At 44.2% G+C, this 144,179-nt stretch overlaps 5 protein-coding genes across 17 annotated transcripts in view; 2 read left to right on the forward strand and 3 right to left on the reverse strand.

The window, feature by feature from the left end:
- Positions 1-12,314: 12,314 nt before the first annotated feature.
- On the forward strand, positions 12,315-58,027 carry LOC115205295 (ensconsin). Of its 9 annotated transcripts, none has more exons than XM_029771101.1 (21): positions 12,315-12,419; positions 26,505-26,627; positions 27,218-27,298; positions 27,644-27,807; positions 29,097-29,205; positions 29,996-30,076; positions 31,438-31,545; positions 34,365-34,475; positions 34,992-35,090; positions 41,356-41,478; positions 43,384-43,526; positions 50,128-50,258; positions 50,410-50,702; positions 51,530-51,656; positions 51,741-51,921; positions 52,011-52,115; positions 52,331-52,378; positions 52,530-52,629; positions 54,619-54,805; positions 54,920-55,203; positions 55,346-58,027. In XM_029771101.1, exons 1-21 carry the CDS (start codon positions 12,374-12,376, stop codon positions 55,351-55,353), a joined length of 2,652 nt encoding a protein of 883 aa, XP_029626961.1. In that variant the 5' UTR covers positions 12,315-12,373; the 3' UTR covers positions 55,354-58,027. The 9 variants fall into 9 exon arrangements, with proteins under 9 accessions (XP_029626961.1, XP_029626962.1, XP_029626965.1 ...); XM_029771102.1 differs by having other exon boundaries at positions 43,408-43,526; XM_029771105.1 differs by lacking the exon at positions 41,356-41,478.
- A 936-nt stretch (positions 58,028-58,963) lies between these two features.
- LOC115205297 (four and a half LIM domains protein 1) lies at positions 58,964-81,072 on the reverse strand. Of its 2 annotated transcripts, none has more exons than XM_029771112.1 (6): positions 80,951-81,072; positions 69,758-69,939; positions 69,095-69,272; positions 68,776-68,945; positions 59,947-60,133; positions 58,964-59,748 (listed from the first exon to the last, which is right to left on the reverse strand). In XM_029771112.1, the coding sequence occupies exons 2-6, from the start codon at positions 69,911-69,913 to the stop codon at positions 59,594-59,596; spliced, it is 846 nt and encodes a 281-aa protein (XP_029626972.1). In that variant the 5' UTR covers positions 69,914-69,939; positions 80,951-81,072; the 3' UTR covers positions 58,964-59,593. The 2 variants fall into 2 exon arrangements, with proteins under 2 accessions (XP_029626972.1, XP_029626971.1); XM_029771111.1 differs by lacking the exon at positions 80,951-81,072 and adding an exon at positions 73,142-73,258.
- A 5,716-nt stretch (positions 81,073-86,788) lies between these two features.
- LOC115205298 (sodium/hydrogen exchanger 6) lies at positions 86,789-104,175 on the reverse strand. Of its 2 annotated transcripts, none has more exons than XM_029771113.1 (16): positions 103,345-104,175; positions 101,051-101,250; positions 100,326-100,403; positions 99,789-99,865; positions 99,552-99,664; positions 99,094-99,199; positions 96,125-96,266; positions 95,123-95,228; positions 94,914-95,002; positions 94,678-94,791; positions 94,334-94,445; positions 91,993-92,146; positions 91,747-91,777; positions 91,562-91,647; positions 91,254-91,359; positions 86,789-90,973 (listed from the first exon to the last, which is right to left on the reverse strand). In XM_029771113.1, the coding sequence occupies exons 1-16, from the start codon at positions 103,634-103,636 to the stop codon at positions 90,695-90,697; spliced, it is 2,085 nt and encodes a 694-aa protein (XP_029626973.1). In that variant the 5' UTR covers positions 103,637-104,175; the 3' UTR covers positions 86,789-90,694. The 2 variants fall into 2 exon arrangements, with proteins under 2 accessions (XP_029626973.1, XP_029626974.1); XM_029771114.1 differs by having other exon boundaries at positions 90,852-90,973; positions 91,196-91,359.
- A 1,621-nt stretch (positions 104,176-105,796) lies between these two features.
- Positions 105,797-119,730, forward strand: LOC115205300 (TAF7 RNA polymerase II, TATA box binding protein (TBP)-associated factor). The gene is made up of 12 exons (XM_029771115.1): positions 105,797-105,939; positions 106,132-106,208; positions 106,541-106,619; positions 107,076-107,209; positions 107,560-107,680; positions 107,829-107,887; positions 109,950-110,022; positions 110,599-110,712; positions 112,314-112,514; positions 118,105-118,217; positions 118,834-118,893; positions 119,388-119,730. Exons 1-12 carry the CDS (start codon positions 105,900-105,902, stop codon positions 119,430-119,432), a joined length of 1,116 nt encoding a protein of 371 aa, XP_029626975.1. The 5' UTR covers positions 105,797-105,899; the 3' UTR covers positions 119,433-119,730.
- A 23,929-nt stretch (positions 119,731-143,659) lies between these two features.
- The window catches only part of LOC115205301 (dystrophin-related protein 2), a 201,349-nt gene continuing 200,829 nt past the window's right edge, over positions 143,660-144,179 (reverse strand). For all 3 annotated transcript variants that reach the window (XM_029771117.1, XM_029771118.1, XM_029771116.1), the window contains one exon: positions 143,660-144,179. This exon is cut by the window's right edge and continues 1,087 nt beyond it. The gene's annotated coding sequence lies outside the window, so the exon portion shown is untranslated.

The following is a 144,179-nucleotide window of genomic DNA, read 5'->3' on the forward strand; positions in this document are numbered from 1 at the left end:
TGAAATGTGATCTCCACTAATGTGTTGTGGTACACACCTTCCACGTCCATCATTATTCTCCATAGAACGTAAAGCCTCTTGTTGATCATCCCTTATGTAATGTACAGAACGTCTGCGTGTATCCCTTACTTATCTAGTCACTTTGCCCTACTATAAGAAGTACATACAGTGCCTTCGGGAAGTTTTCAGACCCCTTAACTTTTTCCACATTTTGTTACGTTACAGCCTTATTCTAAAATGGATCAAATAAAAACAAATCTTCAGCAATCTACACACAATACCATAATGACAAAGTTAAAAACTGTTTTTAGTTATGTTTGTAAATGTATTAAAAATACCTTATTTAAATAAGTGTTCAGTCCCTTTGCTATGAGACTCAAAATCAAAGTCAGGTGCATCCTGTTTCCATTGATCATCCTTGAGATGTTTCTACAACTTGATTGTAGTCCACCTGTGGTAAATGCAATTGATTGGACATGATTTGGAATGGCCCACACCTGTCTATGTAAGAACCCACAGTTGACATTGCATGTCAGAGCAAAAACTAAACCATGAGGTCGAAGGAATTGTCCGTAGAGCTTCGAGATAGGATTGTGTCGAGGGACAGATTTGGGGAAGGGTACCAAAACATTTCTGCAGCATTGAAGGTCCCCTCGAACACAGAGGCCTCCATCATTCTTAAATGGAAGAAGTTTGGAATCACCAAGACTCTAACTAGAGCTGGCTGCCCGGCCAAACTGAGTATTTGTGGGAGAAGGACCTTGGTTAGGGTGGTGACCAAGAACCCGATGGTCACTGTGACAGAGCTCCAGAGGTCCTCTGTGGAGATGGGAGATCCTTCCAGACGGACAACCATCTCAGCAGCACTCCACCAATCAGGCCTTTATGGTAGAGTGGCCAGACAGAAGCCAATCCTCAGTAAAAGGCACATGACAGCCTGCTTAGTGTTAACCAAAAGGCACCTAAAGGACTCTCAGACCATAAGAACAAGATTCTCTGATCTGATGAAACCTGAATGCCAAGCGTTACGTGTGGAGGAAACCTGGCACCATCCCTACGGTGAAGCATGGTGGTGGCAGAATCATGCTGTGGGGATGTTTTTCAGCGGCAGGGACTGGGAGAATAGTCAATATCGAGGCAAGGGTGAACGGAGCAAAGTACAGAGAGATCCTTGATGGAAACCTGCTCCAGAGCTCTCAGGACCTCAGACTGGGGCAAAGGTTCACCTTCCAACAGGACAACAACCCTAAGCATACAGCCAAGACAACACAGGAGTCACATTTTTTTTGTCACATGCGCCGAATACAACAGGTGAAATGCTTACTTACAAGCCCTTAACCAACAATGCAGTTTTAAGGAAAATACATTAAAAAAAATAAACAAATAATTAAAGAGCAGCAGTAAAATAACAATAGTTATATGCGTATTTGAGGTAATATATAGGTTGAAGTCGGAAGTTTACATACACTTAGGTTGGAGTCATTAAAACTTGTTTTTCAACCACTCCACAAATGTCTTGTTAACAAACTATAGTTTTTGTAAGTCGGTTAGGACATCTACTTTGTGCATGACACAAGTCATTTTTCCAACAATTGTTTACAGACAGATTATTTCACTTACAATTCACTGTATCACAATTCCAGTGGGTCAGAAGTTTACATACACTAAGTTGACTGTGCCTTCCCTGTAGCTCAGTTGGTAGAGCATGGTGTTTGCAACGCCAGGGTTGTGGGTTTGATTCCCACGGGGGGCCAGCCCAGAAAAAAAATGTATGAAATGTAAGTCGCTCTGGATAAGAGCATCTGCTAAATGACTAAAATGTAAAAAAATGTAAATGTAAACAGCTTGGAAAATTCCAGAAAATGATGTCATAGCTTTAGAAGCTTCTGATAGGCCAATTGACATCATTTGAGTCAATTGGAGGTGTACCTGTGGATGTATTTCAAGGCCTACCTTCAAACTCAGTGCCTCTTTGCTTGACATCATGGGAAAGTCAAAAGAAATCAGCCAAGACCTCAGAAAAAAATTTAGACCTCCACAAGTCTGGTTCATCCTTGGGAGCAATTTCCAAACGCCTGAAGGTACCACGTTCATCTGTGCAAACAATAGTACGCAAGGATAAACACCATGGGACCACGCAGCCGTCATACCACTCAGGAAGGAGACACGTTCTGTCTCCTAGAGATGAACGTACTTGGTGCGAAAAGTGGAAATCAATCCCAGAACAACAGCAAAGGACCTTGTGAAGATGCTGGGGGAAGCTATATCTATATCCACAGTAAAACGAGTCCTATATTGACATAATCTGAAAGGCCGCTCAGCAAGGAAGAAGCCACTTCTCCAAAACCGCCGTAAAAAGCCAGACTATGGTTTGCAACTGGACATGGGGACAAAGATCGTACTTTTTGGAGAAATGCCCTCTGATCTGATGAAACAAAAATAGAACTGTTTGGCCATAATGACCATTGTTATGTTTGGAGGAAAAAGGGGAATGCTTGCAAGCCGAAGAACACCATTTCAACCGTGAAGCACGGGGCTGGCAGCTTCATGTTGTGGGGGTGCTTTGCTGCAGGAGGGACTGATGCACTTCACAAAATAGATGGCATCATGAGGGAGGAAAATTATGTGGATATATTGAAGTGGCATCTCAAGACATCAGTCAGGAAGTTAAAGCTTGGTCGCAAATGGGTCTTCCAAATGGATAATGACCCCAAGCATACTTCCAAAGTTGTGGCAAAATGGCTTAAGGACAACAAAGTCAAGGTATTGGAGTGGCCATCACAAAGCCCTGACCTCAATCCTATAGAAAATTTGTGGGCATAATTGAAAAAGCATGTGCAAGCAAGGAAGCCTACAAACCTGACTCAGTTACACCAGCTCTGTCAGGAGTAATGGGCCAAAATTCACCCAACTTATTGTGGGAAGCTTGTGGAAGGCTACCCGACACGTTTGACCCAAGATAAACAATTTAAAAGCAATGCTACCAAATACTAATTGAGTGTATGTAAACTTCTGACCCACTGGGAATGTGATGAAATAAATAAAAGCTGAAATAAATCATTCTCTCTACTATTATTCTGACATTTCACATTCCTAAAATAAAGTGGTGATCCTAACTGACCTAAAACAGGGAATTTTTACCAGGATTAAATGTCAGGAATTGTGAAAAACTGAGTTTAAATGTATTTGGCTAAGGTGTATGTAAACTTCCGACTTCAACTGTACATGTGGGTTGAATTATTAAAGTCACTTATGTATAGATAATAACAGAGAGTAGCAGCAGCGTAAAAGGGGGGGGGGGGGTCATTGCAAGTAGTCTGGGTAGCCATTTGATTAGATGTTCAGTAGTCTTATGGCTTGAGGGTAGAAGCTGTTTAGAAGCCTCTTGTACCTAGACTTGACGCTCCGGTACCGCTTGCCGTGTGGTAGCAGAGAGATCAGTCTATGATTAGGGTGGCTGGAGTCTTTGACAATTTTTAGGGCCTTCCTCTGACACCGCCTGGTATAGAGGTCCTGTATGGCAGGAAGTTTGGCCCCAGTGATGTACTGGGCCGTACGCACTACCCTCTGTAGTGCCTTTAGGTCGGAGGCCGAGCGGTTGCCATACCAGGCAGTGATGCGACCAGTCAGGATGCTCTCGATGGGACCCATAAGATTTGAGTGAGAACACACTGGGAATAAGCATACAGGGAATTTAGTATTATTATTGTTGTTCTTTTTAATACTGGCTCTTCTTCTTCTTTGGTGTTTATGGTACTGTGCAGACCAACGTTAAGGTGCATTAATGCCACCTACCTGGCATAAGTGTGATAGTGACTGGACTTTGGATATAACTGAAATTCTGAAATCAAATCAATATTGGCTTCAATGTAATTCATTATGAATTCATCTGTCATTGACAGAATGTTTGTGACATTTTGCCAAAAACCCAAGTTGAAACCCCTAGAGCAGGGGTATTCAACAATTTCCTGTCTTCCACATTCAGCAGCCAAGACTGTAGGACCACGGAGGGTCTGTCTATTTTAGCTTTATTTAACTAGGCAAGTCAGTTAAGAACAAATTCTTATTTTCAATGACGGCCTAGGAACAGTGGGTTAACTGCCTGTTCAGGGGCAGCACGACAGATTTGTACCTTGTCAGCTCAGGGATTCAAACTTGCAACCTTTCAGTTACTAGTCCAACGCTCTAACCACTAGGCAACCCTGCCGCCTCGTCTATGGAGGCCAGTGTTTCTGCATCTCTGCTGTGTTATGTTGTGGGGGCATTTCACCATAGAGTTATGCCAATTAATGGTTTGTGTGTGTTGTGTTTCTCCACAGGCATCCTGTCTGCCGGCACTGTCTGAGTTCAGCTATAATCAGACACAGTTTCTACACTTTAATGGCAGTTGTGTGGCCTGTCCTGTCTGTGGACCTGATAACAGATGTAACAAATAGAGTTATTCTGTCTGTCTGTCTGTCTGTCTGTCTGTCTGTCTGTCTGTCTGTCTGTCTGTCTGTCTGTCTGTCTGTCTGTCTGCCTGCCTGCCTGTCTTCCTATCTGTCTTTTTGCCTGTCTATGTATCTGTGTATCTGTTAACCTGCCCCTGGCTCTACACCTGTGCTTACTGTCCCAGCAATGTGGCTATGGGGATGGGGAGAGGGGCAGTTCAGTGCCTAGACTGAGTTAGCCTCCTGCTGGCAGTGCATTCGGTGTATTCTGCTATACCGCCAGGAGAGTGCAGCGTACTCACCCACCAACAATGCCCAGTGTGACAACTGCCTCCCAGGGTTCGATATCTATAGGGTACTGGTGGCACCTTAATTGGGGAGGACGGGCTCATAGTAATGTCAGGAACCGAATAAATGGAATTGGTTCTAACACATCAAACATATAGTTTTTTATTCCAATAACTTTCAAGATAACCGAAGCCACTGTAATCTTAGAGAGCAGTAAGGAAACAGGATTGGTCATGATCATCCCCATAGGCCATTCTGCGTACATCATTATGTGTGGTGTTTATGTGTGGTGTTTATGTGTGGTGTTTATGTATGGTGTTTATGTGTGGTGTTTATGTGTGGTGTTTATGTATGGTGTTTATGTATGGTGTTTATGTATGGTGTTTATGTGTGGTGTTTATGTGTGGTGTTTATGTGTGGTGTTTATGTGTGGTGTTTATTTGTGGTGTTTATTTGTGGTGTTTATGTGTGGTGTTTATGTATGGTGTTTATTTGTGGTGTTTATGTGTGGTGTTTATGTTTGGTGTTTATGTGTGGTGGTTATGTGTGGTGTTTATGTGTGGTGTTTATGTGTGGTGTTTATGTATGGTGTTTATGTATGGTGTTTATGTGTGGTGTTTATGTGTGGTGTTTATGTATGGTGTTTATTTGTGGTGTTTATGTGTGGTGTTTATGTGTGGTGTTTATGTGTGGTGTTTATGTGTGGTGTTTATTTGTGGTGTTTATTTGTGGTGTTTATGTGTGGTGTTTATGTGTGGTGTTTATGTGTGGTGTTTATGTGTGGTGTTTATTTGTGGTGTTTATTTGTGGTGTTTATGTGTGGTGTTTATGTATGGTGTTTATTTGTGGTGTTTATGTGTGGTGGTTATGTATGGTGTTTATGTATGGTGTTTATGTGTGGTGTTTATGTGTGGTGTTTATGTGTGGTGTTTATGTATGGTGTTTATGTGTGGTGTTTATGTGTGGTGTTTATGTATGGTGTTTATTTGTGGTGTTTATGTGTGGTGTTTATGTGTGGTGTTTATGTGTGGTGTTTATGTGTGGTGTTTATGTGTGGTGTTTATTTGTGGTGTTTATGTGTGGTGTTTATGTGTGGTGTTTATGTGTGGTGTTTATGTGTGGTGTTTATTTGTGGTGTTTATTTGTGGTGTTTATGTGTGGTGTTTATGTGTGGTGGTTATGTGTGGTGTTTATGTGTGGTGTTTATGTGTGGTGTTTATGTGTGGTGTTTATTTGTGGTGTTTATTTGTGGTGTTTATGTGTGGTGTTTATGTATGGTGTTTATTTGTGGTGTTTATGTGTGGTGGTTATGTATGGTGTTTATGTATGGTGTTTATGTGTGGTGTTTATGTGTGGTGTTTATGTGTGGTGTTTATGTATGGTGTTTATGTGTGGTGTTTATGTGTGGTGTTTATGTATGGTGTTTATTGTGGTGTTTATGTGTGGTGTTTATGTGTGGTGTTTATGTGTGGTGTTTATGTGTGGTGTTTATGTGTGGTGTTTATTTGTGGTGTTTATGTGTGGTGTTTATGTGTGGTGTTTATGTGTGGTGTTTATGTGTGGTGTTTATTTGTGGTGTTTATTTGTGGTGTTTATGTGTGGTGTTTATGTATGGTGTTTATTTGTGGTGTTTATGTGTGGTGGTTATGTATGGTGTTTATGTATGGTGTTTATGTGTGGTGTTTATGTGTGGTGTTTATGTGTGGTGTTTATGTATGGTGTTTATGTGTGGTGTTTATGTGTGGTGTTTATGTATGGTGTTTATTTGTGGTGTTTATGTGTGGTGTTTATGTGTGGTGTTTATGTGTGGTGTTTATGTGTGGTGTTTATGTGTGGTGTTTATTTGTGGTGTTTATGTGTGGTGTTTATGTGTGGTGTTTATGTGTGGTGTTTATGTGTGGTGTTTATTTGTGGTGTTTATTTGTGGTGTTTATGTGTGGTGTTTATGTATGGTGTTTATTTGTGGTGTTTATGTGTGGTGGTTATGTATGGTGTTATGTATGGTGTTTATGTGTGGTGTTTATGTGTGGTGTTTATGTGTGGTGTTTATGTATGGTGTTTATGTGTGGTGTTTATGTGTGGTGTTTATGTATGGTGTTTATTTGTGGTGTTTATGTGTGGTGTTTATGTGTGGTGTTTATGTGTGGTGTTTATGTGTGGTGTTTATGTGTGGTGTTTATTTGTGGTGTTTATGTGTGGTGTTTATGTGTGGTGTTTATGTGTGGTGTTTATGTGTGGTGTTTATTTGTGGTGTTTATTTGTGGTGTTTATGTGTGGTGTTTATGTATGGTGTTTATTTGTGGTGTTTATGTGTGGTGGTTATGTATGGTGTTTATGTATGGTGTTTATGTGTGGTGTTTATGTATGGTGTTATAAGCTCCTGTCGTGGACCTGTCGTGGACCTGTCGTGGATGCCCTCACAGCAGGCAAGGTCAACAGCCAGCCAACAGATTAATGCTGTTTAGCAAACAACTACAACATCACCGTAGCTTTCCACTGGTAGCTCCTGTTTATTTTTAAGTGATTCTTCTCAGAGTGAGAATTAGTCAACAGAATTTCATTTAATCAGAATTGGCCATCACTATTTCCAGGAGAAGTTCCAAAGGAGTTACAGAGAACACTGAGTAATAGTACATGAAGTCGTAAAACTAGTTGTGTAGATGAGGGTTATGTGTGTATTGTTGAGCTACAGTAGTGACACTGGATATGGTTCATGTCTCCATGGCTCTTATTGGTTCAGTGACTTCCACATCAACCTACCTACTACTTCTGTTGCTCTGGGCCTTTCTACTGTTCATTGAAAGATTCTGTGAGTTTTGCCTTTACTGAAAAGAGAACACTAGTACCCCCTCAGAGAGACAACCAGTACCCCCTCAGAGAGACAACCAGTACCCCCTCAGAGAGACTACCAGTACCCCCTCAGAGAGACAACCAGTACCCCCTCAGAGAGACAACCAGTACCCCCTCAGAGAGACAACCAGTACCCCCTCAGAGAGACAACCAGTACCCCCTCAGAGAGACAACCAGTACCCCCTCAGAGAGACAACCAGTACCCCCTCAGAGAGACTACCAGTACCCCCTCAGAGAGACAACCAGTACCCCCTCAGAGAGACAACCAGTACCCCCTCAGAGAGACAACCAGTACCCCCTCAGAGAGACAACCAGTACCCCCTCAGAGAGACCACCAGTATCCCCTCAGATAGACCACCAGTATCCCCTCAGTGAGACCACCAGTATCCCTTCAGAGAGACCACCAGTATCCCCTCAGATAGACCACCAGTATCCCCTCAGTGAGACCAGCAGTACCCCCTCAGTGAGTCCACTAGTATCCCCTCAGAGAGACCACCAGTATCCCTTCAGAGAGACCACCAGTATCCCCTCAGAGAGACCACCAGTATCCCCTCAGTGAGACCACCAGTATCCCCTCAGATAGACCACCAATATCCCCTCAGTGAGACCAGCAGTACCCCCTCAGTGAGTCCACCAGTATCCCCTCAGAGAGACCACCAGTATCCCTTCAGAGAGACCACCAGTATCCCCTCAGAGAGACCACCAGTATCCCCTCAGAGAGACCACCAGTATCCCCTCAGTGAGACCACCAGTATCCCCTCAGAGATACCACCAGTATCCCCTCAGTGAGACCACCAGTACCCCCTTAGTGAGACCACCAGTATCCCCTCAGTGAGACCACCAGTATCCCCTTAGTGAGACCACCAGTATCCCCTCAGAGATACCACCAGTATCCCCTCAGTGAGACCACCAGTACCCCCTTAGTGAGACCACCAGTACCCCCCTCAGAGAGTCCTGGACCAACCAAGGACTGCATCCAACCTCTTTTGTCATCAATGTCACCACGAACATTATTATCTATTTAATTTGCTTTGGCAATGTAAGCCTACGAAAGAGAGAGAGGGAGAGAGAGAGAGAGAGAGAGAGAGAGAGAGAGAGAGAGAGAGAGAGAGAGAGAGAGAGAGAATTTTCTTTACCCTGTTCAAATAATACACTACTGTGGCCCACTAAATGCTGTTACACAATCAGTTCATGCCCTTGGATTTTTACATGAACATACGACCAACAGTATGTTTTCTTAAACTGAAATCAGGTTTTCTGTGTCAAACTGTTTTCAACTCTCTATCACTGCGCTGACACCAATATTTAAGCAATTGACTGACACTGAATTCCTTGTCTTCTTGTGTCCTTGTTGGTCCAGATTTACATTTACATTTACATTTAAGTCATTTAGCAGACGCTCTTATCCAGAGCGACTTACAAATTGGTGCATTCACCTATAATATCCAGTAGAACAACCACTTACAATAGTTGAAGAGGCTGGGCTATTCCCTGGGTTTCTCCCCTGAGGTCCTTTCTAACCTCCATGGGTTCCAGGATCTGTTCCAGTACCTACACCCTACTGTCCCAAGCCGCCGCCCTCCTGCCCCGCCTTGACATCGTTGCTAGGATACATCGCGCTCTGGTGGCCACTCACACGGTGACGTCCAGGCCCTAGGGACATGTTGCCATGACTCCAAGCAATCCAAGCCCAACTTGGCCGTTGTGACATATACACTCCCCTACATATTTATTTGTACACTGAAGCTAAAACATTTCATTTGTCTCTATATTGCAGTATTTTGGATTTGAGATCAAATGTGTCATATGAGGCGACAGTACTTAATGTCACCTTTTATTTGAGGGTATTTTCATACAAAACTATTTTACCATTATGAAATGAAATCACATAATGTATTTACTTCCCCCATTTGAAGTATTTGGATGAATTCACGTATTAAAGTAGTCAAAAGTTTAGTATTTGGTTTCATATTCCGATATATCAGCAATATTATACCCCCAGAAATATGACCCTCCCCTGTTATTGGTTATGGTGAGAGGTTAGCATGTCTTGGGGGTATGATCTTTGTGTGTCTAACTTCCTCACTCATCATTATTCCTGATTCATTCAGGATTATCTGTAATCATGGTAGCATCCACATTAATGTAGAAGTATTAAAGTAGTCAAAAGTTTGGTATTTGGTCCCATATTCCTAGTACGCAATGACTACATCAAGCTTGTGACTCTACAAACATGTTGGATGCAGCACTTTGTTTTGGTTGTTGCAAATGATGTTGTGCCCAGTAGAAATGCCATTTTGGACTCACTTTACGGAGAATCCTGAATGAATTGTGAATAATACTGTGTGAGAAAGTTACAGATGCACAAATATCATATAGCCAAGACATGCTAAGCTCTCACCATTATAATAACAGGGGAGGTTAGCATTTTATATATTACCCCCAAGACATGCTAACCTCTCACCATTACAATAACAGGGGATGTTAGCATTTTATATCATAGCCCCAAGACATGCTAACCTCTCACCATTACAATAACAGGGGATGTTAGCATTTTATATTATACCCCAAAGACATGCTAACCTCTCACCATTACAATAACAGGGGATGTTAGCATGTTATATCATACCCCAAAGACATGCTAACCTCTCACCATTACAATAACAGGAGATGTTAGCATTTTTTTTAAAGGGGGGGTATGATCTTTGTGCCTCTGTAACTTTGTCACACCTTAATATTTACTCAATATTTACTATTCATTCATGATAATCGGTAATCATGGTAGCATCCACATTAATGTAGAAGTGTTCAGAAACATATTTTATTCTTATTTAAAATAAAAGTGACTCCAAAATGACACTACATTATTTACCATTAATTTCTGTTGGTCAACATAATCTGAAACACAACCAAAACAAACTGCAAATGCTTCCAACAAGTTTGTAGAGTCACAAGCTTTATGTAGTCATTGCGTGCTAGGAATATGGAACTAAATACAAACATTTTGACTACTAATGAGTGAATTTGTCCAAATACTTATGACACCTTCAATTGGGGGGACTATATACAGTACAGAAAGTGTTTTCATTTCTAAACGGTAGAACAGATATGTATGAATGAAAATATCCTCAAATAAAAGGTGACATTCTGTACTGTTGCCTCATATGAACCATTTTAACTCAATTCCAAAATGCTGGAGCATAGAGCCAAATCAAACGTTTTAGCTTCACCGTACAAATAAATACGTAGGGGAGTGTACTGTACGTAGCACTATGGCCTGAATCCTCATCATGGTATGTCACACCATGGGCTAGGGACACCAGTATGGTGCAGAGTTTGACATGAGACTTCTGGATAATGTTCTAGTTCTGCAACTTATTGTTAGACAGTGGGGCTGCCAGCATGTTATATGATATCCAATTATGTCAATGTTCCTTTAGTAAAACAACTCAAACGGAAAAGGGAGCAGAACTTGACAGTTTGACACTTGATTTTTTGAGCTAGAAACTTCTATTGCTTGTTCACAGTGGGTTAAATGAATCCATTCAATGTATAGCCATTATATATGTAATACCCTTGAACTATTTTCTGTTGCACAAGACAGAATGGTATAATTTGTCTGCATACTGTAAGGTGTGAATAGTCAGCATTGTAATGTGACCTAGATTACTTTTTCATCTGAGTCACAGGATGCAAAGCACAGAGACTTGGCAATGAGGCCCTTTATCTACCTCCCCAGAGTCAGATGAACTTGTTGATAAGATTTGTATGTCTCTGTGTCCAGGATGAAGGAAGTAAGAGGTAGTTTCGCGAGCCAATGCTAACTAGCTTTAGTGCAATGACTGGAAGTCTATGGGTATCTGCTAGCATGCTTTTCAATGCGAAGCTAACTCTAACTTCCTTCATACTGGACACAGAGACATACAAATACTATCCACAAGTTAATCTGACTCTGGGGAAGTAGACAAAGGGCCTCATTACCAAAATCTTGAAGCATCCCTTTAATCATGTTAATGGGAAGGCTATGAGCCTATGATGAATACCGGTATAGGGTTTATGGTATCTCACAGCTATACCGGCCCAACCTCTCACTAACACTTCCATTATTTGTGATGGTTGTTAGTGTTAAATAACCTCTTCTGTATTATTCAGGGCAGTATAACTGAACCTACAATGTATTTTTTTTTAATCCTGTTTTCCATGTAAAATGAATGAGGGCCCCGCTGGCTAAGGCATGTGAGATGGGGTAGGACAGAAGCGTTAGTGTTGGATGAAAATAGACAGAACAGAGCGCAGGGAGGATGTGGTGTTTTCTTTATTTGAGGGGTTGGTTCACTACTGCTGCAAAGCAGTTCCTCCTGAAACTAACTCCTTAGACTCTTCAACTCTCTCCATAAGGTAAGTCCTCAAGGAAACCAATGCCTTGACTTCTCTAAACTGCTTCTCTAATGTAATGTGATGACAGAAACAGAATATGATTGACACACAAATGCATCTCTAACTTTTATAGTGCATCTGACAAAGTTGAGTTTTTATGTTCTGACATAAATAATACTTCCTGTTTGAGTTCTAATTAATTGTATTCACACTATCATTCCCTGGGTGGTTTGATTACACTTTATATTCAACATGGAAAACCTTGATAAGCAGCTGTTGCCTCTCACAACCATAGATTTTCACGCTAGGTGGCGCAATTGCCTATCTATGGCCCGTTCCCTTGTTTAACTTGGATGTCCACGTAACCGCGTACGTATTATGCGCGCATCTGTTGTCCAAAAAAAATTGAGAAGGAAAACTTCATAGAAATGGCGGAGGGTGCAACATCTCTGAAGGGTTTGCGAGCTCAAATGGGTAAGGAATACACTTAGCATAACTAATTATTGATGTGCCAATGTAGCTACTTAATGAAGTCGAATTTCCTCTACGTTGCTTGCTAAGTGACCCCTCTACCGGTAACCTACTCAGTTTGAACATGTTTTGTGGCTAGCGAGGTAACCTTATCCGCTGACAAAAGGGGTTGGAAGTCCGCAACTCTGATCCCCTCCGGCTAGTTTGAAAGCTAGCTGTACACCCTACTAAGCTAGCTGCATGAAAATCAACGTTTACCGGGTCGTTTATTTTGCACTATATGTAACTAGTACAACGTTCCTCCTATTGAATGTACTTATTGTAAACTAACATTAAAACCTACTCTAACGGAGTTAGCCATAGTAGCAGAACCAGAGAGCCAATCCTTCCTTGTTGGATCCAAAATTAAATGTAATCACCGGTTGGATCGGATCTGTGTTGCGTGCGCGCTGTTGAGGCGCCATAAATTGCTACCTAGCTAACGTTACACATCAAACTTGTTGAAATAGTTGCCTAATTAGTTAGCTAATTATTAACTAAATATTTTTTTTGCCAATAAGCATTGTTAACTTAGCTAGCTGGGTAGCTAACTTATACAGTTAGCTAGCGTCATAACAGTGCCTCTTTTCTGACTAGCTAATTTAACTAACATTAGCTACAGTAGCTACCTTATGGGTCATCTTTGACATCTCCAAGTTCAAACTAGGAGTTAACGTTAGCTAATGACTTGCTAGCCATTGTCTGCGAAGGCGCAAACCGTATTTTGTGGTTGGCTAGCTAGCCAGTTTAATCAGATGACCCTGGAGAGGGCAGTTTATTCGAGTAATGTCATTACATTACGGTAGCTAGCTGATTAAGGAAGCAGTTTTCCAACTTGTCTAGCTACTAGGCTGCACGAAACTGTAGTGTAAACTACACAAATTGTCTGTTGGCATGTTAAATGACGCTAGGCTAATTCTAAAACAATTATGTGCAAGTAACGTTAGCTACGTAAGTATTGCACATTTTTTTGTGCCTGTCTTAATGCCCAGAAAGGACGTTTGTTGTGGTATTCCTGAGGGCTTTGTATGAGAGTGTTACTGTGGGCTTTGGATGTTGACAGGTTTTGACCTGGAACTGGGAGGTGATTGGTGGTTTCATGGGATTTGAGAGGAAGTTATGATGGTTTTTGTGTGTTGCTTGCCTACCTAGCTAATTCCTCTCTAGAGACAAGTCACCAATGCACAGTTTCCCCTCATTGCATGTGGCTCATTGGTATTCAAGCAGTGAAGAGAATCTGAAATTAAAACTATTTATTTAAGCTTGTTGACATGTGACAGATTCTGTTGTCTTGGCAAGGTAGCTAGCTGCTACATTTATTTAACCTTTATTTAACTAGGCAAGTCAGTTAAGAACAAATTCTTATTTACAATGACGGCCTATGAACAGTGGGTTAACTACCTTGTTCAGGGGCAGAACTACAGATTGTACCTTGTCAGCTCAGGGATTCGATCTACATAACGATGTCTGACGTGATTTCAGACACTGAACCAAAAGTCCACAAAGCTGCTCATGGGATGATAAGACTTTGTTTGTTTGTTTCTTGGGTATTTGGTTCCACTTTTTCACTGTGCAAAATTGCTGTATAAGCCAACACTTTTTCTATGTCTTAACATTGTTTTACACAGAAGTTATTTTACGTCGTAAGCTGGGCCCCTTCCTGAGTGGCAGCCAAATGCACAGATGTTTACTGTGTGTCTGCATCAGAAGGTCTGAATGCCCAGTTTGTTTTGTACTCAAACTGTTGGACTGGGCTGAAATGCTAGTCTTTCTTTCCGTCAACATACCAGGTGTGAAGGGGTGTTTCTGAAAGTAGGTCATATCTTTTCTTCATCCACTTTCTCATTCACTATTTTCACTCTGAAAGCTATATCCACTGAAATATGTGTCTTTTGTGAAAGTATTTTCCAGAGATATTCAATCTTGCCCGTCAGTGGACTGCTGAGAAAGAGGGTGATGTGGGGAGGTTTGAAAAACCCAACCGCACTGTGTTCATACATAGGAAGGCTAACAAAAGAATGTCTGGAATCCAGTACAGCGTTAAAACACACAAATACTTGGTTATCTCCGCAAGATTGTGGGTTGTACCTACACTGTCATTATGAGTGCAGATCAGATGCTTGTGACTGGAACCTAGCAAGGCTATCTGAATCCTGGCTCTGCCTGGCCTGAAGAATCAAAAGCATGAAAAATATTTCTGAATTGTTCTGAGGGAACCGAAGGAGGAAATTGTTTAGCCTTTTTTTGTGCAGAAACTTATAGCAATGAAACAGAAACAACTAGTTAGGAGGAGCTCCTCTCATCCCTGCCTTCTACAGGAGGTTAACCCTGAGTTCAGAGGTCATGACCTGCTACAGTCTGAGATTGCAGAGCCCCCGACAGTGACACGGTTTGGTTCCATGGCAGGCAGGTCAACTCTTTTTATAGGGTGAATAAGAGCTGATTCATGTGTTGCAGTAAAATATCATGGAAGTTTGGATGTGCCCACTCATGCAAAAGCCCTCCCCCCCCATCCTCTCACCATGGTGGAAAGATTTGGGAAGGTAAAGTAGGCTACATTATTTGAATAAGAGGCCAGTCCATGGCCCTCCCATTCTGACTACATAGTAAGTGACTCCCTGAAAAGCAAAGATAGGCCTAGTTTATAAAATCAGCAAAAAAAGCATAGTCCCCTTTTCAGGACCCTGTCTTTTAAATATAATTTGTAAAATTAACAAATAACTTCACCGTTCTTCATTGTAAATGGTTTAAACACTGTTTCCCATGCTTGTTCAATGAACCATAAACAATTAATGAACATGCACCTGTGGAACGGTCGTTAAGACACTAACAGCTCACAGATGGTAGGTAATTAAAGTCACAGTTATGAAAACTTAGGACACTAAAGAGGCCTTTCTACTTACTCTGTAAAACGCCAAAAGAAAGATGCCCAGGGTCCCTGCTCATCTGCGTGAATGTGCCTTGGGCATGCTGCAAGGAGGCATGAGGACTGCAGATGTGGCCAGGGCAATAAATTGCAATGTCCGTACTGTGAGACGCCTAAGACAGGGCGGACAACTGATCGTCCTCGCAGTGGCAGACCACGTGTAACAACATCTGCACAGGATTGGTACAGCCGAACATCACACCTGCGGGACAGGTACAGGATGGCAACAACTGCCCGAGTTGCACCAGGAACGCACAATCCCTCCAGTGCTCAGACTGTCCGCAATAGGCTGAGAGAGGCTGGACTGAGGGCTTGTAGGCCTGTTATAAGGCAGGTCCTCACCAGACATCACCGGCAACAACGTCGCGTATGGGCACAAACCCATCGTCGCTGGACCAGACAGGACTGGCAAAAAGTGCTCTTCACTGACGAGTCGTGGTTTTGTCTCACCATTGGTAATGGTCAGATTCGCGTTTATCGTTGAAGGAATGAGCGTTACACCGAGGCCTGTACTCTGGAGCGGGATTTCTGAGGTGGAGGGTCCATCGTGGTCTGGGGCGGTGTGTCACAGCATCATCAGACTGAGCTTGTTGTCATTGCAGGCAATCTCAACGCTGTGCGTAACAGGCAAGACATCTTCCTCCCTCATGTGGTACCCTTCCTGCAGGCTCATCCTGACATGACCCTCCAGCATGACAATGCCACCAGCCATGCTGCTCGTTCTGTGCGTGATTTCCTGCAAGACAGGAATGTCTGTGTTCTGCCATGGACAGCGAAGAGCCCGGATCTCAATCCCATTGAGCACGTCTGGGACCTGTTGGATCAGAGGGTGAGGGCTAGGGCCATTCCCCCCAGAAATGTCTGGGAACTTGCAGGTGCCTTGGTGGAAGAGTGGGGTAACATCTCACAGCAAGAACTGGCAAATCTGGTGCAGTCCATGAGGAGGAGATGCTCTGCAGTACTTAATGCAGCTGGTGGCCACACCAGATACTGACTGACTGACTTTTTGATTTTGACACCGCCCTTTGTTCAGGGACACATTATTCCATTTCTGTTAGTCGCATGTCTGTGGAACTTGTTCAGTTTATGTCTGTTGTTGAATCTTATGTTCATACAAATATTTACACATGTTAAGTTTGCTGAAGATAAATGCAGTTGACAGTGAGAGGACATTCATTTTTTGTTGAGTTTAGATGCTTTGTATCAGTTGGCTGTATAAGCATTGAGCCTAGGCCTATCCACTCCATTGTGCTTGTTGGCCTGCCATGAGTGATGCTGATGAAACGTGATGTGTGGGTTACACATCTGAGACAGTCCTTGTGTGAACCCTAACGAGCCCAACTCTGGTCAGGGCATTCTGTCATTAGCCAGTGAGAATGGAGCTCAACCTGCTGTCGTCAAGGTGTCATCATCCTGGTGGCTCTGGAAATAGCCCCGGCTTACCTCTGAGTAAATGTGTCCCTAATAATCCTGGACAAGATCTGCTGTGTGTGTGTGTGTGTGCACCCTCATCACAGCTGTGCCCGGTGAAGGCTGTCATTATTAGACAGTGTGGACACATTCCCCTCCAGTCATCTGCAGTACTGCACTTCCTGCTAGCCAAGAAACACCCAACCACTGCTACTGCTGGGCCCCAGAGGGAATGAGAGGTCACTTCACTGAACTCACTATTGTCTCTGACTGATATTTGTGTGTGTGTGGAGTGGTGTGTGGTTGTGTTAAGAGTGGGGTGGGGGGGCTGTAGTTGTTACTGTTTCTTTGTGCCCTGTCTACTGACGAGTGGCTGGACTCTATGCTTTATTTTTGGCTGACTGGTACTGAGCACTGAGGTGTTAATCTCACTGTGGCTTTGGACAAGAGGCACGAACGCAGCAGTCAGCATGTCTTCCTCAGCAGTGGCCCAATGTACATTTATTGTGAATAGTATATAATTTATGAACAAAAGGTTATATGCCTCATACTCTTTTTTTAATATTGGTGTTCATTACCCATAGTGCTTTGAAGTTAGACATTTCCTGTTTGAGTACTGGTGGTTTTGTCCGGCTGTGAACAGAACTGCAGCTGCATGATGGTGCAGGCTGGCCTGCTTCCTGTTTATGACCAGTGACTGCCCTGTCTGTGGAGCCATGATGAGTGTTCCAGGACAAGACAGGAGCCCCCTGATGAGTTGGATTTTACTGCCTCCCCTAACTGCTCTGCTTAGGGGATGTTTCCTAGCCTAGCTAGCCTAATCAATATAGCCAGTCTATTTACTATGTTGTGTGTGATTATAGACAGCAAAGCTGTTGCAGTGCATACTGTACCCTAACTGCCTAATAGGATAAGTTGGGTACTACAGACTAATCGGTTGAGGTGTTTCCCCCATCGCAGCAATGTAGTGCCGCTGCATAGGCTAATTAAAATTGTATGTCCTCTATGGTTTGATGAAAAAAAAAAAAAGTAGGTTGTTTTTAAACATATTGTATATTGTATTTTAGTTGTGGACATATAATAAAAAAAAATTTCCCCAGGTTAGTCTCATTGTTAGTCTCTTTTACAAGAGAGACCTGGCCAAAATGGGTTAGGGTTAAATCAAAATGGGTTAGGGTTAAATCAAAATGGGTTAGGGTTAAATCAAAATGGGTTAGGGTTAAATCAAAATGGGTTAGGGTTAAATCAAAATGGGTTAGGGTTAAATCAAAATGGCAGCACACAAAGTTGCAGACACATTTACAACATAAAACACGAAGCACTACAGTTTTAAAAAAACATACATGTACATACAGAAAAGCAAGATGGTTTGGGAAAGTGTGGTGCAACTGTGGGTCAAAACATTGATAGCCCTCTTTTATTTTCCATCATAGTGTTCAACCTAACTTTAAACACATTTTTAAATGGGACGAGCTCCTGTCATTTTAGGACCTTTTCAAGCTCGTTCCAAGTGGAAGGGGCAGAGTCCTAAAAAGCTTTTTGCCCTAGCTTTGTACGGGCCTTAGGCACAATCAACTAGACACAGTCATCTGTGCACAGATTATAGTTTTCATTTGACTACTAGACAATGTAGTTACAAAAGTAAAATGGTAGCTGTCTCAATATGGCCTTATAAATAAAAATGTACCAATGATTTAATCTCTGAAGAGCTAACGAAGGCCAACCCACTCATGTAGAGGGTACAGTGATGTGAGAGCTTTGGAGTTAGTAACTACTCATGGCTTTTATTTGTATTTATTTTTTTATTGCAGAAAAACCAGCAGACAATGGCAAAATAAATGCAAAACTCTTTCTGGATGCTCAACACAAAAAGTACAGTTAATGTGTTTTTTGTTTCATCGGGTAATGATTCGCAGGGTAATACTTATGGATCATTCTGAAAGAGACCTCTTTGACCTTGTTAACGAGCAGGTATTTGTGTGGTAATAACCAGACTTTTTCCCAACAGATATTATTGACAAATGTATTCCAGTAAGTTGTGACATGAGGAATTGATTCTATATCCCTTTGAAATAAAGCAGGGATGGATCTGTTGTTCTGAGGGAGCATGGAGAAACACATTTTCCCTATTGGAGAGTCAACTGGATTAAGTGAGGGTATGTCAAGAAGGTGAGGTCTGGTTACACCTCTAAATAACATGAGACTTCCAGATGGAATAGCATCAGACTATGGCGAACTCTCTAGGTGTGACAGGGATATTGTAAAGAGAAAAATTCCTTATAATGATTGACAGTCCTTCTGCATTAAAATGTTGACTCATCAGCAGGATATGATTATTAAACCAGTTCTTTAAAAAAATAGACTTGTTTCTATACAAAATATCCTTATTGTTCCAAATGAAATACCTATGCTGGGAAAAATTGTTTATATATTAACGACCACGCTAAGAATACTTGTCTATGAAAAGCAGATCATTTTGTAGGAATCTAATCATTGTTATAGTTACAAAGTAACATAAAATTGAAGCCACCTAAACGGGAGAAGATATGAGGGATGAAATTCCAAATTGAAGTTGTATTCTTTAGGAAATGTTTAGCCCAATTTATCTTAAGTATTATTCAAAGTATGAAAATCGGAAAAAAAAATGAGACCACCATATTCATGTGTTCATAGCGACAGATTTCGTAATATAATGTGTATGATTTTTCCAGATGAAGTTGAAAAGCACCTGGTCAACCGGTTTACTTATTTTGTTAAGATGTAGGGACTGGGCTGCATAAGTAAGTCTGGAGATACCTTCAGCTTTAGAAAGCAATACTTGACCTTTTCAAGGATAAATCCCTCAGCAACCAATGGTTAAACTTTTCTTTTCAAAAATAGGTATGACATTTAATGAGCATCTTGCCTGTTGATCCTTAGATCAACATGGTAATCCCAAGGTACGTTACTTTTTCCTTGACTGGAATATTGCATATAGAGGGTATCACACAGTCTTTAACAGCAACAATTCACACTTATTAAGGCAAAGACCAGATGCTTTGGAAAAAATATTTATCACATCGACTGCTCTAGGAATCTGGTCAGCATCTTTCAAAAAGAGGGTGGTGTCGTCTACAAGCTTACTGGTGATGATATCTCTGTCAGCAATAGAGATCCCTTTTATATCGCTGGATTTAACAAAACTTGTAAAAGTTGGGTTGCAAGCAGGAAGAGTTAAGGTGAAATTGGGCAACCTTGCCTAGTTCCTTTTTTCAATTCTAGGAAGAGTGCCATGCTCTAATTTAATGGAACTGTTCCCATTCGCCCCATGTTAGTGTCCAGCATGCGTAATGATGTCACAGGGACAAACGTACAAGATATCACCATAATCAATTACAGGCACGAAAGTAGCGGAAACAAGCCTCTTTCTCTCTTCAAAAGAAAAACATGACTTATTATGAAAATAAAAACCCAACTTGAACCTTCGATGTGGGTTTTAAAGGTGAGACACTCATCTATCAAGAGACCCAAGTACTTGTAAGTTGCTTCTCTTATACTCTATCTGCATAGTGACTATACATGGGAGAGTCTGAGGTTTCATCTTAGATTTTGTGAAAACCATCAACTTTGTTTTTTTCAGCATTTTAAAAGCCACTTCAGCTGACCAAGCTGAGTCTGGACAATAGTAAAGGCAGATTGCAGTTCTTCAAAGGCCTTATTCAATGTTGCGGCACAACAATAAATAACTGTCGTCAGCATAAAAATGAAAACTAGCATTTGACACCATTATTATACCAACATTATTAAAGGGATTCTTCGGGATTTTGGCAATGAGGCCCTTTATCTGCTTCCCCGTAGTCCGATGAACTCATGGATTCCATTTTGTATGAGTCTGTGTGCGGTTTGAAGAAGGTTGCTAACTAGTGATAGCGCAAATGCTAACTAGCGTTAGCGCAATGACTTGAAGTCTATACCCATAGATTTCTAATTGTGCTAAAACTAGTTAGCATGCGCTCGCAAAACTTCCTCCAACGTTCTTCATACTGGACACAGAGACACAAAAATGGTGTCCAGAAGTTCATCTGACTCATTGCCAAAATCCAGAAGTGTCCCTTTAATATAAATAGTGAACAGTGGTCCTGCCCCCTTCTGGACAGTTAACCTATCTGGTGACTTGCCATCAGAACTCTGTGTCCAGTTTCTGACACACAGCTTTTGAACCAAGAGACTGCCTGATCAGATAATTTTGTGTTGGCAAGTCTTTGCAACATGTCATGATCAACTGTGTCAAATGCCTTTGACAGATCGATTAATAAGGGTGCCGTTTCTTGTCCATGGCATCAATGATATAATTAACAACATTTGTTGCTGCAGTAGAAGTGCCATGCTGTTTTCTGAAACCTGATTGAAACGTAGATAAAATACCATTGAAACGTAACTCCAATTGACATCGGCTAGGCAGGCAAATTTGTTGTGTGTGTGCTAATGGTTTTGCTTAATACCTTCACTCAGTCACCATTGCTGTTGTCCCCATTGACATTACTGTTATAAAAACGCCACCCACGCTCTTGTCCGGCTCTGTGCTGCGTCATCCAGTCTGTCTGATTTACTGCAGCCAGCCCACTCGGGTCTAATGTATGCTTATCAATGCAAATCTCCATAGTGATGGATGCAGGTGCCCTCTCCCTCCTCTTGTCAGCTCCTTTCAGTGTGCACAAGGACACCTGGCTCTTTCAGTTCTACAATACGTGGTCCTGTGTGGCTCAGTTGGTGGAGCATGGCTCGAACCCAGGGTTATGGGTTCGATTCCCACGGGGGACCAGTACGAAAATGTATGCACTCACTACTGTAAGTCGCTCTGAATAAGAGCGTCTGCTAAATGACTAAAATGTAAAATGCGTATAAGTCTGTGGTGAAAAGACCTGAATAAAAGCATTATATTCAATTGAAACCCCTATTGCATTGTCCAGTTAATGTAGGCTAGTCTATGACCAATATTAACTTAGGATAAATTGATGGTATCACTAGCCTCCCAGGTGTGGCAAAGTTAATGGGTATGGACTGGAGCATAGGTGGTGTAACCAGGGACTCAGTCCTTTATTGTTGCTATGGTGTACTGTTATTTGCATGCTTTGTGCTGGAGGAGAGGGCTCACTGTTTGCCCACTGTCCTCCTTTGTGAGTGACCGAGAGGATGAGGACAGTGACTCAGACAACCCCTTTTGCATATTCTCTATGTCCTCTGGCCTGCTCTTTTAATCTGTGTATGTGAGGGCAGGCTGCACCTACTTCTAATCACACAAGCAGGGAATTATTTCAACTTCTTTTAAAGATGACTGTCTTCAGTGGAACTCTTTTTGGATCGACAATCTAAATGACCACTGCCTGGACCAAGAGTCTGTCTATGAATAGAGTATGAACACTCCAAAGGAACTCAGACCCCTCAAAAGAGCCCCAGATGTGAATTGAACTGAGACCATCTCGATAGGTTGTCTGAGTTTGGTTTGCTTGAATTCTGTGATCTGGTCCCTTTTTTGGGGCAATGTGAACACAAAGCTCTCCAGGTTCACTTGTCATTATTCCCACACCACACAGTAGACTACTGCAACACCGTTTCCCCTGCCATAACCCCTCACACTGGTGAGAGAAGATGATGTGCAGGTTCGTGGGGGAAAAAAGTGTGCTGTTTATGGATATTAATTAGAGATTGTCAAGGATGCACAGAAATTCAAAAATACAGTTTTGTACTGACACGATGTTCAGATTATTTGTTTGCAATATGTTGATCTATAGGCTAAAATAGCTTCATAAGCTGTTTATTGATTGTGGGGTTTGAATAGTGAGAAGACAACATATTTGGTGAGAATCCCTGTGGCTCAGTTGGTAGAGCATGGTGTGTGCAACGCCAGGGTTGTGGGTTTGATTCCCACGGGGGGCCAGTACAAAAAAATGCATGAAATGAAAATGAAATGTATGTATTCACTACTGTAAATCGCTCTGGATAAGAGCGTCTGCTAAATGACTAAAATTTAAATGTAAATCATAACATGGGTACAAAATCCATTCTAGCTCTTAAAGGGGCAGTAGCCTACATTGGGTGTACAATTTTAAATTGGGCCTACAGCATTATTTAATCAGCGGTTATTGTACTGGTATTTTAATGTTACAATAATATTTACATTTTATCTTCTGATTTCAATTGTCATCTTTTAATGAAATGCTATCTATTAGCTTCCAAAATGTAAGTAGGTACAGTATATCTAGTTGTTCGATAGCACATTCTGATGGAGTGGCTTGTCCTGTACTTTTACCCAGAGTGCATTGAGGGAATGTTGGAAAAATACACAGAACAAAAATATAAATGTAAAGTGTTGATCCCATGTTCCATGAGCTGAAATAAAAATATGCACAAAAATAGCGTGCAATTAGCATGTTGACTGCAGGAATGTCCACCAGAGCTGTTGCCAGAGAATTGAAAGTAAATTTCTCTACCATAAGCTGCCTCCAATGTCATTTTAGAAAAATGTGTCAGTGCGTCCAACTGGCCTCACAACCACAGATCACCTCATCCGGCTTCTTCACCTGCGGGATCGTCTGAGACCAGCAACCCAGACAGCTGATAAAACTGAGGAGTATTTCTGTCTATAATAAAGCCCTTTGGTGGAGAAAAGCTCAGTTGGCTGGGCCTGGCTCCCCACCCATGGCTGCACCCTTGCCCAGTCATGTGAAATCCATAGATTAGGGCCTATTGAATTCATTTAAATTGGCAAGTTACCTTATATGCACTAACTCAGTAAAATTATTGAAATTGTTGCATGTTGCGTTTTTATATTTTTGTTCAGTATATCTTGGTTCCTTTCTAAACATAGCAATGTGAATGCAAAGACTACTCGGACCTAAAAAAAGTTGAATTGAACTGGCAGTAAAGTTAAGTCCTCGTTCAAAGGCAAGGGCAGTGTGAATTCTTTACCTTTTTTTACCCAGAGCCCTGCCCAACTACATGACATGCTACCTCAGACCTGGCCCCTGATGACAGACCACAGACTTTCATTTGATAAATGTGGTCAATATATTGTCCAAGTGTTCATGTAAAGGAACTACTAACCTAAAGTTGGTCATTATGAAATTGACTGCAATCTTTTTAAAAGCATTGTTCTGGATTTTGGCAATGAAGCCCTTTTATCTACATCCCCAGAGTCGGATGAACTGGTGAATACCATTTTTATGTGTCTGCGTGCAGTTTGTAGGATGTTGCTATCTAGCGTTTGAGCAATTACTAACTAGCATGCTAGCTGTTCCCATAGACTTCCAATAATTGTGCTAATGCTAGTTGGCATTGGTTTGCAAATCTACCTCAAACCTTCATACTGGACGCAGAAACGTAAGAAGGTATCCACAAGTTCATCTGACTTAGGGCTCCCGAGTGGCAGCGGTCTAAGGCACTGCATCTCAGTGCTAGAGTCGTCACGACAGACCCTGCTTCGATTCCAGGCTGTATCACAACTGGCCTTGATTGGGAGTCCCATAGTGCGGCGTACAATTGGCCCAGCGTCGTCCGGATTTGGCCGGTGTAGGCCGTCATTGAAAATAAGAATTTGTTCTAAACTGCCTTGCCTAGTTAAATAAAACAATAAAAATCCCACACTATCCATTTAAAAATTCTTTCAGTTGTCTTAGGTCTCTGAAAAGACTTTGGTGCTTGGAGTGAGTGTGAATTGAGGCTTGGATCGACAGTGAGTGAGATGCATAAGCCCTTGTCTGGTCTCTCAAGCTGTACTCTGCATTGCTGAACAACAGTTGCCATGTGACAGAACTGCATAAGTATTGGCAGGGAGAGGAGGACACCAGATGAATGGTGTGTTGTAAGTCCCTTTTAGGCTGATTTGATGAGGTTTTGAACTTCGTCTTGTGGATGATTCCTTAGCTGCACCGACTTGGATCGGATTATATATTTTCTCCTGTTTCATACATTCAAGAGCTGTATATTGGCCTATGTTTTATCTAATTTCACACCCTCTCATTGTGTTTTGTTTATTCCCCTGAGGGCAGGATGGATGTTAGTTGCTAGCTCACGAGACACCGCTACTTAACCACTCACCCCAAATGTGTAATCTAATACCGCGCACCCCTCAGTTTCTACAGAGGCAGTGGGTTAGCTCATTTGTCTATTAGGCCTATCTGAGTCTTATGAAGGTAATCAGACAGTCATAAGGCCATTAGAACACTTTTCACTTAACTGGGATTCCCACTCTGTGAAGCGTGATGAGAGGAAAAGTAAACTGATGTCCACTTCCTATGGGATTATCAGCAGACTTTGACCGAGTCATTCATCTGTGACGACCTGAGTGAAAGATATTGATGCTGTTCCATTGAAGACTAAGGTATTGATGCAGCTTTGTTTGTCATGTTGGTTTTGTCCTCCTGTTAACTTTTGCTATCAGCTCTGTAAAGGCCAATGGCTAAAGATGTACATCAATACCAGTCCGTTTGGGAGTGGAGGACTGTTGAACTTAGAGATCCATTGTCTGTCTTTTGAGGTTTCTCTTCTCCAGTCAGAACCACACTGATATGGGCTAATGTAAAGAGCAGTCTTCTTCTGTAGTCCACTTCATGTTCCTGATTTTGGCGTTTCCACTCACTGATAACCTGCCTTTTGGTTTTATTGTGTTCATATCCGGCTGAGTTTTCTACCGCAGATTCTCATCCTCTATATGAGCTTTCCTGTACTATGCACTCCCACTCAACAAAAAAACAGCATGGCAGTGAACAGTACTGTCAGGGTCTTGTAAAGAGGGCCATTGTTACCACCACTCCCCATTGGATAATGCTTTAGTGTTGCCATACTGTCTCACTGCTTAATGTTAGGGAGTAGGGAGAAGCAGTGGTGCTGTGGGGAGTTCATGGTTCCCTTCTGTTACAAACAATTTTAGTGCATGTGACACAAAGGCATTTAGACAGGACAGGTTTTTTGTTGACGTTGTTATCCGCCGTCTCAGACTCAGATATTTAAGCATGATGGCTACTTTAGTATCCCATACACTCATGGGGCTTTGCTAGCCTATAGCTAGCCTATAGCACTGAACTGCAGAGACAGTGTTGCTGTTTTAATGCTCATTTCCTCATTCTGCACATTTTGCCATCGGGAAGAGAGAACATTTGACAATTTGTATTTATTTTTTTAAAAAATCTAGTTTCCTGTAATTCTACACATTTGTCATGTGGCTGAGAGCGAATTCTGTATTAAAACAAAGTAACTGCAATTCTACACATTTTACCATGGCTTATGCCTTGTTCATATGTTATCTGAGTGGCTCAAACATTATAACAAAGTCAATGGTGGGCCCATGCCATGACTTTTTTTTTTTTTAATTTCAGGTTCTTCCTGGGATGTTTGTATAGAAAAGCCCAGCACTTAGTGTCGTGACCAAAGCCCATCTGACCCAGTGTGTCACAGAGCCCTGTGTACAGCTGCCTGGCTGACCATTGATGAGGGCGAGGCTGGTGGTTATAGGCTGACTAGATGGATTGTTCTGTAGTGTTAAATCATCTGGATCTCTCTAGAACATGCATTCCTATGGAGGATAAACAAAGCACAGTGTAAACTGCTTGCTCAGCAGCTCGTTATTCCAAAATCATTTTCATTTCATTAGATGTCTTTTTTTATTTATTTTTATTGATCATACTAGATCGCGTGACTCTGTCTCTCTCTGTCTGTGTGTGTGTGTGTGCTTACAGCTGCAGCTGCGCAGGCACAGGCAGAAGAGCGGCGCAGCCTAGCAGGGAGCAGCCCAGGGCCTGCATTCCCAGCAGCAGTTAACACGCCACCCCCAGCAGCAGCAGCGAAGTCTCCCCAGCCAGGTAACAAAACAGCCCCTGCCTGCTGCATCTGTATAAACTCACACTGTCACACACACATGTACGAACATAGAGTACACACACATGTATATATTATGCACAGGCCTACAAAAGCATACATACCACCAGAATGACTCCTATGTCACCCTAAGCCTCTGCCGTTCTTCAAAGAGGCCTAGCTAATGTTGTATGTTTTTATCATGCGCTAACATGATCTTAACCTCAGTAGTAATAAATTAGGCCTACCTGCTGTAATTCATTGCAGAGTAGCCTAATCAGTCCCTCCGTGATTCCGTGATCACAATTGTATTTTTGTGCAAAATCAATAATTCCCTGAATTGTGCAAGGGCTTGGAAATTAGACCGATCTCCTCGCTATTTCCACGTAACACAGTTACAGTAATATGACTCAAAGTGCATTAATGTCAGGTAGTCACATGATGGACACATCTGCCTGTCAGGTGATTCACTCAGTGACACTGCAGCTCATTATAATCCACCAACGATGCTCCACCCATGTTCACACTTAAACCACCGCATGTGTGTGAAGGTGAGTGTGTTCCCACTTACCTGTGTGTCTGTGTGTGCATGCAGTCATTGATGGTGCTGCACTAAGGATAGACGAACGTCTTCGAGTGGCGAAAGAGAGACGAGAGGAGGCCGATAGACAGCAAGGTAAGAGCTCCGTCTGAATGGTGGTTCAGAATCCAACAGAACATTCTAGTTACATCCTCTTTAATGGGCCCAGTCTCTGACCCTGACCGTTTCAGCCCTAATCAAATCATTGGATTAGCAACATACACAAGTACATACATTGCAAGTCCTCAGAGGCATTTCCTGTTACGACAGGAAATGCCTTCTTTAGAGTGTAGAGGGACTTTACTGGGAGATTTAATGAGGTGACCTCTGGGCTGGTCACAAAGTAAACAAACCAATGTGTGTTCCCTCGTTTTTTTTCACCACACCTTTTCACACTGACCCACACTTGCATCCTCACAACCCCCCCCCCCCCATCTTTAGCTACGAAGGAAACTCAGATTCTGGAGCGGGAGCGTAAGGCCAAGCTGCAGGTGGAGCGTCAGATGGAGGAGCGCCAGAAGAAGCTGGACGAGCAGCGCAGGAAGGAGGAGCAGAGACGCTCGGCCGTGGAGGGGAAGAGGAAGCAGAAACAGGAGGAGGAGAAGGTACGGGCCCCTGGGGTCATCCTCAACACCAGGGCGGCACTACAGATACAGCTGGTATTATTGGGATATATTCCAGTCAACTCTGGTGTGTGCTGGGCATGGAACCTTTTGGTCCACCAGCTACTGTGGCAGGTAGATGAGATTTTTTATTTATTTCCGCTACAATTACTGCTGCATTTATTTTGGCGATTAAATGTTCTCGTACTTTACTTAATTCTTATTTATTCGCTAATGCGAGTGAAATGCTTGCACTGTGGGGCCCAGACCACCCGCCAACGCGGCTGACCGGCCCGTATTTGGCATGTGTTAATTTTAGGCCCTGAGATGCAGTGGTTTGGGAATGATACAAATGTGTCTGAACCAGGCTATGCAGATGTACAAGTAAGCAAGAAGAATGTATTTCAATTGGTACTGGTGAACTTAATCACCAGGTGGCCATGCTCACTGCTCAGGTCTGTGGTATTTTATGGTGTAACCTAATTGGCAGAGTTAATGCTATGTCTTGGTTAGAGCATGGGTGAAGAACTTCAGTAAAGTCTGCATACTTTGGTACTTGTTATGAATGAAACCATATCCTGTTTTAGCTTCTTTTCATGGGCGTCTGCTGCAGGAAGCTCAGTCCCTCAGAGTTCTTATTCCAGACACTTTGTTATTAGTGGCCTGCTGCTTTTCACCACTACAGCAACGGCCCCAGAACAATTTAGTGTTGGTCGTGACATCTGAACGATTTCAGAATTTTAAAGATATTATAGTGATATGCGTCTTTGTTTCAAAGTAGAACAGACAATTTGGCTTGATCTCTCTCAAATATGACGTTATCTTACATCTTGTTTGTCTCTCAAAATGATCTCCCTCACTTACCCCCTCTCTCATCACTATGGTCATATTGTAGTGAACTGTTATTGTCAGCTAGTCAGACAGAAAATAGCATTTCACCTTGAGTTACCGACTCATCATTCTGGGACATATGTTCATGTCGTCATTTTTGTCCCATTATCTGTTTGACCTTGTTTATTTTGGTTTGAGATTATTTCTGAATGACTTTGCATTCCGCCACTGTGCCCATCTCTCTCTCCGTAACTCTTAAACTCCCCCTCTCTCTCTTTTTCCTCTCCATTCCCCCCTCTCTCATATCTCTCGCTCGCTATCCCCCCTCTCTCACTATCCCCCCTCTCTCGCTATCCCCCCTCTCTCACTATCACCCCTCTCTCGCTCCCCCCGTCTCGCTCTCTCTCGCTCCCCCCGTCTCGCCCCTCGTGTGTGTGTGTGTGTGTGTGTGTGTGCTGCAGGAGCACTATGAGGCGGTGATGCGGCGGACCCTGGAGCGCAGCCAGAGAGTGGAGCAGAAGCAGAAGAGGTGGTCCTGGGGAGGGCTTTCAGAGTCAGACAACCGACCTGGTAAGGAACCCTCCATCATACCATTCCCACTCTGCTCTCTATACCATATAGATAGGACTACAAAGTGTATAGGACTCCACCTGTGTGTGTGTAAGAAGTTTCTGCTTGTCTGACAGCGGGACGCTGAATGACACAAGTCGGTAAAACTTGCTGATGCATCCTCACATTGACTGGCTCGTTATTGGTTCGCTGTCAGCTGGAGTTATGTTGATTGGCTCTGTGTTCTCTATGTAGGTTGTTACCGATGTTTCTCAATGTTTTCTGTTATTATTTGAAGTCTGACTGCCTTTAGTTAATGAAGCATACTATTAATGTGCAGTGACATACAGTGAGGCAGCTATCACAATTTTTTTGAGGGGGGGGTTTGTTTCAGGCAAGGCATTTATTGTACATATAGGGGCAGTTTCCCAGGAATAGATTACACCTAGTTCTGGATTTAAAAACATGATAGAAGAAAGTCTCCATTTTGAAAGTGCTTTTCAGTCCAGGATTGTGCTTAATCTGTGTCAGGGAATCCGGCCCATACTGTATAAAACTAATGTACTTATTATAGGTCCAAAATATGTACGTTATCAGTCCTTTTTTTTTTACATTTCTGTGGTCTGATCCATTAGAGCCTCTTATGATGTGAGCCTGTTTCCTAGCAGCTGTGTTGTGGGCTCTGATGGTCAGAGAGGTGAATCTATTGATGTTTGTCAGCCAGCCCTGTTCCTCTTCCACTCTGTCCATGTGGGGGGGGGGTTTATGTGTCTTCTCCCCTCTCCCTGCTGAGAGCCTTTCTCGCCCACAGGAGACCCTGACGCAGGCGCCTCCTCTCCAGTAGCTATAGTTATCTCCCCCGCGTCTCCAGAAAAGCCCCCCAGGACACAAGGTGCTGGTTGATACCTGTACTATACATACCTACAGTAGCATGGACTGGCACTGTTATGTTAACCAACAGCCCTTTTCTTAGTCACTCACTGCCTCACTAATATCTTCCTGTTCTCCCAGGGATGGGTTGATGTTGCTTGTATGCACAGATCTAGGATCAGCTTACCCTCCCCCAATCCTAAAATGAACCGTCAGGAGGGAAAATGCAAGGCTGATCTTAGATCAACATGTAAGGGGAACTTCACTGTCGCTTCTGTCCCACATGCCTTGGGCTCGCTGAATGGAAACGCAGCCTGTGGACTTCCTCTCCTTCTTTCACTCTCACTCACTCTCTAGCACTTCCAGGTCAGCTGTCACATGGAGGCACTGAGCACTGAGCAGCACTACTGTTTCACGCATGTGCCAACTAATGTCCACGTTCTCTTGACTGTTCACCTGTGGTGTCTATTCAGTTGATATTTTCTGGATTTTCAGTTCTTTCCACTAATTGCTGTGCCTGGCTAAGAATTTGAATGGCTTTGGTCTGGCCCTTGATGTTCATGTATAAAGAATGTATGAAGTAAAGATGCCGGTGTAATGCTATTTGCCAAGAAATGTCAGCACTAAAATATGCATCAATATTCAGAATTGCCTTAGATTGATCAATAGTGATGGGGGGGGAATCTGTACAGTTACATCGCAATATTATTTCAATCCTATGACTTCTAGTATCGAATTATATTTTTTGCTAGGTAGCATTAGCTAGTGCGAGTTGGCTGTACCTGCGCCAAAACTCCGTTATTTTTCGTCCTATGGCTTGTTCTCCATCTTTTTAAATAGTAAGCAAACATGTTGTGCCTCACTTTTATATCCATGACTGATCTAAAACTCTCTCTTGTCTCTCTGCAGCAGACATATTAGGCTGCATTTCAACAGGCAGCCCAAATCTGATCTTTTTTCCACTAATTGGTCTTTTGACCGATCACATCAGGTCTTTTTCGGAGCTGTTCTGATTGGTCAAAAGGCCAATTAGTGAAGGGAAAAAAAATCTGAATTGGGCTGTCTGTGTAAACGTAGCCATAGTAAGCAATATGTTTTGGAACATCAAATTACAGTATCGGCACAATATCGTATTGTGAGGTCCCTGGCAATTCCCATCCCTATTGATCAATGTTTGGTTTAAATATTGCCCCACCAGTGCAGTATACTATAGACATGAGACTAAATTAGTGTTGAATATTAGCTGCAGGCAGGGCATTCGGACCCTGCAAAAACCCTGCCCCCTATCTCCCTCTATTTCCTCTCCCCACGCCCAGTCTCCTAGTGGTCCTCCTGTATAACTCCCTCGTCCCTCCCTGTCTGTCTGTCCCTGCCTCCCCTTAGCTGACAAGCGCTCTACCTCCACCATGAACCTGAAACAGACGGCCGATTCTGGCATTAACAAGCGCCTGTCTTCCTCCTCCGCCACCCTCATCAAATCACCTGACAAAAGTAAGTCCCTACCCACCCTCATGCCCAGCCACTGTCACAGTTGTTGTCAACCTTGTTGACCCTCTTCTTCCTATGTCCAGGAACTGAGTGACAAGCCGATCAGAGGAGCATTAAGAGACTGGTAAACAAATGCTGTGGCTCGCTGTCTCTGATCTCAACCAATGACAAACCCAGCATGAACTTGTGATTCCATTGCATCCATTTAGTGCTCCCTTCCACTTTTTAGCGCACTTTGTGACACAGGGAAGTGTCTCGGAATCATAAGGAGGGGTGCCAAAGGATCAGTAATCTGTTTATGGTCTACCTTCTCCCTCTCCTCTTCAGTAGTCATTGTACTGTACCTTCCTTTCTTATCCTAATGCAGTTCATCCTGATTTGATTCACAAGGAATTGCACTGTTTCTGACCTTTTTGAGAAGAATCATCATTCTGGGTCCAATCTAGGCTTGGGCAGTATAGCGTATATACCGGGATATTTTGAAATACCGGTGGTATGATTTTCAAATCTGTCCCTATTTATTATTTTAATGTATTTTATTTATTTTTATTCACAAAAAAATCAATTGAGCCAGTCACATGGTATGCTTGTTTACAAAGAGCACGTGGAGCCAACTGACGTTTCCTAACGTGACGCCCACTGTTGAGCAGCACAAGAGAGGCTGATCAGGTTGCACTTGAAATTCACTACTATTGTTTTCCAGCTAAATATCTTAAATTCTAGTTCTAACTTTCTAAGTGCCAAATAATTTTCTCCAGCTCAGGGCTCCAGCTATGCGTTTGGTTTGCTAACTTGCTAGGAATAGGTGGCTAGCTTGCAAAATCAAAGTTCTGGGTTACAGCAGAGACAATCAATCCCCCCCTGGATCAATTATGAGTAGCCTTTTGACATAGTTTATAACTTGGGCTGGGTTGTCTGTCCTTGCATTTACTTTATGTTCTCTTGCGCTTGTTAGCATTTAGCTAGCGTCCGCTATGGCAATTCGCTAGTACTTTTGTTCTCATCAATATATACAGTACCAGTCAAAAGTTTGGACAGCTACTCATTCAAGGTTTTTCTTAATTTTTACTATTTTCTACATTGTAGAATAATAGTGACGACATCAAAACTATGAAATAATACATATGGAATCATGTACAGTTGAAGTCGGAAGTTTACATACACCTTAGCCAAATACATTTAAACTCAGTTTTTCACAATTCCTGACATTTAATCCTAGTAAAAAGTCCCTGTCTTAGGTCAGTTAGGATCACCACTTTATTTTAATAATGTGAAATGTCACAATAATAGTGTAGAGTGATTTTATTTCAGCTTTTATTTCTTTCATCACATTCCCAGTGGGTCAGAAGTTTACATACTCAATTAGTATTTTGTAGCAGCCTTAAAATTGTTTAACTTGGGTCAAACGTTTCGGGTAGCCTTCCACAAGCTTCCCACAATAAGTTGGGTGAATTTTGGCCCATTCCTCCTGCCATAGCTGGTGTAACTGAGTCAGGTTTGTAGGCCTCCTTGCTCACACACGCTTTTTCAGTTCTGCCCACAAATGTTCTATAGGATTGAGGTCAGGGCTTTGTGATGGCTACTCCAATACCTTGACTTTGTTGTCCTTAAGCCATTTTGCCACAACTTTGGAAGTATGCTTGGGGTCATTGTCCATTTGGAAGACCCATTTGCGACCAAGCTTTAACTTCCTGACTGATGTCTTGAGATGTTGCTTCAATATATCCACATAATTTTCCTCCCTCATGATGCCATCTATTTTGTGAAGTGCACCAGTCCCTCCTGCAGCAAAGCACCCCCACAACATGATGCTGCCACCCCTGTGTTTCACTGTTGGGATGGTGTTCTTCGGGCTTGCAAGCGTTCCCCTTTTTCCTCCAAACATAACAATGGTCATTATGGCCAAACAGTTCTATTTTTGTTTCATCAGACCAGAGGACATTTCTCCAAAAAGTACGATCTTTGTCCCCATGTGCAGTTGCAAACTGTAGTCTGGCTTTTTTTTATGGCGGTTTTGGAGCATTGGCTTTTTCCTTGCTGAGCAGCCTTTCAGGTTATGTCGAAATAGGACTCGTTTTACTGTGGTTATAGATACTTTTGTACCTGTTTCCTCCAGCATCTTCACAAGGTCCTTTGCTGTTGTTCTGGGATTGATTTGCACTTTTCGCACCAAAGTACATTAATCTCTAGGAGACAGAACGCATCTCCTTCCTGAGCGGTATGACAGCTGCGTGGTCCCATGATGTTTATACTTGCGTACTATTGTTTGTACAGATGAACGTGGTACCTTCAGGTATTTGAAAATTGCCCCCAAGGATGAACCAGACTTGTGGAGGTCTACAATTTATTTTCTGAGGTCTTGGATTTCTTTAGATTTTCCTATGATGTCAAGCAAAGAGGCAATGAGTTTGAAGGTAGGCCCTGAAATACATCCACAGGTACACCTCCAATTGACTCAAATGATGTCAGTAAGCCTATCAGAAGCTTCTAAAGCCATGACATCATTTTCTGGAATTTTCCAAGCTGTTTAAAGGCACAGTCAACTTAGTGTATGTAAACTTCTGACCCACTGGAATTGTGATACAGTGAATTGTAAGTGAAATAAAACAATTGTTGGAAAAATGACTTGTCATGCACAAAGTAGATGTCCTAACCAACTTGCCAAAGCTATAGTTTGTTAACAAGAAGTTTGTGGAGTGGTTGAAAAACGAGTTTTAATGCCTCCAACCTAAGTGTGTGTAAACTTCCGACTTCAGCTGTAAAGAGAAATGGCTGTGTCACAGCTTCACCGTTTCAGTGGGTGTCTCCTCGTTGTCTCTCAGGTGCTCGTGTGAGGAGTTCGTCACTGAACCGGTTGCCTAGAAACAACAAAGTCGACCTAGACACTCAGCCCACTAAGGAAGGCAGAAAAAAGCTTCAGGTGGAACAGACAGGTGCATATTAAGGGCCCCCCCCCCCATACACCACTATCCTCGCCCAATACAGCCATCCTCTTCATGCTCTACACTCCATTTCATAGGTCTGAGCAAAGGTTGCCTGATGTGGCTCTGAAGCTTTTGACAACGCTCTCTTTCCACACAGGAAACGAGTGCCTTAGAGAATAACATAATTGATCTAGAGAGTATTACGTAGACATTTTTTGCTTGTTAGAGAAACAAATGTTTTCTTTAAGCCTGAATAGTTGGCAGATGCAGGCTAACATCATACAGTACCGTGGTGCTAGACATGTAGCCCTCTATAGAGAGAGAGCAAGTAATCAGATTATGATCATAGTGGACTGTGTAGCTAAATGACACTAAGGTAGAATTCAAGGCATATTGATTTGTACTGTAATGATATAACAAAATTACTCTTAATGAAATCCATGTGGTTCATTAGGGCCTTTCGGGGGAACTTGCTCCTGGCCCCTCTGTCCTTGATAGGCTGTAACCCCACTCTCATGTCTGTAGGCCGCTCCCTGAAGAAGAGAAGCTCCTCCCTGACACGAGCTGGGGGGGGCAGAACACTGACCCCCTCCAAGCTCGATAAGGGAACGTCAGACGACCAAGGTGGCTAGCATGAACCAAGTTTCTATTTTATTTTCTTGTCCTTGTCTGCATTACTCAGGCCTCCTCCTTTTATAATAACATGCACGCATCTCCGCCAACATTTGTCTGCTCACTCACTTCGCTCATATTCAGCTCCTAGTACTAATTTGTATGCGCAAGCTAGGGAGGTTTAGGCAGTTCAGGCTACTGTTTAGGCAGTTCCACTCTTTCCCCGTCTCTCTATAGGTGTGCTCTTTTCCAGCCAACACTACACCCTCGACTGCCCCGAACTCCTGTGCCTTTGTCTGTCCCTGGTCTCTACCAGGGGTTCTCTGGTGCCTCATGTCACTAACTCACCCTGCTCTTTCTCTAACAGATCTCTCCTGTATTGTTGCTCGCCTGCTGTGATTAACTCCCAGCTAATCTTGTCTTAACCTCTCTCTCTCGCTCTCTATCAGCGGCTAAGCACCAGGAATGGCTCCTAACTAACACAATGTTTTGTTTGTTGGTCACGTTGTGTTTGTTGTTTTGCCTGCAGATGACGTTTGTAAGCATTGGATTTGCCACATGGAGTCTCGTGCACTGCGCTGTGTCTCAGTGCCATCCCACTGTAGCTCCTAGGGTTTAGAGAGCATTGACATGGCCACTGTCTCTCCTTGTTGAAATACTGTGCTACTGCTACTAACTATGTTGTATGTCTGTGTTAACCATATCCCACTGCATCCAACATACTGTATGTCTGTGTTAACCATATCCCACTGCATCCAACATACTGTATGTCTGTGTTAACCATATCCCACTGCATCCAACATATTGTATTTCTGTTAACCATATCCCACTGCATCCAACATATTGTATTTCTGTTACTGTATGTCTGTGTTAACCATATCCCACTGCATCCAACATACTGTATTTCTGTTAACCATATCCCACTGCATCCAACATACTGTATGTCTGTGTTAACCATATCCCACTGTATCCAACATACTGTATGTCTGTGTTAACCATATCCCACTGCATCCAACATATTGTATTTCTGTTACTGTATGTCTGTGTTAACCATATCCCACTGCATCCAACATACTGTATTTCTGTTAACCATATCCCACTGTATCCAACATACTATATGTCTGTGTTAACCATATCCCACTGTATCCAACATACTGTATGTCTGTGTTAACCATATCCCACTGCATCCAACATACTGTATTTCTGTGTTAACCATATCCCACTGCATCCAACATACTGTATTTCTGTGTTAACCATATCCCACTGTATCCAACATACTGTATTTCTGTTAACCATATCCCACTGTATCCAACATACTGTATGTCTGTGTTAACCATATCCCACTGTATCCAACATACTGTATGTCTGTGTTAACCATATCCCACTGTATCCAACATACTGTATTTCTGTTAACCATATCCCACTGCATCCAACATACTACATGTCTGTGTTAACCATATCCCACTGTATCCAACATACTGTATTTCTGTTAACCATATCCCACTGTATCCAACATACTGTATTTCTGTTAACCATATCCCACTGCATCCAACATATTGTATTTCTGTTACTGTATGTCTGTGTTAACCATATCCCACTGCATCCAACATACTGTATTTCTGTTAACCATATCCCACTGTATCCAACATACTGTATTTCTGTTAACCATATCCCACTGTATCCAACATACTGTATGTCTGTGTTAACCATATCCCACTGTATCCAACATACTGTATGTCTGTGTTAACCATATCCCACTGTATCCAACATACTGTATGTCTGTGTTAACCATATCCCACTGTATCCAACATACTGTATGTCTGTGTTAACCATATCCCACTGCATCCAACATACTGTATTTCTGTTAACCATATCCCACTGTATCCAACATACTATATGTCTGTGTTAACCATATCCCACTGCATCCAACATACTACATGTCTGTGTTAACCATATCCCACTGTATCCAACATACTGTATTTCTGTTAACCATATCCCACTGTATCCAACATACTGTATGTCTGTGTTAACCATATCCCACTGCATCCAACATACTACATGTCTGTGTTAACCATATCCCACTGTATCCAACATACTGTATTTCTGTTAACCATATCCCACTGCATCCAACATATTGTATTTCTGTTACTGTATGTCTGTGTTAACCATATCCCACTGTATCCAACATACTGTATGTCTGTGTTAACCATATCCCACTGTATCCAACATACTGTATGTCTGTGTTAACCATATCCCACTGTATCCAACATACTGTATGTCTTATCCATATCCCACTGTATCCAACATACTGTATTTCTGTTAACCATATCCCACTGCATCCAACATACTGTATTTCTGTTAACCATATCCCACTGTATCCAACATACTGTATTTCTGTTAACCATATCCCACTGTATCCAACATACTGTATTTCTGTTAACCGTATCCCACTGCATCCAATATACTGTATGTCCATGTGTTAGCCATATCCCACTGCATCCAACATACTGTATGTCTTGTAGTAGTTGTTCAGTGACTGTATTTACAGTATTCTCATTTACAGGACAAATAGTTTCTCAGTGATATGAGACACCATGAACTGTTTAAACATCCTTTAGTCTTTTTAGTTTATCAACTCAGTCTTTGAATCTCGCGTACTGAGCGGAATCCCACAACGAGTCATCCATGTCTGTCCTTAACCTGTATCCCTTCACTAACCAGACAGGGAAAACTCTCCCATCCCCAACCGTTCCCTGGCCGACCCTGACCTCCAATCAGTCTGGAGCTTCACAACTGGATCTGAAGCAGTATAAGGGTCTTGCTCCATGCTTTAAGAGGCTGGTCCACTCTACATCTAACATGAGTGTCTGCAACAGATGTCCCCTCTCTGTCAGGGAGCCTGAAGGAGGCCTCGACGCAAATCCCTTTAGAGCAACGGCCGATTACCCTAACATTTCTGTTGTTTATCGACCTTTGTTACTGGGACACTGGGCTTCCATAGGAACCAAGGGGGAACTGTAATCCTTCATTTTGTGATAGTAGAAACCAAAAGCTCCTGATGTCAGACTCCAGGTCTCCTGCTAATATGTACCCCACTGTCTATTCACATACAGTGCATTCTGAAACTATTCAGACCCCTTGACTTTTTCCACATTTTGTTAAGTTACAGCCTTATTCAAAAATGGATGTTCCATTATCAATCTACACACAATACCCCCTAATGACAAAACAGATTTTAGCAAACGTATTAAAAATGTAACTGAAATATCACATTTACATAAGTATTCAGACCCTTTACTCAGTACTTTGTTGAAGCACCTTTGGCAGTGATTACAGCCTCAAGTCATCTTGGGTATGGCACTACAAGCTTGGCAAACCTGTATTTGGAGTTTCTCCCATTATTCTCTGCAGATCCTCTCCAGCTCTGTCAGGTTGGATGTGGAGTGTCTCTGCACAGCTATTTTCAGGTCTCCAGAGATGTTCAAGTCCGGGCCCTGGCTGGGCGACTTAAGGACATTCAGAGACTTGTCCTGACTTGTCCACTCCTGCATTGTCTTGGCTGTGGGCTTAGGTTAGTTGGCCTGTTGGAAGGTGAACTTTCGCTCCAGTCTGAGGTCCTGGGCACTCTGGAGCAGGTTTTCATTAAGGAACTCTCAACTTTGCTCCGTTCATCTTTCCCTCTGACTAGTCTCAGTCCCTGCCGCTGAAAAGCATCCCCACAGCATGATGCTGCCACCACCATGCTTCACCGTAGGGATGGTGCCAGGTTTCCTCCAGACATGACACTTGGCATTCAGGCCATTCAGGCTTTGGATGACTACTGGCTGTAAGGAACGAGTGATGCGCGTTTGGAGCAATAATGACTGTATCCAAGTCTCAGCCAATCGTTCACATAACAGAATGCCGTACGCGACTGAAGAGAAAAGTGACAACCAATGTGCTAGTTACAGCATCAGCGCGTTGTGAAGGAGCGGAGAGGGGAATGGTAGTTCACCAGCTACAGCAGCGCGTTGTGAAGGAGCGGAGAGGGGAATGGTAGTTCACCAGCTACAGCTGCGTTGTGAAGGAGCGGAGAGGGGAATGCGCGTCCGCTGAACGATAACAGAGAGGTAGGTGAGAAGCTTGACCGGGGTGAGAAGGTGATGAAGCGTACTTCATGAGCTGTAACTGAAAAACAACTGGCATTTGGAAAGTTTGAGGTGAGGGAGAAAGTGTGGTGGAAGTATTGATAGCATCAAGTATCTTGCTACAGTAGCTGGATTGAATTCTCCGTTAGCTAGCCAGAGAAATGTTGAGCAACATTAGCCAACTTAACTGATCAAATAATTGAGTTTATGGTGTGAAAATTAGCTGGCTAATAAGGTCAGACAGCTAACGTTACAACATCAGATGAGCTAACGTTAGTAACCTAACCATATAACAACTGTTATACGACTCCTTGCCGTTCCTCAAGTTATAACGCGTTAGTTGATTACTGGACCCTGGCAATCTGTAAAATGTTAATAAATTAACGAACTATCTGTGAACTAATCTTTTCCCTCTACAGTATGTGGAGAGTTAGGTGAAAATGGGGCGTTGCTTGTTAAACAAGTGGATTCAGGGATCAAGTGTAGCTGGAGTTGGGACAAGCTTAAACTGGAAGCCACTATAGAGTTGAAAGGAACACCACACAATTTCCCACTTTTTCAATACAGTGGATAAAAAAGGGTATGCCAGGTGTACTCTCTGCCTGAAGGAGATCAATTATTCCAACGAAGGGTATCATCCTCACATTGTAGAATAGATGTCCACAGGCAGAAAGTGTACGATGTAATAATGTGCAATGTAGCCCAAATATATTGTTCTTGTGTGTGGTCACACGCGTTCTATTATAAAGGCTGTCATGGCTAACTGCAATATTAATGTTTTGTTTTTTGCAGTCAAGTCTAGGCAAAAATAACAGCTTTCTTTAAAAAAATGTTTTGCTGTGAGTTAGGTTCACATTAACCACTTTTTATTTAACACAGAGAATGATCAAGTAAATCATATTCTTTGTTAAATTAGTTAAAACCTGCATTTCCCCCTAGCAGGGATTTTTTTTGCATGTTTTGGTGCAAAAAAAAGTGTCACCTTTTTGGGCCCTCACCAGTTTCCATCCCTGAGGAAGTCTTGGTGGTTCCAAACTTCTTCCATTTAAGAATTATGGAGGCCACTGTGTTCTTGGGGACCTTCAATGGTGTTGACATTTTTTGGTACCCTTCCCCAGATCTGTGCCTCGATTCAATCCTGTCTCGGAGCTCTACAGACAATTCCTTCAATCTCATGGCTTGGTTTTTGCTCTGACATGAACTGTCAACTGTGGGACCTTAGACAGGTGTGTGCCTTTCCAAATCATGTCCAATCAATTGAATTTACCACAAGTGGACTCCAAGTTGTAGAAACATCGCAAGAATGATCAATGGAAACGGGATGCACCTGAGCTCATTTTTGAGTCTCATAGCAAAGGGTCTGAATACTTACATTGAGTTATTTGTTTTTTTATTTTTCTAAATTTGCACAAAAAAATCCACCTGTCTTTGCTTCGTCATTATGGGGTATTGTGTGTAGATTCATTCGGAAATTGTTTTATTTAATCCATTTAGAATAAGACATAACATAACAAAATGTGGAAAAAGTCAAGGGGTCTGAATACTTTAGGCCCTGCCCACTATGCATTTGTAGAGTTACCGTCTTGGTTTGGCAATTTCAATGTAAGACTTTAAATTGTTGTTCTTTCAATACAAAACACTGCTATAGTCTGAACAGTAGAAACCACTTACTTTGAGCCCTTACCTCCATGTTCCCTGTCCGTACTATCCACCCCATAGCACACCCCCTCTCCTGTTTGTGGGCGGAGTTCACTAACACCCTTTTTACCCCCCAGCATCCCCTCTGCACCAGGGACACACCTTGATTAGACCTCATTTGTAGTACTCTTCAGTTGCTTGACACTCACTCCGGGTCTGTGTCCCAATACTCTTTCCTGGTCTCCTTGTCTTCATTCCCACTGGGTGGAATGGGTGAAAGGACTAGGTTTCCTCAAGGACTCCCTTTAAGACTATTGAGACACAGCCTTGGTTTCTTATGTGGATTCTCTCCTGTTACTGGTTGAAATCATATGGTGACCCCCCCCCCAAATCCTGCCCCCCTTCCGCCCCTTTCTTTGTGTTGACCCCCCCCCCCCCCCTCGCCTCCTTCTTTTCTTCTTGTTTTGGCTTCTCCATTTTTTGGGGGGGTTCGGCTTGTTCCGGACGTGTAGCTCGCAAGCCCCTGGCGAGCCCCGTGGACGGAGGGTTCCTCAGTCGCCTTCTCACCCCCACCCAGGCCTCAATAGCTAGGAGCAAGAGCGCCGCAGCCCTGTCCGAAGGAGGCGAAGTCCCAGGTAACCCCCACAGAGGAGACCCCCTGTAGAGAGTGAGGACCCAGCAACGCACAGGGACCCACCCCATTGCTGTCCTCCATTATATCACTAGATACAGTATAAGATAATTCCACCTCAATCCACACCCCTGCCCCCATTACATCACCAGTTAATAGCTATAAAACACCCACCCCAGGTCCCTAATATGTTCCTAGCTGTATAGACATATCTCTCTAGCCCAGAGCCCTGCTACTGGCTAGGCAAATCCTTTGAAGAAAGCTGACCCTTTTCTGATTTATTGTTTGGTGGTGGTGGTTGTTGTCCGGCGGTGGCTAAAGGCTATAGTCCGGCGGTGGCTAAAGGCTATATCACTGTTGATGGGGCCTGCTTGCTCAGTGGTACATGTCTTGAACAGAATGTGCTATCCAGTAAAAGTACACTTGAGATCACAAGGTTGTGCATACATATGTAGATGGGCGCCACACATACAGGTGCAGGACCTGCTCACATGCTCAGACACAATTGGCTGGGGTGTGTGTGGAGTCTTGTCTGGGAGCTGGTTCAGAGTCTGAGGAGCCTTGGGAATCAGAGTTCATGCTGGGTGGCTTTGCACTAAGCTACTTTCTTGTGGGCCCAGTGCAGCGCGCAACTGGTTGCCTGAGAGATTGTGTGTTGTTTGTGCTGGTAACTGGTCAATGAACCCAGGGAGCTGGAGACTTGCTAGACGGTAGTAAGAACCTGAGTCTCAAACCACAGACCAGCAGTTTACACTGGCTCTCTGTATGAAAGACTTACTCATTAGCACCCTTATAGAGGGGCTAGCTACTGGAACACGCAGGGTTGTAGCTGACGTACATCATTCTCTGTGAAGGATTTGTCCTAATCAACTTTTGGGTTTTTGATTTGGATTGGATTCAAGCTGGATATAATATTGTGTGGCATTGGCATACTAGACTAAGCCCCCAAAACTCTGTCTTTTAAAACACAGAAAATGCTAGAAAGCCTGAAATGACCTGATGAAACAAAAAAATATGAATGAATAGGGATGGGAATTGCCAGGGACCTCACGATACCGTATTGTCACAGTACTTAGGTGCCGATACGATATACAGTATATTGTGACTCTCACGATTCTATATGTATTGTGATTCGATATTCCAAACATTTTGCTCACCATATGCCTGCTGCAGAGGGACAAGCGAGCCATGAGAAAACGAGTTTTGATCAGTCATGGAAATAAGTGACGAAAACAAATTGGCGCAAAAAAAATATATATACTGGAGTTTTGGTGCAGGTCCAGCCATTAGAGCAAAAATATTGTGATATTGTCAAAAATAATATTGCTGTATATCTCTCGCTCTCTCTAAATGTATATCCCGACATGTAACTACCAATTTTTTTCCCCACCCATCACCATGAATGAATACTAGGAATGAATGCACTCCTCCAGCATGCTTGAGTGTTGCTATTGGATTGTGATGGTTTAGGGTGTTTCTAGACTAATGTGTGTGTGAGCGCTGCCAGCGTTTTCTGCTTTGATGTGATGATTTTTTGATGGTGGGTTGTATGTGCGCTGTGGCGGTGTGCTCATTGCCGTGTTGTGTCGATGTGTTTTGCTATGAGCAGCACCGGAGCTTTGGCACCAATCAGGGGATGCCAGTCTGTCTGTCCTTGCCTCTCTCTGGCTCCTCCAACCCTGCCACTTCCAGTTTAGCCCCAATGCTTCAACAACCAGCCGTGTGCTATAATCTAACAATAGGTTGTTTTGTGCTCTTATCCCCCAAACCATCGTCTTTCTACTCTCTCTTTCTCTCCATCGCTCTTTTTTCCCCCCATGCCTCTGCTTTGCTCACCCAACTCGGCTGCTTCTACCCGTGCTCCCATTGGCTGGTTTCCCTGCGCTGCGATGACTGTGTCCTTTACCAGAGTGTCACCTGTGTCCTCGTTCAGCCTCGCCCAGCCCCCTGCACCTGATGCAGCGAGGACCCGTGCGCAGCCGCAGCATCGACCGGCAGAAGAGCACCACCCTGCCTACCTCGGCCTCGGCAGACCAACTGAACCCCTCACTGGTGAGACGTCATGAATCTAGAAGACATAGAATTAGCATTAATAGAAGGGACAAATGGAAGACATAGAATTAGCATTAATAGAATGGACAAATGGAAGACATAATTTGGAGTGGTGCATACGTAGAGCACTTAGAACTATTGTGTTCATGTGCATGATGACAAACTGTTAATGGGGTGTAATTAGGTCCTGTCTCGACTGTTTCATTTTTAGCGACATAGCAGTCAGCTATGCGTGCATCGTTTCTGTGTTCTTAGCAAGTACAGTCCCCTCCCAGGTCATAAAAAATTAATGAAGGAGACAGTGGAAATGTAGATCATGTAAAGGTGTGTGGGTTGTCTTTCCCAGAAGCCCTTTGGACACCAGGATTAAGTTACAGGCACAAGGTGATAACACTCTCGCCAAACCTGCAATGATGTCAGACAAAATAACTCCAGTATACAAATGTCACTCAGTTATATGCGTACATCCTCTATAATTTGCCAGTCAAAGCAGCCCTGTAGGTTATCCATCCATGATACTGAGCTGTGTTCGCTTAGAATCCCACTGCTCTCCCACGACTCGGACCAAGTCGGAATTAAATTGAATACCTTCATTGTCCATTGGGGGAGAAGACCATTGTTCACTAGAGAAATGCTTCTTTCACTCTTGCTGCATTAGAGATGTTTACCAAACAATTGAGTAAGACGAGGATGCCACTACTGCATTCAAGTGTTTTAGCCCCCAAGTAGATTCATTGGGCATCAGCAGCGTCATGTTAGCCTCGAGACATGTTCCATGCAGCCTGAGGCAAGCTTTGATTCGTTCAGTGTCCTCCACTGCCTGGCTCTCTCGCCATCCCTGTCCTTTCTCCATGGTCCTCCATGGATATGAAGGAGTGCCTTTGTCACAGACAGACGGACAAAGGAGCCCACAACAGGCTGAGTACAGTTGGAGTGGCTGGCTGTGGCTGGCTGTGGCTGGTTCAGGCCACGCAGAGCAGGACAGACAGACGGAGCAGGCAACACCCTGGGCCTATCAAATTGTATATGTCACATGAGCTGAATACAACAGGTATAGATAGACCTTACAGTGAAATGCTTACTTACAAGCCCTTAACCAACAATGCCGTTTTAAGAAAAGTGTTAAGTAAAAAATATATAAATAACAAATAATTAAAGAGCAGCAGTAAAATAACAGTAGCAAGGCTATATACAGGGGGTACCGGTACAGAGTTGATGTGCGGGGGCACCGGTTAGTCGAGGTAATATGTACATGTGCAGTAGGTAGAGGTATTAAAGTGACTAGGCATATATAGTAAGAGTAGCAGTGGTGTAAAAGAGGGTAGCCCTTTGAGCTATTCAGGAGTCTTAAGGCTTGGGGGTAGAAGCTGTTAAGAAGCCTTTTGGACCAAGACGTGGCACTCCGGTACCGCTTGCTGTGCGGTAGCAGAGCGAACAGTCTATGACTGGGGTGGCTGGAGTCTTTGACAATTTTTAGGGCCTTCCTCTGACACCGCCTGGTATAGAGGTCCTGGATGGCAGGAATCTTGGCCCCAGTGATGTACTGAGCCGTATGCACTACCCTCTGTAGTGGCTTGCGGTCGGAGGCTGAGCAGTTGCCATACCAGGCAGTGATGCAACCAGTCAGAATGCTCTCGATGGTGCAGCTGTAGAACTTTTTGAGGATCTGAGGACCCATGCCAAATCTTTTCAGTCTCCTGAGGGGGAATAGGCTTTTTGTGCCCTCTTCACAACTGTCTTGGTGTGCTTAGACCATGTTAGTTTGTTGGTGATGTGGACACCAAGGAACTTGAAGCTCTCAACCTGCTCCTTTACAGCCCCATCGATGAGAATGGTGGTGTGCTTGGTCCTCCTTTTCCTGTAGTCCACAATCATCTCCTTTGTCTTGATCACGTTGAGGGAGAGGTTGTTATCCTGGCACCACACGGCCAGGTCTCTGACCTCCTCCCTATAGGCTGTCTCATCATTGTCGGTGATCAGGCCTACCACTGTTGTCGTCGGAAAACTTAATGATTGTGTTGGAGTCGTGCCTGGCCTTGCGGTTATGAGTGAACAGGGAGTACTGGAGGGGACTGAGCACGTCCCCCTGAGGGGCCCAAATGTTGAGGATCAGCGTCGCAGATGTTGTTACCTACCCTTACCACCTGGGGGCGGCCCGTCAGGAAGTCCAGGATCCAGTTACAGAGGGAGGTGTTTTGTCCCAGTGTCCTTAGCTTAGTGATGCGCTTTGAGGGCACTATGGTGTTGAACGCTGAGCTGTAGTCAATGAACAGCATTCTCACGTAGGTGTTCCTTTTGTCCAGGTGGGAAAGGGCAGTGTGGAGTGCAATAGAGATTGCATCATCTGTGGATCTGTTGGGGCGGTATGCAAATTGAAGTGGGTCTAGGGTTTCTAGGATAATGGTGTTGATGTGAGCCATGACCAGCCTTTCAAAGCACTTCATGGCTACAGACGTGAGGGCTACGGGTCGGTAGTCATTTAGGCAGGTTGCCTTTGTGTTCTTGGGCACAGGGACTATGGTGGTCTGCTTGAAACATGTTGGTATTAGACTGTCAGGGACAGGTTGAAAATGTCAGTGAAGACACTTGCCAGTTGGTCAGCACATGCTTGGAATACACATCCTGGTAATCCATCTGGCCCTGTGGCCTTGTGAATGTTGACCTGTTTTAAAGGTCTTGCTCACATCGGCAGCGGAGAGCGTGATCACACAGGTTGTCCGGAATAGCTGATGCTCTCGTATGTTTCAGTGTTGCTTGCATTGAATCGAGCATAGAAGAAGTTTAGCTCATCTGGTAGGCTCGTGTCACTGGGCAGCTCTCGGCTGTGCTTTCCTTTGTAGTCTGTAATACTTTGCAAGCCCTGCCACATCCGACGAGCGTTGGAGCCGGTGTAGTACGATTCAATGTTAGTCCTGTATTGACGCTTTGCCTGTTTGATGGTTCGTCAGAGGGCATAACGGGATTAGCGTCCGGGTTAGAATCCCGCTCCTTGCAAGCGGCAGCTCTGCCCTTCAGTGCGGATGTTGCCTGTAATCCATGGCTTCTGGTTGGGGTATGTATGTACAGTCACTGTAGGGATGACGTCATCTTTGCACTTATTGATGAAGCCAGTGACTGTACTCCTCACTGCCATCGGAATAATCCCAGAACATATTCCAGTCGGTAGTAGCAAAAAAGTCCTGTAGCTTATCATGCTTCATCTGACCACTTTTTTTTATAGACGGAGTCACTGGTGCTTCCTGCTTTAGTTTTCACTGGTAAACAGGAATCAGGAGCATATAATTAAGGTCAGTTTTGCCAAATGGAGGGAGAGCTTTTGTTTGCGTCTCTGTGTGTGGAGTAAATGTGGTCTAGAATTATTTTAATTTTTTCCTTCTGGTTGCACATTTAACATGTTGATAGAAATGTGGTAAAACAGATTTTTTTTCCCCCTGCATTAAATTCCCTGGACACTAGGAGAGCCGCCTCAATTTGTTTTTCTGTTTGCTTATGGCTTTAGACCGTACTCAATAAGCTGTATTAGTGCCAGCATCAGTTTGTGGTGGTAAATAGATGGGTACGAAAAAATATAGATGTAAGCTCTCGAGGTAAATAGTGTGGTCTACATCTTATCATGAGATACTCTACCTCAGGTGAGCGAAACCTTGAGACTTCCTTACTTTTAGATTTTGTGCACCAACTGTTCTTTACAAATATACACAGACCTCCACCTCTTACCGGAGGCGGCAGTTCTATCGAGCAGATGCATCGTAAACCCTGCCAGATGTATGTTATCCATGTCGTCGTTTAGCCACGACTCAGTGAAACATAAGATATTATAGTTTTTTATGTCCCGTTGGTAGGATATTTGTGACCGTAGCTCGTCTATTTTGTTATCCAATGATTGTACATTGACTAATAGGACTGATGGTAGAGGCAGATTACCCACTCGCCATCGGATTCTTTCAAAGCACCCCGACCTACGTCCCCGATATCTCCGTCTCTTTCTCATGCGAATCACAGGGATGTGGGCCTTGTCGGGTGTCTGAAGTAAATCCTTTGCGTCCGACTCGTTAAAGAAGAAATCTTGGGCCAGTACGAGGGGAGTAATCGCTGTCCTGATATCTAGAAGCTCTTTTCGTGTCATAAGAGACGGTGGCAGAAACATTATGTACAGAATACGTAAGAAATAATGTGAAAAAACGCATAATTGGTTAGGAGACCGTAAAACGGCAGCCATCTCCTCCGGTGCCATTATGTTATCTCTCAATAGCCTGAGGTGGCTTCTTCCCCTTGGCTCTTTTCCTCCACTAACTGGACAGGGAAAAGCAAATTCCTGGTAGGTAGCCGGCATCTGGTTTTGACCTAGTCTGTGTTTCCAGATCAACAAGAATGAATGAGGAGATAAAGAGATGAAGCCACTTTAGACTGTTGAGATAAACCCTTGTGTGTCCAATTCAAGGAGAGGTAGTCAGGGAGAGATTGCAGAGACAGACTCATGGGTAGGTATCTCCCCAAGGCTTGAGAGGACAGCGCTGAGCTAGGGTATGTGAAATGTATGGTTATCCAGTGCGCACATTAAAGGGAGACATGACGTGGGCAGACAAGCCAGTTTCTTGGTGTGTGTGGATGGGACGGCACTCCCTCGTATGAAACATCCCTCTCTTCTAGTCTCATCTCCTCACAACTCCTCTCCTCACAGTAGAATGATCATACATGGCATGCACTTTGTCTAGTGTGCTTTGTGAATGCTTTGAAAGCTATTTCTACTAGAGGTCGACCGACTATGATTTTTCAACGCCGATACCGATTTATTGGAGGACCAAAAAAACCCGGTACCGATTAATCGGACAATTTGTAAAAAAATATATATTTTTTTAAATGTTTTTTTTTATATATATATATGTGTATATATATTTGTAATAATGACAATTACAGCAATACTGAATGAACAATGAACACTTATTTTAACTTAATATAATTCATAAATAAAATAAATTTAGTCAAATAATTAAACATGTTCATTTGGTTTAAATAATGCAAAAACAAAGTTTTGGAGAATGAAAGTATAAGTGCAATATGTGTCATGTTAAAAAGATAACATTTAAGTTCCTTGCTCAGAACATGAGAACATATGAAAGCTGGTGGTTCCTTTTAACATGAGTCTTCAATATTCCCAGTTAAGAAGTTTTAGTTTGTAGTTATTATAGGACTATTTCTCTCTTTACCATTTTTGTATTTCAAACACCTTTATCTATTGGATGTTCTTATAGGTACTTTAGTATTGCCAGCCTTATCTCGGGAGTTGATAGGCTTGAAGTCCTAAACAGCGCTGTGCTTCAAGCATTGCGAAGAGCTTCTGGCAAATGCAGGAAAGTGCTGTTTGAATGAATGCTTACGAGCCTGCTGCTGCCTACCACCGCTCAGTCAGACTGCTCTATCAAATATCAAATCATAGACTTAATTATAATATAATAAACACAGAAATACGAGCCTTAGATCATTAATATGGTCAAATCCGGAAACTATCATTTCGTAAACAAAATGTTTATTCTTTCAGTGAAATACGGAACCGTTCTGTACCCTAAGTCTAAATATTGCTGTTACATTGCACAACCTTCAGTGTTATGCCATAATTGTGTACAATTCTGGCAAATTAATTCCGGTCTTTGTTAGGAAGAAATGGTTTTCACACAGTTCGCAACGAGCCAGGCGACCCAAACTGCTGCATATACCCTGACTCTGCTTACACTGAACGCAAGAGAAGTGACACAATTTCAGGCACCGTATTGATTATATGCAAGACAAGCTCGTTAAACTAGTAATATCATCAACCATGTGTAGTTAACTAGGGATTATGTTAAGATTGATAGTTTTTTTATAAGATAAGTTTAATGCTAGCTAGCAACTTACCATGGCTCCTCACTGCCTGCACTCGTGTAACATGTGGTCAGCCTGCCACGCAGTCTCCTCGTGGAGTGCAATATAATCGGCCATAATCGGCGTCCAAAAATGCCGATTACCAATTGTTATGAAAACTTGAAATCGGCCCTAATCAATCGGCCATTCCGATTAATCGGTCGACCTCTAATTTCTACCCCACTAGAAGCAAACAGTTTAGAACTAAATTCACCCTGCTCTTTTACTCAGCAGTGTTCAGATAAACCCTGATGAAATAGTTATACAGCCGTACACACACACCTCCTGAGTTTGGCATCCGTGTCAGTTTTCATGTGTGTCCCTCTGTGTTACCAGGTGTGGGTGTCCTTGATGTGCCCGTCAGCATACCCCTCTCGTGATACAGGCTTTTTATAAATGGATTTATTTGAATCAGACATGCCCACATGGTAACCTTCATGGTGATGGTCAGTGCTGTGACATTATTTAAAGCCTGCTTTGGGCTGCAGTAGGGAGGACACTCTGAGACCACATGGGGAGACTGTGTCATGGATCAGGTGCTATCTGGTCACTCCATGTTATCGATCCACTTCTACTGGTTCACTGTATTCTCATGAAGGATTGCTGTTCTAGTATTAATCCAATGTGTTATTTTAAGAATGCCCTAGTCGGATGACGTAATGGACTGAATTGTCCCTCTCTCTCTCTCTTTGTGGAACGACAGAAGGAGAAACAGTTCTCATCGCCCGGAGGGAAACGCCCCGCCTCGCCCTCCAACGTCGCGGGACGCCACCGCTCGCCCTCCCCCGCCCCCCTCCTGACCAGCAAGAGAACCCCCTCCCCCAGTGCAGCAAAGTAAGACATCACATCTCTCCCCCAGAAAATTTGTTAACAATATTGAATATAAAACAATATTAGATGTTTCTTGTTTAATTGTGTACTATTGAAATTGTTTAGATTTGTTGGATAATTGCTAAAACTGTCAAATCTTGTCTCCCCTCTACAGGCAAAGCCCCCGTAACCGTCCCCCGTCACCCGGAGGTACCAAACATCGCCCACCGTCCCCTCAGCCCAGCTCGGTCAAGCCCCCATCCCCTCAGCCCAGCTCGGCCAAGCCACCACCCATCCAGAGACCGGCCCTCACCCCCACTGGCCCCCCCACCCTGCGGAAGAAAGACTCCAAGCCAAAGGACCTGTGTCCCATCCAGGCTGTGGCCCCCCAGTCCCCAGAGCCCCCCCAGACCAGCTCAACACCAGCTCCTAATCCCACGTCCTCCAGTAAGACCAAAGACAAGGACGGTGAGCAAAGAGAACCTACAACCTCACTGAGATGGCCTTTCTCTCTGGGCTGAGTTAGCTGTTTCCATCTGTTAGTACCAAAGTCATGACATATGGCCGAAATCTCACTTGAGTAAGGACTTTGCCGAGCTCAGGTTAAGCAAGAACAAATGCTGACAATCTGTCTTCTGAGACTCACTTTCTTCAAATAAGGAGAGAGGGGGCCTATACTGTAAGCCCCTGAAGCAGTGCGTTGGAAACCCTGTATTGTATTACTGAGTTCCCATAAAGAGCATCAGCCTCTGCTCTGTCCTCAATCCGGATGTAGCTAAATGATTTATGGCATCATCAACTAGATTCAGCATGTTTTTGTTGTTGAGTGGATGGATCGGGGGCCAGATCATAATTATAAATGATTTGTAGACTGCAAATTGACCGCAAGAAGCCCAAACAGATATAATATGTATGTATATGATCTCTCTATTATACGTGGAAATACTTGGGAACAGATTTCCCAAATTAAATTCACTTGGACCTGATTTCCTGGTATAAAAAAAAACCTAATATGTCCAACATAGAGGGCCAAATAAAAACCCACGGGATGCCAGTTGGGCAACCCTGATCTATGGCTTAATAGCTGTTTCAACACAGTGTGTTAGTGGGCTCCTCTCCTGTGCGGTTCATTAGCAAGGGAAAGTGACATGGCAGCCCCAGTAGCAGCATATTAGTGTTCTCACATATTAGTGTTATTTAACACTGTAAATTAAAGCAATGGTTTTGGGTGTATTTTTCCTTTAATGAAACAATACATTTACTAACCTCCTGTGTGGCTCCTATCTGTCTCTCAGAGAAGTCCATGGCGGGCACCAACTCCGCAGCCGAGGCCGCCATGATCCTTGCCGAGAACCGCCGTCTGGCGCGGGAAAAGAAGGAGCGAGAGGAGGCACTCCGAGTCCTGAGAGAGGAGGAGGAGAAGTAAGGAGACATGCTGCTAGAACACTTTCAGGTGGTCTCCATCTTTCTGTGGGGGGGCATTGACCTTTCCTATCCTATCTACAGGCTGAGGAAGGAGGAGGAGAAACGCTTGGCCGAGGAGGCACGGTTGAAACGCCTGGAGGAGGAGAGGAGGCTGGCGGAGGAGAGGAAGAAAAAGGAGGAGGAGGACGCTCTCATGGCGGAGGCAGACCGAGAGAGACTGGAGGCTGAGGAGGCCTGGAGACAGGCTGAGCTACAGAAAGAGGTAGGGACACACACATTGACAGTGTTGTTGGTGTAATTTTATTGTTTGATTGGTTGCTTGTGATTGACCACCGGTTTGTCCAATCGCAGCGTGAAGAGGCGGAGGCACAGGCTGCAATTGATGCAGAGAAGGTCCGCATTGAGAGGGAGAGGGTAATGGCCCAGAACCATAAGGAACGCATGGAGAGGAAGAAGGTGGGTGGAGAATCACCATCACATCATACATGCTTGATCATACACACTGCATACGTTGACTGGATGTTTCAGTAACCTGTTCATCATACACATTCAGTATGCATCCACTCCCTGTATACCAACACTTGAACGTAAAGGCAGTCCAACCATTCAACCAGGGTGTAATTTGCCAGAGATTGGTCACGTCAATCTCCCTGTTGCTCTTCGACTTGCAGAGAATTGAGGAGATCATGAAGAGAACCAGAAAAGGGGACCAAGAAAAGGTGAGTTCACATTTCTCAAGCTCTGATATCTCCATGGAAACTGTGCTTTCCACAATAGCCAAATCAGCTTGGATTAAAAACATCCAGTAATCCTCCCACATACTAGTTGATACATATTTTAACCGGCGCTCTGTCCATGTGTCCTGTGTAGGGAGATGATGATGATGATGATGATGAGGATGAGAAAGACATACAGGATGAAGAGGGAGAGGAGGAGGGCGAAGAAGAAACCAACTGTGTCAAAACCAAGGGTAACTGTCCACCATCACTTAACCATCCCTTTGACACAACGGTGTGTGTGTGTGTGTGTGTGTGTGTGTGTGTGTGTGTGTTTGTGTGTGTGTGTGTGTGTGTGACAGCTGGGCACTATGGGCAAAAATCCCTATCATGAATGGACTGAGTTATAGCGATAAATAGAACAATTAACTTTAATGAGTACTTGCTGCTACTACTACTACTTTAGATATAACTATCAACTGTCGTGTTAGAAATGTCCCAAATTAGCAGACTTCTTTCATTTCAAACTTCACATTTCTCTGGTCTAGGCTATTTATCCCAGTTATCGGTATCAGTAAAATGCCTTTGGTAAGTGGTCGTCGTTGTTGATCATTTTCAGTATGTCATCCCAGCTCTAGCGTATGTTAGGGGTGTGAACTTTTAAACATTCAAATGTTTAAACAAAGTTGGGATCCTTAACATTTTTTTTTTTTTGCCAAATTTAAATCACAATGCAGTTATCACAAAACATATTATTTTCTGTGTTATAGCCTAACTAGATGGTTGGCTATGAAGGCCTGGGGAATGTTGTCATTTAAATCAAAACAGAGGGGAAGAGGTCAACTTTGGGCTACTTTTTGGTGAATTTGCAAGGCATGAAAATCAAGACATTGTGAGACACAGATTTCCAAGACATTCTTTCTGCCTGCCCCCTCCTCCCTCTCTCTTACCCTGGCTCGCCTGCTCTTGGCCAGAGTTCTGTGTATGATGACGAGACGCTCATGTCTCCGCCCTAACAATGGGAATCGTTGTCCCAAAGGCGGGAAAGCAGGCGACAAGCTCAGGTCCAAAATAAATAAATACGATTTTGGGAAGAGTGAACCTCTTGCTTTGCCTCTTCCTCTGTCTTTGCTAATGATGCTAGTGTGTGTGTGTGTGTGTGTGTGTGTGTTCAGTTTTCGGTCTGTTGCACGTAGAATATCCTAGCCCCTTCATTGATGATAGGCCCTACTTTACTGAAGTTGCAAGACATTGCAAGTCAAGAAATTGTGGGATACAGCTTTTTCTTGCCGATAGATAGGCCTAGTGCACGGTTCTGACTGTCTGGTGGCTGACCTGCCTATACTGATAGATAGACCTAGTGCACGGTTCTGACTGTCTGTCTGGTGGCTGACCTGCCTATACTGATAGATAGACCTAGTGCACGGTTCTGACTGTCTGTCTGGTGGCTGACCTGCCTATACTGATAGATAGACCTAGTGCACGGTTCTGACTGTCTGTCTGGTGGCTGACCTGCCTATACTGATAGATAGACCTAGTACACGGTTCTGACTGTCTGGTGGCTGACCTGCCTATACTTATAGATAGGCCTAGTACACGGTTCTGACTGTCTGGTGGCTGACCTGCCTATACTGATAGATAGACCTAGTACACGGTTCTGACTGTCTGTCTGGTGGCTGACCTGCCTATACTGATAGATAGACCTAGTGCACGGTTCTGACTGTCTGGTGGCTGACCTGCCTATACTGATAGATAGGCCTAGTACACGGTTCTGACTGTCTGGTGGCTGACCTGCCTATACTGATAGATAGGCCTAGTACACGGTTCTGACTGTCTGGTGACTGACCTGCCTATACTGATAGATAGGCCTAGTGCACGGTTCTGACTGTCTGGTGGCTGACCTGCCTATACTGATAGATAGACCTAGTACACGGTTCTGACTGTCTGGTGGCTGACCTGCCTATACTGATAGATAGGCCTAGTACACGGTTCTGACTGTCTGGTGGCTGACCTGCCTATACTGATAGATTCTTGTGAATTGACAAAAATCTGGATGAATTTTTCTTAGTTTTAACGGAAACCGATACAAAAATGGCAGTTTAAACATTAAGAAAAATTGTCCATCTGTCACATCCCTAGTGAGTGCATACACTGTATGTGATTAACTTGTCTGTTTGCACAAACACCACTGTTTGTGAGTGTGCATATTGAGTCATCTGCCATCTGCTTATTTGTCCCCACAGACGACGAGTCAACCCAGGCCGGAGATGTTGCCTTGGAGACGGACGGCCTGGATGAGGAGGAGCGTGGACTGGCCCGCAGCGAACCAATGGGAGTGCGGGAGGAGCCGTTGGGATGCATGAACGGGATACCGGAGGCAGACAACAAGGAGAACAACAGAAACACCGCTGAGGAGCCTCTGGCTGTTAGGTATAACACACACACACCCACACACGGTATACCACTCCCAAATGCTCTAGACACTATGATATAGGATTATTTTGGCTATAGGCATCTTTCATTCACTCCCTCTCTCCCCTCCAGTCCTGTGCCTAAGGGTCGTTTAGTGGGGGGCTCAGAGTTCTTGAACGAGGACTCTAACACGCTGGCATCGGGGCTGAACGGTAAGCCTGGCCCCTGGAGCTTCGAGGAGCTCATTGACCTGGGCGTCAACTCCAAGGGCTGTCCACTCATCGACGCTGACGACCGCAACCAGGGCCTCATCGACTGTGACGGGGCCCCCAAGGGACCCAGGGTGGCCTTCGAGGACAAGGGGACCCCCGTGGCCACCCTCCACCCTTCCAGTCAGCCCATCGAAGCCCTGTCAGGTGTGAGAGTTATTTTGGAAACAACTGTTTGTATAGCTTATTTACTGTTACTGTACTGCACATGTTGTATAGAAAAGTGAATAGCTTTGTGGATATCAAATATTGACACTTGTTCTCTTTGTGTCCCTCTTTCTCTCTCTAGAGATGTGAGGCTGCAGCTCTCCCTTCAGAGGCCTGTGAATATTGCACTTCCAGAGTTCCTGTCCAACTGCGCTCCAGACCCCCTTACCCCCTCCACACGTACACACCCGCCCTCAGCCAGAGGAAGAGCACAGGGGGGGGACAGGGACTCCCAGAACGCTAACTTTGCACCCCCACCACATGAAAAGGAAAAACTTTTTTAAAAATATCTAAAAAGAGAAACAAAGCTTCAAGGGAAAATCTCTATTCCTCCTTCAATGTGCTCACTTCAAGGGCTCTCATCCTCCCATACTTACAACAATTGACACTTGGTTATTTTTTAAATGTTGTTTTGTTCATACTGTTGTTTAAGTGTTGTGCAGGGCGTGCAACGTAATTTATTAATTTTGTTGTCTTCGTTAAATGTAATTGCTGTTAAATGTAATTGCTGTTATCTCATGTCTAGTTTTAGGGGGGATAGTCTGGTTTGAGAATATTCCAGGACGTATGTACATAACACTTTGCTACATGATGGCTATGAGTTCATTACTTCTTGTGTCATGAGTGAGTCAGGAAACTCTAGTACTCCCCCAGATGTGATAAAACACATTCTGATTGGTGGGCTGGGGAACCTGGGTACTGTAGTCTCTCAGGGTCTGCCTACATGAGCCCTAAGTATCTCCAGTGGATGAGGGAGTATTTACACAAATGTGTGTTACGACTTGCCGGTTCCCAAACCAGAAGCGCCACTATGTAACTCTAATCCCATCCTACCCAAATTGTAATCCGACCTAGAATTCTGGATTTGACCCAGACTTGCTCTCCTTTAAACTCTCCAGGACCTATTCTCCCATGGTTTACCCCTCTCCCCTAGGCCCCAAAAGGCTGGTCAGAGCCCCTCCGCCTTCCCTTGCCATCTCCCAGCCGTCTTCACTCCTGCTCTTCTCCTTATGGCCACTAGGGGGCACTCAGGTCTATGAATCAAACAAATGGTTTTATGAAATGACTGTTGCCTACTAACCTATGGTAGCAGGCATAAAATAAATGTCTGAGCGGGGTCGGAAGTAACCGGAAGCATACGGCTTTCAAGCTTTGCCTCTTCTCAGCTTTTCCCCTGAAAACCGGATGCTTCCGGTTTCTTCCGACACTGCTGAGGTGGTTGCCTACTATTTCAAATGTACAAACTGAAGGATGTAGGAATTTGACAAAGCTGGTGATTTAGTAAATATTTCAACTGTTGCTGTTAACTTTCGGTTCCTGGTCTTTAGGTTTATGTCCTCAGATCTTGACATGTTATGTTTTTACATGTATGTGGACTTAATGTTTAACTAACTCATATCAAATTTGAATGTAATTGCATCCTGAGCGCTGAGGTATAACTTGACCCTCAGCAATGACTGCATGAATTTATACTCTTACCATATGAATGGCTATAGCCCGTAACGGATTAACGTGTGTGTATGCTGGTTAATTGCAGTCAGACGAGGTCCATGAGTTTCATTTTACGTCACTTTTCTCTAAGGGGTGTACTAGTCCAGAAACTAACTTGAATGGTTGGAAGTTTTCTCTTACGATGCCCAAAGTTCCTTTTTCCACTGCTAAAACACAGTTTTGACCTGGCTGTAGATGTATGAAGTGTCTCCTACATTCGCTGTCTGTCTAGCTCGTTCCATACAAATTCCAGTGCTTCTCCACTAAGCTTCTATGTTACTTCTCCTGGCAAAAAAAACACACAAAAAAAAAACTTTGTTTCAATTATTTGTCATAATTTGGCCGTCTGTTTATATACAATATATGAAAATATATTTCCTCATATTTAAGTGTTATTGTATTATGTATGTAATCAGTATTGGGCCAATGCGTCTGTGTGGGTGGGGTGGTGTACTGGGAATGGATGTTACTTTATTTAAATGTTGGTTCTGTTAGACTCGTGCCCTTTGCCAGGGTAGTCAGTGCTGTTACCCTATGCTCTGTTCTAAATCAAGCCCAGTCTCCTACCCACTAGGCACTTTAGTAGTTTGGATTGGTGTAAGCAATATGGCAACGATTCCACAAGGTGAAGCTATTATATTGCTTATACCTATCAAATACTTACAAATGACCTCAAGTGCCAAGGGATAGGGCCTAAGGTTTGGTGTGGAATTGAGTCAGGTCCAGTTTTGGTGTTACCCAGGAGGCTACAGGAAACCCTCCTGTTCTCCAGTACTCTGAGCCTAGGGCAGGGGATCCTCATACTGTAGAGGGAAGATGTCTGTGTACGTTGATTTGAGGGCATTTTGTGAAGTTCTGACTTTCATCCCCCGACCACCTCTGGCAATCGCCTTGGTTTCCGGCAGGGGTGGACTGAGGGGTGGAAATGTTTCAGTGCTTTATCTCACAGTGAAAGTTTGCAGGCATATGGTGTCTGAAGGTTGCAATAGGAAGGTTAACATGGACTCTGACTACTGCGCCACACACTTCTCTGTATAGAAGCGGTGTGACGGAGTGAGTCTACCGCTAAATGATGGAGATGGGCGCAAATGCGATTTGGTCAGTCTTGTTCTTGTCTCGTTTATGGGTTCCTTAAAATCTGTGTCGAGAAGCTTGAATTCCCTATGCTTGAATCGTCCAAACGGAGAGGTTTGGGGACCTTGTTTTTTGCTTCATAATAAACCTGTTGACTGTCACATTTAATAAACCAGAAGGTTTCTCTGAAATAGCTTTATATTTTACATACCTTATGTCTGGACATAGACCCATGAGCTTAGCTTTGAGAATGTAACTTTAACTAAACAAACAAGCCCTTAATCATTTAACATGCTTCTCTCTCTCTCTCTGAGGAGAAACCTTTTTTGTTTTCATGTGCAAACAGTTATATTATACATCACAACATAAGACGCTTTGCACTGTGGGAGGTTTTCCACTTCTTGAATGGGTTGAAAAGCTTTCTGAAATGAATTACATGGGGTTGACTTGTATAGGCCTGTTAGGCCTGTTAGAGAGATGTGTGTGGTATTCTGGAAAGATAAAGTTTTCTCTATCCTCCGGTCTCCTCCCATCCAGGCCTTTTATGAACTCCCTTCCTTGACTTGACTAACCTTTTTATCTATTCAAAGTGCAGGGGATTGCTGTAGACTTGTTAAATATGAAACGCTTGTTCCTTGGTCAGGTCTACATGTGCTTAGCTAATGGCAGTGGCGCTGGCACATCCAGTCACAGATACTGTAGATCGGGCCAATACATGTCAGCTGCTTTAATACTAGAAATGTTCCAGGTCCTGTTTTGTTTTATTCCGATCCCTTTCTGCATCTGTGGGCCTGAATACAGAGCTAACTGTTATTAATTGATCTCATGATTCAGTCGCTATGACGGTAGAATAGAATGCCTTAGATTGAGAATAGGCTGTATTTTTATTTTATAGTAATTAATAACTAATCAAATGTGTCACGTGTCCTTACATCGGCCATGACAATCATTCTAACCGACCAGGGCTACAATGCGAGTATCAATAGCTTTTTCAGACCCTAACCCAAGCCATGTCCACAAATGATATTTGTAAATATATCTAAAGTGTTCTGAGAAGATATGAACTGTTAAAATAAAGTTTTTCTAAATAAAAGTAGGCTTTTGTTATTTCTGTCTAGCAGGTGGAAATACTCCATTTTTTTATCACTTGCCTTTATTGAGCCATCATAATGTGCATTCACATCCCGAACTTTCACTCCACGTCAGAAAGTTACAGTATGAGTACGTGATTAGATTACCATCTCATAACACCACTTGATACCTACAGAAGACCTAGTTTATCCATACTGATTATTACGAGAAGCGTTCGTTATATGTGAAACCCTCATACGTCACTCTGCAAACATCACTTCAGAGATGCCATGACCGATTTATTTAGTAAAGCTAGTATATAATTCAAGAAGCAATGGGAAGCATGTAACTGCCATATTAGTATTATCAAAGCACTGTTCCAGTAAGGCAGTGAAAATAGCATTCCCTAATATGGCTGTGCAGTGTTCAAGCTTGTTAGTATTGTGTATCGCAGGCCCACAAAAGCAAACCAGTTGGCGTGTGTTAGTATTCAACAATGACAAAACACTGGAACAAGATTCATATTCGGCTGCTGTTCAAATTCACTCAGGTAATTGACCTTTCTCTCTAGTTTTAACCCTTGGATTGACCTCTCAACTTCAGTTAGTTGACACTAATTTATGTTCCTGACCCTGTCAAAACACCCCAACATGAATGACAGACAGAACTTTTTGGGCCTCCTGGCTGGCTGTGCTCACAGCTTCTTAGCACAGTCAGGGCAGTAGATGTTCTCTCCGTTGATGACAAAGCGCTTGTTGGCCAGGGAGAGGGAGCATTTCTTGCAGTTGAAGCAGTACTCGTGCCAGGAGTGACCCTCGTAGTTCACCACGTTGGTCCCATGGCCAAACCCTGTATTATGGGAGATAGTATGTGGAGCAGTCAGCATAGTAATGGGTAAGATATGATGACCAGTGCCGCTTACAGTCAAAATATAATTTCAACAAAACAGAATATCACATCATTAAATCCTTTATCATAAAAACAGAGCATCTGTCCATCCAATAATATCAGGCATGTTCATGTAAACTATGTGTGTGGGTGCCTGACCTGTGATGGGGTTCTTGCAGCCGTTGCACTGCTTGGCAACGGAGGTCTTGTAGCAGTCCACACAGTAGACGTGCTCTTCGTGGGAGGTGAAGCGGGTTCCGGCCAGGTTCTTACGGCAGGTACGACACACAAAGCACTCAGAGTGCCATGGCTGATCCTGGTAGCTTATACCACCTGAAGTGATGGGCTGAGGGGAGAGAAACACCATGGTAGTTGTATTGGAAGACAGACTTATTCTCTATGAATAATAACAGAAAGCATTTCCTTTAACTTGTACTTTAAGAATACTATAAGTAGGTCCACTGTAATTACACTGTCATAAGGGACAGATTGAAATGTATTGGGGGGAGGGGTGGTCCAAAATAGGGGAGGGTTGTCAATTTTATTTATTTTTTGCTTTGGAGAGGGTATTGTGTTTTTTGGGGGGCTCAGGAGGGTAGTGTGTGTTTTGGGGAGGAACGGGAGGGTAGTGTGTTTTTTGGGGGGCTCAGGAGGGTAGTGTGTTTTTTGGGAGGAACGGGAGGGTAGTGTGTTTTTTGGGGGGTTCAGGAGGGTAGTGTGTGCTCTGGGGAGGAACGGGAGGGTAGTGTGTTTTTTGGGGAGGAACGGGAGGGTAGTGTGTTTTTGGGAGGAACGGGAGGGTAGTGTTTTTTTGGGGGGGCACGGGAGGGTAGTGTGTTTTTTGGGGGGCACGGGAGGGTAGTGTGTTTTTTGGGGGGCACGGGAGGGTAGTGTGTTTTTTGGGGGGAACGGGAGGGTAGTGTGTTTTTTGGGAGGAACGGGAGGGTAGTGTGTTTTTGGGGGGAACGGGAGGGTAGTGTGTTTTTTGGGGGGGCACGGGAGGGTAGTGTGTTTTTTGGGGGGGGCACGGGAGGGTAGTGTGTTTTTTGGGGGGCACGGGAGGGTAGTGTGTTTTTTTGGAGGAATGGGAGGGTAGTGTGTTTTTTGGGAGGAACGGGAGGGTAGTGTGTTTTTTGGGAGGAACGGGAGGGTAGTGTATTTTGGGTGGCACGGGAGGGTAGTGTATTTTGGGTGGCACGGGAGGGTAGTGTATTTTGGGTGGCACGGGAGGGTAGTGTGTTTTTGGGAGGAACGGGAGGGTAGTGTGTTTTTTGGGGGGGCACGGGAGGGTAGTGTGTTTTTTGGGGGGGCACGGGAGGGTAGTGTGTTTTTGGGGGGGGCACGGGAGGGTAGTGTGTTTTTTGGGGGGGCACGGGAGGGTAGTGTGTTTTTGGGAGGAACGGGAGGGTGGTGTGTTTTTGGGAGGAACGGGAGGGTAGTGTGTTTTTTGGGGGGCACGGGAGGGTAGTGTGTTTTTTGGGGGGCACGGGAGGGTAGTGTGTTTTTTGGGGGGCACGGGAGGGTAGTGTGTTTTTTGGGGGGGCACGGGAGGGTAGTGTGTTTTTTGGGGGGCACGGGAGGGTAGTGTGTTTTTTGGGGGGGCACGGGAGGGTAGTGTGTTTTTTGGGGGGGCACGGGAGGGTAGTGTGTTTTTTGGGGGGCACGGGAGGGTAGTGTGTTTTTTGGGGGGCACGGGAGGGTAGTGTGTTTTTTGGGGGGCACGGGAGGGTAGTGTGTTTTTTGGGGGGGCACGGGAGGGTAGTGTGTTTTTTGGGGGGGCACGGGAGGGTAGTGTGTTTTTTGGGGGGGCACGGGAGGGTAGTGTGTTTTTTTGGGGGGGCACGGGAGGTAGTGTGTTTTTTGGAGGAACGGGAGGGTAGTGTGTTTTTTGGGAGGAACGGGAGGGTAGTGTGTTTTTTGGGAGGAACGGGAGGGTAGTGTATTTTGGGTGGCACGGGAGGGTAGTGTATTTTGGGGTGGCACGGGAGGGTAGTGTGTTTTTGGGAGGGGCACGGGAGGGTAGTGTGTTTTTGGGAGGAACGGGAGGGTAGTGTGTTTTTTGGGAGGAACGGGAGGGTAGTGTGTTTTTTGGGGGGTTCAGGAGGGTAGTGTGTGCTCTGGGGAGGAACGGGAGGGTAGTGTGTTTTTTTGGGGAGGAACGGGAGGGTAGTGTGTTTTTGGGAGGAACGGGAGGGTAGTGTTTTTTGGGGGGGGCACGGGAGGGTAGTGTGTTTTTTGGGGGGGGCACGGGAGGGTAGTGTGTTTTTTGGGGGGCACGGGAGGGTAGTGTGTTTTTTTGGGGGGAACGGGAGGGTAGTGTGTTTTTTTGGGAGGAACGGGGAGGGTAGTGTGTTTTTTGGGGGGAACGGGAGGGTAGTGTGTTTTTTGGGGGGGGGCACGGGAGGGTAGTGTGTTTTTTGGGGGGGCACGGGAGGGTAGTGTGTTTTTTGGGGGGCACGGGAGGGTAGTGTGTTTTTTTTGGAGGAATGGGAGGGTAGTGTGTTTTTTGGGAGGAACGGGAGGGTAGTGTGTTTTTTGGGAGGAACGGGAGGGTAGTGTATTTTGGGTGGCACGGGAGGGTAGTGTATTTTGGGTGGCACGGGAGGGTAGTGTATTTTGGGTGGCACGGGAGGGTAGTGTGTTTTTGGGAGGAACGGGAGGGTAGTGTGTTTTTTGGGGGGGCACGGGAGGGTAGTGTGTTTTTTTGGGGGGGCACGGGAGGGTAGTGTGTTTTTTGGGGGGGGCACGGGAGGGTAGTGTGTTTTTTGGGGGGGGCACGGGAGGGTAGTGTGTTTTTGGGAGGAACGGGAGGGTGGTGTGTTTTTGGGAGGAACGGGAGGGTAGTGTGTTTTTTGGGGGGCACGGGAGGGTAGTGTGTTTTTTGGGGGGCACGGGAGGGTAGTGTGTTTTTTGGGGGGCACGGGAGGGTAGTGTGTTTTTTTGGGGGGGGCACGGGAGGGTAGTGTGTTTTTTGGGGGGGGCACGGGAGGGTAGTGTGTTTTTTGGGGGGCACGGGAGGGTAGTGTGTTTTTTTGGGGGGCACGGGAGGGTAGTGTGTTTTTTGGGGGGGGCACGGGAGGGTAGTGTGTTTTTTGGGGGGCACGGGAGGGTAGTGTGTTTTTTGGGGGGCACGGGAGGGTAGTGTGTTTTTTGGGGGGCACGGGAGGGTAGTGTGTTTTTTTGGGGGGGCACGGGAGGGTAGTGTGGTTTTTTGGGGGGGCACGGGAGGGTAGTGTGTTTTTTGGGGGGGCACGGGAGGGTAGTGTGTTTTTTGGGGGGGCACGGGAGGGTAGTGTGTTTTTTGGAGGAACGGGAGGGTAGTGTGTTTTTTGGGAGGAACGGGAGGGTAGTGTGTTTTTTTGGGAGGAACGGGAGGGTAGTGTATTTTGGGTGGCACGGGAGGGTAGTGTATTTTGGGTGGCACGGGAGGGTAGTGTGTTTTTGGGAGGAATGGGAGGGTAGTGTGTTTTTGGGAGGAACGGGAGGGTAGTGTGTTTTTTGGGAGGAACGGGAGGGTAGTGTGTTTTTTGGGGGGGCACGGGAGGGTAGTGTGTTTTTTGGGGGGCACGGGAGGGTAGTGTGTTTTTTTGGGGGGCACGAGAGGGTAGTGTGTTTTTTGGGGGGGCACGGGAGGGTAGTGTGTTTTTTGGGGGGCACGGGAGGGTAGTGTGTTTTTTGGGAGGAACGGGAGGATAGTGTGTTTTTGGGGGGCACGGGAGGGTAGTGTGTTTTTTGGGGGGCACGGGAGGGTAGTGTGTTTTTTGGGGGGCACGGGAGGGTAGTGTGTTTTTGGGGGGGCACGGGAGGGTAGTGTGTTTTTTGGGGGGGCACGGGGGGTAGTGTGTTTTTGGGGGGCACGGGAGGGTAGTGTGTTTTTTGGGGGCACGGGAGGGTAGTGTGTTTTTTGGGGGGCACGGGAGGGTAGTGTGTTTTTTTGGGGGGCACGGGAGGGTGGTGTGTTTTTGGGAGGAACGGGAGGGTAGTGTGTTTTTTGGGGGGCACGGGAGGGTAGTGTGTTTTTTGGGGGGCACGGGAGGGTAGTGTGTTTTTTGGGGGGCACGGGAGGGTAGTGTGTTTTTTGGGGGGGGCACGGGAGGGTAGTGTGTTTTTTGGGGGGCACGGGAGGGTAGTGTGTTTTTTGGGGGGCACGGGAGGGTAGTGTGTTTTTTGGGGGGGGCACGGGAGGGTAGTGTGTTTTTTGGGGGGCACGGGAGGGTAGTGTGTTTTTTGGGGGGCACGGGAGGGTAGTGTGTTTTTTGGGGGGCACGGGAGGGTAGTGTGTTTTTTGGGGGGGCACGGGAGGGTAGTGTGTTTTTTTGGGGGGGCACGGGAGGGTAGTGTGTTTTTTGGGGGGGCACGGGAGGGTAGTGTGTTTTTTGGGGGGGCACGGGAGGGTAGTATGTTTTTTGGGGGGGCACGGGAGGGTAGTGTGTTTTTTTGGAGGAACGGGAGGGTAGTGTGTTTTTTGGGAGGAACGGGAGGGTAGTGTGTTTTTTGGGAGGAACGGGAGGGTAGTGTATTTTGGGTGGCACGGGAGGGTAGTGTATTTTGGGTGGCACGGGAGGGTAGTGTGTTTTTGGGAGGAACGGGAGGGTAGTGTGTTTTTGGGAGGAACGGGGAGGGTAGTGTGTTTTTTGGGAGGAACGGGAGGGTAGTGTGTTTTTTGGGGGGGCACGGGAGGGTAGTGTGTTTTTTGGGGGGCACGGGAGGGTAGTGTGTTTTTTGGGGGGCACGAGAGGGTAGTGTGTTTTTTGGGGGGGCACGGGAGGGTAGTGTGTTTTTTGGGGGGCACGGGAGGGTAGTGTGTTTTTTTGGGAGGAACGGGAGGATAGTGTGTTTTTTGGGGGGGCACGGGAGGGTAGTGTGTTTTTTTGGGGGGCACGGGAGGGTAGTGTGTTTTTTGGGGGGCACGGGAGGGTAGTGTGTTTTTGGGGGGGAACGGGAGGGTAGTGTGTTTTTTGGGGGGGCACGGGAGGGTAGTGTGTTTTTTGGGGGGCACGGGAGGGTAGTGTGTTTTTTGGGGGGCACGGGAGGGTAGTGTATTTTGGGTGGCACGGGAGGGTAGTGTATTTTGGGTGGCACGGGAGGGTAGTGTGTTTTTGGGAGGAATGGGAGGGTAGTGTGTTTTTGGGAGGAACGGGAGGGTAGTGTGTTTTTTTGGGAGGAACGGGAGGGTAGTGTGTTTTTTTGGGGGGCACGGGAGGGTAGTGTGTTTTTTGGGGGGCACGGGAGGGTAGTGTGTTTTTTGGGGGGCACGAGAGGGTAGTGTGTTTTTTTGGGGGGGCACGGGAGGGTAGTGTGTTTTTTGGGGGGCACGGGAGGGTAGTGTGTTTTTTGGGAGGAACGGGAGGATAGTGTGTTTTTGGGGGGCACGGGAGGGTACTGTGTTTTTTGGGGGGCACGGGAGGGTACTGTGTTTTTTGGGGGGCACGGGAGGGTAGTGTGTTTTTGGGGGGCACGGGAGAGGTAGTGTGTTTTTTGGGGGGGCACGGGCGGTAGTGGTGTTTTTTGGGGGGGCACGGGAGGGTAGTGTGTTTTTTGGGGGGAACGGGGAGGTAGTGTGTTTTTTGGGGCACGGGAGGGTAGTGTGTTTTTTGGGGGGACGGGAGGGTAGTGTGTTTTTTGGGGGGCACGGGAGGGTAGGTGTGTTTTTTGGGGGAACGGGAGGGTGGTAGTGTGTTTTTGGGGGGCACGGGAGGGGTAGTGTGTTTTTTGGGGGGCACGGGAGGGTAGTGGGTTTTTTGGGGGGGCACGGGAGGGTAGTGGTTTTTTGGGGGGGCACGGGAGGGTAGTGTGTTTTTTTGGGGGGGCACGGGAGGGTAGTGTGTTTTTTGGGGGGGCACGGGAGGGTAGTGTGTTTTTTGGGGGGCACGGGAGGGTAGTGTGTTTTTTGGGGGGAACGGGAGGGTAGTAGTGTGTTTTTGGGGGGGACGGGGGGGGTAGTGTGTTTTTTGGGGGGCACGGGAGGGTAGTGTGTTTTTTGGGGGGCACGGGAGGGTAGTGTGTTTTTTGGGGGGGCACGGGAGGGTAGTGTGTTTTTTGGGGGGGCACGGGAGGGTAGTGGTGTTTTTTGGGGGGGCACGGGAGGGTAGTGTGTTTTTTGGGGGGGCACGGGAGGGTAGTGTGTTTTTTGGGGGGGCACGGGAGGGTAGTGTGTTTTTTGGAGGAACGGGGAGGGTAGTGTGTTTTTTGGGAGGAACGGGAGGGTAGTGTGTTTTTTGGGAGGAACGGGAGGGTAGTGTATTTTGGGTGGCACGGGAGGGTAGTGTATTTTGGGTGGCACGGGAGGGTAGTGTGTTTTTGGGAGGAACGGGAGGGTAGTGTGTTTTTTGGGGGGCACGGGAGGGTAGTGTGTTTTTTGGGGGGCACGGGAGGGTAGTGTGTTTTTTGGGGGGCACGGGAGGGTAGTGTGTTTTTTGGGAGGAACGGGAGGGTAGTGTGTTTTTTGGGAGGAACGGGAGTAGTGTATTTTGGGTGGCACGGGAGGGTAGTGTGTTTTTGGGAGGAACGGGAGGGTAGTGTGTTTTTTGGGAGGGCACGGGAGGGTAGTGTGTTTTTTGGGGGGGCACGGGAGGGTAGTGTTTTTTGGGGGGGCACGGGATGGTAGTGTGTTTTTTGGGGGGGCACGGGAGGGTAGTGTGTTTTTTGGGGGGGCACGGGATGGTAGTGTGTTTTTTGGGGAGGCACGGGAGGGTGTGTGTTTTCTCCCTGGTTTACATTTGCTCTTCTGCTCTTATTTTCTCTATTAAAAAATGGCTTGACTTTTGATATTACCCTAATAAAGTTTGGAAACGTTTGTGAAGGTTTGGTAGGGTGTGGCTATCATTAAGCTTTAGCTACTGTAGGCCTATGATATGAAGACTGACTCTTACAGTTGAACTTGAGGTGTAAGAGTTACCAGAGTTACTCCTATAATCTAACATTATAATGCTTATCTTTATACAAAATATTCAGATTGAAAATGTACGAAACCCTCCTGTACGTGAAAATCTATAGAGCAGACACAGTACCCATCTGACATAAAGAAAAGCATGTTGTCATAGCATGCTGCTGGCATATCTCTCTCTCTGGGGTATATAAAATTAATACCAGACAGTGGACACCTAAGCCTATAGGCCTTTGCATGCAATGTCCTGATGCATTTAGTGCTCAAAACTCTGACAGCTGAACTGTGAGGTGGACAATTATTGTTTTAGGAAAAGTAGCTCCCCAAAAAAAGAGGCTATAAAGTTTTGCATATGCTACACATCGAAACACAAGGAATAGTGCTTTTGTAATTGGTTCTCGTCTTTAAGGACACGTAAATGTGGCTCATTTGGCCAACATCCCTTGTTTATTGATGGCGCTGACTGCGCCAAGTCGGCTCTGAATGCATATAGATGTCCATTAAATTTCTCAATTGTCCGGTAAATTAAAATCTTCCCTGTCATGTCCGGCGCCAAATTTTCCTAAAGGAAACTGAAATGGCATATTGTTTTTATGAACATTTTAGAATATTCACATCAGTCTGTCTACAATTGGATGGAAACCTAGCTATAGACACCCTAAAGTGTCTATAGTGCGCTAGTCCAGTGTCACTTTGATTATGCCTACACATCATGGTTCACCAGCAGCCCCAAACATCTAAAGATAGACTAAGAATAAAGAATAGGCTACCAGCCAAACAAGCTTGTAAGAATTGAACTTAAACTCCCTCCTCATACTCATCTGGAGGTTGAGCATTTTTTTGTCTGCATCTCTGTAATGTGTCTATCTCTGTAATGTGTCTATCTCTGTAATGTGTCTGTATCTCTGTAATGTGTCTGTATCTCTGTAATGTGTCTGTATCTCTGTAATGTGTCTGTATCTCTGTAATGTGTCTGTATCTCTGTAATGTGTCTGTATCTCTGTAATGTGTCTGTATCTCTGTAATGTGTCTGTATCTCTGTAATGTCTATCTCTGTAATGTGTCTGCATCTCTGTAATGTGTCTGCATCTCTGTAATGTGTCTGCATCTCTGTAATGTGTCTGCATCTCTGTAATGTGTCTGCATCTCTGTAATGTGTCTGCATCTCTGTAATGTGTCTGCATCTCTGTAATTGTATATGTATTTATGTAAAACATAGGGACCGCAATGGAAATAGGTCCCTGACTTTATTGTGCAATCCTGGCCACTATTAACATGTTTGTGTATATATGTATTTTTTTAACTGACAAATCAGATCAATCAATCAATGCAAACTGTGCAGGGGCCAATTGATGAAAGGAAAGGGACATCTGTTACAAAACAAAAAGTGTAATGACATTCGGAGATTCAAGCCAAGCCTTCGATACTGGGTAAGCCTACAATGTAGGGAGGGATGGATTTTCTGTTTGTTGACATAGTCTATTTATTGTGGTGTTGAAAACGCTGACCATGATATTGAAATGCTTGAAGTCGGTATACTTTGTTTATTGGTTGTATGGGGCATTGGCACAGAAACCTGGTGGTGGAAAATTTGTTGCATATATTTTATATAACAATGAATATTGCATCAAAATGTTAAATCTGATTTTCCCCCTAGCTGATCATTGTCTGCAGCCGGCTTTGATCGTAATGTAATGAAACAGGCAGCGAGAGTAAGCTAATCTGTGGTGGTCGGTGAACCATCAACCTTCTGGCCTGTAGCCCTAAGTGGCAGCCCTAAGTCAATATGCACGCTTATTAACACAAATTCACTCTAGCTATTTGTGGTAGTAAATATACTTTAGATTTAATTCTATGATGGGAAGGATGTTCAATTTATTTTACAGTACAAGAGGGTCATGTGAAAATATATTTAACTTTGGGGCGGGGGTACATTTTTTTTGTTATGACACCTTGAGTTGGATTAGCCCCCCCCCCTCCCTGTACATTTCTATCTGTCCCTAACATGAAATAACATGGCAGGATAAAATGAACCAAAATGTACTATCTAATAAAAACAAATCTGTATGTGGGTGTGTGAAGGGGAACATTTTGTTATTCACCTGCTTGCAGTGGAAGCATTTCTTGGCAAACTTCTTGTCGTGGCACGGGCCGCAGTAGATGTCATCGCCCTTGTTCAAGAAGCTCTGTGAGCGGATTGGCTGCTTGCACTCAAAGCAGGTGAAGCACTCCTCATGCCACACCTTCTTCTTATACTCCACGTTCTGGGTGCCTGGCAATGCAAGATACAGAAGAATAGAATAAAAAAAAACAGTTTCATATAGTGTGGGAATTGAAAATGTCAACAGCAGCCACGTGCACAGCGCAAGGTCACTTTAAAGAAAAGATGAAGAGGTGCATTGTGGTTATGGTTAAGCCCACCTGGCATGACCACCTTGTAGCAGGCCTGGCACCGGTTGCCATCCTCGCGGGAGCCACACTTGCCACACATGATCTTGCCGTCGTCCCTGGCGCTGAAGGGCTCGTTGGCCAGGGGCTTGTAGCACTTGGCGCAGCGGAAGCAGTCCTCATGCCAGTGGCGGTTCTTATGGTTCAGCTCCTGGACAGGAAGGAGGGGAGAGGGTCAGGAGTAAGACACATTAATACACACGGGCTTCATACACACCTCATTAAACTGAGGCTCATTTCCCTATCAATTGTAGGCTACGGTATTCAGAAGAGTTTGCCAGAAAACAGACTATTTCCATCTGGAAAGAATTATTAGCATTGGAGATGAAGTGAATGTGAGTGCAGCGTAGCATGAAGGACTGACAGCCAATACAGACAGACTACAGCCATGGTGAAACGATCCTACGGGGTTAGTCAGTAATGATCGTGTCTATAAGACAAGTGACTGAACGTTGACTGTTATGTTGTGGAAGCTGCTGCTCATTGAGGAAGAACAGATATGAAACACTGGTCTTAATCTGGACATATGAACTGAAGCCAGTCAGCCTACTGAACACAAACACATTCACACATTGAAGGGCACACACAGACACGCACACTCACAAGGACACTCCTACACACACACACAATACCCACCTTGGCATCAGCCCCAATGGGGCGACGGCATTCTGCGCAGGTGTTGGCGCAGAGCTTGTCGAAGCACTTTGTACACACGTGCTTCTCGTCCTTCTTAATATACTTCTTCCCGTGCAGGTTGTCACGGCAGTAGTAACAGTCGAAGCGTTCAGTCATGGTGGAAGTAGCGTAGCTCCTGGGTCCTGTACCAACACACACAGCAATCACATTTACTATTGAGGATCAAGGCATGTGTACATGATCTACTCATCACATTCATTGATTGACAAGTAAATAAATGTCATTGGAGATGAATTGACTGGAGGTACGTAAACTGTCAAGGCTCTGGTTCAGCTGGATGTGATGTCTCAGAGTCACCACAGGGAGGCAGTGTAGGTTACAATTTGATTGAATAGAGCCCTAGATCTCAATATGGTCCATGTGGGCCTAGGAGAGAGTAATACCTACATGACTTATTCATCATATTCTTATACTACAACGATGATCCTCAGCTATCTGCAACCCTGCCCTGTGTAATTCCTCACCTGCCATTAACACACAGACACACACACACAGACATAACACACACTTACATGTATTGATTGACAAAACATGGTCTTGTCTATGGAGCAACCAGACACACAAAATCCTTTCCATAATCCAACATCCAAGCAAAGAGGAAGACATGTTCAAGCTGGCATCCCAGCATGTGTCCTGTCCTGTAACCAGAACCAGCCAGGTGAGGGGCTTAGCGCCGGCATGCCAAACAGCTGAGGGAAGTGGAAAATGGCTGCCTCAAAATGGCCCACAGATGTCTGCCTGTCCTGAACAGGGCTTTAGCATGTAGTCATCACTCCATGTCGGACTCGGCCCCACGGGGGGCTTTGCTGTAAAGTTTAGGCCATATTTTTAGAGTGCCTGGTTCACTCACTACAACACACCCCATCCAACCAACTCCTCCTCTATCCCCCTTTGTGTCCTTTTTGGCAGTGTTGTTTCATTGGCTGTTAGTGTAAACAAAAACGTCCCCCTGCTCCTCTCATCAACATACCAACATTCCCATCACAACGGGCAGAGACCTAGCTGTTTCCTGGAAGAGATTGGTGTGTTTATATGTTTGTGCTCTTGGGTCTTCCTGGAACGAACTATGCTCTTTCAACCTTTTAGTGACTTGTGTTTCATCTGGGTCATCTAAATTACACCAAAACTACCAAAGGTCAATCAAAATGGATCTCTATGCTGAGTTTAGCCATTTGGGAGCCAGAATGAAAATATCTGTGATTTATGAGACACAACAGATGAGATATTATTGTGAGTTCTCAAGTATCTTAATCCAGTTTAATAAAATGAGCGTGATGGAGGGAAATACTAACAAGGGAATGACATTATATCCTGGTAGCCATGGGAACACTGCAAATATTTACGAAAGCCAATTGGTGCTCTTCGAGGTGTCTGGGGATGTGTGTGGTGAACTGAACGGGATGAGTTACAGACGCTGCGGTATGTGCTCTCTCCCAGCTGTAGTGTCCAGTGAGGATGGATGGCTTGGTTGAACAGGGGAAAGAGACAGGCTTGTCTTCAGCTGTGCCAGAGGGATAAAGGAGGCCGCCCGGCTTAAGCCCCTATACTGAGTCACCCCCATTCTTATCTCAGTGGTACGAGCCAGCCAGGATCAGTCCAACAGAATCTAACTTACAGGATTGGATCAGTGGCTTGATCATGGGGAGTAGGGTAGCAAGGTATCACAGTCTCAGAAGCCCGAATTCATCTAAAACGGAGTAAACCATGCATTCCATTCTGAGTGTATAAGCACTGTGCACTTGTGGCAGGGACTTCCTTGGGGCCTAGCTCCCTGCCATCCAGGACCTCTATACCAGGTGGTGTCAGAGGGCCTTAAAAATGGTCAGACTCCAGCCACCCAAGTTAGAGACTGTTCTCTCTGCTACTGCACAGAAAATGGTACCGGAGTGCCAAGTCTGGGACCAAAATTCTCCTGAACAGCTTCTACCCACAAGCCATGAGACTCCTGAACAGTTCATCAAATGGCCACCCAGCTATTTGCATTGACCCCCTTTTTTTGCACTGGCTCTATGCACACTCACTGGACTCTACTCACACACTCACACATAGTACACTGACACTTAAACACACACATACACACACTACATATGCTCACACATAACACACACATGCATATTGATGCCACACTCACAGATAGACACAGTTTCACACTCTTTCTTTCTCTTCACATACGCTGCTGCTACTCTGTTTATTATCTATCATGATTGCCTAGTCACTTTTACCCCTATGTACATATTACCTCAATTACCTCAACTACCACATATCCGTGTACATTGACTCCATACCGGTACTCCTTGTATATAGCCTCGTTATTGTTATTTTTATTGTGTTACTATTTCCTTTTTTATTGAGCAAATTTTTCTTACCTTTTAACTCTGCATTGTTGGGAAAGGGTTCATAAGTAAGCATTTCACAATCAGGTCTACACCTGTTGTATTCAGCAAGTGACAAATAAATGTTTGATTTGATTTGATCTAGGCCCACAAACTCAGAGGAGTGACTTTTGAGGACACTATGGGTGCCACTGTGCCACCGTGACCATTATAGGTCTAGATTCCTAATAAAAAGGCAGAGTAATTAAACACTAAGCCCTTCAGCTACCGCCAATCACATAGCTCCCCCCCGCAGAAACAGCTATGGTATGCACCAGCGCTCTGTAGGAGAGGTTGGGGTATACCACTTTGGTCCCTGTGGTGGGAAGCACTCTACAGTGGAAAGGTCAGAGTAAGAGCACAGAGAGTGGTGAACCAGGATGGTGCCAGGGAGCCTGGCTCTCATCTCTCACTGATGGCAGATCAAAGCCAAACGGCTCCCAAAGAGAGAGTTATAGAGGTTAGGCAGATCAACTGCTAGTATCTACCATGTGATAACTCTGTCTGACTCATAATGTATCAATATTAAATGAAACATCTTTGATTCACCACTGACAGCCTAAATGATGCTGTCCCAAGGACTTAACTTCCATGAAGTGCAATAATTCTACTGTAAATAGCATTGCCTTGAAAAAGGTCAAACTATCCCTTTTCTCCCCAAAAACTCGTTTGACTTCTTTCTACCTCTATGGACCTTTTTTCTCCCTCTGTGTCACAAGACCTTCGTTTTCCTTCCACCAAAAAAAGAATCAATAATCAGATAAAGTTCCCAAAATGTTTTCAATTCTGACCCACTAAACAAACCCATGTTTCTAACCAAGACCCAAGAGGAACTTCCCACAACCCACCAGTCAGTCTCTGACCGGACTTGAGAAAATCTCCCCAAACCACAACCACTATTCCAGCACTAGGTATCAGTAGTGGAATAAAATCATCCATCACAATTCTTTACCTGAAAGTCTGTAAGCCATGTTTAGGTCCAGGTAAGAGAGGTCAGGACAGAACCAAGGACCGGAGGAGAGATCCACACAGGGTGATCCACACACCCCACCAAGGTATAGGCTATATATACACCCCCTCTGATCCACGCCCTGAGGCTAACAGCTGCCCCTCACCCCGACACCCCACACCCCCTAACCCCACACACAAACCCAACCATGAACCATTCCATTTTAGGATATGCATCAAAAGAATAGAGTGTAGGGGAGGGGAAGAGGGATTCCAAAGCTCTGGAATGAGGACCACGAGGAACAACAGATAGAACACCCCCACTACCCCTATGATATCTGTTTGTTAGTGTGTAGAATGTGTTTGTAGTACATGAATGGATTAATATCAAGCACTGAAGCACTGCTACCGACCAGCATGTTGATATCATTACTCAGTGAAAGGCATTGTGCAAACAGGCTGAGTGTCAATCAAACCTTCATTTATGGTTTGTTTATTTAGTAACACTTTATATTACCATAAACACTTAGAACATGGTGGAAGGCTTTATAGGAAATATGAAAAAATGTGTGTGTGCGTGCGTGCCCATGTTGTGTGTGTGTGTGTGTGTGTGTGTGTGTGTGTGCGTGTGTGTGTGTGTGTGTGTGTGTGTGTGTGTGTGTGTGTGTGTGTGTGTGTGTGTGTGTGTGTACTCCCATAACTCAATGATGTGTGCTCAAAACTATGTCCTAAAGCGCTCCCAGCCAAGGTTATTCAAGGCACATGCGGATAATACATTTTCAAGCACTTCGTTTTTCAGTGTTGAATACCTCTGTGACCTCAGTGGCTCTCAGCAAAAATATTTCATTGAAAGTAGCGAAGATGACATTTGTAACACCAGGGATCATCAACTAAATTCAGCCGCGGGCCGTTTTTTTTCTTGAGCGGATGGTCGGTGGGGCCGGAACATAATTATTGATCATTTGTAGACTGTAAATTGAACGCAAGAATTCCAAACAGATATAACATTTGACTAAAACATAATAATTTCAAATTTTGTGTACGATCGCATACACTGAGTGTACAAAACATTAGGAACACCTGCTCTTTCCATGACATAGACTGACCAGGTGAATCCAAGGGGGAAACTATGATCCCTTATTGATGTCACTTGTTAAATACACTTCAATCAGTGTAGATGAAGGGGAGAAGACAGGTTAAATTAGGATTTTTAAGCTCTGAGACAATTGAGACATGGATTGTGTATGTGTGCCATTCAAAGGGTGAATGGGCAAGACAAAATATTTAGGTGCCTTTGAACGGGGCATGGTAATAGGTGCCATGCGCACAGGTTTGTGTAAAGAACTACAATGCTGCTGGGTTTTTCACGCTCAACCATTTCCTGTGTGTATCAAGGACTTCCAGCCAACTTAACCCAACTGTGGGAAGCATTGGAGTCAACATGGGTCAGCATCGCTGTGGAACGCTTTCGACATCTTGTAGAGTCCACGCCCTGATCAATTGAGGCTGTTCTGAGGGCAAAAGGGGGTGCAACTCAATATTAGGAAGGTGTTCCTAATGTTTTGTGCACTCAGTGTTTATCTCTCTATTATGTGTGAGAAGACCTTGGAACAGATTTCCAAAATGAACATTTTGAGATGATTTGCTGGTGTTTTCACAGTTTATTATGTCCAAAATAAATCAATAAAAACTTGGAGGCCAAATAAAATCCACTGTGGGCCGCATGTTGGGGAAACCTGCCATAGACAGACAGTACAACAGTATTAACTCAAATAAGGTTTGGAGGAGAGGGAGGGGTAGAGACAAAGAGAGGCAGAGAGAGAGAGAGAGCGAAAGAGACACAGAACAGAAAAGTATTGGAGGTAATGACGGAAACTTGGGTGGGAAGGCCAGTAACTGGATTGAATAATCAGGACTCATCGTCAAGTGAGTAAAGAGATCCCCATTGTTTATTGTTGCCCTAATGAGTCTACCATGTCTCCGCACTTAAATGACATCCTATCCTCTGCAAAGCGCACTACATTTGACTAGAGCCCTATGGACCATGGTCAAAAGCAGTGCACTATATAGGGAATAGGGTGCCATATAAACCAGGAGAATAAAAACACTCAGAGGCCAGACAGAGGACAACAGATCCAACAGGAAGGAATAGGAAGCAGTGGATGTTTGTTTAAGGCATCTGGTCGTATTTTCAGATTTGATTTGTCCCATTACTGAGGATCGAACATCATGTTTTTTCATTCATTGCCTGGCTGTTTATATCATCTGTCCCTCAAACTAAACCCACAGAGAAACATTAATGATCAGGCAGGCGCCATGGACACCACACCACTTAAAGCCCCCTGAGGAAGAGTCCCGTCTTCTCTCCTCTGTTGAGTACATATATAGGATCTTAATTTGAGCCAGTTTGCTACAGCAGGAAAATAATCCTGCAGCAACAGGAAATGTGAATTATTATGTGGATTATAATGAATGGACATTTTTGTAGGGGTTGATGTTTTCATAACGGAAAATCAAGTTCAAAATGTCCATCTTCAGAAGCCTTTTTAAACCCCAAACACATTACAAGATTAACATTTACTGCGTTGCAGGAAATTTCTCCTGCAACACGGTGATCAAATTAAAATCCTACATCTGTACACTCACCCCCCACACCTCCCCTTTCTGCCTTGTACAGCCTCCATTAGTTCTTCTCTTCATTCTTCTCTCCTTCTCTCTCCCTCCACCTCTCCCTCCACCTCTCCCTCTGTCTGGACGGGCAGTTGTTTTGTTGATTAAAGCTTTAAAGCTGTTTATGGTTTAGTACTGTACAACAATATAAATCAGTGTTTGTGTGTGTGTGCGTGTGAATGTGCGTGTGTCCGTGCTTATCCCTGTGCACATGCGTGTGTGTAATGTTAACAGCGGTGTGACAGGCTCATTTGCAGGTACTGCTGATGAGACTGTGCCTATTATCCTGGTAGACAGTAGCAGAGGAACTCACGCCCACCTGCAAGTCCCTTAGGTCCTGCCCTATACAAGACAGAAATAGCACCACACACTCACCCTGGCTCCATCAGCAAAACCAAACCAGAACCACAAAGAGCTTTTCCAACTACAAGATGTACTTGGTTAGTTAGCCAAAAGCCATACAGACGTGACACATACTGTAGGAAAATTGACTACCTTCAGTTTCCTATCTTTGTAATCTATTGCGTCATGTTGCAGTGTGTCAGCTTGTCCAACAGAGATGGGGACTCTTTAAAGTCTCAATACATCCAGAGTTCTAGAGCATGGAAAGCTATTTCCCACACAAATGAGATGTGATGTGTGTTGATGGAGTGTTCCTCACTCTGGGGTGTGGCCTCAATCTCTACTCTCTCTAGGAGAGATCAAAGAGGCTGTTGGGAGGAAATCCTGGCAGCAGTTCTGTAGTGGTGGTGGGGGGGATGGATAATGGGAAAACTATGTGCATTAACATCACATATCTAACCAGACAGAGTCTTATTGCTCATGTTACCAGGGGGATTAAATAGGACGCCTGGAGTGGACTTCCTGACCAGACGCAGGAATAGTACTGACAGAACCTAAGATCACCATGAGACAGACAGATTTTTCACTGAGGTCCATTGGCAACAGGCATTATTCATCTGGTGTTTGACTTGTCAATTACACACTTTCCGACCAACAAATGCCAGCCTCTGATCATGATATATCAGTTAATGGATGGTTGTTATAGCCCAGACAGAAACAAAAGGAAAGGCTTTCCAATGGTTCATTTCTCAGAATGTTCCCTCTGTGTGTCTCTCTGAGTTCTGTTGTGGCTCAGTCACCATCTGTTCCTGATCCTGGTCTCTCTGAGTTCTGTTGTGGCTCAGTCACCATCTGTTCCTGATCCTGGTCTCTCTGAGTTCTGTTGTGGCTCAGTCACCATCTGTTCCTGATCCTAGTCTCTCTGAGTTCTGTTGTGGCTCAGTCACCATCTGTTCCTGATCCTGGTCTCTCTGAGTTCTGTTGTGGCTCAGTCACCATCTGTTCCTGATCCTAGTCTCTCTGAGTTCTGTTGTGGCTCAGTCACCATCTGTTCCTGATCCTAGTCTCTCTGAGTTCTGTTGTGGCTCAGTCACCATCTGTTCCTGATCCTAGTCTCTCTGAGTTCTGTTGTGGCTCAGTCACCATCTGTTCCTGATCCTGGTCTCTCTGAGTTCTGTTGTGACTCAGTCACCATCTGTTCCTGGTCCCGGGCAGTGGACAGGGTAGTGATAGGGCCATCTTATCTCTGTCAGGGGAGTACTAAAGTATTACTGACTCACCACCACACACAGGGAGACAGTGACACAGCCACGGCACTACTGTACATCAACACACATTACCTAGCAACAGCAGAGGTGCGGGGAGAGTTGTGAGGTGTAGACTGACAGGGTCAAATATGTGTGATTTCTGAGTGGACACGAGGCTGAAATGCCACGGCCATTTTGTCAACAAATTGACATTGTCACATCTCACAACAGGACGTGGCACGGACATAATATCCACAGCACTCGATTCAGGAATGACTCGTAGTCGCGCACAGAGGTGTGTGTGTGTGTGTGTGTCCATCAAGGACAGCAGGGCACCGAACAAGGTGGGGTACGTGGGGGGATTACTGTATGTGTGTCCTTTTCCATTCAACAGCCCCCAAACTTCTTCTCCCGTGATGCAGAATTCAGACACACACACGCACACATTAAGACTTCACGGTGGGCAGGCCAACACTTCAAGCTCCCGTTGCTTCTGCATGACTCACAGCTCTCTGGAACTCCGCAAAGGTCAACTGCTTCAATAGCTCAGTCTGCTCGGTTCGTAGGGATGGAGAAGTCTGTCCACAATATATGTCAAGTTGACAAGATAGGACAATGGAAAGAGCACGTAAAGAAGGACAGACACATGTTCAATAGGTGTGAGTTTCCCGCTGACTTCATCCGTCTTTATAAGCCAGCAGACCACACTTAAAAAGTGGTGAGACCCCATGTTGTAGAATATGGTTACATTCACAGTCATGGGATGGAGAAGCATGATTACATCAGTTTAGTGTTTGAAGAGTGACACACAGCTAATGGGAAAGAGGGAGATCTGGTCTGGGAGAGGGTTATGAGCTCTCTCTTTCTCTACCTCTTTACCTCTCTCTCTCTCTCTACCTCTCTCTCTCTACCTCTACCTCTCTCTACCTCTCTCTACTTCTCTCTTAATTCAATTCAATTTAAGGGGCTTTATTGGCATGTGAAACATATGTTAACATTGCCAAAGCAAGTGAGGTAGATAATAAACACAAGTGAAATAAACAATAAAAAATGAACAGTAAACATTACACTCACAGAAGTTCCAAAAGAATAAAGATATTTCAAATGTCATAGTATGTCTATATACAGTGTTGTCAAGATATGAAAATAGTTCAAGTACAAAAGGGAAAATAAATAAACATAAATATGGGTTGTATTTACAATGTTGTTTGTTCTTCACTGGTTGCCCTTTTCTTGTGGCAACAGGTCATAAATATTGCTTCTGTGATGGTACACTGTGGTATTTCCCCCAGTAGATATCAAATCAAAGTTTATTTGTCACGTGCTCTGAATACAACAGGTGTAGACCTTACAGTGAAATGCTTACTTACAGGCTCTAACCAACAGCGCAAAAAAGTATTAGGTGAACAATAGGTAAGTAAAGAAATAAAAACAACAGTAAAAAGACAGTGAAAAATAACAGTAGAGAGGCTATATACAGTAGAGAGGCTATATACAGGCACCGGTTAGTTGGGAGTTTATCAAAATTAGATTTGTTTTTTAATTCTTTGTGGGTCTATGTAATCTGAGAGAAATATGTGTCTCTAATATGGTCATACATTTGGCAGAAGATTAGGAAGTGCAGCTCAGTTTCCACCTAATTTTGTGGGCAGTGTGCACATAGCCTGTCTTCTCTTGAGAGCCAGGTCTGCCTACGGCGGCCTTTCTGAATAGCAAGGCTATGCTCACTGAGTCTGTACATAGTCAAAGCTTTCCTTAAGTTTGGGTCAGTCACAGTGGTCAGGTATTCTGCCACTGTGTACTCTCTGTTTAGGACCAAATAGCATTCTAGTTTGCTCACTTTGTTTTGTTAATTGTTTCTAATGTGTCAATTAATTATATTTTTGTTTTCTCATGATTTGGTTGGGTCTAATGGTGTTGCTGGGTCTAATGGTGTTCCTTGTCCAGTAACTGATGTGGTCCATACAGGAAGCACAAGGCTCTCCAGTAACTGATGTGGGCCATACAGGAAACACAAGGTCCTCCAGTAACTGAGCCCACTGATCTAACATGTCACAATGTGTTCCAATGGGCATCCTGTCTGTGAACATTGGGTCCTGCTGATATTGCTGCTGTGTCAGGCTTATGCGACTGGTTGATAAGACTAAACTTTGCATGAACAAACTCTTCATGAAGGCACAAATGCTCACTTTACAAACAAATGGAACTTCATCAGTCTGATTAGAAACAAGGAAACAAGGACAAAGTACCATATCATTTATCTACCATATTCTGAAAAGCTATGGGCACTAAACCCAATCCAAAAGAGATTTTTTTGTGTGTTTTATTGATTAAAATGGTGATGTCATTATAACAATGAGAGCCAGTCACAGTAGACAAGGAGGAGCCTCCCCGTGTGTTCTGAGGCTGCTGCTGCTGGGAGAAAATGACATCATACATTTGACTTGGCAGCTGGCCAAACCAGTAAAGTGTAGCAGGGCTGAGGGCAACCGATTGTACTGTGTGTTTCCTAGAGGGTTTTTGGGCTGACCTTGAATAACCCACTGGGGAAATGTAGGCTACTATTATGATGGTATTGTTGAGCACTGATGATTTTGACATGGGCTCAGGGCCCTATTCAATTAATACGGGTTACCACATTTAAACTACAGGAAATGTCCAAAACAGCATTATTTGCAGTCCAGTTTCTTTTTGTGTCCCATTGTAAACAATACTTTGCCTGAGGTAGACAAATGCTGCTTTTGACTTTTGCCAGAAACCTGGTTTCGGGGTTTGATTGAATCGATGACATCATGCATGTACAGAACCATAATAATCCATCTATAAAAAAGTTTTTCAGTGAATAATTTTTCCTTATGTCGGTAAAACTATGAAACTTGGAATAACAATCATTAGTAAATGTAATTTACTAAACTGCTCATGATAAACCATTCAAATCTGGCCACATAGGCTACAGTAAATTACCAAGTCACACACTCCCCATATGCATATAGACACTTACAAATCCTTGGTTTCATCTGAACTTTGAAAATGTATACATTTTTGGTCAACAAAATGTACTGCAGCAGCTACTTTACAAATAATACTTATGATGAATGATAGCCAATAGGCTAAAATGCACTATGAATAAATAACAGCACATGCCTCCAGGGAAGGGAAATGACTTTATATCACTGACTATTAAAATTCCAGCCTTCCTTATCAGACCTCTTAAGCTGCTTCAACACTATGCTGCCCACTACAAGGAATTTGATTCTGTAAACCAGCATTCAATGACCAAAATGCACATGCACATTGTGTATAATGTTTTTTGCATGGACCCAAAACCAAAATATTATAAAAACTGACAACAAATTAAATTCAAACATTTACTCATGTCATAGACAACCGGAGTAAAGAAATTTATGTTATAACAAAAACACGTTCACCTTTTACGCACAGTCGTTGCACTGAACTTTTCCCAGTCAAAGAAAAACTTTATTCAACCATTATAACATATTTTCACTAGGTTTTAGATTGTTTTTTTAATTCTCAAAATATGGCATTTGACTCACCTATCTCCACACCGATGCGTCCAACTGCAAGGTTTTTAGCGTGGATATACCAGACGCGTCGTTGACGCTCCTTAAAAGCGAGTGGAGCTCAGAAAAAAACTGCAGGATATGATCCAAACCTCTCCGTTCATATCAACAATGACCTCAGCCAGGAATTTACAAGCTGTAGCTAATAGGTTCTCGCTGGCTAACACTGGAGGTAATGGAAGCAATACTGTTGCGTTCAAAAGGGCCTCTGCTTCACAAAGCGCAATAAGCTACTCTTTGAGAACAGGTATATGAATCAGTAAACTCAATAGAAGTTTGTAATATTTTAGTATGGCCTGCATCTCTTGATTTAGCACTAGCCCTATGCTTTCTTCATTACATAGATAGATTTAATGGCCTCATTAAAAGGATGACTTGTGTTGTTCAAAAACGAATTAAGGATGAACAGTTTGACATCTATGTTAACCATACAGTATGCATGCCGGTATTCCCCAGTGCATAAGCACCTCCATCTTTGGTAAGAAATATATTTTGCTGAGAGAGATTGCAAGAAGATGAGTCACACTCAGCCTAAGTAGATCCAGTAGGTGTATTCTTGCTTACCCCTCCACCAGCCTGAACAGCTGTGTTACTACAAAGGTATAACACAAGTAAATATTATTTAGGATACAATGGAACCACACACGTTCTATCATGTCAGGTACTGTATCAACGACATAAGAATAACCAGATTTTCTATTCTTTCAGTCATATCAAAGCATCATTCTATCAACATAGATAGAAATAGCTTGGCTTTACTATTGGCATTTATGGATTGGAAATCCCAGGGGGGTTCACACCCCTCTCCCAGTGGTTCTGTTACCCTGCTGGAAGGGCTCCTGGTTGGGCTGCCAGCCGCGCTGCCAGGTCCTGTATGATTAGCTGTCTCAAGGGCATGGCAGGAGGCTTGGCTGGGAGCTCAGCTTTTGTAAGGATCTACACATTTTTTTAATAAGCTAAAACGCTAAAGTATCCAGAGAGACCTGGACTCAATTTACACTGAACAAAAATATAAACACAATGTGTAAAGTGTTGGTCCCATGTTTCATGAGCTGAAATAAAAGATCCCAGAAATGTTTGATACGCACATCAAGCTTATTTCTCTCAAATGTTGTGCACAAATTTGTTTACATCTGTGTTATTGAACATTTCTCCTTGGCCAAGAAAATCCATCCACCTGACAGGTGTGGCATATCAAATTAGCTGAATAAACAGTTTGATCATTACACAGGTGCACCTTGTGCTGGGGACAATAAAAGGCTACTCGAAAATGTGCAGTTTTGTCACGCAACACAAGTTTTGAGGGAGTGCGGAATTGGCATGCTGACTGCAGGAATTTCCACCAGAGCTGCTGCCAGAGAATTTAATGTTCATTTCTCTACCATAAACAGCCTCCAATGTTGTTTTAGAGAATTTGGCAGTACGTCTAAGCAGTACGTGCAACCAATTTGGCAGTACGCCAGGCCAGGACCTTCACATCTGGCTTCTTCACATGAGGGATCGTCTGAGACCAGCCACCCGGACAGCTGATGAAACTGTCAGAAACCGTCTCAGGTGAAGCTCATTTGTGTGCTCGTCGTCCTCACCAGGGTCTTGACCTGACTGCAGTTCGGCGTTGTAACCGACTTCAGTGGGCAAATGTTCACCTTCGATGGACACTGGCACGCTGGAGAAGTGTGCTCTTGTGCTCTTCACGGATGAGTGCCTGTTTCAACTGTACCAGGCAGATGGCAGACAGCGTGTATGTCGTTGTGTGGGTGGTTTGCTGATGTTAACATTGTGAACAGAGTGCCCCATGGTGGCAGTGTGGTTATGGTATGGGCAGACATAAGCTACGGACGACAAACACAATTGCATTTTATTGATGGCAATTTGAATGCTGTGAGATACCGTGATGAGATCCTGAGGCCCATTGTTGTGCAATTCATCTGCCGCCATCACCTCATGTTTCAGTATGATAATACACAGCCCCATGTCGCAATGATCTGTACACAATTCCTTGAAGCTGAAAATGTCGTGTTCCAGTTCCCGCCAATATCCAGAAACTTCGCACAGCCATTGAAGAGGAGTGGGACAACATTCCACAGGCCACAATCAACAACCTGATCAACTCTATGTGAAGGAGATGTGTCGAGCTGCATGAGGCAAATGGTGGTCATACCAGATACTGACTGGTTTTCTGATCCATGCCCCTACTTTAAAAAAAAGTTTCCGTGACCAACAGATATCTGTATTCCCAGTCATGTGAAATCAATAGATTAGGGCTTAGTGGATTTATTTAAATTAACTGATTTCCTTATGTTGAAATTGTCGCTTGTTGCGTTTATATTTTTGTTCATTGTAAATACCTCCAATTTTATTTTTATGGTGTCTTTTACAATTTCATAGGCAATGGATGCCTAACATGTTGGCTAAGGCTCCAGTCCACTTACAACAAGTCTATGGCAATAGTCAGCTAAACTTATCAACAAGAATAAAATGTTCTCTCAGTTGTTACATAACTTGGTTTCAGTTTGTGTATATCTCTACTCCAAAGTCACTAATCTAACCATCTTCACTCTTTAGAGATTTGAGAGTCATAAATGATCATTTGAGAGCCACAGATGGAGATTTGAGAGCCACAGATGGGGATTTGAGAGCCACACTTTTCGCTGAGAGAAATTTGGTCGACTTGAGTCTGTAATGTTTTCTAGGTGTCTGAGCTTACGTACAGCTGGTGTTCCTTTCTACTGAAGGGGAGGGTAAAGGCAGACACACTGATCTGGTTACTGCCGTCTCTCTCTCGCTCTCTCTCTCTCGCACGCACGCACGCACTCTCAAGCAGAAACAAATGCACAGTATCACAGAGAGAAAGCTCCCATCTTCTCTAAGAGAGATTGACATCTCACTTAGTTGTAAACAAGCACTGGTGACACAGTTAATGAGAGTAAAAACATACCTCTCTCTGGGCATTACTGGCATGACTAACAACACTTTCCTTCCGTAAACTGACGATGATGAGACCCTGCCATTGGGCCTCCTCTGTATGCTAATGAGGAGGATGATGAAGGTGATGCTATTGTCTTCCTGTAGAAACAAAGGGCATCTGTATTGAGATTCCACAACCTTTCTGTAAATGAAAGCATGACATATTTCCTGGATGAGAGCTTTTCCTGACATACTGCCACAAATTTAGAGGAAGAAGAATCTTAGACAGGTGTGGTATGTCTTCCATTGTAATTTGAGGGTCTGGCTGGCTAGCAGAGTTAGCTACCTCATGCCATGTGTTTGCCATGACATTTAGCTTTCCTGTCCCCGTTACAATTTAGTAGGTGAGGAGTGGTTGCTAAGCCACCATACACTGTGAAGACCCACAGACACTCCATACAGGGTCAAACTTACAAGAGGCTCAGCCAAGGAGATGCATTTCTGAGAGGTGTGTGTGTGTGTGTGTGAGAGAGAGAGAAAGATAGTCACAGAGGGTACTGGCTTTCAAGAGCAGACCTGGCTCTCAAGAGAAGACAGGCTATGTGCACACTGCCCACAAAAAGAGGTGGAAACTGAGCTGCACTTCCTAACCTCCTGCCAAATGTATGACCATATTAGAGACACATATTTCCCTCAGATTACACAGATCCACAAAGAATTTGAAAACAAACCCAATTTTGATAAACTCACATATCTACTGGGTAAAATACCACAGTCTGCCATCACAGCAGCAAGATTTGCGACCTGTTGCCACAAGAAAAGGACAACCAGTGAATTTTATTTTATTAAAAAAATATATATATTTCAACTTTATTTAACCAGGTCGGCAAGTTGAGAACAAGTTCTCATTTACAACTGCGACCTGGCCAAGATAAAGCAAAGCAGTGCGACACAGACAACAACACAGACTTACACATGGAATAAACAATAAACAAGCCAATAACACAATAAACAAGTCAATGACACAGTAGAAGAAAAAGAAAGTCTATATACAGTGTGTGCAAAAGGCATGAGGAGGTAAGGCAATAAATAGGCCATAGTAGCGAAGAATTACAATTTAGCAGATTAACACTGGAGTGATAAATGAGCAGATGATGATGTGTAAGTAGTGATACTGGTGTGCAAAACAGCAGAAAAGTAAATAAATACAGTATGGGGATGAAGTAGGTAGATTGGGTGGGCAATTTACAGATGGACTATGTACACCCTGCAGCGATCGGTTTGCAGCGATCAGTTAGCTGCTCAGATAGCTGATGTTTAAAGTTGGCGAGGGAAATAAAAGAAATGAAGAACAAACTCCATTGTAAATACAACCCATATTTATGTTTGTTTATTTTCCCTTTTGTACTTGAACTATTTGCACATCGTTACAACACTGTACACATAATGACATTTGAAATATCTTCATTCTTTTGAAACTTCTGTGTGTAATGTTTACTGTTCATGTTTGTTTTTGTTTTTTATTTCACTTTTGTTTATTATCTACTTCACTTGCTTTGGCAATGCTAACATATGTTTCCCATGTCAATAAAGCCCTTAAATTGAAATTGAATTGAAAGAGAGAAGAAAAGGGGGTGAGAGAGACAATGGAGGGAAGGAGGGAGGGAGAGAGGAGAGAGAGAGAAAGTGGCAAAGACCCTCAAGAGAACATGAGGTCGTCCCAGTCTCCCTTTAATAAAGTTGATATTTCCTCCCTGTGCTGTAATGGAACCAAACAGGCATTCTGGAGTTGTGCCCTTATTAGGAATGTATCCTGATACTGAGGAAATGTGCTGGAGGGAGAACGCCTAACAATCTGGCAGTAGAGAGTCGCCTCTCATCTGAAACACATCTCCTCCCTGGAATGGTGAATGGGAAATGTCTATGGTTAGGGTCAGGACAGTAGTGTCTCATGACTAGGGAAAACTCTGGGTCCTATTTATTCTTGGGTCGTCACTCGTCAGAAATTGATAAACCCGGCCTATTTCTAAAATGTATGTTCTTAAAATCGGATTTTTAAACCTAATCTTAAAAAGGGGTACACGTGGAACCCATGTTTATGTCTCTGTGTTCAGTATGAAGGAAGTTAGAGGTAGTTTTGGGATCCAATGCGAACTAGCGTTAGCGCAATGACTGGAAGTCTATGGGTACTAGCACCCATAGGATTCCAGTCATTGCGCTAACACTAGTTAGCATTGGCTTGTGAAACTACCTCCAACTTCCTTCATACTGGACACAGAGACATACAAATAGTATCCGAGTTCATCTGACTCTGGGGAAGTAGACAAAGGGCCTCATTGCCAAAATCCCAGAGTATCCCCTTAACCCAGCCCATAACCACACAGCTAACCGTATGCCTAACCCTAACGAAGACCTAAAAGCTCATTTTTGTTTTCATCATTTATTTATATTTTAGCCAATTTTGACTTTGTGGCTGTGGTAACTAGTGGCAATCTTATTTTTGGTCAGGAAAATCTCCAAGTGCACCTCCCATACCTACATCTGCCCTGGGAGGAAAACTTACCCCACCTCAGCCTGTCAGTCCATGAGAAGGATTCTCTATGGAGAGGTGAAAAAAGAAAAGAGATGGCTGAGACTCAGGCTGTCCATAGGGGGAATGTGATAAACTGTTAGGGGTTGAAGGCCAATGCTGGTGGAGAAATTACTGGGATGAATTCAGTTTTTCCCTGTTCTCATTCCCGGCCAAACCTTAGGGGAAGGTCAGGACTGGACTTTCTGGATCTGGTAAGCTATTAGCTAACATTACATTCTTCCACCGGGACATGTTCAGAGGCAAACCAGACCGTGTCAACATCATCATGTTGATGTGAAATCAGCAGGCCAATAAGGAGACATTACAGAGGGTTCAATCAAAAGCACAGGCTTTGTTTATTGACCATTGCACGCAACTTGAACAGGTGAGAATATTTACACAGATGTAAACAGTCAGTACCGGCAACACTGAGGAAGCACAGTGCGACACACACAGCGAAGTAGCAGTATAAACACATCGCACAGTCTGAAAACACAGAGTACAACAAGCCCCTTTGGTCAGCTACTTCAGACTAGTGTCAACATGTTAATTACAAGTTACCATAGTTACCATTCATCGTTCAAAACAATAGAACACATACTGTAAGAACAGTACAGGCAAGGTATAAGGTGACCTATAATGGGTCTTTTTTGACATTACATTACTTCATATGTTAGTTATAGACTGGTACACAGTCCTGATCTGGCTTGATTTCTTTTTTTCCTTAAAGTGAAGACGGTCAGAGTCAATGGCATGGAAAAGCAAGGAGGCCAATCTTGTTTCTCGTGGTTACATAGATCATAACAACCTGTACATCAATGGATACAACCCTTCCGTTCGTGACCTCTGACAGTTGTGACATGACTCCATGAGTTTCTACTAAAAATCATAATTCATGTCAATTCCTTCATAACCCCAACAAAAGCCGGTTAAAAACAGCAACACAAACATGACAAATGGAACTTACAAGACAAATCTAACTCAAACAAAGGTTTCTTAAAAGACAAGTGCAAATGCTGCGCCATCGGACACTCGCCGTACTTCCCTTCTTCCTCAAGAATAAACAAAACAGAGAGAGAAAAAAAACTATATATAAAATGGTGGGATGAAAAAAATCATTTCCTGCACATTGTGGTGTCAAGAGGCATGCTTGATAAATAAAAAAACTCACACGCCGTCAGAGGTTCCTGCACAACAGGAGATAACACTGGGTGGTCAACAGGAGATAACACTGGGGGGTCAACAGGAGATAACACTGGGGGGTCAACAGGAGATAACACTGGGGGGTCAACAGGAGATAACACTGGGTGGTACACTGCCCTCCTCTACCCCTCCCTCCCCAGGTGCAAAAGTGAATAACATTGAATATAGGTAGAATGTCCACTATTTCTCTCTCTACCTCCCTTTCCTCTTCTCCTACCCTGTCCCTCTCTTTGTACTTCCCTCCTACCCTGTCCCTCTCTTTGTACTTCCCTCCTACCCTTGTCCCTCTCTTTGTACTTCCCTCCTACCCTGTCCCTCTCTTTGTACTTCCCTCCTACCCTGTCCCTCTCTTTGTACTTCCCTCCTACCCTGTCCCTCTCTTTGTATTTCCCTCCTACCCTGTCCCTCTCTTTGTACTTCCCTCCTACCCTGTCCCTCTCTTTGTACTTCCCTCCTACCCTGTCCCTCTCTTTGTACTTCCCTCCTACCCTGTCCCTCTCTTTGTACTTCCCTCCTACCCTTGTCCCTCTCTTTGTACTTCCCTCCTACCCTGTCCCTCTCTTTGTACTTCCCTCCTACCCTGTCCCTCTCTTTGTACTTCCCTCCTACCCTGTCCCTCTCTTTGTACTTCCCTCCTACCCTTGTCCCTCTCTTTGTACTTCCCTCCTACCCTGTCCCTCTCTTTGTACTTCCCTCCTACCCTGTCTCTCTCTTTGTACTTCCCTCCTACCCTGTCTCTCTCTTTGTACTTCCCTCCTACCCTGTCCCTCTCTTTGTACTTCCCTCCTACCCTGTCCCTCTCTTTGTACTTCCCTCCTACCCTGTCCCTCTCTTTGTACTTCCCTCCTACCCTGTCCCTCTCTTTGTACTTCCCTCCTACCCTGTCCCTCTCTTTGTACTTCCCTCCTACCCTGTCCCTCTATTTGTACTTCCCTCCTACCCTGTCCCTCTCTTTGTACTTCCCTCCTACTTTGCCCCCTACCCCTGTAATGCTGTCTGGCACGGGGCCTGATTCCATCCACATCAACAGTGCGTCGTCAGGGTGGTGTCCGGTCAACACTTCCTGCTACACCACATTAACAGCCACCACTGATCCCAGACCAGTCACAGAGCCAACCCCCATGTAGCCAAGCAGCTCAAAGGAGCTACTCACTCTGGTGCCAGACTTCAGCTATAAATCAACCCAGCACCCATACATTGTAGCGCGAGGCATATAGGAAACATTAGACTCTAATATAACCTACTGTATGATTATTTTACACAAATAAAGTATTGCACACATACATTTTTCTACAACCATTTCGTTTTCTTCAACTGATCCCTACCAGCTTTTCTCTAAATATCTACTCTGAATCAGAAATGATTGCTTCAAACATATCTTCATATAATTTCAATAACAAATATGTCTGTATGTTTTGGATCATTTAAAATCGAAATGTTATGATTCCAACTGGCCTATTCAAGTTGTTTCTGATAGTATGTACCAATCCTTTGTCACATCATACAGTACCAGGGACAATATAGTCAATAACTCAAGGCAGTTAACAGTTGAACTGCGGTCCACTACATACAGTGTAGCTGCAGCACCTCAACAATGTTTGACATGGACATACTCAGGCCATTTCTATAAATAATCCAACCAAGCAAATTCGATTTGAAATAGAATTGAATAAGAAATTAATGTTTATCCAGATAAATTTGCCAAAAACAAAGCAAATTAGATCCTTAATTATGAGCTACTGTAACATGTTCCTATTCCGGTGAATAAACCAGATAGATTATAGCCAGTAGGAAGCAAGGGCTTAGCCCAGATGGAAGTACACACTAGGTTTGATTTGAGTAACATTTCAATCCCTAATGTCAAATATACACCATGTTACACGTGTATAGTATTAGAATTACAGTGAAAACGAGGATGTAGCTAAAGTACTTATAGTATGTTGCAAAATACATCAAGTTTTTTCAGGCTGCCTGCACTCAATTTTCATCAAATGTCAATGAAGGAGGAATGGCACCAACTTTCACCGTACGGGAGATTTAGAACTCGCACTCGAAACGACAGCCCTTCTTTCTGCTTCTGTGGTGAGTGACATCAGCTTCTAAAAGAAGGTGTCAAAACCTCCCAAAGTCACAGTCTGAGGTCATTGTGGGAGATCCAAGACGTGTGCTAGGTTACACAGAGCGAGCTGAATTATATTGTTAGCTTGGTTGAACCAGGCTAGAACATCGTTAACTATCTACAGACCAATGGCTCAAAAACACAGGCAGCCTGTCACCCGTTGAGAGGTCGCCACCCAGTGGACGGAGGAGTGTATCACTTCTAAAAAGGGAACATAAACTTGTGGTCACTCAGGCACTTGATTCTAACCGTATGCATAGCAACACAATGCAGCGCCGAGCCACTTAGTCAGCCAGCATCCCTTGGATCACACAGAGAAGGCAGCAACATTCAGAATCAGACCCAAAAACAGGGCTACAAAACTCAGTCAGCCCCTCGACCTACCCACTCCCCACGCGTTAAAGAAAACTATGTTATTATGCACCCTGTGATACAGAGACAAATGGTATTAGCTAAGCTAGCTGTTGCACTGTGACCTCCACATCCAGACTAATGCATGCGTATAGACGACTCTGCAGCGCTACGGTGAGCAGATTGCCACGTGATTTCAGTGTTGTCCTGTTAGAAGACAAACTGACAAAAGCTATCGGTTTAACCAAATCAAAAGAAAAAGGAAACATGAATAAATAATTAATATTATAATGATGGCGACAGGAGTAGAAATGAACAAACAATAATGAGGTAGACATGGATTAACCACTTGAGAAACTCAAAGAGGAGAGGCAGTGGGGGAGAGAGAGAGAGATGAGGAGCGGTATGAGAGAAGAGGAAAGACAGAGAGAGTGGAGAGAGAGAGAGACAGACAGACAGAGAGAGACCAGGCTCTTGCTGATCTTAGTTGATCTAATTCCTGCAGCCTGCGGGGAGCAGGACGTAGAGTGAATTGGTCATCTGGCTAGCTGGCCTCTCTTTCGCCTCACATCCGCATGCGGTGTCGTGGGTCGGCGAGCGGAGGCTCGGAGTCGTCCATGGGCAGGACCAGACGAGTACCCCTCATCACCAGCTCGTGGTCCCCGTACGTCAGCTCGCGGTCCAGGTCATCAGCGGAGATGATGGCGGAGGTGGTGCCCGCGGGCCCAGCACTGGTGTGGGCGCCGCTGGCGTCCGTGCTCACAGTGATGTCACCGTAGGTCAGGCTGATGTCCCCGTCCGTCAGGATGAGGTCCGAGTCGTCGTCCTTCAGCTGGCACTCGTTCTGGTGGCAGGAAAGAAATATTTCAAAATAGGTTACCACTAGATGACATTCTGATTATGACAACTCTCACTAATCAAATACTCCTGCTATAACTGAACTAATGCTTTAGCTTTGATGAAATCAGCAACTCTTCATTTGCGTTCATTCAAATATACACTATCCGCTGTGATACTCATTAAAACAAAGAAGAAAACACTTCCTCACACATGTCATCACTATTACCATAATCCCCCTAGGGTCACGGGGTTAATAGGAACACATTTGGTTTGTGAGGCCTGACCTCATAGGCCTGTGGGCTGGTGAGACATCTGGCCAGCGGTCCACAGCAGGCAGGCATGGTGACGGTGAGTGGGGGGCCACTGTGGGTCAGGATGGGCTTCAGGTAGCTGGAGAGGGCGTAGAGTCAAGGCCTCAACTGTGTCACATAGTAACAAAACAAACTGCTTAAATATGTAATGGGAGACTTACTATAGGAGAACCATCCGCCTCTTCTTCAGTACACCTCTGCTGTAGGCTAGTATGTTATTGCAGTAGTTACACATATATATACACAATATATGTGTAACTACTATGACATCAAAAGGATACTTGTGGTCAAAGTTGTACCAGATCCTGAAGAGCCAGGCACTCTCGTGTTTGGTGCTCCGCCGCTCTGATCCCTCTGTAATGCTCATCTAACGAGACACACAAGGCTTTAAAAAGCGATCCACTCAGAACAACAGACGGTTACAGCATTCAAGTCAAATAAGTCAACTTTCCTCTGAAATACTCACTGTGTTATCTGCGTCCGAATCGACTCCAACACTGTTACAAACGCAGATACACATAAATGAGTCGACCAGATCACAGTGGTCACAGACGATCATATTGAAGATAAACAGGCAACCTTATGTGCTTTGTGTATCCTCGATTAGAATAAACATCAATTCAACAAAGGTTTCGTTTGAAGGCAACAAAAATAAACAGGCAGACACCAACACCGACATCCCCTAACCTTTGACCCCCCGCGGTGGACCTACCGTATGTGCTGGCAGGAAAGCATCTGAGTGGTTCCCCCTCCACAGACCCACACGGTGAAGAAGACGATGAGGAGGGTGGTGGTGAACATCATCTGACGGGCATATGTAGCCGTGTCCCGGATGGAAAGGGCAAAGGTCATCGCCCCGCGCAGACCTGTGGAGGAGGACAAATCAAAGTTGTATTGGTCACACATATTATTGCGGGTGTAGCGAAATGCTTGTGGATAATGTAAGAAATAACACACAAAAAAAACGAAATACTGCAAAGTTGCTTAGGAGCCTGAATTATTCTGGAAACAAGGAGGGGTAATACTGTGTGTGTGTGTGTGTGTGTGTGTGTGTGTGTGTGTGTGTGTGTGTGTGTGTGTGTGTGTGTGAGAGAGTGTCTCCACAAGTAATATCAGTTAAAATAGCTTTTTGTTAGATAACGAGATAACGTCGCTGGTGTGAGAACTCTGAACATTTACAACTATAGTGATCACATGACAATCAGTCAAAACAGGTCCATAGGGGTCATTGAAACAACAGGTGCTGGTATGACTCAAGTTACTACATTAATATTCTATAAAGGATGTACTGTATTAGCAAAACAGCATCTCCTAAATCACCGGACACACAAAAGCAGACTCATAAATCTATATCTATCTATCTATCTATCTATATAAGCTCTAGGACAAAAATTGGGAGGATATTTCAAAAAATTCCCCAAACATATTTTATATACAGTACCAGTCAAAAGTTTGGACACACCTACTCATTCAAGGGTTTGTCTTTATTTTTACTATTTTCTACATTGTAGAATAATAGTGAAGACATCAAAACTATGAAGTAACACATATGGAGTAACCAAAAAAAGTGTTAAACAAATTAAAATATATTTTATATTTGAGATTCTTCAAAGTAGCCATCCTTTGCCTTGATGACAGCTTTGCATAATCTTGGCATTCTCTCAACCAGCTTCATGAGGAAGTCACCTGGAATGCATTTCAATTAACAGGTGTACCTGGTTAAAAGTTAATTTGTGGAATTTCTTTCCTTCTTAATGCGCTTGAGCCAGTTGTGTTGTGACAAGGTAGGGGTGGTATACATAATATAGCCTTATTTGGTAAAAGACCAAGTCCATATTATGGCAAGAACAGCTCAAATAAGCAAAGAGAAATGACAGTCCATCATTACTTTAAGATATGAAGGTCAGTCAATACAGAACATTTAAGAGCAGTCAAAAAAAACATCAAGTGCTATGCTGAAACTGGCTCTCATGAGGACCGCCACAGGAAAGGAAGACCCAGAGTTACCTCTGCTGCAGAGGATAAGTTCATTAGAGTTACCAGCCTCAGAAATCGCAGCCCAAATAAATGCTTCACAGAGTTCAAGTAACAGACACACCTCAACATCAACTGTTCAGAGGAGACTGCCTGAATCAGGCCTTCATGGTCGAATTGCTGCAAAGAAACCACTACTAAAAGACACTATTGTGTCTATGTGAGACGCAGAGTAGGTGAACGGATGATCTCTGCATGTGTGGTTCCCACCGTGAAGCATGGAGGAGGAGGTGTGTTGGAGCGGGGGTGCTTTGCTCGTGACACTGTCAGTGATTAATTTACAATTCAAGGCACACTTAACCAGCATGGCTACCACAGCATTCTGCAGCGATACGCTATCCCATCTGGTTTGCGCTTAGTGGGACAATCATTTGTTTTTCAACAGGACAATGACCCAACACACCTCCAGGCTGTGTAAGGGCTATTTTATCAAGGAGCGTGATGGAGTGCTGCATCAGATGATCTGGCCTCCACAATGAGATGGTTTGGGATGAGTTGGACCGCAAAGTGAAGGAAAAGTAGACAAGTGCTCAGCATATGTGGGAACTTCCTTTAAAACTGTTTGTAAAGCATTCCTTATGAAGCTGGTTGAGAGAATACCAAAAGTGTGCAAAGCTGTCATCAAGGCAAAGGATGGCTACTTTGAAGAATCCAAAATATATTTTGATTTGTTTTAAAACTTTTTTGGTTACTACATGATTCCACATGTGTTATTTCATAGTATTTAATGTCTTCACTATTATTGTACAATGTAGAAAATAGCAAAAATAAAGAAAAACCCTTGAATAAGCAGGTGTCCAAAATTTGACTGGTAATATATATATATAAAACTGTGGCTGATATTTCATCCCCTGAAACTGGATAGAAAGGGATAGCGTATTTTCCTTCACACGACTTTTCTCTTCAAGTAAATACAAAGTTATTTATTCTGGTGACTGAACTTAAGCTGCATTTTATGAGAAAAGGAAATTGACAAGCTGTGGCGCCAGATCTCTGTCTGACCACGTCACACACTGTACCAGCAAACATCATCATGTGTTGGAAGTTGGAGCTGATCTTGTTCCTGCGTCCCAGGTTGAGCAGGAAGGACAGCGGGTAGATGTTGGCTGCTCTTCCCAGGAACACTGCCAGCTGGGAGGGGAACACTGTCAAGGAGGCCTCCAAACAGTCCAGAGAAAGAAAGAAACCCCTCCAGTCTACTGAATATTTACACTCTAAAAAACAAAAGCTATAGAATTTTTGAACTTTCTGGTTTCACCAACTTTACATGCAATACAGTCGATACTCCACATTAACACCCTACAGTGCTACTAAATCAAAAGTTGAATATTAATTGAAGTATTATAGTTTTGAGTAAAGATACGAAAGCCCCGACGATGAAGGTGGGGTTGAAGATGTGGTTCTTGAAGGTGAACAACGCCAGACCCATGTAGGAGAAGATGAAATTCTCCGCCAGGAAGTTCAGCAGCTCAAACAACTACAGGACAACACAAAAACAACCTTCCAGGGACACTGATGGAACATCAACATTTAGCAGATGACATTGCCGTCCAAAGTAGCTTGCCCGTAAATAACTGCAATGGTAAACGTTGTCCTCACCTGTTTGGTCCTGTCCTGGGACTCAGGGGACAGGTTGTTGAAGGTGTAGTGAGCCTGAGTGATCCCACAGAACAGCACCGCCACCACACCTGCACACACAACATCAAGCAGACATCGTGGTTAACCATAATAACCTGGGTGATGGAACACATAACCCGTGGGGTGGGACCATGACCTGAGTGTAGCTTTGCAGTAAGATGAGGGTTTACCTGTGAAGCCACAGGCCTCAGCCATTAAGAAGGTGCTCCAGGACATGAGGAAGAAGAGAGCCGTCTCCAGTAGCTGGAAGTCTCTCAGCTTAGTGAACTTAGTGACGTGAGAAGAACAGTCAAGGAGACAATACGACATGAAACACTACACTGACATTAGGAACACCTGCTATTTCCGTGACATGGACTGACCAGGTGAATCCAGGTGAAAGCTATGATCCCTTATTGATGTCACTTGTTAAATCCACTTCAAATCAGTGTCGACGAAGGGGAGGAGACAGGTTAAAGAAGGATTTTTAAGCCTCCAGACATGGATTGTGTATGTGTACCATTCAAAGGGTGATTGGGCAAGACAAAATATTTAAGTGCCTTTGAACAGGGTATGGTAGTAGGTGCCAGGCGCACCGGTTTGAGTGTGTCAAGAACTGCAACGCTGCTGGGTTTTTCACCCTCAACAGTTTCTTGTGTGTATCAAGAATGGTCCATCACCCAAAGGACATCCAGCCAACTTGTCACAACCGTGGGAAGCATTGGTGTCAACATGGACCAGCATCCCTGTGGAACACTTGAAACCTGTTGAGGGCAACTCAATATTGGGAAGGTGTTCCTAATGTTTTATACACTTAGTGTATACATTACACAACTCACTATACACTAGCTATTGCCACCATGGCAGAGATGGAGAAGAATGGCTCAGAGAGCGTGGCCAATTCTCAGTTCCCACATTTCATGGAGGAAGGGAAAATTGCAGTGAACTAGTTTTGAAATGGAAGAAGGCAGTTTTATCCGTTTTGCTTAGTTTTTTTACAGAGAAGCTTAGAGAATTAAGTTTAACATATAGCAACAAGCAAGTTAATACCAAAAACCATAACTTCATACATTCTAATACAAGAACAAAAGCATTTCCATCTGTTTCTAACCTTGATGTTATTGCAATATCAATCTATATATATTTCTAGACACTCAAATCACACAGGAAATATATCCCTGCATAAAGGATATGAGTGCTGTCATGACCCCGGTGGCCACCCCCAGGGCGAAGGATCCACTGAAAACACCCAGGAACACCCCGAAGGACTTCAACATGGCCATCACCTCAAAGGTGTGACTGTTGTCCCCCTCCGGCTGGTACGCCACGATGGATCTGGTACAAACACAGTCAATATTAGAAAAGGTACAACATAACAGAACAGTTCAGGTGGCCTACGTGGGTGGATTAAGTGTTATAAGGCTGGAAATGAAATACTGGTATGTACTGTAGCATTTCTGGAGCCTAGAAAGAATGTGCTTTCCTTGCAGAATACTTAAAGAAAACATTGGTAATTTGGTAGAATTACAGAACTAAAGAGCTGCTTTACAATGTGCTTCCATCCTGAGAAGGTGGAAAGTCTTGAATAATCTGCAACCCATTGATATCAGAACCAAGGTATGGTATATTCCTACAGACCAGGGGAGGGCTTAATCCTAGTGGACCCCATAACTGATGATCAGAATGATCCTAGTGGTCCCCGTAACTGATGATCAGAACGATCCTAGTGGTCCCCGTAACTGATGATCCGAACGATCCTAGTGGTCCCCGTAACTGATGATCAGAACGATCGTAGTGGTCCCCGTAACTGATGATCAGAATGATCCTAGTGGTCCCCGTAACTGATGATCAGAACGATCCTAGTGGACCCCATAACTGATGATCAGAACGATCCTAGTGGTCCCCATAACTGATGATCAGAATGATCCTAGTGGCCAGAGACTACACTGTATAGTACTAAGTACTACCGTTTGCATGCCCAGTCTGTTTGAAGTGCAGATGGATCTCTTAGGCAAATACGTTGTGGCTTGCTTTCACAGTTTCATATGGAAATCATTAAGGAATGATGAGATCGTACTAAAGTATGTAAATATTTGTGTATGGACATCTGCTAGTAAGTACTGTACGTGATGCCATTCTTTTAGTAGTAATGTGCTACACTAGATCCATCTTCAGGTATTCCAGCTACCAAGTTCGATCCATCTTCAGGTATTCCAGCTACCAAGTTAGATCCATCTTCAGGTATTCCAGCTACCAAGTTTGATCCATCTTCAGGTATTCCAGCTACCAAGTTAGATCCATCTTCAGGTATTCCAGCTACCAAGTTAGATCCAACTTCAGGTATTCCAGCTACCAAGTTCGATCCATCTTCAGGTATTCCAGCTACCAAGTTCGATCCATCTTCAGGTATTCCAGCTACCAAGTTCGATCCATCTTCAGGTATTCCAGCTACCAAGTTCGATCCATCTTCAGGTATTCCAGCTACCAAGTTCGATCCATCTTCAGGTATTCCAGCTACCAAGTTCGATCCATCTTCAGGTATTCCAGCTACCAAGTTCGATCCATCTTCAGGTATTCCAGCTACCAAGTTCGATCCATCTTCAGGTATTCCAGCTACCAAGTTCGATCCATCTTCAGGTATTCCAGCTACCAAGTTCGATCCATCTTCAGGTATTCCAGCTACCAAGTTCGATCCATCTTCAGGTATTCCAGCTACCAAGTTCGATCCATCTTCAGTTATTCCAGCTACCAAGTTCGATCCATCTTCAGGTATTCCAGCTACCAAGTTCGATCCATCTTCAGGTATTCCAGCTACCAAGTTCGATCCATCTTCAGTTATTCCAGCTACCAAGTTCGATCCATCTTCAGTTATTCCAGCTACCAAGTTCGATCCATCTTCAGGTATTCCAGCTACCAAGTTCGATCCATCTTCAGGTATTCCAGCTACCAAGTTCGATCCATCTTCAGGTATTCCAGCTACCAAGTTCGATCCATCTTCAGGTATTCCAGCTACCAAGTGAGATACATCTTCAGGTATTCCAGCTACCAAGTTAGATACATCTATCCCTAAGAACTTTGGCAGAAACACTTCAACAGCTTTTCATTCAATTCAAACTGGAGGAACTATTAGGCCTAGATATTGAAACTGGTAGAGTATGGGAAACACTCGTGAAAGATTAGCTGAAGCTTGGAATTAGTGATATTAGATAACATGTTAAAATCCAAATGGAGTCAATGGAATGGAAACCACTTGTTTTATGTGCTTGATACCATTCCATTGACTCCATTACAGCCGTTATTATGAGCCGTCCTCCCCTCAGCAGCCCCCACTGGACGTAACAACAAACTTGTATCACCCAAACAGCAAATCACCAGGATTCCATACCACCAGAACCAGGTTGCAGTTTTAATTGGTGCCTCAAGATTTCCCCTAATGCATACCTCTGGATCTAATATGGGCTCAATACTCAAAACTTTTACGTTCTGCAAACACCTGACGAACTTTGATTTGAGTGAACCTTCCCTTTCTGGGTTGTACTCGTGCTGTGGTTCATATCTGCTATCTGGAGTGTAATGGTTGGTCATTTGCCGTGCATGTTCTAACGACGCAAAAAGAAACCACTGCAAAAGCGCTGGGCTAGCACACCAGTTCAGGGGAGTTTCTCGCGTCACCGCCACACCCTCTACCCACTGATTGGCTCCAGGGGCGTGCCGCACCCCCGCACTGAGCCAACCATAACACAACCGAATTCTGAAATAATAAGAGTTCCCAGCAGAGGGAATGTAGTGGTTAGGGTTACCAAAAGGTCAGCCTCACACATTCCACAGTATTAATACTAGGCTTGTTATTGGTATAGTGCCAGGTCACAACACACAGGACAATCCATACCAACAAGTTGTTTGAGGGTGTCTGTGTGCGCATGTCCATGAACCTGTGTGGGTGTGTAGGACAAATGCCCCCTTATCCTGCTCAAATTATATAAAATTTAAAACATGTAAAAAAAAGTTCCAAAGCACATCTGTTGAAAGATAAGGTTTGTCAGCCAAAGCTTCACAACAACGGATCGCAATGACAAACACAAAACGTCACAACGTGAGTGTGTACATACAGACGCACATACAGACGGTAGACAGGTGGGTCAGGTTAAGACGGAGGACTCACGAGGACAGCACCACGGCCACGGCGTCGTTGAGAACGCTCTCTCCAAACAGCAGAACGTACAGATCCACGTCCACCTGCAGCTCGTTGAAGATGGCCAGCACCGTCACTGCAGGACGAGAGACACAGTAACCCACTTTAGACTGTCTACAGAATGGCACAATGACATGCAGATGGACCCCCAAGACCACATTCTAGAATGTAAGACGGGCAACATATAGCTGGCAACATTCTACTAGAATGAACCCACAAACAGAGCCCTATAGGTTAGAAATAATATTCCACAACTCACATTATTTGAGTCACTGAGATAATTAGTGGCAGTGCATGTATTTGCAGCTTGTGAATCAGGAAAACCCCCTTTAAATAACTATGAATGACTAGGCATATTACTAGTGAAGCAAGCGGTTGACCATTATGTAGTGTACTAAAGATGAGACTGAGGTGAACGGGGTCCGTACCGGGGTCAGTGGCAGAGACGATGGCTCCAAACAACAGGCAGTCAGTGAAGAAGAAGTCCCCGTCAATCTGTCCCACTTGCTTCATCAGTGTGACACAGCCATACATCAGCAACCTGTACAGAGATAGAGATCATACTACTTCAGCTGAGCATTTCTCTGACATGTCACACAAAGGACTAACGGTGCATAAACACACAGAGGTAATGCATACATGTATAATACAGGGTATAAACTCACCCAATGATGAAACATGATATGACTGTTCCCAGAAAGGCATAGGCTAGGATGGACCCCATGTTCCTGAAGAAGTGTCTCTGGGAGATAGAATTAGATGAAGGATTAGGCCTAAATATTACCCAAGAACAAATCAACACTGTGATTTAACTATCGTTTAAAGCTGCAATATGTAACTTTTTGGGCGACCTGACCAAATTCACATGGAAATGCGTGTTATAGATCTGTCATTATCATTGAAAGCAAGTCTAAGAAGTGGTAAATCTGTTCTGTGTGCACTATTTCTATGCTCCCCATATTTAAGTTTAGTTTTTGTATCTTTTACTTTTGTACACCAGCTTCAAACATCTGAAAATACAATATTTGTAGTTATGGAAAATATTTCTCACTGCGGTTTAGATGGTACAATGATTATCTACACTATACTTGCTTGTTTTATCACAAACTGAAATTAGGCAAACTGCTAGCATTTTAGCAACCAGGAAATGGCAGAGCGATTTCTGCATAGAGCATCTTTAAACAACTAACTACATGTCTTACCCTCTTCAGACTGTAGCCGGCATGGAAGATGATGGGGGGCAGGAGGATGTTAAAGAACACTTCTGGGTCAAAGGTCACCTATAGAAAAGAGGAAAAACACAAGAGGGATTGTATTACATGACTGAACTGTAGTGTCCCACTGACTATGGAAATAATAGAACCCGTTGTTATTATTAGTTAGAAACTAATTAGAACTACGTAATAATAACTAATAAGGGTTCTAAATCCCTTTTCAATTGTGTTGTTGGATGAAAATATTGCTAGTTGTTATGTTTGTTAATCTAACGTCCTACGGTTAGGCCTAGTTCTGATCAAGCCTCTTTAGGCTGACATCAACTCTAAGTCCTAAATGGCATCAAGGAAAGGTTTATTTTCTCTGATCAGGTGACACAGCGTTTGCATAGAACAGAGCTGAATAGTGCTCTGTAGGCTACCTCAGGACATGACTGATTACATATGCTATGCTCCGAGTTAGACACAGTCTCATGAGTGTGTGTCAGACAGTGAGTAAGTGTGGAAAATGTCTAGGGAAAGATTGAGAATGAAATATGTCAACAAAGGCAACCTACTTGCCCGATTCGTACTAAGCCTTCCAAACAGCAATTCAGATATGAAGAAACACTTTCAGACAACAACAATGCCATCTGTAAGCATCCACTGTTTTGGTCAGTCAAGCCATTCATGTGCATCACATTAACAAGGACCACATCTGTTTGGGACTCTACCTTGCGAAGCATCTCGTTGTCTTGTACATCATTGATCTCAGAGGGGCTGATCTCACCCTTCAGACTGTACTCGTAGAACTTGCCACTGACGTTGACGAGCAGTGTGGGCGGGCTGGCGTTGACATGGCAACTGAGGGTGACGTTACTAATGTCACGGGGTACGTGGATACCATAGCGCAGGACCACCCCAACCAGCACACCTGGAGGGAGAGAGAGGGAACAGAGGGAATTAAATGGGGTGAACAAACACAGAATTGCACCTATGAAAGCCCCTACAGTACATGCCACAAGGCAACCCCTGCTAACTGGGTTCCCAGTTGTCCTCTCCACCCTTAAAGCTGGTACAGCAGCACCTTGTGAATTGTAAATAAATAACCAGGTAACAGGCTTCAGGGAAGTGCATGGAGTGTAGTAGAGAGTATTATACTAAACTACAGTAAAACACTGATGCAAGTTGGACCTTCCTGGGTGTATAACACAGAACGGTATGGGTTTAATGCATGCACACAGTCACATAACAGATCAGGCATGAATATTGTTTCCCAACAACAGAGATGTACACTGAACAAAAATATAAACGCAACAGGTTAAGTGTTGGTCCCATGTTTCATGAGCTGAAATAAAAGATCCCAGAAATGTTCCATACGCACATCAAGGATATTTCTCTCAAATCTTGTGCACAAATTGGTTTACATCCCTGTTAGTGAGCATTTCTCCTTTGCCAAGATAATCCATCCACCTGACAGGTGTAGCATATCAAGATGCTGATTCAAAAGAATGATCATTACACAGGTGCACCTTGTGCTGGGGACAATAAAATTGTGCAGTTTTGTCACACAATGCCAGATGTCTCAAGTTGAGGGAGCATGCAATTGGCATGATGACTGCAGGAATGTCCACCAGAGCTGTTGCCAGAGAATTTAATGTTAATTTCTCTACACTAAGCTGCCTCCAATGTCGCTTTAAAGAATTTGGCAGTACGTCTAAGCAGCCTCACAACCGCAGGCCACGTGTAACCACACCATCCCAGGATCTCCACATCCGGCTTCTTGACCTGCGGGATCGTCAGAGACCAGCCAGCCGGAAAACTGATGAAACTGTGGGTTTGCACAATCGAATACATTCTGCGTAAACTGTCGGAAACCATCTTAGGGAAGCTCATCTGCATGCTCGTCGTCCTCATCAGGGTCTTGACCTGACTGCAGCTCGGCGTCATAACCGAATTCATGGCCACTGGCATGCTGGAGAAGTGTGCTCTTCACAGATTAATCCCGGTTTCAACTGTACCGCAGATGACAGACACGTGTATGGTATCGTGCGGGCAAGTGGTTTGCTGATGCCAACAATGTGAACAGAGTGCCCCATGGTGGCAGTGGGGTTATGGTATGGGCAGGCATAAGCTACGGACGACAAACACAATTGCATTTTATTCGATGGCAATTTTAATGCTGTGAGATACCGTGATGAGATCCTGAGGTCCATTGTCGTGCCATTCATCACCTCATGTTTCAGCATGATAATGCACGGCCCCATGTCGCAAGGATCTGTACACAATTCCTGGGAGCTGAAAATGTCCCAGTTCTTCCATGGCCTGCATAATCACCCATGTTTGGGATGCTCTGGATCAACATGTATGACAGAGTGTTCCAGTTCCCGACAATATCCAGCAACTTCGCACAGCCATTGAAGAGGAATGGGACAACATTCCACAGGCCACAATCAACCTACTTTTCTTTTCTAAAGGTTTCTGTGACCAACAGATATCTGTATACCCAGTCATTTGAAATGCATAGATTAGGGCCTAATGAATTTATTTCAATTGACTGATTTCCTTCTATGAACTGTAATTCAGTAAAATCTTTAAATTGTTGCATGTTGGGTGTATATTTTTGTCCAGTATAACATAGTGATACAGCCATTCTAGGACTCACATAGACCTAGGCATTATGTTGTCTCTACCGCATCCCTATAGGAATGACAACACTGTCAGCCTATTTCCAGGTAATGTTAAAGGAATACTGTGAGAGTTGGTCCTTGTTCTACTTACTCAGAGCCCGATGAACTCGTAGATACCATTTTTTTTTATGTCTCTGCGTGCAGCATGAATGAAGTTAGCGGTAGTTTCGCGAGACAATGCTAACTAGCGTTAGCGCAATGACTGGAAGTCTACAGGTATATTAGAAATGCTACATAAACATGCAATGACCTGTAGAGCTAACGACATAAACAATATGACGATGAGTAATAATATCAATGACATCATGCTGACAAGTGGGCCTCTCACCCATACTCACCATAGATCATAGCTAGTCCCGTTTCATGCAAAAACCTGAAACGACGGTGCTTGAATAACCATATAGTTAAAATCGTGAGGGTTAGGAGCATGATGAAAATCAGCAGGTCGGCACTGTCTTGTCTGTGGTTATCTTCAACCTTCCTCTCTGTTACGATGTTCTCCATGGCACTATCCTCTGCCCTGCAAACACTGATGCAGAACGACAAACAGGTTAGAACGGTCAAGGCTAACGTCTTCGACATCTTCCGAGTAGCGTTGACTCTGAATTTATTGTAACCCATGTTGAACATTCAATCTTCAAGATAGCGGCTGCGTTGTCGTTATTCGAGGTTTCTAGATATATATTTCACGCGAGATAACTAAGCGGAGACAGCAACAGTAGATTGATGTTTCCCTTCTCTTCCGTGGGGTTTATCGGCGGTTGGCATCAAACGTTATGGTGCATTATCGCCACCTTCTGTAGTGGAGTGTGGGCCAGAAGCAGGGAGAAACTCAATCCTACCTGCCAGCCCCGTTGCTTTTAAAAAATATAACAAGATATTTGAGACTATATCTAATAAAGTTCTACTCAATATAATGTTTAAAATAATTTCCTGTATCCCCTTCTCCCTCATACTAGATCTCATCTTCTCTCTTTCCCTCTGATACTGCCCGCACTGTAGCAATACATGCTCCACTGTCTCTGTTTCCTGGCAATAATCACACTTTCCTGTTGGATGCTTTCCTATCACAATTAAAATCTTATTCAATCGGCTGTGTCCCACTCTTAATCTTCTAAAAATAGCCTCCTCTCTTCTGTCCCTTCCTGGCGATGGATGGTTCCGGAAGAGAAAATGTTTTTCGTCTCCGTATTGCATTTTTTTGTTGTTCAAATTAAAAGTCTTTTCGGGTTGATAAAAATAAAACATGATAATGCTGCTAATTGTATGTGCCCATATTGGTGATTAATGTGTCAAACTATATATTGATGTGTATATATTATTATTAACTCTTGAGATATAGTTTTTCTGGTCAGAACTCTTATTATGAAGTTTGCTTTGGATTTTGACCGGGAAGTTAAAGACGTCACTCCAGTAGTACGATGGTTACTAGTTACCACAGCCACAAAGTCATAAACCCGGCCCATACAATTTCTCTTCTTAAAATAAAAATAAAAATAAAACCTTAACCCTAACCACACTGCTAACCTTATGCCTAACCCTAAACTTAAATTAAGATTAAAAAAAAGCCTATTTTTGTTGTTATGGATTTTTGTCGTACCCTCTTCACAACTGTGTTGGTGTGTTTGGACCATGATAGGACCTTAGTGATAGGTCCAGAGGAACTTGAAGCTTATGACCGTCTCCACTACAGCCCCATCAATGTGAATGGGGGCGTGTTTGGCCCTCTGTTTCTTGTAGTTTCAGCTCCTTTATCTTGCTGACGTTGAAGGAGAGGTTGTTGTCCTGGCACCACACTGCCAGGTCTCTGACCTCCTCCCTGTAGGCTGTCTCATCATCATCGGTGATCAGGCCTACTACTATCATGTCAACAGCAAACTTAATGATGGTGTTGGAGTCATGTGCGGTCACACAGTCGTGGGTAAACAGGGAGTAGAGGAGGGGGCTAAGCACGCACCCCTGAGGAGCCCCTGTGTTGCGGGTCAGCGTGGCAGATGTGTTGTTGCTTAGCCTTACCACCTGAGAGCGGCCTGTCAAAAAGTTCAGTATCTGTTTGCAGAGGTAGGTGTTTAATCCCAGGGTATTTAGCTTAGTGATGATCTTGAAGGGCACTATGGTGTTGAAAGCTGAGCTGTAGTCAATGAACAGCATTCTCACGTAGGAGTTCCTTTTGTCCAGGAGGGAAAGGGCAGTGTGGCGTGCGATTGAGATTGCGTCATCTGTGGATCTGTTGGGGTGTAACCGATGTGAAATGGCTAGTTAGTTAGCGGTGGTGCGCGCTAATAGCGTTTCAATCAGGTAACGATGCTTTGTGGGTGTTAGTTGTTGATGTGTGCAGAGGGTCCCTGGTTTGAGCCCAGGTTGGGGCGAGGAGAGGGACAGAAGTTATACTGTTACAGGGGCTGTATTCGAATTAGAGCGGGTCTAGGCTAACGCAAAATGGTACGCAGCATCATCTTGATATGTGTGCAACAAAAGTTCAACATTCACCTTCTGCTACGATTTCTGTCAAACCATTCACACAGTTTGACTCATATGTTCCATAAATCCAACGTATGCAACACACAAAACGCACTACAACTGCCTCTGCAACCCAATGTTGAAAGGCAAACGCAGCGTACCATCGGAAATGAATGTACTTCTGTGTACCAACTCTGTCGGTGTGATCGTGGCGTTATACTGCACTGTGTGTGCTGCAGTTACACTGCACTGACTGCAATATTTTTCCGGAAGGGATATACTACCGTCCTGCTCCCATTCTGACCAGTAGGTGGCGGAATAGTCCATTGAATTAGGTCAAACGTAATCAAAGAAGAGTCTTCCGGTTTGCTGTGTTGTTTCTAGCTGTGTGTGCATCGACAAGGCTCTTTATTTTTCATTTCAAGTAGTCGCCATGCAGAACAAAAAGACCAAATCGACCTCCAAAATAAAAGGTACGTTTTGTTAACATGTGGAATAGGAGATCGTTCGTCTTCGGTGAAGCTAGCGTAACGTTAACGTTAATAGAAACTCAACCAGACAGCTAACTAGCCAGCTAGCTAACTAACCAGCTGGCTAGCTAGCTAGCTAGATAATCAAACCTACCAAATATGACTATTAATATGTTATTATGCACTGATTTGCAGTGGGGAAGGTCGGTTCGAAAAACAAAGATGATGCACCCCATGAGCTGGAGAGTCAATTTGTCCTGCGGCTGCCTACGGTAAGGAAACAGATGGAATAGAATGGGATGAGAGCATTTTTGGTTTTGTGTATTTTTTTAATAGCCATCTATCTCAAATTCAAAATGATGCTATTTTTTAACCATCTTAGCTACAGTCTACATGCTGAAACTTGTGAATATTGTATCAGAATGAATGTCACCATGATTGATTAATAATTGCCAACCATAATTGAACCTCAGACTCAAACACTCGTTTGCCTGTATTGTACCTTTCTGTGCACCCATATCTTGAAATAAAGGAAATTATACTTGATATGGCATAAACTGTTTCGGGATTGATGTATATCTTGACTGCATGATCTCTGTCAAAGGAATATGCCTCAACAGTGAGATGTATTGCCCAGTCTAGCAGCATGAACCTCAAAGACAGACTCACCATTGAACTGCACGGTAGGTATTGAGCCTTCATGTCTTGTTAGTTCAAGTGTACCTTGTTGTTTTCATGGAATGGTCCTAACTGTTCACTCACAATATTACCATCTGCCGCAAAGGAAGTTGGTCACACTCTGTAATGTAGAAAGTTAGGCTTTGTCATTTGCATAATTCAAATCAAGGATAAGGTAAATTGGCTTCATTAATCATGCTAAAGAAGCAACTTGAAATTAAAGTAGAGAGAACCTTGTTTAACCCTGGTGCTCATTTAACCTTTTTTGGTTCAGAAGCAGTTATACCAGCATCACATTACAGAATGGTCATTCCTTCCCAAGAAAGCACCTATTGCCAACATAAGGATGAAATCATAGAAGTAGGATAATTACAACGGACATTCAAGTAAACCTGTGATAGATGACCAGTAGTCAAATGTATTTTTCTATGTGTGAAATGACATCATATGATGTTCTGCAGCTGATGGTCGTCATGGCATCGTGAGAGTGGACCGTGTGCCTTTGGCGTGTAAACTGGTGGATCTGCCCTGCATCCTGGAGTCTCTGAAAACAGTGGACAAGAAGACCTTCTATAAGACTGCTGACGTCTGTCAGGTAGGACAGGAAGGATGCTCTCATACAAGCACCATATAGGAGTAGGATGGTGTATGAAGTCTCCAGGCCATTTGTCAACGGCTGCAGTGTCTGCTCTAAGGTTTAGAATGCCCTGTTTCTGTGTGACATTTCAGTCATTTAACAGACGCTCTTATCCAGAGCAACTTACAGGAGCGATTAGGGTTCAGTGCCTTGCTCAAAGGCAAGCCGAGAGATTTTTCACCTAGTCGGCTCGGGGATTAGAACCAGGGATTATTGATAATGACCTCACATAGTGTTGGTTTATATATTTCAAGCATTCTATAAGGTCGATTATTCATTGCTCTTTGACCCTGTTCTGTGTGGGGTAGATGCTGGTGTGCACGTTAGATGGAGACCTCTACCCTCCCTTGGAGGAACCCACCGGTACTGTAGACCCCAAGAAGAAGAAGGACAAAGACAAGGACAAGAAGTTTGTGTGGAACCATGGCAGTAAGTAGGCATATATCCTCTCTGTATTGAAATATGCTGAATCTAGCACTTTGCAGCCCACAGAGACTTAACTTCAAGCCTCAGCCAATCTGAAAGTTTCCTTTCTGATGGTTCTGTTAACTTTAAATCATGATGTTTTGGTCTCCAGTCACCTGTCCTCTAAAGAACACAAGGAAGAGAAGATTCAGGAAGACGGCAAAAAAGAAGGTACTGAAATCTTGTGTTTCCCTAGAGCGCTCTCTCTCCCCCTCATCTTGTTTTCCCTAGAGCGCTCTCTCTCCCCCTCATCTTGTGTTTTCCCTAGAGCGCTCTCTCTCCCCCTCATCTTGTGTTTTCCCTAGAGCGCTCTCTCTCCCCCTCATCTTGTGTTTTCCCTAGAGCCTCTCTCTCCCTCATCTTGTTTTCCCTCGCTCTCTCTCCCCCATCTTGTGTTTTCCCTAGAGCGCTCTCTCTCTCCTCCCTATCTCTTCTCCCCCTCATCTTGTGTTTTCCCTAGAGCGCTCTCTCTCCCCCTCATCTGTGTTTTCCCTAGAGCGCTCTCTCTCCCTCCTCATCTTGTGTTTTCCCTAGAGCGCTCTCTCTCCCCCTCATCTTGTGTTTTCCCTAGAGCGCTCTCTCTCCCCTCATCTTGTGTTTTCCCTAGAGCGCTCTCTCTCCCCCTCATCTTGTGTTTTCCCTAGAGCGCTCTCTCTCCCCCTCATCTTGTGTTTTCCCTAGAGCGCTCTCTCTCCCCCTCATCTTGTGTTTCCCCGCTCTCTCTCCCCCTCATCTTGTGTTTTCCTAGAGCGCTCTCTCTCCCCCTCATCTTGTGTTTTCCCTAGAGCGCTCTCTCCCCCCCTCATCTTGTGTTTTCCCTAGAGCGCTCTCTCTCCCCCTCATCTTGTGTTTTCCCTAGAGCGCTCTCTCTCCCCCTCATCTTGTGTTTTCCCTAGAGCGCTCTCTCTCCCCCTCTCTTGTGTTTTCCCTAGAGCGCTCTCTCTCCCCTCTCCCCTCATCTTGTGTTTTCCCTAGAGCGCTCTCTCTCCTCCCCCTCATCTTGTGTTTTCCCTATAGCGCTCTCTCTCCCCCTCATCATCTTGTGTTTTCCTAGAGCGCTCTCTCTCTCTCCCCCTCATCTTGTGTTTTCCCTAGAGCGCTCTCTCTCCCCCTCATCTTCTCCCCTCGCTCTCTCTCCCCTCATCTGTGTTTTTCCTAGAGCGCTCTCTCTCCCCCTCATCTTGTGTTTTCCCTAGAGCGCTCTCTCTCCCCCTCATCTTGTGTTTTCCCTAGAGCGCTCTCTCTCTCCCCCTCATCTTGTGTTTTCCCTAGAGCGCTCTCTCTCCCCCTCATCTTGTGTTTTCCCCTAGAGCGCTCTCTTTCCCCCTCATCTTGTGTTTCCCTAGAGCGCTCTCTCTCTCCCCTCATCTTGTGTTTTCCCTAGAGCGCTCTCTCTCCCCCTCATCTTGTGTTTTCCCTAGAGCGCTCTCTCTCCCCCTCATCTTGTGTTTTCCCTAGAGCGCTCTCTCTCCCTCATCTTGTGTTTTCCCTAGAGCGCTCTCTCTCCCCCCCCCCTCATCTTGTGTTTCCCTAGAGCGCTCTCTCTCCCCCTATCTTGTGTTTTCCCTAGAGCGCTCTCTCTCCCCCTCATCTTGTGTTTTCCCTAGAGCGCTCTCTCTCCCCCTCATCTTGTGTTTTCCCTAGAGCGCTCTCTCTCCCCCTCATCTTGTGTTTTCCCTAGAGCGCTCTCTCTCCCCCTCATCTTGTGTTTTCCCTAGAGCGCTCTCTCTCCCCCTCATCTTGTGTTTTCCCTAGAGCGCTCTCTCTCCCCCCTCATCTTGTGTTTTCCCTAGAGCGCTCTCTCTCCCCCTCATCTTGTGAATATTTTCTTCAGATGATGTCGGGATCTCGTCCCAGGCCCTTAATTCAAACAACACATTTACATTTCATAAAAGAGGAACTGCAGCGGAAGTAAAAACTAAGATTTACATAAAAATAAAGGCCTTCCATCTTCATTTGCCCCAAAGGTTTGCAAGAGAGCAATCTAACTCTCTGCTTTGATCCAAGTGACAGAGAGCGAGTGAGAGGAAAGATTCCTACTTTGTCTTTGAATAAATCTTCTTTAAGGTGCAACACCATATCGGTTTGGCTCGCTGTTCTTAATCGTTAATGTGTTTGCTGGCACATGGCCAGCCATTCGCTAGGAATGGTGTGTGTGCGTGCGTGTGTGTGCGTGCGTGTGCATGCAGTAGTCTGGAGGCATGAAGTAAGTCTAACCTGATTTCCTCTGCAGTACATCGAGTCTCCCGACGTGGAGAAGGAGGTGAAGAGATTACTGAGCACAGACGCAGAGGCCGTTAGTGTCCGTATCCTTTTAGCTCACTCACTGGGGCAAACGCGCGCACACACACACACACACACACACACACACACTGTCTCTAACGCTGCACCAAACCGTCACAAGGTATTGCGGTACCCTTTTATACACACACTGTAAATGAAGCACAACACATCCAATAGCTGTTGACCAGCGGGGGCCTACTCTGCTCTGCTGGGCCTCACCTGAACTGACTCCTGCTAACGTGTTAATGTGAGACCTGCACACCAACACCTTCGTCAATAAGCACCGTGATGAAATGATAAAGCAGGAGGAACTATTCCCCAGGTCGTTGCTGTAAATGAGATTGTGTTCTCGGTCAACTTACCTGGTGGGGGGGGGGAACGAACACAGAACATGGGGGGGGGACGAACACAGAACATGGGACAGCATCAACATCGGAGTGCACCTCCCTTAGTGTTGATTTCAGTAGACGGTGGTACATGTTAATATGTCCTTGTAGGCCCACAGTGAAGCCAGTTTTGAGTGGCTGGAACGTGACATAACTTAATGAAAGCAGTGAGGTAGTGTTTGGTGTACAACGTTTCCCTAACTTGGCGTTCAGGCTGGGAGGTGATAGCTGAGGATGAGACCAAGGAGGCAGACAACCACGGCTCTCTGGCCAACCTGGACTCATCACCTGGGACATCGGGACACAAGATGGGGCATGGCTCCTCAGGTAAGCACCATGGAAGTGGGCAAAATGTAGTAATACTATAATATGATCATTTAGCAGATGCGTCGGTTCCATGCAGAGTGACTCTCAGTTAACTTAATACATGTATTATGTTTGGAATGAGAGTCATAATTGATATTACAGGCTCCTACTACCTTAGAGCCATCACACCCACACAGAGTTAGAACATACAGTATGCCACATAGCCTTTCACTGTTCCAGCGCAGTACAGTAATACAGTAGGCCTTAGTGCAGGGTTTCCCTAACTTTTGGCCCACAACCCTATTTTGGTATCAACATTTTTTCGCGACCCCCCCCCCCACCATGTAAAAAAGTGATGTCATCAACGACCAATGTTAACTTTTTTAATTGGGGCTATGACAGTATTACAAATCAGTCTGACAGTACTTTTGACAGTATTTCAGTCTGAAGGAAGTATGGTTTGAAGTGACTGAAATGCAACAGAAAGGTATTGGGATGTTCAGATCATCAGACAATCATTTTGTTTGATCTTAATGATGTTCTTTTCCCCCCAGTCTTATTTAGTGCCTGGTCTTGTCCACTCTGTTCTAATGAGGCTTGTTGGGTATTGTAAAGAGAAACAGAAGACACATACGTGTTCCTGAGAGTCTAATCTTTCAGTGATGGGGTCATAATATGTAGTTTAAACCAATCAAAAGATAGAGCCGTATTTGTATTAAGGAAACAGAAACCTCTCTGTTTATTACAGTCACATCTAGCAGCTACCAGAGGTTACTGACATAACCCCGGTTCTATGAACCTAAGAAGAATATTGTTATTATTATTTATTTTTTCGGTTTCTCTCGCGACCCCTAGTTTGGGATACACTGCTATAGCTTGTTCTCCATCTTTTTAACTAGTGAGCCAACATGTTTTCAGCACTTATTTCCCTGACTGATTAAAACTTGTTTACTCGCGCTCTCGTCTCTGCAACAGACATACAGTTCCTTCAGAAAGTATTCACACCCTTGACTTTTTCCATTTTTTTTGTCACAGCCTGTATTTAAAATGGATTCAATTTAGATTTTTGTGTCACTGGCCTACACACAATACCCCATAATGTCAAAGTGGAATATTTAAAAAAAAAAATGTTTTAACGAATTAATAAAAAAGGAAAAGCTGAAATGTCTTGAGTCAATAATATTTTGTAGCTTAAAGCGGCAATCAGCAGTTGAATCACTGTGTACATATCATTCATTTATAGGTCTAAAAAGAATGTACAGTAGCTACTGCATATTGCCCCTTTAAAGCGTTCAAAAGATAGAGCCATATTTGTATTAAGGAAACAGAAACCTCTCTGTTTATTACAGTCACATCTAGCAGCTACCAGAGGTTACTGACGTTTTCCCGGTTTTATGAACCAAGTGCAAATTTATTTATTTTTTCCGCGGTCCCATTTTCAAATTAGGTGACCGCACATGGGGTCCGGACCCCTAGTTTGGGAAAAGCTGCCTTGGTGTTTTTAAAACTGTCCTAAAGGGAGGACTGTGTTTTGTTGGTGAGGAGTGGTCGCAGTAAGAAGACTGAATTATTATTATTATTATTTTATTTGACAAAATGTGAAAATCAATGTTTTCTTCCAGCCCAACGTGACGAGCTGAGGGAGATCTTCAACGACATCAGCAGCAGCAGCGATGATGAGGAGGACGAGGGGGACCTTCGTCATGAGGACGAGGACCTGAACATCATGGACATGGAGGAAGACCTGGTTAGACAGCTCCAAGACAAACTCAACGAGTCATCAGACGGTGCCCGGGACGAGGCAGACAGGAACAACCAGATAGGTGAGGCCGGAGGGAGAAGAGGGGTGGGGGGAAAGAGAAAGAAGGGCAACGGAGAGTGGGCATCGCCGGGGCGATTGGAGGGGGTTGAAGATTGCAGTCATAGATATTAAGAGATTGGCATACCGTCCCCATGTTGGCGCAACATGTTCCTTGGCAATTACATTGTTATTTCTATTCTAAGTGGAGTGTGATTGTTTTGTAATTGGTGTAAACATGGCGCCTGTCTACAGTATTGGAATAGCAGCCAATGTGGGGAGAGGAGGAGTGGGGGGGTGGTATGTGGCTGTAATAGCAGAACAGAAGCATAGAGTACGGACAGACAGTAAGAGGACCTCAAATCACATGAACCACTCTCAATGTCCCCATGTCGAAACGGACGACGGCAATACCCCACCCTACACTAGTGAGCTTGAGTTGGAATGAAGCTGAGTTTTCTAGGTCAGGGAGACATCTCCCCCCTATCCCTTCATCTCCAGTTATATCCCCATTCAGAAGACGGACAGGTACTCGCGCTCTCCTCCTGGGGCTGGTTCAGCCACTGTGCTTTCTGTGACAGCTCACTGGCTTACATGGAGCCGTCTGTCACACAGCCAACACTGCACCCCCGTCCTGCAGCTCTCCCGACAGACTGTTGTAGGGCTGCCTCTTTCAAAGTCTGGCTGCGGCCGTCTACACGTAGTGCTTGTAATGAGGACCATGGCATCTGAAAAAAGGTTTTCAATCAATACTGACTGTGTGGGGTGATGTTAGCTAAGACGGTGGCTCATTGTGTATTAGATTTTGATTGAACTGAATGGAAGCCACATGACCGCTGTTCCTTAGTAATATGAGCCCCTGTGGACCAGAGAATTAGAGCAGTCCGTTCTATTCCTTCTATTTCTATGGAGCAGACACCTAACATTCACCTCAGTCACGTAGCCTGGTCTTATATTTACTTTAAATTGGCCTATTGCACACTTTAAAACCCAAAGTAATCTGTCAAGCTGAATCCGCGTCCTATCACATCAGTTGTGTAGATCCGTCTATATGCCTCAATCCCCAAATGAATGGAAAAGATAAGCACCGACTAAAATCAGGAAATTGATACCTGGGTTCTGTATTTACATTTTTCTTATTTAACTTGGCAAGTCAGTAAGAACAAATTCTTATTTACAATGACGACCTACCCCGGCCACACCCTCCCCTAATCCGGAAGACGATGGGCCAATTGTGCGCCGCCCTATGGGACTCCCGATCACGGGCGGTTGTGATACAGCCTGGGATCGAATCAGGGTCTGTAGTGACGCCTCTAGCACTGATAACACTGAGATGCAGTGACGCCTCTAGCACTGATAACACTGAGATGTAGTGACGCCTCTAGCACTGATAACACTGAGATGTAGTGACGCCTCTAGCACTGATAACACTGAGATGCAGTGACGCCTCTAGCACTGATAACACTGAGATGCAGTGACGCCTCTAGCACTGATAACACTGAGATGTAGTGACGCCTCTAGCACTGATAACACTGAGATGCAGTGACGCCTCTAGCACTGATAACACTGAGATGCAGTGACGCCTCTAGCACTGATAACACTGAGATGCAGTGACGCCTTTAGCACTGATAACACTGAGATGCAGTGACGCCTCTAGCACTGATAACACTGAGATGCAGTGACGCCTCTAGCACTGATAACACTGAGATGCAGTGACGCCTCTAGCACTGATAACACTGAGATGCAGTGACGCCTCTAGCACTGATAACACTGAGATGCAGTGACGCCTCTAGCACTGATAACACTGAGATGCAGTGACGCCTCTAGCACTGATAACACTGAGATGCAGTGACGCCTCTAGCACTGATAACACTGAGATGCAGTGACGCCTCTAGCACTGATAACACTGAGATGCAGTGACGCCTCTAGCACTGATAACACTGAGATGCAGTGACGCCTCTAGCACTGATAACACTGAGATGCAGTGACGCCTCTAGCACTGATAACACTGAGATGCAGTGACGCCTCTAGCACTGATAACACTGAGATGCAGTGACGCCTCTAGCACTGATAACACTGAGATGCAGTGACGCCTCTAGCACTGATAACACTGAGATGCAGTGACGCCTCTAGCACTGATAACTGAGATGCAGTGACGCCTCTAGCACTGATAACACTGAGATGCAGTGACGCCTCTAGCACTGATAACACTGAGATGTAGTGACGCCTCTAGCACTGATAACACTGAGATGTAGTGACGCCTCTAGCACTGATAACACTGAGATGTAGTGACGCCTCTAGCACTGATAACACTGAGATGCAGTGACGCCTCATGCAGTGACGCCTCTAGCACTGATAACACTGAGATGTAGTGACGCCTCTAGCACTGATAACACTGAGATGCAGTGACGCCTCTAGCACTGATAACACTGAGATGTAGTGACGCCTCTAGCACTGATAACACTAAGATGCAGTGACGCCTCTAGCACTGATAACACTGAGATGTAGTGACGCCTCTAGCACTGATAACACTGAGATGCAGTGACGCCTCTAGCACTGATAACACTGAGATGCAGTGACGCCTCTAGCACTGATAACACTGAGATGCAGTGCCTTAGACCACTGTGCCATCTCAATAGTCTCACAACGTTGCGTCTTCTCATCTTTTTTTATACCCTGAACAAAAATCTAAATGCAACATGTAAAGTGTTGGTCCCATGTTTCATGAGCTGAAATAAAATATCCCAGAAATGTTCCACACGCACAAAAAGCTTATTTCAAAAAAATGATCCGTTAGTGAGTATTTCTCTTTTGCCAAGATAATCCATCCAACTGACAAGTGTGGTATATCAAGAAGCTGATTAAACAGCATGATCATTACACAGGTGCACCTTGTGCTGGGGACAATAAAAGGCCACTCTGAAATGTGCCGTTTTGTCACACAACACAATGCCACAGATGTGTCTGGTGTCGTGTGGACGAACGGTTTGCTGATGTCAGCGTTGTGAACAGAGTGACCCGTGGAGGTGGGGTTATGGTATGGGCAGGCGTAAGCTACGGACAACAAACACAATTGCATTTTATTGACGGCAATTTGAATGCACAGAGATACCGTGACGAGATCATGAGGCCCAAGGTATCTGTAACCATAATAGATGCATATCTGTATTCCCAGTCATGTGAAATCCATAGATTAGGGCCTAATGAATTTATTTCAGTTGACTGATTTCCTCATGAGCTGTAACTCAGGAAAATCTTTGACATTTTTGCATGTTGCATTCATATTTTTGTTCAGTAAATATATTTTTTTTACAAAACATCCACGTACAGAGGCTCACCAACATCCACTATATCATCCCTGCCCAGACCCACAGCCCAGTCTCCAGCGCCCGTATCACTCTCCACCACATGGCCTCAAACTGCACCATTTTGTTCCTCTCTGTCACCCACGCACTTAACATTTAGATAATAAAGCATTTGGACCTTTCCATTGTGCGATGGAGGATTGGTTGATTTCCAGTTAAGTACCGGTATATGTTTTTTTTCAAGATGATATATGAGAAAAGTATCGTCTAACCCAGCAGGTTTCTCACTACACCCCCATATGCCATGTCTTGAAATATGCAGACAGACGGATTAAAAGTTAATGTACATTGTAATACTACTGACAGCCAACGTTCTAACTCCGCCCATAACTTTTGGATTTTATAGTATTCCCAGAAGGCGTGCATAATTTAGTCATTGTTCGTTTTACACTTAAGTCATGCCTCTGCCTTTGTGCTGTAGAATTGGTGAATTCTGTCTCTTGTATAATCAATTCTATACATTAGTTTATACTGGATTAAGCGTAGATTTTCATTACCTGGTATTTCATTAGTTCCAACATTCCCTCCATCCTGTGCAAATATCAGTTCATTTTAAGTCTTGGTTCCAATAGTTTATATTTATTTATATTTTTGTATATCTTAACTATCATATGAATATCCTTTTTTTACTCAGATAGGGTTTCTTCAAAATTACTCTGATGTCCAAAAGATTTCAAATTGACATTTCTTGATATGAAACTTTTAAGTTGCATGTGTTTGAAAATATTTACACTACCGTTCAAAAGTTTGGGGTCACTTAGAAATGTCCTTGTTTTTGAAAGAAAATCACTTTTTTTTTTTGTCCATTAAAATAACATCAAATTGATCAGAAATACAGTGTAGACATTGTTAATGTTGTAAATTACTATTGTAGCTGGAAACAGCTGACAAGTCTTCAACTGGCAGCTTCATTAAATAGTACCCACAAAACACCAGCCTCAACGTCAACAGTGAAGAGGCGACTCCGGGATTGCTTCTTTAAACAACAGTTTTCAGCTGTGCTAACATAATTGCAAAAGGGTTTTCTAATGATCAATTAGCCTTTTAAAATGATATACTTGTATTTGCTAACACAACGTGCCATTGGAACACAGGAGTGATGGTTGCTGATAATAGGCCTCTGTATGCCTATGTAGATATCCCATAAAAAATCTGCCGTTTCCAGCTACAATAGTCATTTACAACATTAACAATGTCTACACTGTATTTCTGATCAATTTGATGTTATTTGAATTGGCAGAAAATGTGCTTTTCTTTCAAAAACAAGGACATTTCTAAGTGACCCCAAACTTTTGAACGGTACTGTACATTGGTCACTCCAAAATTGCTTTTTTAATTCTGTAATGGAAATGAATGTATTTCCTATGACCAAGTCATTTACAGTTTCTATGCCTTTTAGTTTTCCATGTGGACCATTTTATCTGTGAATTCTGAAAAGCTATCTAAGTATTGTTTCGTGGGGTTGTGTTTTAGGGAGTGTTATTGGTTCTTGTGGAATACGTAACATTTTCTTCCATGTTGTTGTAGTGTTCATAACTATGAAGTTGTTAATGTGCTTAGCTTTAACCTTAGAAAATAGACACGTCAAAATGTTCTTGGGATGAGCATGCTCATCTTCAATATGTACCCATGTTCCTCTTTAGTGCGTTTTAACCATGTCGCAAGTAAAAGCCCTGGGTGGCCGCTTCTCAATCTCTTTTTCATCCTTCACACTCAAATTAAGGAGCTGGAAGAAGGAAGCTGGTCCTCTGTGTTCTGATCAGTGCAGGTCAAAGAGAGGAAGCTCTGGTTGTTTTTTTTCTCAATTGGGCCTGTAACAAATGGCTGGTCTTGGTGCTGCTGTGTGTGGAAGAGTCAGCTGGTTGAATCTCCATACAGGTAGCCTCCTTTCCCTGCTTCCTACGTATCTTAAATTGATGCATGTCTCGTGGTAGGCGTCCAGCGTATTGTTTTCACTCTAATGTAGGTTAAAGCAATAGCTATCTTTGTGTTTTTTTTTCTTCTTCATTAGTCCACTATTGATACGGTCCCGACATGTTTTGCGTGTCAGCAATCAAGTTCAAGATATAGGACTTTCAAAATGCAAATTGTAACTTTGACATTTTGGGACGAATGAAGAAAATTTAGTGGTGGTTATTCCTTTCAAACGTGGAGACAAGCAGAGAAATACACTTGATACTATGGAGATATTAAGTAGACTATGTGTTTTGGTGACGAAGATGGGAATGGTTCCTCTGTCTGTTCCTGTAGTGATGGAGTACCAGATGCAGATAGACGGTGTGAAGGCCAAGCTGAAGGAGACGCGCGCCCGCAAGAAACAACAGGAGGACCTCATCATGAAGGTGGAGAACCAGGCCCTGAAGGTGACGTTACGTTTGATTCATTCAGCAGACTGAGACGACCACAAAGGCCGAGTCATAAATAAGGCCTTCAAAAACAAGTCTTAGTAGCAGGCTCATAGTCACACTTTCACTCACACACACACTCTCTCACTCACTCACACACACCGAGGCAACCTTGGAGGAAGAAGTCTTTATGCGGAATATAACCCCTCTAAGCGACTGAGTGTAAAACTTCCCAAACTCAGACCGCATAAAGAAGGCATAAATATTACATTTCCAACATCAGCCCTTTGGGGGAGTGGGGGGGGCATTAAAAAATCATTGTTCCGCCAACTGCTCTTCGGGGACAGATTTACACCGTGTGAGACACGGGCGGGGACAGATTTATTTTTTTACCATGTCGTTTCAGCTCTGTGCTCGGCTGGCCGGGCCTGGCTGTGATCTATCTTTCACCGTTATTATCACAGCCACAGGAAAAGGTCACGGTTGTCTGACTGGCATTCCAAATGGCCGTTCTGTCAGATGGAAGATACGCTCGCCAGGAAACGGCGGCACGCTGAAATTTTCAAACATCAAAACAAGCTAAGGGAACTGTCTAATGACTGAACTCTCCCCCCCCCCCTTCTTCTTTCTGCAGAACCGCTTTCAGGCTCTGCTTAATGAAATTATCCATCAGGAGGAGAGAGAGATGGAGCAGGTAATGTTGTCTGAGGAAGACGGGAAAGGACATTTTAAAACTGCATCAGTTTATGAGCTCATGTTGGTTATGAGTTATAAATGTGATGAATTATTGTCTTTGGTATCAAGCAGCATTTGCAGTAAAGGTGCAACTACACTGCTTGAATAAGAGACAAAAACTAACCAAAACATGTTTGTTTGTAAGAACTGCTATTGTTTTCCTCTAGTGACTGAACATCCCTACACATCCAACCTATAGAAGGATAATGGTGGTTTTTATAGCTAACGTCCAAGCCAATTGGTTTACTCAATCTTAATTTGAATTGTCAAGAACTCCCAACACCAATCTGAGTATCTGTATCAACTTGTGTCTGTCTTCACATCAGCTTGGTTTGCTGTTTGTATTGACAAATGAATAATGTTGCAAGATGTGTTAATCATCCACTTAGCCTACCAATTACACCCAGGCGTTCGGCATCAACCAATCTCTGCTCCGTTTCTCTGTTCCAACAGCTGGCCTCGCTTCAGGAGCAGCTGGACTCGCTGATCGAAAAGTGACCCAAGTGACCACCAGGGGGCAGCCAAGTGTCAAATAGGCGCAGTGAGAACCACCGGGAAGAGCGAAGAAGCATCTGCCACCTCTGCCAGCCCTCCTCAGTGACATGCTGTGTCATTCCATTATACATTTTCCCTTTAGCCTCCAGACATCATGACATAATTTGTTGAAGGATTCTTTTTTTTTCTGCTTTTGTATTGTTCCTATTTTAATTCTGGGATGTTGTCGTGTTAGTAGGATTACAGAATGAGGGTTGTCTGTCTGCTCCTCTGTATGAATAAACACTTTGTTTTACCATTCGATCGTGTGTTTGTGTTTGACATTTTCTAGTGACACCGTCTTACTTCATCTGAGTCTGACCATACCTATTACATACTAAGTCATCAACCCTGTTGACTGAACCGTGGTCTCCTATATCCTCTCTGATTACCCTCCTACCTTCTAGAAAGATTTTCTTCCACAGTGATCTCTCTCTACCTCGCCCTCACATGTTCCTCTGGTCACCCGCCTCTTTGCCTTCTTACAGGGATTATTCTGAGGATGGGGGGGGGGGGGATTAGCACACTCAGATTAAAATGACCATCTCCAAAACTCTGGTAATCCAGCCATCTGTCAGAGAGCAGGAGGGATGCCCCGGGCTGCAGCAGGACACCAACACAAACAATCCCGCCTCACTAGGCTAATTAGGGAGAGCAGGAGAGTGAGAGGAGAAAGACACACACTGGGAAGTGGCACACGCTCCACTGCCTTTCTCCCAGAGCCTGCAGTGTAGCCCCATGGTATGAAATACACCTTTATACCTTCTGACAGTTTACAGAAAAGGAGGTTTGGTCCCGAAATGGAGTAGACGTACCAACTGAACAGCCAAGAATAACGTTCTGACTGGAGGGACTGGCCCAATGCCACGCTTAACGCCAGGGACCAAGGTAACACCCTGCATTCGTGATGGCATCGATTCCTTATAGGGCAATACTTTGGACCAGGGCCAGCATATAGCGCTCGGGTCAACAGCAGCGTCCTATATACTGTACGGAATCGGTTGCCATTTCAGAAAACGCTGAACTCTAGATATGACTAGGGATTAATGTGTGGAGGAAATGATGTATAATTAGCATTGTGTAGTAATTAATACTTCATAGACCGATGCATATTTTTAGAGAGCATTGTATCTCTCTGCCCACCTCAATTAGACTCTGTTGAATAATTCATGCAAGGAATTAAATTATTCTGTATCTGAGCGTAACACACCACAAACATTTGGTCAACGCAATTGCTACACAGCGTATTGGCATCTGTGGGGTTTGAACAGTCGCGGAGCAGTGTGTTGGTGCACAGGCTTTGTGGTACTGATCTATGGCTGATGACGTCCCCTAACCACACACAGACACCTCACCACATCCAGCCATATGGCCCCGGGCCTGAAGTCCAAGGATGACAAAGATTTTCCGGGACAATGCCAACATGAATATCTGGCCCGTTCCCCAATTGTGTTCTGTGCTGCTCCCATTCTGTCGAGGAGCCTCCCACTCGGTGCCACACAGTTCAAACCAACACAGCATACAAATGACTCACATTAAAGAGAGCAAAAGAGGTTGGGGCCATAGCACTCCAAATACATACAGACAGAATTGAGCTGAGGGTCAGCCAGAGTCCATAAACACACCCCAAATGACACTGTGTGTGTATGTGTGTGTGTTGACTGTGGAACGTTCTGGAACATATGACAACAGCCTCCTCTGCTCTGCTCTGCTCTGCTCTGCTCTGCCACCTAATCCCCACTCTCTATTCCCCCCTCCCCCAACCCCCCAGACGCTGTTGGACAACTTTGAGCACAGGGTGATTGACGGCAGTCATAAAAGCAAAGTGCCGGCACTAGATTTTTGTGGGGAAGATGTTCAAGATGAGACTGCACTTGTGAAGGTGGTAAATGACCTTTTAATGACGTCAGACCGAGGCTCTGCATCTGTCCTCATGCTCCTAGATCTTAGTGCCGCTTTTGATACCATCGATCACCACATTCTTTTGGAGAGATTGGAAACCCAAATTGGTCTACATGGACAAGTTCTGGCCTGGTTTAGATCTTATCTGTCGGAAAGATATCAGTTTGTCTCTGTGAATGGTTCGTCCTCTGACAAATCAATTGTAAATTTCGGTGTTCCTCAAGGTTCCGTTCTAGGACCACTATTGTTTTCACTATATATTTTACCTCTTGGGGATGTCATTCGAAAACTTAATGTTAAATTTCACTGCTATGCGGACGACACACAGCTGTACATTTCAATGAAACATGGTGAAGCCCCAAAATTGCCCTCGCTAGAAGCCTGTGTTTCAGACATAAGGAAGTGGATGGCTGCAAATTTTCTACTTTTAAACTCGGACAAAACAGAGATGCTTGTCCTAGGTCCCAAGAAACAAAGAGATCTTCTGTTGAATCTGACAATTAATCTGGATGGTTGTACAGTCGTCTCAAATAAAACTGTGAAGGACCTCGGCGTTACTCTGGACCCTGATCTCTCTTTTGAAGAACATATCAAGACTGCTTCAAGGACAGCTTTTTTCCATCTACGTAACATTGCAAAAATCAGAAACTTTCTGTCCAAAAATGACGCAGAAAAATTAATCCATGCTTTTGTTACTTCTAGGCTCGACTACTGCAATGCTCTACTTTCCGGCTACCCGGATAAAGCACTAAACAAACTTCAGTTAGTGCTAAATACGGCTGCTAGAATCCTGACTAGAACCAAAAAATTTGATCATATTACTCCGGTGCTAGCCTCCCTACACTGGCTTCCTGTTAAGGCAAGGGCTGATTTCAAGGTTTTACTGCTAACCTACAAAGCATTACATGGGCTTGCTCCTACCTATCTTTCCGATTTGGTCCTGCCGTACATACCTACACGTACGCTACGGTCACAAGACGCAGGCCTCCTAATTGTCCCTAGAATTTCTAAGCAAACGGCTGGAGGTAGGGCTTTCTCCTATAGAGCTCCATTTTTATGGAATGGTCTGCCTACCCATGTGAGAGACGCAGACTCAGTCTCAACCTTTAAGTCTTTACTGAAGACTTATCTCTTCACTAGGTCCTATGATTAAGTATAGTCTGGCCCAGGAGTGTGAAGGTGAACGGAAAGGCTGGAGCAACGAACCGCCCTTGCTGTCTCTGCCTTGTCGGTTCCCCTCTTCCCACTGGGATTCTCTGCCTCTAACCCTTTTACAGGGGCTGAGTCACTGACTTACTGGTGTTCTTCCATGCCGTCCATGGGAGGGGTGCGTCACTTGAGTAGGTTGAGCCACTGACGTGGTCTTCCTGTCTGGGTTGGCGCCCCCCCCTTGGGTTGTGCCGTGGCGGACATCTTTGTGGGCTATACTCGGCCTTGTCTTCGGACGGTAAGTTGGTGGTTGTAGATATCCCTCTAGTGGTGTGGGGGCTGTGCTTTGGCAAAGTGGGTGGGGTTATATCCTGCCTGTTTGGCCCTGTCCGGGGGTATCATCGGATGGGGCCACAGTGTCTTCTGATCCCTCCTGTCTCAGCCTCCAGTATTTATGCTGCAGTAGTTTATGTGTCGGGGGGCTAGGGTCAGTCTGTTACATCTGGAGTATTCTCTTGTCTTATCCGGTGTCCTGTGTGAATGTAAATATGCTCTCTAATTCTCTCTTTCTCTCTTTCTTTCTTTCTCTCGGAGGACCTGAGCCCTAGGACCATGCCTCAGGACTACCTGGCATGATGACTCCTTGCTGTCCCCAGTCCACCTGGCCATGCTGCTGCTCCAGTTTCAACTGTTCTGCCTGCGGCTACAGAACCCTGACCTGTTCACCGGACGTGCTTGTTGCACCCTCGACAATTACTATGATTATTATTATTTGACCATGCTGGTCATTTACGAACATTTTAACATCTTGACCATGTTCTGTTATAATATCCACCCGGCACAGCCAGAAGAGGACTGGCCACCCCTCATAGCCTGGTTCCTCTCTAGGTTTCTTCCTAGGTTTTTGGCCTTTCTCAGGAGTTTTTCCTAGGGAGTTTTTCCCAGCCACCGTGCTTCTTTCACATGCATTGCTTGCTGTTTGGGGTTTTAGGCTGGGTTTCTGTACAGCACTTTGAGATTTCAGCTGATGTACGAAGGGCTATATAAATAAATTTGATTTGATTTGATTTGATTTGAGGTGTGGGAGACACTGTTGACCTTCGTGAGGATCGGAGAGGCGGCCGAGTTCTGGTGTGATGCCGTTGTGAGTCCAGCGACCGTTCAATCAAATACACACACACAGCGTACCTCGACTGGCACAAACGCACAGACACACACACTTTCCCCTACCCGAGGTGAAACAGAGGTCAGAGACAGAAGACTCAGGGAATTTTCTGGTAATTAGTGTTCACTGGGATGGGGCAGGAAGCTGCTCCTCTTCTCATTCTCAGGCAGATGAAGCAGCCTCCGGTGGCCACCTACATGCTCTTATTAAAAACTGAAACAAAGAAATATTTTTGTGCGCCTCAATTTCTCTCTCCATCTGGAGAAACAAAGAGTAGGAAGCATTTGCAAGTCAAATGGGGCTATTGATTGTGGTTCGTTAGTTTAGGGCCGCTGGTTCAGCAACCAGCAGGGGTGAGGTGAGTCACATCAATGTTTGTGTGGTGTTCCTGTCTCAAGTCAACTCACATTTTATTTGTCACATGCTTCGTAAACAACAGATGTAGACTAACAGTGAAATGCTTACTTACGGGTCCTTCCCAACAATGCAGAGTTAAAGACTAAGAGGAATAAATACACAGAGAATAACAAATAAATAGTCAAAATAACATGGCTAGAGTATAAACAGGGAGTAGCAGTACAGAGTTGATGTGGAGGGGTACGAGGTAATAACATGACTACAGTATAAACAGGGAGTAGCAGTACTGAGTCGATGTGGAGGGGTACGAGGTAATAACATGGCTACAGTATAAACAGGGAGTAGCAGTACAGAGTTGATGTGGAGGGGTACGAGGTAATAACATGGCTACAGTATAAACAGGGAGTAGCAGTACAGAGTCGATGTGGAGGGGTACGAGGTAATAACATGACTACAGTATAAACAGGGAGTAGCAGTACAGAGTTGATGTGGAGGGGTATGAGGTAATAACATGACTACAGTATAAACAGGGAGCAGCAGTACAGAGTCGATGTGGAGGGGTACGAGGTAATAACATGACTACAGTATAAACAGGGAGTAGCAGTACAGAGTCGATGTGGAGGGGTACGAGGTAATAACATGGCTACAGTATAAACAGGGAGCAGCAGTACAGAGTCGATGTGGAGGGGTACGAGGTAATAACATGGCTAGAGTATAAACAGGGAGTAGCAGTACAGAGTCGATGTGGAGGGGTACGAGGTAATAACATGACTACAGTATAAACAGGGAGTAGCAGTACTGAGTCGATGTGGAGGGGTACGAGGTAATAACATGGCTAGAGTATAAACAGGGAGTAGCAGTACAGAGTCGATGTGGAGGGGTACGAGGTAATAACATGACTACAGTATAAACAGGGAGCAGCAGTACAGAGTCGATGTGGAGGGGTACGAGGTAATAACATGGCTAGAGTATAAACAGGGAGTAGCAGTACAGAGTCGATGTGGAGGGGTACGAGGTAATAACATGGCTAGAGTATAAACAGGGAGTAGCAGTACAGAGTCGATGTGGAGGGGTACGAGGTAATAACATGGCTACAGTATAAACAGGGAGTAGCAGTACAGAGTCGATGTGGAGGGGTACGAGGTAATAACATGACTACAGTATAAACAGGGAGTAGCAGTACAGAGTCGATGTGGAGGGGTACGAGGTAATAACATGGCTAGAGTATAAACAGGGAGTAGCAGTACAGAGTCGATGTGGAGGGGTACGAGGTAATAACATGACTACAGTATAAACAGGGAGCAGCAGTACAGAGTCGATGTGGAGGGGTACGAGGTAATAACATGACTACAGTATAAACAGGGAGCAGCAGTACAGAGTCGATGTGGAGGGGTACGAGGTAATAACATGACTACAGTATAAACAGGGAGTAGCAGTACAGAGTCGATGTGGAGGGGTATGAGGTAATTGAGGTAGCTATGTACATATAGGTAGGGGTAAAGTGACTAGGCAACTAGATAGATAATAGACAGTAGCAGAAGCGTATGTGGTGAAAGTGTGTGGTGTCAGTATGCATCTGTGCACGTGTGTGTGGGCGTATGTAGTGTGTGTGTGTATATGTGTGTGTTTTAGTCTCAGTGTAAGCATGTATGAGTGTGTAGGTTGAGTCCAGTGTGTCAATCCAGAAACTATCAAGCGCTATGATGAAACTGGCTCTCATGAGGACCGCCACAGGAAAGGAAGACCCAGAGTTACCTCTGCTGCGGAGGATAAGTTCATTAGAGTTACCAGCCTCAGAAATTGCAGCCCAAATAAATGCTTCACAGAGTTCAAGTAACAGACACATCTCAACATCAACTGTTCAGAGAAGACTGCATCAGGCCTTCATGGTTAAATTGCTGCAAAGAAACCACTACTAAAGGACACCAATAATAAGAAGAGACTTGCTTGGGCCAAGAAACATGAGCAATAGACATTAGACTGGTGGAAATCTGTCCTTTGGTCTGATGAGTCCAAATTTGAGATTTTTGGTTCCAACCGCCATGTCTTTGTGAGACGCAGAGTAGGTGAACGGATGATCTCCGCATGTGTGGTTCCCACTGTGAAGCATGGAGGAGGAGGTGTGATGTGTGGGGGTGATTTGTTGGTCACACTGTCAGTGATTTATTTAGAATTCAAGGCACACTTAACCAGCATGGATACCACAGCATTCTGCAGCGATACGCCATCCTATCTGGTTTGCGCTTAGTGGGAATATCAATTGTTTTTCAACAGGACAATGACCCAACACACCTCCAGGCTGTGTAAGGGCTATTTGACCAAGAAGGAGAGTGATGGAGTGCTGCATCAGATGACCTGGCCTCCACAATCACCCGACCTCAACCCAATTGAGATGGTTTGAGATGAGTTGGACCGCAGAGTGAAGGAAAAGCAGCCAACAATTGCTCAGCATATGTTGGACCTCCTTCAAGACTGTTGGAAAAGCATTCCAGGTGAAGCTGGTTGATAGAATGCCAAGAGTGTGCAAAGCTGTCATCAAGGCAAAGGGTGGCTACTTTGAAGAATCTAAAACCTGAATATATATTTTGATTTGTTTAACACTTTTTTTGGTTACTATATGATTCCACATGTGTTATTTCATAGTTTTGATGTCTTCACTATTGTTCTACAATGTAGAAAACAGTAAATATGAAGAAAAACACTTGAATGAGTAGGTGTGTCCAAACTTTTGACTGGTACTGTATATATAGGGGTAAGGTGACTAGGCATCAGGATATATGATAAACAAAGAAGCAGCTGCGTAAATGATGATTGTATGTGAGTGTGTGTGTCGAGTCAGTATAAATGTGTGTGGGTGTTATGTATGTGTTGGAATGTTAGTGTGTGTGAGTGTGTAGTGTCCTGTGAGTGTGCATAAAGACACAAATTAAAATAAAATACAAGGCTCAACTCAGACTTGTACCGCTTGCCATGCAGAAGCATAGATAACAGTTTATGGCTTTGGTGGCTGGAGTCTTTAATAATTTTCCGGGTTTCCTTCCACACCACCTGATATAGAGGTCCTGGATGGCAGGGAGCTCAGCCCCAGTGATGTACTGTGCTGCCCGCACCACCCTCTGTAGCGCCATGCAATTGAGGGCGGTGCTGTTGCCATACCAAGCAGTGACGACACTGAGGGTACAAAACATTAGGAACACCTTCCCAATATTGAGTTGAACCCCCCCTTTTGCCTTCAGAAAAACCTCAATTCGTCAGGGCATGGACTCTACAAGGTGTCGAAAGCTTTCCACAGGGATGCTGGCCCATGTTGACTCCAATGCTTCCCACAGTTGTGTCAAGTTGGCTGGATGTCCTTTGGGTGGTGGACCATTCTTGATACACACAGGAAACTGTTGCGTGTCAAACACCCAGCAGCGTTGCAGTTCTTGACACAAACTGGTGCGCCTGGCACCTACTACCATACCCTGTTCAAAGGCACTTAAATCTCTTGCCCATTCACCCTCTGAATGGCACACATACACACTACATATCTCAATGGTCTCAAGGCTGAAACATCCTTCTTTAACCTGTCTCCTGACCGTCATCTACAATGATTGAAGTGGATTTAACAAGTAACGTCAATAAAAGATCACAGCTTTCACCTGGATTCACTTGGTTAGTCTGTTACGGAAAGAGCAGGTGTTCTTAATGTTTTGTCTACTCAGTGTTCAGCTATGGTTTGGGGAAGGGTTAAAGGGAGAGGAGAAAAGAGGGGTTGAATGCATTACACACAACACTCACAGGTTTAATAGGTAGTACACACACACCAGTGATAATACATACAACCCCCCCATCTCTCACACACACACACACACACACACACACACACACACACACACACACACACACACACACACACACACACACACACATCTGTCCAAACAAACACATCTTGGCGCCCACAAATATATCTCCAGACGACCATTCCAACCAGTTACATTACAAGTCAACTCCAAACACAGCCTTCTCTCTCTGTCTCCAACTAAAAACATCTCATCCTGCCTCAACCACTCAGCTCACAAACAAAACGGGTTATGCAACCAGCCACTAAGCACCAGGGGTACAGATGGAGGCAATAACAATAACCTGGATCCTTGGGATGTCATTACCCCGTTTAAAATGATTAAGGTAAGGGTTAAGTGTAGGGACGTCCTAAGGATCTCGGATACCACTAACCAACATTAAATCCTCAGCCAAGTGGAGCTGGGTCGTGTTCAGTAGGCACCAAATGAAGAAAACTAGGAGGGACCTAAAGGTCTTGTCCAATAAGAAATGCTAATTTTTGTTTTCAGTTGCAAAACTTTTTTGCTACTGTGTGCGTTATTAAACTAGACCCTGGATGACTTTTTCATTTGCTCTGCCTGTTGCCCCTGCTCTCCCCAGATGGGAGACCCCTTCTCCTACAAGCGGGATTTGTGGATATTGGACAAGGATGAGAAGATGAAGGAATTTCCACATTTCCAGGGATTAGCACTGTGCTGCCTTCTATGATTGTCTCCATAATCCTCAAGGAGTCTGACATGCGCTATATAGCTCAGTACCCTATGAATCATACTGAACCCTGAGACCCTGAGAGGCTGTCTTGTCTTGGCTTCACTCTCTGTTCCACTGCATCGACTTATAGCGATGGCTGTGTGCGTGCGTGCGTGCGAGAGAGAGAGAGAGAGAGAGAGAGAGAGAGAGAGAGAGAGAGAGAGAGAGAGAGAGACAGAGAGAAATGGTGGAATCCCTCCCAGCTCCAGTAGACCAGTAGGAGCTGTTGAGTCCCAGTCCTCATAATGAGGCTTATGGGAACGGCCTGCCTGCTGGTTCCTATTGCCTTCCTTCTTCTCATCTATGAGAGCACCTTTCCTCCCTCTCTTCCTCTCAATCTCCTCCTCTCCCCTCTCCCCTCCCATCCTTTTCCCCTTTGCCATCTCTCACTCTCTCCCCTCCTCTTGTCGTGTTACATTATCTTCTAGTCTCCATCACTTCCTGTCTGCCATCCACCTCTCCTTAGCGTCCCCTCCTTCACTCCTTCCCTCCATCTGGGGAGACATCTTCTTTCTGAGAGGGACTCTGAGTCGGCGGAGCCTCTCCGTGGACCACTGTTATTGCCAGAGGCTATGAAGAAATCTATTTAAATGTTGGAAGAATGAAAGATTTAGAGGGAAGTGGGGATGAAATAGAGCGGAAAAGAGAGGAGAGCCATCAATGGGGATCTAAACTGGGCATTCCAGCCCACTCCTCAGAGAGACAGGATTAGGTGGTGTTTCTGAGACAGGGGGCCTGAGTCAGAAGGACACTCTGTTTCTTTCTCAGTCTCTCTCTTTTATATTTCTCTCTTTTCCTGTCTCTCTCTCACTCCTCAGCTCTCTCACACGCAAACGCTCTATGTCTCTCCCTCTGTCTCTCTCTCTCTCTCTCTCTCTCACTCTCACACACGGCATCTCATGTGCACACACACACCCACACACACAACAACACACACACACACACGACATTAAATCCCTCAGTAGGTTTGACGTGTTCTGCGCTGATAAGAAAACACAGTAATTGGCGATGTACCATATTCAAGCATGCACAGGCCTAGATGAATAAAAATGACTATCACAGCTATTTCATATTGGTTAATGACACTACACTGGGGGATCCATTCTAATGAAGCCTCCATTTCAAAGATAGTAGGGAATATTGATGAATATTTCCATCGTATACCTTAATAGCGTCTCTCTGTCTCTCTCTCCCGTTCTCTCTCTCCACGCTACCATTAATAACATCTATCTCTCTCTCTCCCGTTCTCTCTCTCCACGCTACCATTAATAACATCTCTCTCTCTCTCTCCCGTTCTCTCTCTCCACGCTTCCATTAATAACATCTCTCTCTCTCTCCCGTTCTCTCTCTCCACGCTTCCATTAATAACATCTCTCTCTCTCTCTCCCGTTCTCTCTCTCCACGCTACCATTAATAACATCTCTCTCTCTCTCTCCCGTTCTCTCTCTCCACGCTACCATTAATAACATCTATCTCTCTCTCTCCCGTTCTCTCTCTCCACGCTACCATTAATAACATCTATCTCTCTCTCTCCCGTTCTCTCTCTCCACGCTACCATTAATAACATCTATCTCTCTCTCTCCCGTTCTCTCTCTCCACGCTACCATTAATAACATCTCTCTCTCTCTCTCTCTCCATGCTTCCATCTCCCCCTCCCCCCGTCCTACAGACTGTGTCGAGACCTACTATAAGAGGCCTAAAAAGCATTGTATGGTCAATCCGCCTTCTGCGTTGTGGCAATACAGCTTTTACGGTGATACGGCCTCTGCGGAAGTCAGGGCATTCATAATTCTTGTGCTTTGTGTAGCAGATCAGAGCTGTTGAGCAGAGCTGTTGTCAAGGAAGTGAGTTTGTGTTTATAAAGGACCACCCGCCCCCACCTACCTTCAACCACACCTACCTTACAACATTTGGTAGGCGCACTGATATGCGGTTAAGAGCTCGATTTGGCCTCAGCATGCGTATGGAGGCTCCACGATTGTGTCACACCCTTCATAAGGCGCCTCTGGACACAAATTTCTGATCAAGCATTTCAATTGGCTTTATGGCCTAGGCTCAGAGCTGCCAATTGACAGCATTGGTCGTGAGACACATGCATTTGACACGCTTCTCACGCGCACACGCCACACCTCTTATATCTCACCCATTGGAAAGTACTGCTTTTATTATTTGTATTGGTCCATTGTATAGTGCGTATACCATGTTTACTTTTCAACTGTGCTCCAAATCGTTTTGAAATCGAAACATCTGCGACCGCAATTTAACACCACGCGCGGTGTTAAATTGTCCGGTCTTGCCACAGCGCACGTTGAAGCATATGATTGGTTTAGTTATGTAAGGGATCAAACGGGATTGGATGCGAGTATTAAATAAACGCCCATCAAGATTAGAGTGGCGCTGAATGGAGAGAACGGAGAGAGAACGGAGAGAGAACGAAGAGAGAACGGAGAGAGAACGTTCTCAACTGAGATGTACAACTGTTAAAAGAGCAGGACTGTAGCGCTGTTTTATGTACTGGCCTTCCCTGTGGCTCAGTTGGTAGAGCATGGTGTTTGCAATGCCAGCATGGTGTGTGCAACGCCAGGGTTGTGGGTTCGATTCCCACGGGGGGCCAGTAGAACAAAGAAAAATACCATGAAATGGTATGAAATGTATGCATTCACTACTGTAAGTCGCTCTGGATAAGAGCGTCTGCTAAATGACTAAAATGTAAATGTACAATGTCCTTATTCAGCCTTTTGACAGCATGTACTAAAATCGATTTAATCCACACTTGCATTAGTCCCCTCATTTGTTGATTGGCATTTAGGCTGTAACAACGAAAAAGCAGCAGAAAGACCTACAGTCTGTTTTAGCAGGGAAGTTTGGAAGTGACCTGATTGGTAAATATCAAAATAATTTTGTCATCCCGAAAGTGTAAGTTTTGATTCTAGAGGGGGTACAATAAATATACAAATACTTTGGTTAAGTGTATGGGGAAGATTTATGCAATCTTGTCTTCGGGAGATTTCATTATCAATTTACATTATTTAGTCTGATCAGTGGAACAATTCTCATTCTTACCAATGGGCTAAAATAGAGGGTAATTAGTGTGCTTCTCAGCAAGAACATTACTGCTATTCCCCACACTAACAGTATTTTATTATTACACTTCTTCCCAATTTTGCCAGTGTAATCACATATTTGAAATCTGATAGGCTTACTTGTCTCTTTGAAAATGAATTAGACGAGGCTATGTATTTTTACAGCCTTTCCTGAACAGTTTTGAATAAGTCATGCAAATAAGCATTGGATATTAAATTCTCCAGGCCTTGAATATCATTTTTGACATTTTAGTATTATTCGGATTCTAGTCCGAGATGGTAGGGGGACTCACAACTCATAAACCCATCATATTCTGTCTGTGTAAGATGATGGCAAGGATATTCAACTGGTTGGCATAAACCCCTAGAATATCGATGTTTATTAGATTTCTCTTCAAGGTTGGGTGATTTTGAGAAATTAATTGTTATGACAAGAACATTTTAAAACACCAATCATTTGGGAAACATAGATCAGGGGTGGCCAATCCTCCTGGAGAGGAAGCAGGATTTTCTTCCAGACCTATTTTAAAGAGATAGTTCACCAAAATTACAAAATATAAAAGGTTTGCATCCTTACCTTGAAAGCAGTCTATGGACAAGAAGACAGCAATCTCGGACTGCCATTAATACTACAATAGTATTTCATTTGCACAGCATTCCCACTGATCTTCCCTCTGTCTCCCCATCTCATTTCACTACTGTCTGAATAGTGTCAAACCACCTAAGAAATATGTTTAAAATAATATTTAAAACCTGTTTGGGATAGGGGGTAGTATTTTCACATCCGGATGAAAAGTGTGCCCAAAGTAAACTGCCTGCTACTCAGGCCCAGAAGCTAGGATATGCATATAATTGGTAGATTTGGATAGAAAACACTCAAAAGTTTCTAAAACTGTTAAAATAATGTCTGTGAGTATTGTGGTGGCTAATTTCTGCATTACCAAATGAGGAGAGTTACAAACTTTACACACAAGTCAGAGTTATACTTAAAACTTCATCTTTAATAATTAAGATGCTTTTGCAAAAGCACTTGACCTTCAATGATGCCATTGAAAAGTGATTACACAAAAGTACAAAGATCTTTTATACCCAAGACCCACCCCTCTCAACGTACATGACGAACAACAGATCTTAGGAACAGTTCACAAAGGTTAAGGTTTGTATGAAAGATATCTATAAAACATAGCAGACAGCAACTGCTGTATCAACAGTGTTCATTGTATAGACCAGTATCTGGTCCTCCTACTCCAAACTGGAACCGTCTCTTCCTGGTACGGTATAGAACAGAACCATTAGCTCATCCAATGGCATAAATCAATTGACAACTCTAGATACTCCCATCTCAAGTAAACCCCCTCTTGACTCCACTCCTGGACAAGCTCACTGAGGGGAGTGAGCCTCCAGGTCATACACTATCCCAGGATAAGTGCAAGATCTAGAGAGAGGACATACAATGGTCCCAGACACTGCCATACACCTCCTCACAACATAGAAAAGGAGGGAGTGACTTGCGCACAGACATTGTGGAGACAAGTAATTGGTTCCCCATTAATCACGCCATCCCTTCACATGGTTTAAGAATAGGTAAAGACACATTCACATATGAAGACAGTGTTTCATTCTGACTTCTCCCCTCTCTGGGCCCCTAGCTAAGGGAAAAGTACAACTGTCAACACCAGAGTCCAAAGGGCACGCCATCCTAATGACGAGTATCTCACATAAGCATATTATGCTAATAAAACATCTTAATTATCTATGTTACCCAACTAAGTCTGATTCATCTGCCACAGTATAACATAACTTATTTGCCAGGCAAAAACCCGAGGACAAACCATCCAGGATTTTTTTGTTGTTGATTTCACTGTGTTTTCAATTGGGTTTCTATGGGAACATAGATTTCTGTGGCACTTGGTTGCAGTTCCAATTGCTTCCACTAGATGTCAACAGTCTTTAGAAATTGGTTGATGTTTTTCTTTAGAGAAATGAAGAAGTACGGCTATTCAGAACGAGGGTCCAGCCTAGAGCACTCTTTTGTTTGGGGCGCACGACATGGAACGTGCTTCACATTGTTTTCGTCTGGTATTGAACGCAGTTTATCCCATCTTAAATTGTATCAATTATTTACATTTTAAAATACCTAAAGTTGGATTAGGAAAGTTGTTCGAAATGTTTGGAACAAGTTTACGGGTAACTTATTAGATATTTTGTAGTCATGTTGGGCAAGTTGGCACCATTGTTTTTCTGAATCAAACGCGCCAAATAAATGGACATTTTGGAGATATAACAACGGAATTAATCGAACAAAAGGACCATTTGTGATGTTTATGGGACATATTGGAGTGCCAACAGAAGAAGCTCTTCAAAGGTAAGGCATGAATTATATTGTTACTTCTGAGTTTTGTGTCGTGCCTGGCGGGTTGAAATATGATTGTCATGTGTTTGTTTGATGGGGTGCTGTCCTCAGATAATTGCATGGTTTGCTTTCGCCGTAAAGCCTTTTTTAAATCTGACACGGTGGCTAGATTAACAAGAAGTTAAGCTTTAATTTGGTGTATTGCACTTGTGAATGTATGAACGTTAAATATTTCGAATAATTTTTTGGAATTTCGCGCTTTGCCATTTCACCGGATGTTGTCGAAACGTTCCGCTAGCAGAACCCCTAGCCATAAAAGGTTAATACCCGAAAATCTCAAAGTAACAAAGTCATCGAATTTTGAGTGTTCATTTAATGTTAAAAGTTTGTCTGAATACCCCTGACCTGTAAAATGTTCCTCCCCCAGACTCCATCTAGGCAAAGTCTCAATCCAAGCTTTTTTCAAAAGTTGGCAGTCCTGCCCATGCTGCAGTGTGGAACAAGAAGTAAGCCAATAAATGCTCTCACGTGGTGTCCAACCCGGACATACACTTGCCTATCTGGTACACAAAGAGCAGAGGGCCTTCGCTGATAGAATGAGGGGAAAATACTGGGAGGAGAAGGAGAAATACTGGAACTGCCTGGAGCAGGAGGGGAAGAAAGAGGAAGGAAGAGGAAGAAGAGAAAGAGGATGCAGCGTAGGAATAAGAGCAAGGAGACCGAAGTGAAAAAGGAGGATGAATGCAAAGATGAAAAACCATGGAACATGGTTGTAACGAAGGGTGAAACAGTCATTACTGCTACAGTGAAAGATAAGGCTACAATGAAGGACAAAACAGCCAATAAGAAGGCAGAGAGCAGTCTGGAAACCCAGACCAATCAGAGCTCTCCATCCGTGGGAGAGAGGATGGACTGGCAGCAGAAGTTAAGACATCACGTTTCTGCAGAAGGAGGGTAACGTCCTGCTTACAGAGAAATACAGCGAGGCCACAGGAAATTCCAAGGAGGCCCTGGAGCATGTGGACTTTATTCAGAACAAGGTGTGTTAGTTCATTCAGCGGTCAGTTCATTCAGTGGTCAGTTGATTCAGTGGTATTTTAATTCAGTGACGTGTTCCAATGGTGTGTCCATTAAGTGGAATATTCATTCATTCATTGGTCTGTTCATTCAGGGTAAGGTTTTCATTCAGTGTGAAACAACATTCACCTAGTCACAGAACTGATAATATACTTGGAAATAAGTATTTAGAGAGAAAATCATGCTTTATTAGAATGGCAAGCTGAAAAACTAAATGAAATGTGGTTATGAAATGGTTAAGAATGATGACGACAATCCATAAAGGCAACAGGACATTTGTTGGATAATGCTTGTGTTTTTGGATGATCTTTTGAACAAGGTGACTCCTCTAAGAGACCTGTTGCGTAAGAGCCATCGGTTCATGCCATCTCACAAGCTTTAATCATGTTCCGTTGTTGCCACTCCACTGAAGAGAGAAGAGCAAGGCTATAGGGTTGCAGGTACACTGGCAGAACAGAACAGGAACAGACAGAGGAGAGATGGAGCTAAAAATAACAGAGACCCTTGGAGATTTAGTGACAGCGCCTCGCCCAGGCATCTCTTACTCTCTGTTACCCCCCTCCCTCCCACTCTTTCTGTCTCTCCCCCTCGCTCTTTCTCTCTCTGTCAAGCCTTCTCCATTTTCTCTGTCTCCCTCTCTCTCTCTCTCCCCCACACCCACTCTTTCCCTCACTCTATGTATCCCTCCCCTCTCTCCATCCCCCTCCCTCCCGTCATCAATATATTTGCCTCTCCCTCCTTCTTTCCATCCCTATATCTCTCTCTCTGTCCCCCCCTTCTCCCTCCTTTCCTCCCTCCCTCATGGAGGTGGACTATAAAGACAGGAGGTTAGGACTGGGACTCTCTGGAGAAGGTGCGTGAGCCGAACACTCTCAACCTCAGCCAGTGTCTGCTGGAGCTCAGGGACTATCAGGAAGTTGTGGCGCTCAACACCAAGCTGCTCAAGAAACACACATGTACTTTCTTTCTCACACACACTACCTCTCATTCTGTATGCTTTTCTCTTCCTTTGTCTTTGTTTCTTGCTGCTCCTCGCCTCTGTCGGTTTCCCTCTCTCTTCCTGTACCTGTCTCCTCTTCGTCTGTTTCTCTCTCCATCACCCTCTCTCTTCCTGTACCTGTCTCCTCTTCACCTGTTTCTCTCTCCATCACCCTCTCTCTTCCTGTACCTGTCTCCTCTTCGTCTGTTTCTCTCTCCATCACCCTCTCTCTTCCTGTACCTGTCTCCTCTTCATCTGTTTCTCTCTCCATCACCCTCTCTCTTCCTGTACCTGTCTCCTCTTCGTCTGTTTCTCTCTCCATCACCCTCTCTCTTCCTGTACCTGTCTCCTCTTCATCTGTTTCTCTCTTCATCACCCTCTCTCTTCCTGTACCTGTCTCCTCTGCATCTGTTTCTCTCTCCATCACCCTCTCTCTTCCTGTACCTGTCTCCTCTTCACCTGTTTCTCTCTCCATCACCCTCTCTCTTCCTGTACCTGTCTCCTCTTCATCTGTTTCTCTCTCCATCACCCTCTCTCTTCTCCCTGTACCTGTCTCCTCTTCGTCTGTTTCTCTCTCCATCACCCTCTCTCTTCCTGTACCTGTCTCCTCTTCATCTGTTTCTCTCTCCATCACCCTCTCTCTTCCTGTACCTGTCTCCTCTTCGTCTGTTTCTCTCTCCATCACCCTCTCTCTTCCTGTACCTGTCTCCTCTTCGTCTGTTTCTCTCTCCATCACCCTCTCTCTTCCTGTACCTGTCTCCTCTTCATCTGTTTCTCTCTCCATCACCCTCTCTCTTCCTGTGCCTGTCTCCTCTTCACCTGTTTCTCTCTCCATCACCCTCTCTCTTCTTGTACCTGTCTCCTCTCTCTGTTGCCAAAACACTTGCATCATTCTCTAGGTACTGTTTTATAAAGACAACAGTCAAGAGTGATATTCATTGTTTCCTTTTTATCTGAATTATTTATCACGGAGTGGATGTGATATTGATTTACTGATCATATCCTTCTCCTTCGCTCTTTCTGTTCTCTCACTCCCTTTGTATTTCTCTTCTCTCTATTCCTCTCTTACCCACTTTCTGGGTCTGTCTCCTGTTCCCTCGCTCACTCTCTAACTACACATATTTTACTCTGTCTCCATCTCTCCCTGTCTCTTCTAATATCCCTTTCTCTCATTTCTCTCTTCCTTCTCCCTGCTTTTTCTCCTCTCGCAATGTCCCTTCTTACTTCTTTATGACTTTTCACTCTTCCATTTCCTTCTCTCTACAAATGTCTTCCTCTACTGTATCCTCTATCCCTCCCTCCTCTACCCCTCCCTCCTCTACCCCTCCCTCCTCTATCCCTCCCTCCTCTACCCCTCCTCTATCCCTCCCTCCTCTACCCCTCCCTCCTCTACCCCTCCCTCCTCTATCCCTCCCTCCTCTACCCCTCCTCTATCCCTCCCTCCTCTACCCCTCCCTCCTCTATCCCTCCTCTATCCCTCCCTCCTCTATCCCTCCTCTATCCCTCCCTCCACTACCCCTCCTCTATCCCTCCCTCCTCTACCCCTCCCTCCTCTATCCCTCCCTCCTCTATCCCTCCCTCCTCTACCCCTCCCTCCTCTATCCCTCCTCTATCCCTCCCTCCACTACCCCTCCTCTATCCCTCCCTCCTCTATCCCTCCTCTATCCCTCCCTCCACTACCCCTCCTCTATCCCTCCCTCCTCTACCCCTCCCTCCTCTATCCCTCCCTCCTCTATCCCTCCCTCCTCTATCCCTCCCTTCTCTATCCCTCCTCTATCCCTCCCTCCACTACCCCTCCTCTATCCCTCCCTCCTCTATCTCTCCTCTATCCCTCCCTCCTCTATCCCTTCCTCCTCTATCCCTCCCTCCTCTATCCCTCCTCTACCCCTGCCTCCTCTATCCTTCCCTCCTGAATCCCTCCCTCCTCTATTCCTCCTCTACCCCTCCCTCCTCTATCCCTCCTCTACCCCTGCCTCCTCTATCCTTCCCTCCTGAATCCCTCCCTCCACTACCCCCTCCTCTATCCCTCCTCTACCCCTCTCCTCTACCCCTCCCTCCTCTATCCTTCCCTCCTCTACCTCTGGAACAAGCACGTCAGCAATAAGAAGAACTACTGGGAAGCTACAGAGGAAAAGTGGGGCCTTGAGGAGGAGAAAGTAAAGAAAACCGGAGGGGAGTGTTAGGAAAGAAGGGGAAGCAGACCCGACTGTAAAAGAGGGAAGTAGTGATGGAGTGAGAGAGGAGAAGAAGCAAGAGCAGCCACTGCTGAGAAAGAGGGAGGTGGTGGTGGAGTGGAAAAGGAGAAGGCTAGTGGGAAGAGAACAGAGAGTGTAGAGGTAGAGAGATGGACAGGCGGGGTAGATAACAGAGCAGGAGATAAAAAGACAGATATGGCAAGGAGATAACGTACAGTTGAAGTCGGAAGTTTACATACAGTTAGGTTGGAGTCATTAAAACTTGTTTTTCAATCACTCCACAAATTCTTGTTAACAAACTTTAGTTTTGGCAAGTCGGTTAGGACATCTACTTTGTGCATGACACAAGTCATTTTTCCAACAATTGTTTAGACAGATTATTTCACTTATAATTCACTGTATCACAATTCCAGTGGGTCAGACGTTTACATACACTAAGTTGACTGTGCCTTTAAACAGCTTGGAAAATTCCAGAAAATGATGTCATGGCTTTAGAAGCTTCTGATAGGCTAATTTTACATCATTTGAGTCAATTAGAGGTGTACCTGTGGATGTATTTCAAGGCCTACCTTCAAACTCAGTGCCTCTTTGCTTGACATCATGGGAAAATCCAAAGAAATCAGCCAAGACCTCAGAACAAAATTGTAGACCTCCACAAGTCTGGTTCATCCTTGGGAGCAATTTCCAAATGCCTGAAGGTACCACGTTCACCTGTACAAATGATGTGGATATATTGAAGCAATCTCAAGACATCAGTCAGGAAGTTACAGCTTGGTCGCAAATGGGTCTTTGAACTGGACAATGACCCAAAGCATACTTCCAAAGTTGTGGCAAAATGGCTTAAGGACAACAAAGTCAAGGTATTGGAGTGGCCATCACAAAGCCCTGACCTCAATTCTATAGAAAATCTGTGGGCAGAACTGAACAAGTGTATGTGAGCAAGGAGGCCTACAAACCTGATTCAGTAACACCAGCTCTGTCAGGAGGAATGGGCCAAATTTCACCCAACTTATTGTGGGACGCTTGTGAAAGGCTACCCGAAACATTTGACCCAAGTTAAACAATTTAAAGGCAATGCTACCAAATACTAATTGAGTGTATGTAAACTTCTGACCCACTGGGAATGTGATGAAATAAATAAAAGCTGAAATAAATAATTTGCTCTACTATTATTCTGACATTTCACATTCTTAAAGTAAAGTGGTGATCCTAACTGACCTAAGACAGGGAATGTTTACTAGGATTACATGTCAGGAATTGTGAAAAACTGAGTTTAAATGTATTTGGCTAAGGTGTCAGGGAGGTCAGGGAAGGCTGTTATAAAGACTAAATGTCAATCAACTGCCCCCCAGGAAGTAAACAAGGGTAGCACAGGGAACAAAGGCACCAATGAGACAAGTAGCAGTACCATTCAATCAGAATCAACCAATAGGAGTCCATTAGCCACCGCTGACCTTCCTAACCGGCAGGCCACAGAGGTACTTTCAGAGGTAGCTGAGGTGAGTCAGATTAGACACACAGATGGACAGACCTAACAAAGGTGAGTCAGGTTATACACACAGATGGACAGACCTAACAAAGGTGAGTCAGGTTAGACACACAGATGGACAGACCTAACAAAGGAGAGAGTCAGGTTAGACACACAGATGGACAGACCTAACAAAGGAGAGAGTCAGGTTAGACACACAGATGGACAGACCTAACAAAGGAGAGGCAGAGGAAAGCAAAATGGATGAAGGGAGAAAAATAGAGGGAAAGAGTTCTGATGAACAGCCGTGTCCATCAGAGGGGGCAAGCAACACCAAGCCTGGGGTCTCGACTGGAAATATCCATCCCTCCACCGAGTCCAAAAGTTAACACAAGAAAAATAGGTAAAACATACACAGGCATTGATATGATTCATGACATTGATGTGATTCATGACATTGATGTGATTCATGACATTGATGTGATTCATGACATTGATGTGATTCATGACATTGATATGATTCATGACATTGATGTGATTCATGACATTGATGTGATCATGACATTGATGTGATTCATGACATTGATATGATTCATGACATTGATGTGATTATGACATTGATGTGATTCATGACATTGATGTGATCATGACATTGATGTGATTCATGACATTGATATGATTCATGACATTGATGTGATTCATGACATTGATGTGATTCATGACATTGATATGATTCATGACATTGATGTGATTCATGATATGATTCATGACATTGATGTGATTCATGATATGATTCATGACATTGATGTGATTCAAGACATTGATATGATTCAAGACATTGATGTGATCATGACATATCATGTGGTGATTACCATAATTCAATTCAGGGTCATACTTGGTGGCATACACAAAAGACAAGCAGACGTTGTGTATAACAAATACAAATTGTATTTATTCTTTGTACATAAAGAGTAGAAAGCAGCCAGTAACCCACTCGTTATTAAAAAGCCTTTCTTTTTCAATCATTTTATACAGATTAAAAACCAATGGGGAGGACAGCAACATGGAGGAATGTCAGTACAGTACAAAATTAAATAAACAAACAAGTAAATGACAGACACATTAGTCATAAACAAATGGACAAGTAATGAGGCGTAGTAACGTTGCTTTAAAAAAGACAGTAGAATAGAAAAGATGAGTCTGTGTTTTGGGGTGGCGGGCGTCTCTGTGTGCTAAAATAGGCTAGGCTAGTGTATGTCGTCGTAGCTCTGATTCCCATAAGAGGTTAAGTAATTCATGGCCCTGCCGTGTTCGACAACACCAACAACCCCTCCCTGTGTCTCGTAACGATGCCAAGGTGCCCAGAACTCAGCGTGCACAGAAGGTCTCGCCATTAGGAATAATGAGTGTTGCTCTATAACGGGTTGACCAACTATATAGAGCAAGGACACAGCCATACCCGTGTGGCCATGTCCTCTAAACTGTCTCCGTCTCCGGCGACTACGGCTTCTCCTCAATCACGCCGAAGATGATCGGACTGGTATCCAGCGTGAGGTCGCGCTGCGTGGAGCCCGGGACACTACTTGTAGAGCTCCACAGTGGTTTTATCTCGAACATTAGACGCCTCAGATGGATAATCACATGACTCCAGAGAGACGTGACGTGGCCAGTATAACGTAGTGTTCTTACAGAGGCTTCGCTTCGATGGGCTATAACACAATGCCACTACAAAGACAGTATGGACTTCTGGGAGTTAAAGTAACAGGGACACAGTGAAGAGCTACAGTTTTCTGCTGCACTGTTACATATCGTTATATCAGTCTGCCAAACTACCTGCTACAGTGGTGTAATCATTCATTCCACCTACTCTCTCCTACCTCCAATATTGTCCAAAACACACAAAACATTTACAGTGTCTTCAGAAAGTATTCATGCCCCTTGACTTATTCAACATTTTGTTGTTACAGCCTGTATATATATATTTTTTAATTCCCCTGACCCATCTACTCACAATACCTCATAATGACAAAGTGAAAAAATGTTTTTATAAATGTTAACAAATGCATTGAAAGTGAAATACAAAAATATCTAATTTAAGTATTCACACCGCTGAGTCAATGTTAGAATCAGCTTTGGCAGCGATTACAGCTGTGAGTCTTTCTGGGTAAGTCTCTAAGAGCCTTGCACACCTGGATAGGATTTGGCCAGAACATAGCTCTATTCCGTTTCTTTTTAGAATAAAAAAAGGTCCCTGAGTCCTTGCCATTGACAAGCATTCCCATAACATTATGCAGCCACCACCATGCTTGAAAATATGAAGTGTGGCTCAGTGATGTGTTGTTGGATTTGCCCCAAACATAACACTTTGTATTCAGGACATAAAGTTGATTTCTTTACCACATGTTTTGCAGTTTTACTTTATTGCCTTATTGCAAACAGGACGCATGTTTTGGAATATTTTTTATTCTGTAAAGGCTTCCTTTCCGTACTGTCATTTAGGTTAGTATTGTGGAGTAAACATTTCCCAAAAAATGATTCCACTTTGACATTATGAGGTATTGTGACACAAAATCTAAATGTAATGGATTTTAAATTCAGGTTGTAACACAACTAAATGTGGAAAAGGGGAAGGGTGAATAGTTTCTATAGGTCTACATGACATATGGTTTCTAGGCCCAATCGCTGTAGTTGATAATTTCACACACAGAGAGCGAGAGAGAGTTGTGATGCATTCACAGCTGCGTATATTCAGAGCCAAAACTATGTTCAGGGGGCTCATCAATGTGTAATGAGACGTGTGTTTACAAAAAAATAAAATAAACACATTAAAGAGGTTTCCAAAGAGTAAACATTATTTGCGTTGCGTGTTTTTTCCACTTGATCAATTCTTTGTTCCTGGATCCTGTAAAGAAGGATGCCGGTGCACATCAGCCCTTGGCAAAGGTAGAACAGATGCCAATGATAATGACTTTCTATGCCAGTTAAACACTAAACAGTGGCAGGCGTTGTTCAGCGGGGGTGGTTAAGGAGTGATCGGGGGATAAGGCGGCTGAGGTACGGAATCGAGGCGCCCTCTCTTCCCCATATGGTTATCATCATTTCCATTATGAACGGCGCCCCACCTTGCCGACTCTCAACCTGTACAGTGTTCAGTTCCCTAGCAACAGCAGCAAAACAAACAGACAGCCACGGCGGAACTCGACTATGTCAAATGTGAACGCTGGCGCCTGGAGGGGATAAAGTCTAACGAATACCGGGATGGGATTCAAACTGAAATCTGTTCTTGGCAATAAGGTCAGAATGTTCTCTGAATGAATACAAACTATTCACATCATGGCTCCCTACGACTGTGGGTGTAAGAACTTAACGGAAGTGGTACCTCATAAAAAACAGAGCATCGGTCCTCTTTTTCTAGCGAACCTACTGTCTGCGTCCATCTCTTGAAGATTTGCTGTGGCAAGCACATCAAAGTGGATGGCTCCTCTCCATTCAGCCCAGGAGCACTAAACAGACTATTTTCTTCCCCTTTCCTTTGGTCTCTCAGATCTCCCCTCCTCCGAGCCTACCTTCCACTTCGCTATCACATTCCCACCATCCTCCCTCCCTCCCTCCCTCCCTCCCTCCCTCCACCCCGCCAAAGCCCTATTTGACCCCTGCCTTTAAATTCGTCTCTCAGGTGCTAGGCCGCTCTAGCGCTGTCAATTCCCACTGTCTTCCCTGTCCTTACTCATAAAGGCTGTCTGATGCCCCTAATGCAAAATGCCACAGAACCCAGACCCCTAAACAGAACTAGCATCTCACATGGAATGACAGCCACATCCACCCACTACACCCAAATGATGCAATTTCCTCCTCTGATTGTGAAAACACTGAATGACAAAAAAAGGCATATGTGATCCAGTACTTTAACATCTGATACACACATGGATGAGTCACATGCATAAAAAGAGAAAAGAAGAGAGGGAGAGGGGGAGGAGAGAGAGGAGAGAGAGAGAGCGCCAGGGCGAACTCCATTTAATAATGTTTGAGGCAGCAACATAAAACACACGTATTGGTCCGTGCTAGGCTCTGTCTGGGTTTAAGGCAAATAGACTGTGCTCTGTCTGGAGTGTCACATGATCCTGGTGTGATGGTAGCCCAACCCCCCCGCCAGCCTCGAGCTCCTACTATCCTAGGCATTTGTGTACCCCTGAAAGGTTTAAGCAACATGGGGCACTGAGGCACCATGCCTTCTCTGCTGTGCACGCAGCGGGAGCCAGAGGAGGGCCCGGCGTTTAAAGCTAGAAGCTTTCTCAGCTACTGAGCCACGACACGAATCGGCGTCGTCTCAAGACTCTCCTGAACAGAGAGAGACGCAAAATCACAGCCCTACTTTCGTCACTGATTTCTTTTCACAAAAGTTTGCGGCTGT

The sequence above is a fragment of the Salmo trutta genome, chromosome 13 (assembly GCF_901001165.1).
Source record: "Salmo trutta chromosome 13, fSalTru1.1, whole genome shotgun sequence".
Taxonomy (NCBI): domain Eukaryota; kingdom Metazoa; phylum Chordata; class Actinopteri; order Salmoniformes; family Salmonidae; genus Salmo; species Salmo trutta.

Coding starts and splice junctions, on each gene's coding strand:
- LOC115205295 (XM_029771101.1), top strand. CDS start 12,374: ATGGCGGAGGGTGCAACATCTCTGAAGGGTTTGCGAGCTCAAATGG. Junction 30,077..31,437: donor AAAGCCCCCCAGGACACAAG/GTGCTGGTTGAT, acceptor GCCTCCCCTTAG/CTGACAAGCGCTCTACCTCC. Junction 31,546..34,364: donor CATCAAATCACCTGACAAAA/GTAAGTCCCTAC, acceptor GTTGTCTCTCAG/GTGCTCGTGTGAGGAGTTCG.
- LOC115205297 (XM_029771111.1), bottom strand. Junction 69,273..69,757: donor CCATTGGGGCTGATGCCAAG/GTGGGTATTGTG, acceptor CTTCCTGTCCAG/GAGCTGAACCATAAGAACCG. Junction 59,749..59,946: donor CTGCAAGAACCCCATCACAG/GTCAGGCACCCA, acceptor CCCATAATACAG/GGTTTGGCCATGGGACCAAC.
- LOC115205298 (XM_029771113.1), bottom strand. CDS start 103,636: ATGTTCAACATGGGTTACAATAAATTCAGAGTCAACGCTACTCGGAAG. Junction 99,866..100,325: donor CCGGCTACAGTCTGAAGAGG/GTAAGACATGTA, acceptor TCTATCTCCCAG/AGACACTTCTTCAGGAACAT. Junction 91,360..91,561: donor TGGTACAACTTTGACCACAA/GTATCCTTTTGA, acceptor CGCCCTCTCCAG/CTACCTGAAGCCCATCCTGA.
- LOC115205300 (XM_029771115.1), top strand. CDS start 105,900: ATGCAGAACAAAAAGACCAAATCGACCTCCAAAATAAAAG. Junction 110,713..112,313: donor GATGGGGCATGGCTCCTCAG/GTAAGCACCATG, acceptor GTTTTCTTCCAG/CCCAACGTGACGAGCTGAGG. Junction 118,894..119,387: donor AGGAGAGAGAGATGGAGCAG/GTAATGTTGTCT, acceptor CTGTTCCAACAG/CTGGCCTCGCTTCAGGAGCA.